General features: G+C 34.5%; 15 protein-coding genes, 1 long non-coding RNA gene, 2 other non-coding genes and 3 pseudogenes across 21 annotated transcripts; 10 read left to right on the forward strand and 11 right to left on the reverse strand.

Annotated features, from left to right (window-relative positions):
- Positions 1-5,401: 5,401 nt before the first annotated feature.
- On the reverse strand, positions 5,402-8,444 carry LOC117912698 (annotated as a pseudogene).
- Positions 8,445-8,749: 305 nt separating this feature from the next.
- Positions 8,750-12,380, forward strand: LOC117912464 (annotated as a pseudogene).
- Positions 12,381-12,388: 8 nt separating this feature from the next.
- On the forward strand, positions 12,389-13,197 carry LOC117912465 (carotenoid 9,10(9',10')-cleavage dioxygenase 1-like). The gene is made up of 4 exons (XM_034827045.1): positions 12,389-12,401; positions 12,493-12,557; positions 12,689-12,850; positions 12,951-13,197. Exons 2-4 carry the CDS (start codon positions 12,495-12,497, stop codon positions 13,065-13,067), a joined length of 342 nt encoding a protein of 113 aa, XP_034682936.1. The 5' UTR covers positions 12,389-12,401; positions 12,493-12,494; the 3' UTR covers positions 13,068-13,197.
- A 2,877-nt stretch (positions 13,198-16,074) lies between these two features.
- On the reverse strand, positions 16,075-17,386 carry LOC117912041 (ankyrin repeat-containing protein BDA1-like). Of its 2 annotated transcripts, none has more exons than XR_004650968.1 (2): positions 16,762-17,386; positions 16,075-16,641 (listed from the first exon to the last, which is right to left on the reverse strand). XR_004650968.1 is itself a non-coding variant. In XM_034826466.1 (2 exons), exons 1-2 carry the CDS (start codon positions 16,888-16,890, stop codon positions 16,278-16,280), a joined length of 435 nt encoding a protein of 144 aa, XP_034682357.1. In that variant the 5' UTR covers positions 16,891-17,369; the 3' UTR covers positions 16,075-16,277. The 2 variants fall into 2 exon arrangements, 1 of the variants encoding a protein (XP_034682357.1); XM_034826466.1 differs by having other exon boundaries at positions 16,820-17,369.
- A 79-nt stretch (positions 17,387-17,465) lies between these two features.
- LOC117912699 lies at positions 17,466-21,174 on the forward strand (annotated as a pseudogene).
- Positions 21,175-22,190: 1,016 nt separating this feature from the next.
- On the forward strand, positions 22,191-23,876 carry LOC117912040 (putative RING-H2 finger protein ATL12). The gene is made up of 2 exons (XM_034826465.1): positions 22,191-22,764; positions 22,877-23,876. Exons 1-2 carry the CDS (start codon positions 22,274-22,276, stop codon positions 22,938-22,940), a joined length of 555 nt encoding a protein of 184 aa, XP_034682356.1. The 5' UTR covers positions 22,191-22,273; the 3' UTR covers positions 22,941-23,876.
- LOC117912700 (putative RING-H2 finger protein ATL12) lies at positions 23,195-23,533 on the forward strand. Its single transcript, XM_034827381.1, has one exon. It carries the CDS (start codon positions 23,195-23,197, stop codon positions 23,531-23,533), a length of 339 nt encoding a protein of 112 aa, XP_034683272.1.
- Positions 23,877-24,024: 148 nt separating the features above from the next.
- Positions 24,025-26,862, reverse strand: LOC117912039 (ankyrin repeat-containing protein At5g02620-like). The gene is made up of 3 exons (XM_034826464.1): positions 26,309-26,862; positions 25,249-25,664; positions 24,025-25,163 (listed from the first exon to the last, which is right to left on the reverse strand). The coding sequence occupies exons 1-3, from the start codon at positions 26,760-26,762 to the stop codon at positions 24,228-24,230; spliced, it is 1,806 nt and encodes a 601-aa protein (XP_034682355.1). The 5' UTR covers positions 26,763-26,862; the 3' UTR covers positions 24,025-24,227.
- Positions 26,863-31,585: 4,723 nt separating this feature from the next.
- On the forward strand, positions 31,586-33,241 carry LOC117913156 (protein JINGUBANG-like). Its single transcript, XM_034828099.1, has one exon. The coding sequence runs from the start codon at positions 31,628-31,630 to the stop codon at positions 32,981-32,983; it is 1,356 nt and encodes a 451-aa protein (XP_034683990.1). The 5' UTR covers positions 31,586-31,627; the 3' UTR covers positions 32,984-33,241.
- A 3,827-nt stretch (positions 33,242-37,068) lies between these two features.
- LOC117913711 lies at positions 37,069-37,224 on the reverse strand. Its single transcript, XR_004651146.1, has one exon. It is a non-coding gene; the product is annotated as a 5.8S ribosomal RNA (ribosomal RNA).
- Positions 37,225-38,266: 1,042 nt separating this feature from the next.
- On the reverse strand, positions 38,267-40,109 carry LOC117912976 (aquaporin TIP4-1). The gene is made up of 3 exons (XM_034827802.1): positions 39,840-40,109; positions 39,492-39,733; positions 38,267-38,913 (listed from the first exon to the last, which is right to left on the reverse strand). Exons 1-3 carry the CDS (start codon positions 39,964-39,966, stop codon positions 38,521-38,523), a joined length of 762 nt encoding a protein of 253 aa, XP_034683693.1. The 5' UTR covers positions 39,967-40,109; the 3' UTR covers positions 38,267-38,520.
- Positions 40,110-46,903: 6,794 nt separating this feature from the next.
- Positions 46,904-52,713, forward strand: LOC117913511 (probable lactoylglutathione lyase, chloroplastic). The gene is made up of 9 exons (XM_034828507.1): positions 46,904-47,130; positions 48,111-48,309; positions 48,393-48,517; positions 48,661-48,725; positions 49,212-49,424; positions 49,555-49,602; positions 50,818-50,925; positions 51,155-51,295; positions 52,364-52,713. Exons 1-9 carry the CDS (start codon positions 46,977-46,979, stop codon positions 52,403-52,405), a joined length of 1,095 nt encoding a protein of 364 aa, XP_034684398.1. The 5' UTR covers positions 46,904-46,976; the 3' UTR covers positions 52,406-52,713.
- On the reverse strand, positions 52,405-55,112 carry LOC117913510 (VAN3-binding protein). 2 transcript variants are annotated; one of them, XM_034828506.1, is made up of 9 exons: positions 55,021-55,112; positions 54,649-54,920; positions 54,473-54,538; positions 54,271-54,339; positions 53,823-54,195; positions 53,350-53,514; positions 53,204-53,253; positions 52,988-53,045; positions 52,405-52,907 (listed from the first exon to the last, which is right to left on the reverse strand). In XM_034828506.1, coding segments are annotated over exons 1-9 (1,251 nt in total). In that variant the 5' UTR covers positions 55,022-55,112; the 3' UTR covers positions 52,405-52,710. The 2 variants fall into 2 exon arrangements, with proteins under 2 accessions (XP_034684397.1, XP_034684396.1); XM_034828505.1 differs by having other exon boundaries at positions 52,435-52,907; positions 53,204-53,514.
- Positions 52,974-55,639, forward strand: LOC117913512. The gene is made up of 2 exons (XR_004651101.1): positions 52,974-53,287; positions 53,985-55,639. It is a non-coding gene; the product is annotated as an uncharacterized LOC117913512 (long non-coding RNA).
- A 2,183-nt stretch (positions 55,640-57,822) lies between these two features.
- Positions 57,823-60,086, reverse strand: LOC117913548 (aldehyde oxidase GLOX1-like). Its single transcript, XM_034828547.1, has 3 exons — positions 59,653-60,086; positions 59,115-59,275; positions 57,823-59,032 (listed from the first exon to the last, which is right to left on the reverse strand). Exons 1-3 carry the CDS (start codon positions 59,848-59,850, stop codon positions 57,859-57,861), a joined length of 1,533 nt encoding a protein of 510 aa, XP_034684438.1. The 5' UTR covers positions 59,851-60,086; the 3' UTR covers positions 57,823-57,858.
- A 2,201-nt stretch (positions 60,087-62,287) lies between these two features.
- On the forward strand, positions 62,288-64,942 carry LOC117912702 (protein NRT1/ PTR FAMILY 1.1). Its single transcript, XM_034827388.1, has 4 exons — positions 62,288-62,402; positions 62,487-62,704; positions 63,227-63,768; positions 64,048-64,942. Exons 1-4 carry the CDS (start codon positions 62,288-62,290, stop codon positions 64,940-64,942), a joined length of 1,770 nt encoding a protein of 589 aa, XP_034683279.1.
- A 1,536-nt stretch (positions 64,943-66,478) lies between these two features.
- LOC117913560 (protein NRT1/ PTR FAMILY 1.1-like) lies at positions 66,479-72,116 on the forward strand. The gene is made up of 3 exons (XM_034828558.1): positions 66,479-66,652; positions 66,971-67,518; positions 71,251-72,116. The coding sequence occupies exons 1-3, from the start codon at positions 66,482-66,484 to the stop codon at positions 72,008-72,010; spliced, it is 1,479 nt and encodes a 492-aa protein (XP_034684449.1). The 5' UTR covers positions 66,479-66,481; the 3' UTR covers positions 72,011-72,116.
- Positions 72,117-74,001: 1,885 nt separating this feature from the next.
- Positions 74,002-75,710, reverse strand: LOC117913012 (bark storage protein A-like). The gene is made up of 5 exons (XM_034827855.1): positions 75,463-75,710; positions 75,272-75,339; positions 74,982-75,137; positions 74,618-74,869; positions 74,002-74,547 (listed from the first exon to the last, which is right to left on the reverse strand). Exons 1-5 carry the CDS (start codon positions 75,683-75,685, stop codon positions 74,179-74,181), a joined length of 1,068 nt encoding a protein of 355 aa, XP_034683746.1. The 5' UTR covers positions 75,686-75,710; the 3' UTR covers positions 74,002-74,178.
- Positions 75,711-77,847: 2,137 nt separating this feature from the next.
- LOC117912811 (tocopherol cyclase, chloroplastic) lies at positions 77,848-94,673 on the reverse strand. The gene is made up of 10 exons (XM_034827541.1): positions 94,206-94,673; positions 93,524-93,768; positions 92,689-92,768; positions 92,272-92,348; positions 89,166-89,335; positions 81,766-81,863; positions 80,961-81,068; positions 79,710-79,826; positions 78,452-78,601; positions 77,848-78,266 (listed from the first exon to the last, which is right to left on the reverse strand). Exons 1-10 carry the CDS (start codon positions 94,490-94,492, stop codon positions 78,090-78,092), a joined length of 1,509 nt encoding a protein of 502 aa, XP_034683432.1. The 5' UTR covers positions 94,493-94,673; the 3' UTR covers positions 77,848-78,089.
- Positions 94,674-98,115: 3,442 nt separating this feature from the next.
- On the reverse strand, positions 98,116-98,197 carry TRNAS-CGA. Its single transcript has one exon. It is a non-coding gene; the product is annotated as a tRNA-Ser (tRNA).
- Positions 98,198-98,928: 731 nt separating this feature from the next.
- LOC117913165 (probable beta-1,4-xylosyltransferase IRX9H) lies at positions 98,929-111,772 on the reverse strand. Of its 2 annotated transcripts, XM_034828109.1 has the most exons (5): positions 109,936-111,772; positions 109,812-109,863; positions 101,098-101,347; positions 100,380-100,586; positions 98,929-99,440 (listed from the first exon to the last, which is right to left on the reverse strand). In XM_034828109.1, exons 1-4 carry the CDS (start codon positions 110,735-110,737, stop codon positions 100,416-100,418), a joined length of 1,275 nt encoding a protein of 424 aa, XP_034684000.1. In that variant the 5' UTR covers positions 110,738-111,772; the 3' UTR covers positions 98,929-99,440; positions 100,380-100,415. The 2 variants fall into 2 exon arrangements, with proteins under 2 accessions (XP_034684000.1, XP_034683999.1); XM_034828108.1 differs by having other exon boundaries at positions 109,812-111,770.
- Positions 111,773-118,531: the final 6,759 nt, after the last annotated feature.

Genomic DNA, 118,531 nt, shown 5'->3' on the forward strand with positions numbered 1-118,531 from the left:
AAAGCTAAAAGCATAAAACATCCTTTGACATTATCCTCACTCAAAAAGATAGTGTTTTATAAATATTTGAAAATTATTATTGAAAATAAAAAATTTACTTAAAATGATTATTGAATAATTGTATAATAGTATTTCAATAATTAGTTTCAAAAATCACTTTTTTATTATATAATAAATTATCAAAAATACCATTGAAACATTTTTTTTATTAACCAAACACTAACCATTGAAAAATTTTCAAAAATTCCAGTTTCATACTCATTTTTAAGTTAATTACAAATTATTAAAATTATTAGATAATTTAAAAGTAATCATAAATTATAAACTAGATTTGGAAATAGTAATATTTAATTTTTAATTTTCTGGAGCACCGCCTTTCAACGGTCACTAACGCGCATTATATATAGTCACCCACCTTTATGAATCATTCTCATTTAGTTTGAAAGGCTTCAGAGAAAACTCTCCTTCAGAAGCTCTACATTTTCAGAATTGGGAATTCATTTTCTCGATGTCTACATTCACGGTGGAATCCGATTGATTCAGTTAACTAGAGCGTTGGTGTTGAACGAAGGATCAGGTTTCTTTTCCATTATTTTTATGAATTTTCTTTTATGTTGGGTTTTGATGATATCTCGGTTTCAATTCAAGAAAGTTAAGGAGCCTATTTTTCTTCAATTGATGATTCGTTATTCTTTCAAAGTTTCCTATGAATTTTCATTTTGTTTTACTTTCAGATTATGATATTTTCCCTTTTTGGGTCTTGATCCTTTTTTTTCTCCCACTCTTCAAACAATCATGATCTTTTTCCCTTTTTGCATCTTGATCCTTTTTTTTTCCCACTTGTCAAAAGATTATGATCCCTTTTCCTTTTCAAATGTTGATCTGTTTTTTTTTCCACTTTTCAAAAGATTATGATCTTTGTTCCTCTTCGGATCTTGATTGTTGTTTTTTTTGTTTTTTTTTTAAAAAACTTTTTCGCGCTACCTTTCAACGGCCACTAACGCTCAGTACATAGATTCACCGTCCACTGGCCTTTATGTATCGCTATCATTTAGTTTGAAATGCTTCAAATGAAACTCTCCTTCATAAGCTCTACCTTTTCGGAATTGGGAATCCATTTTCTCAGTGTCGACATTCATGGTAGAATCAGATCGATTCACTTAACTAGAGCGTTGGTGTTGAGAACGAAGGATCAGGTTTCTTCTCCATTATTTTTATGAATTTTGTTTTCAGTTGGGTTTTGGTGATATCTCAGTTTCGATTCAAGAAAGTTAAGCAGTCAATTTTTCTTCAATTTAATTTTACTTTGGATGATTCGTTATTTTTCCACATTTTCCTATGAATTTCCATTTCGTTTTACTTCCAAATTATGATCTTTTTCCCTTTTTGGATCTTGATCCTTTTTTTTCTCTGTCTTCAAAAGATCACAATCTTTTTCTTCGTTATTCTTCCAAATTTTGCCATGAATTTCCATTTCATTTTACTTTCTATTTATGATCTCTTTCCCTTTTTGGATCTTGATCATTTATTTTCTCTCATTCTTCAAAAGATCACGATCTTTTTCCCTTTTTCGGATCTTGATCGTTTTTTTTTTTCCACTTTTCAAAAGATTATGATCCTTTTTTATTTTCGGATCTTGATTGTTGTTGTTTACGTTGTTGTTGTCTTTTTAAAACTTTTCCTTTCAACAGTCACTAACGCTCAGTATATATATTCACCGTCCACTGGCCTTTATGTATCACTTTCATTTAGTTTGAAAGGAAAACTCTCCTTCAGAAGCTCTACCTTTTCGGAATTAGGAATCCATGGGTGGAATCGAATCGACTCACTTAACTGGCGTTGATGTTGAACGAAGTATCAGGTTTCTTTTCCATTATTTTTATAAATTTTCTTTTCAATTGGGTTTTGATGATATTTCAATTTTGATTCAAGAAATTTAAGGAGTCTATTTTTCTTCAATTTAATTTTACTTTGGATGATTCATTATTCTTCCAAAATTTCTTATGGGTTTCCATTTCGTTTTGCTTTCATATTAGGATCTTTTTCCCTTTTTGGATCTTGATAATTTTTTTTTTCTATCATTCTTCAAAAGATCATTATCTTTTTCCCTTTTCGGGTCTTGATCCCTTTTTTTTTTTTTTTCACTTTTGAAAAGATTATGATCCTTTTTCCTTTTCGGATTTTGATTGTTTTTGTTTTTTGTTTTTCGGATATTTATTTTACCCATCAAAGAAAAAAAAAACCTCTAATTCACTAGTACGGATGGCTTGTGACTGTATCAAATGTGGATATCCCATTGATCGCTGTTAAACCTTCAAGAGATTGCTGTCGAAAACTTCTTATAAGAAACAGAGATCACTGTTAAAAGCTAATATGAGAAATAGAAAAGCTTCTGGGTCTCTATAAAGGTAATTTAATAATGGGGGTAAAGTTGAAGGTCCACCGTGTTAACCATCCTTTCTAGAGGGCTGTAACCCTTGCGGTTTAGATTCTTTAGAACATTTACATTGACACCCAGCTAAAGACAAAGTTAGAGTTGGCAAAAGTACGTAGGTCCCATATAAATATACAGTATGATATATAATTAGCTTAGAGTGGTGAGTTTTTCGGCAGTGGCGAGATGGAAGATGGTATTGCCATCACTATCCGGCGTGTTGAGGAGCTGGGAGATGTTGAGGGTCTCTGTCAAGTACTTGACGGCTTCATACTGGTTGTTCTTCACTCCCAGGTGTAAAACAGTCTTACCATGTTCGGTTCTCATCTCTGCCGATTGGAGATTGACAGAGAGGATCTCGTCAATGATGTTGACACGCCCTTTCATGGCCGCCCAGTGGAGAGGTGTTCGACCATCATTGTCCTGTAAGGAAGTGAGGTCTGGGTCCAACCTCAGAAGCTCTCTTGTGATCTCAAGGTGACCTTTGCTGCAAGCTAGGTGCAAGGGAGTACATCTGCAAAATAGGTGGATTTCTAGTGGTTTCAATTGCAATAATTTGTGACAAAACTATAAATTACTATTATTTCTATTTTTTAAAATAAAAAACAAAAAAACTATCCAAATAAAAACGAGCACCTGGTAGTAAATCGAGTTCAAAGACTCCTGATCCGCCACAATCAAGGTTGATACTCACCTGTATGGCCTCCTGAAGCTGCAGCATGAAGTGAAATGGTGGGAGCATCCAATTCCAGCATCAACAGCCCTGAATGGTTCACCAAAAGATGCTTCACCACATCAAGCTTCCCTCTCTCGCACCCCACAAACAGCACGCTCTCGTCGTTCCGGTTAACCTTTGGAGCAATCCATGGATCTACCTCCATCAAAAGCGCCACAATCTCCACTCTCCACTCTCCCCTCTCTACATGCTTCATGCAAAGGAGTCTCCAGCTTTTCATTCTCGGCCGACGCCAATTCAGGCCTTAGATTCACTATCTCCGACGCCAATTGCAAGTGCCTAAACCGCGCTGCTAAGTGTAAGACAGTGTTCAGGGAGCCGGAGACGACTTGTTTGATGATATCTTCCTCTTCTTGAGCGAGAGAGAGGAAGGTTGAAACGTCGCCTTTGAGAACTGCCTCGACGAGGCGTCTGTCCATATGGGGCAGGGCCGGCTGTGAGCAAAGAAAATAATGGCGAAATCAATTGGAGTAGCAGGCAATGGTTTGGTGGGGCAAGAAATAAAGGAGATTTTGAACGGTGTTTCCTAAATTTTGTAGAAAAAACATTTTTAAAATTAAAAACGCTTCCTAGAATCTAATTAATGCAACAGACAGTCATGCAAAACAGGTATATATCATCTAAATCTACACACAAACTAATCGAGATGAGTATCTGGCAAAGATAACATGTTCAATAACAATCATGATAATATACAACCAAGATAATCAATCATGTCAAATCAAATTATATACACTGGTGAGTCTATACATGTGAGGTGATCAAAACAAATATGGCAAAATCAGAGTCGCTATGTCAAATAAAACAAGATGAGAAAACGATACAACCAGTATGTCAATATCTCAAACAAACATAGTAGTGAAGCACAGAAGAAATAGCTATCTTGGAATCTTCAATCAAGACAAATCAATCGTTATAATCAGCATATCAAATGTCTGAAACAAATATATCAATGAAGCGCAAAAATAAACACTATATCAGAATTCTCAATCAAGATAATCAACCAACACTATCAACATGTCAATGTCCCAAGTGAAAACTCAAGAAGTCTCAATGTGCAATCAAGAGATGAGTACTCACTGATCGACTCATCAAATGCCACATTTGCTTCATCTTAAGTTCAAATGTAACCCTCTAAACAATTTCCAGTGAAGTCGCCATTTTGTGGATCCCGCATTTCGGCTCATGCATTTTCCACTCGATGACGAGCTCGATTTTTATTTGAAAAATGATTTATTGTTTGAAAAATGACTTAGAGTGGCCACTTATTTTTGTTTTATTTTTAAAGGGTAAACAAAATAAGAAAGAAAATCATAAGTGTGACTCCTTATTTTGGAAAAGGTGGTCTGTGAAAAACCGGATCGGGTTCGGGAGTCAAGTTATTTATCGGGAAGGTACGGTAAATACCGTAGCATCCCTCTAAGTTCCTAAAGTCGGGTTTCTACTAATAAAATGAAAGAAATATAGCAATCAATAAGAAAAACAATAGATACTCAAAGCGATCATGCACATATGAGAATCAAAACATGTATAGAGAATGACCAGAACGGATGTGGATGCGTACCTGGGCAATGATCCATAATGCGCTATCAAGAAATGAGGTTAGTGCACAAATAATGGATACAAAACATAATTCACATGCCAATAAATCGAGTACAAAGCCATCACATATCATAATTCAATCAAATTGATTTTCAAATGAGACATCCAATAATGTTGGGCTCCCACCAAAGCCCAAATTATTTTTGCATGAATTAATTTTGTAAATTCCATCACTTGGAATTACAAAATTTGATTCACGCTTATTTTAAAACATTTTAAAAATCAGAAGAGTTGTGAAAATTGCTTGTCAGAAAGAAAAATGGTAGCAAAATTTTATTAAAAAATGGATTTTTGGAACCTAAAAACAAATGATAAGGATGAAATATGGAAGAGTTTGAAATTATTTTTAAACAAACTAAAATTTAGAAAATTATTTGAAGAATGAGATTTGGAAAAAAATATTTTCAAAATTAAAGTTTGTGAAATGAGAAAAATAAAAGGAAGTGACACGTGGCATAAGGGTGGCCATGCAGTGAGCGTTTTCTCCTGTAGCTCCTCTTTGCACTTTTCTCCTCTCTGTAATCCTCTTAAGAGTTTCTTGGATCCCTAACAACATCCTTTGATCAGCAGGCAAGCGTCTTTCACCACCCCATAATGTGGGAATCCTCCTATTGGTTCTGTTCTGGAGGTGGTTGAAAGAAGCGTGAAACCTCGCGATAAAGTTGTTCAGCTTCAAATGGTTTTGATACGTATCCATCCATTCCGCACCTCAGGCATTCCTCGTGTGTGGCCTGGATGACATCTGCAGTCATGGCCAAAATGGGTAGGTGCCAGTTCGAAATATTTGCATAAGCTTCCACAGAAACTTCTCCATGTTGGATTCGACTATTGACGTTCCGTTCCATTTCCCTAATTATCCCAGTAGCTTCAAACCCGTCCATTTCTGGCATCTGGATATCCATGAAACAGGCATCAAAGTCGTGGGGAGGTTTAAGCAGTGGGATTGCACTTTTCCCACTGTCTGCACAGACCACATCAGCTCCATACTTCTTCAATGCACCAGCAGCTACTCTGAGGTTCACATTATTGTCATCCACAACTAGAATTTTTCTCCCACGAAGAAGACTGCGGAGAGACAAACTGGGGTGCTCTCCATTCTGGCAAACCCCCTTGTTCCCAACACCCAGGGCCCGTTGTAGAGATGCAGCCAGCATACTGGCCCTCAGAGGCTTCATGATGACAGTTGAAATATAAACCCCAGAAATTGCAGCACTATTTCTGGTAGAGCTGATGGAATTAGCTAGAAGAAACAGTTTAGGAGGAACCTCCAGATCAAGTTTCTTTAATTTATTAACAAAGAGAGCAGAAAGGTTTGAGTCCTTATCCCAAACGTCCTGTTCAACTAGGACTGTGTTGATAGCTGTATTCCCACTGCTTATGCTGGAGAAAACTTGATTCAAATCTGAAGTGACTTCAACACGGATCCCCAGCCACTGGATATGATACCTTGACACCTTGGCCCGTACAGGGTTGGGGTCCATAACTAATGCTGCCATGCCCTGAAATTCTGACGAGACAGCATTAGACTGGTTGTTAGTTGGCTGGCACTTGTACTCATTGGATTTGGAGCATCCACCGGAGAAGACAGCAGTAAACCTTTGAGGGATTGGCAATGAGCATCATATCCCAATATCCCAAACTTTGAGCCAAGCAATATTACTAATATCAGTGGCTATTGCAGCCAACTCAAAACTTGAAAATGGAGGAGGCTCTGAAAATTCCACAAATTCAGGCCCCAACAAAGAGTTTCCAAGATTCCCACCTCTAGGAATCTCACAGCAACCATGTCCACATCGTTGAGGCACCAATTGTTCACCTGAATCTCCTTGAATCAATTTGCAGATCCCGGCATTAGGTGTAGATGCTTGAATCAAAGGCCCCTGCATAGGAACTGGCCGTGGAAATGGAAACGCATGTTCTGGGCCATCTAGAGAACTGTAAACATTAAACGCACTGACACATGCCACAGGACGGAAAAGGGTAGGTGGGTCTTGTGCTTCATGACTAAATTGACCCTCAATTTGTGCCCTTTCTTCATTCTGATCGGCCATGTTATCTGAAGAGTTGACATCTTTTCCTTCCAAGGACTTGGATGAATTGGCATCCCCACATGACATAGTTTCTTCAGATGATGCTTTGGTTTTGTCCAAGCTAACATCCTCCATTATATTGCCAGATTCCAACTTAGCCCTGTCAATCTCCATACACCGGCGCCTCAGAGTGGAATTCCAGTGGTTTTTAATTGCATTATCCGTTCTCCCTAGAAGAAGCCTTGCAATTGATGCCCATTTGTTTCCATGGATTGCATGTACCGCAACTATGATACGATCCTCCTCATCAGTAAAGGGCTTGCGCTTAACAGAGGGGTCAAGCTGATTACACCAGCGCAGCCGGCAGGACTTGCCGGATCTCCCAGCAATTCCACAGGCGATCAGACTCCAGTTCCTGGCCCCGAACTTACTCACCAGTCAACTCAGAATGACGTCCTCTTCAGGAGACCAAGGCCCTTTAACTCGGTCCCCTCTCGCAGCCTGGCTACTGCTCCCGCTTCCCTTGCCGTTTCGAAGCTCCCAAACAATCACTAGCCCAGAAAATCTCCAAACAGAATACTCTCTTCTCTCTATACTCCTCTGCACATATGTATGGTGGACGGAGAAATAGAAATGAGGCTAGGTGCACTTTTACATCCATGGGACCCACGCCCAAATCATCTCCTTTGCAATAGCTTTGACCAGCATGGTCTTTCAGGTGCCAAAGGGAATCCGTATATCAATCATTGGTCAGAGACCCTCGATCTCATGTTTGTTACTGGCCATACAATAAGGAGAAATTCCCCTCCAGCCTCACACAACTCAACGGTGAACTCACAAGTTTAAAATAACATGTATGGAATAAGAAGGAGCAGGGGTAAAAGCAAAGGAAATCTCAAGGAAGGAACAAACAAGAAATACCAGAAGACCAACATATCGAACCCCATTTCAGGTATTAATCCATAGGCTATGTACAGGGCATGGCAGAGAGCATAAACACGATGCATATGAATTCATGCACATGATGGCCTCAAGTGAAATCAAAGAAAATGAGAGAACAGCATAGCAAACATGTCCCAACAGTGAATGAAAGCTAAAACATCAGGAAAAATGCATGAGAGACTGTGTAATGAGAAATATGAACAGAAAAATCCACAATGCCCGCACCTGGGAGAACTCCTCTCTAGCTAAAATAAATCAGAAAACCCGTGAGTTTATCCTCGTTCCTCTCCTATTCACAGCTGATTTCAAATACTCTGGTTCTCAAACTTTCCTCTCTGGTTCTCTCTTTCTTTGTTCTCACCTTCTCTCAGGTGTCTTGCTCTCCTCTCTCCCTCTATAACCCGAAAATGGCCCTCTCAAGCTGACCTCTCTCTCTTTTTCCTTCCTCAAACCATCCCTCCACCCTGACAGCAAAATCACCACCTCCTCTGTTTTCTCTCGGTTGCCCTTCCTCTCAACCAACCAGCCACCGGAATACCTCTCTCTCACTAGTCCTCTCAAAAGCTCACCCTGCAGCAACCAAAATCCCTACGCTCCTCCTCCAGCTCCCAAGAAAAAGCACCACTTCCTGCAGCTCACTAACGGCCTCAATGCCAAACGAACGCTCCTCTGAATATTCTCTCCAGTGTCTCACCCTCATTCGCTCCTCAATTCTGATTTCATAAGGACCAATTGGGAATCAACACGTGGCCCTCCAAGATTGTGACATCTGGTAAAATAACCTGCATGAAAGCCACCCCAAAAAGGGGGTCTACAGGTTGGTTCTTTTAAATTTAAACAAAGAGAAATAGGATAAGATATTACAAATGTATCTTTCTTCAGCAGAGTTATTTCAGCTAAGCAGGAATATTCCAATGCAGTCTTGGCCCGTGGACTGCTAAAAATGGTTTTGTCCTGAAGCTTTTTGAGGTTCCAATAAAAAAAATTAGGGGACTGACTCCTCCAGGGTTCATCCGGTGCAATACAATTAGTAGTATTGACATCTAGACTCTATATGAGGGACCAATATGCCCTAATATCATGGCAAAAACCAAAGGGCTTGAATTTGTCTAATAGAAGAAGAAGACTTCATCCAGAGATGGCATCCTTTTCGTTTGCTTTACAAGTGAATGGGCTCTTTCATAATCATTCTATCTCTCACAGCTTTGATCATCTCAAGACCTTTCTCTCCTCTACTGTAAAGGTACGTCGATATCCTTAGAAAACTCATGGGAGTTTCTAGGCCTGTTTTTATGGACATGATTAAAAGTGGTTGAAACAATTGTTATCTTGATTGGGATCCCATCACCTCACAAGCCTTTTTGAATGAGCTGCAGAAAATATCAGTGAGAACTGACATTGCAAAAACCCTCAAAAACACTTCTAATAGAATGTTGGATGCATTTGTGGATTCTACATTTCAATTTGTCAGTCAACCCTTACTCCCATCTCAGGTAAGTTTGAGAGACTCCTTCCGCAGTAACCTAAATCTCTATAGTTTGATAGTAATTATTTCAATCACAATTATGATATACTTCTAGACACTGCATTGGAGTATAGATTTTCAATATTATGTCAATAGAAACTATAAAGTTTTCCCAGGCTTATTTATCTCATTATGCCATTGTTATTTTGGTTATGACTTCCACTATGCATTCTAATCAGCACTTTATCAAATTACATGTTACAGAAAAACTTTGCACCAGTGGAAGAAATTGGAGAAGCTGTTCAGGTTGTTTGTATTGAAGGGATTATTCCAGTAGATTTTCGAGCCGGTGTTTACATAAGAAATGGTAATTGGTGTGTATTACTTTGTTTCTAATGCCATGATACTAGTCTTTCATTTAGACATTAGTTAGGTTATAGAAATCTCACTACACAGTACATAGTTATAAAGCTGCTGCTAATTTTTATCTCTAATGCAATCCTAAAGCTGGATAAACATCAATAGCTAGTCTCCAATAAGTTTTGCTAAGTAGAATCTTCCTTTATTTATTGTGTTGCGGGTTAAATTGTTTTGTTTTGGTTGCTGTTGTGCAATTGTTGGCCTGCAAATTAAAAAGGAAGGAAAAAGTGGTAGGTGATGTAAGATATTAAAGCACTGCAATGTGGCTAGATGACTTTTTTGGGACACCCAAATGCGAGCTCCTTGATTTTGTCTAATAACTAGCATGAAAAACTACTTAAAGTCTGCTGGCAGAGCCTTCATGTATTGTAAATGCAGGTTCGAATCCTCTATTTGGAGGACTAAAATCTACCATTTCAATTTTTGGAAGATCAAGCCATATATGGGTAGAAGGAGAAGGAATGCTTCATGCCATATATTTTATGAAGGATGCTCATGGAGATTGGATCATCTCCTACAAAAACAGATATGTTGAGTCTGAGACATTCAAGCTGGAGAAACAAAGAAACAAGCCATCCTTCCTTCCTGCTGCTGAAGGAGATTCTCCAGCTATCATAGCAGCTTATCTTTTGAACATGGTAAGGTGAAATTTTCCCTTTAGCTTTTTGATAGTTAATGATAATGCATCCCTTCACAGTGGCATATATTAGAGAAATGCTAAATAGTTTTGGATTTCTGTAGCACATTGAAATATACTTGAGCATGCTTGAAGCCAATTCCCTTTTTATATCTTTTAATTTTCCAGTTGAGATTTGGAATGGTTAATAAACAAACCAGCAGCACAAGTATTTTTGAGCATTCAAGGAAGTTCTATGCAATCACAGAGAACCATCTGCCTCAAGAGATTGACATATTTACTCTGGAGACCTTGGAGGAGTGGGATGTCAATGGAGCTTGGGATCGGCCTTTCACTAGCCATCCAAAGGTTCTTTCTTTATATACAGTCAAAACAGCATTATGTCCATGATTAAGTTCAGGAATTTTTATTTTGATTTTTTATATATAATTTATTCTCTTGCATGATGCAGAAAGCTCCAGGAACTGGGGAACTAGTTACCATTGGGATGGATGGACAGAAGCCTTTTATTGTGGCAGGAGTTATTTCTGGTATACTTAGATTTGATTCAGTAATGTTTGTGTTGGTCCAAGATTTACAAGCTCCAAGACATGTTTAATTAGTATTATTGACATGTTAATGGGCTTCATTTAATTGCTTATTTCAGCGGATGGAAATATGCTATCTCATAAAGTTGACCTCAAGTTTAATAGAGCTACTCTAATCCATGAAATAGGAGTTACACAGAAGTAAGTTTATATTGTCTTTTTTATCCTCCTTTTGTTGAACCATGTAAATACTAGTATATATATATATGCTGCTTGTGTGGTTGTGTTTCAATAATAACCCCTGTTTTTTCTGGCCTGATGGTTGACTTCAATGTTTTAATTCTCTGACCTGGTTGTCGAACCATTTCAGCACCTGAAAACCTGGGTTGAGGATGTACACATTCCTAGTTTATTCAGTTCCAACCTGTCTTCTCGGACTCCATGGTTATTCCAACCAATCCATTCAAGGGAAAAGCCTTTTGCCCCAGAGGCATTGCTCCTTGAATTCATATTTATCAACTGAAAAAAGCTTCAGCTTCCATGACAGCTCAAATTTGAGTTTATACTGATCTCTTAAAACTGTATAAACTTCCCTTCTAATTCCTTGATGGATGTTTTTGATGACTAAGATGCTCTCTAAATCTTACAGGGAAGCAGTTTCCTAAGTGGAATGTTCAAAATGTGGTTGTGCATTTTCTCTTTTCTCTCTTCTTTTTTATTTAATAGGCAAAAAGAGGACATATATTAAAAGCACCTAAGAGAAGGTGTAGCAAGTACATATGAACTATTAAAAGCATTTTCTCTTTCTGTCTTACTATAATTTTTAAGTGCATCTTGTCTCTCTTTTAATGCTTATCAGGTATAATGTAATCATGGATTGTCCTCTTACAGTAGACATGAACAGACTAGTTGCAGGAGGCCCGTGAGTAAACTATCTAAACCTGCAAATTCTTCTCAAAAAGCCAACTTGAATCAAAGCATTTTCTAATTTATGGAGTATCCATGTTCATATGTAGATTAATCAAGTATGATAAGGAAGGCTATACAAGGATTGGGGTCATGCCTCGTTATGGAAATGCAGATTCAGTTAAGTGGTTTGATGTAGAAGCAAATTGCACACTTCATATTCTCAATAGCTTTGAGGACGGAAATGAGGTAATCCACAATACAAGAAGAATATCATTGACCTTTAATTGGCTTACCCTTTTATGCTCTCATCTTTTCTGGTTGCGAACATAAAAGATATGGGCTCTGACATTGAATTTGGTTTTATCTCTAACAAAAAACAGGTAGTAGTAAGGGGGTGTAGAGCTCTTGAATCCATCATACCTGGCCCTGATCATGGTCTAAATAAATTTGAGTGGTTTTCAATGGGATTTAAACCTATAGAGATATCTAACAAAAATTCTAATGGTTCACACAAGAGGGTTTCCTTTTGCTCAAGTGTATGAATGGAGACTAAACATGGAAACTGGGGAGGTTAAGGAGAGAAATCTCACTGGGACAGATTTCTCCATGGAATTTCCTATGATCAATGAAGATTTTACAGGTGTTAAACACAAGTATGGTTACACCCAAGTCCTAGATTCCATGCAAGCTCAAGCTGCGGTGAGTTGGTAACTAGAATCATCTCTAGAATCTTGCTTTCAATACAATTAACTACACAAGCCACTTTTCCTAAGATTGCTGTTCTTATTAGGCATGGCCAAATATGGAGGTCTAGCAAAATTGTACTTTGAAGAACAAGACAAGACACTACCTGCAGTAAGAAGCTCCTCCAGAATCAAACATCCCTTATCTCCATTTACCTCTCTAGTAAAATTCTTTTTGTTTTCTCTACATCTCTTTTCATGTGTAGATAAATTTACGTAATGTTGTCTATGGTTACTTACCAGAGGGATGGAAAGAAGGGGCAGCTGATAAAGGTGGAGTACCATAGATTTGAGGAAAACAACTTCTGCAGTGGAAGTGCCTTTGTCCCAAAACAGGGAGGTGTTGAAGAAGATGATGGTTGGATCATCTCTTTTGTTCACAATGAAGATACCAACATATCTCAAGTAAGTATATCACTATCTAGTACGAAGATTTCCTATTCTTTGTCGTGGAGAGGTGCCCTTATATGTATCTAAGGCTTTGTGAAATGTATTGCCTTCACAGGTTCATATAATTGATGCAAGAAAGTTTGACAGCAAGCCAGTTGCAAAAATTACACTGCCTCAAAGGGTGCCATATGGCTTTCATGGAACCTTCATACCAATGCCCAGACAAGCTTAGATGTACGTTATCTTTAGTGCCTAAAATTGTAAACCCAAGTTGGTTTTATCTTTGAATGAACAAGTATCTCATTCAACTAAATGTTGATTTAACATAAATGTGGATTCATTTTTGTTTTACTTTTTTTATATGTATTTTTCTTTTCTCATTCAACCAAAGACGTGTGTTCTATGAGATTGTGGGATTAGATAGATAAAATACCACATTTTTCATTTTTGGGTTCAAGAAGCCTACATAGACAAATTATGTCTCATATGGATATTATTCGCTTTAATTCAATGAACCCTCACGACATTAAAAAAGAGAAGGCTAATATATATATATAATCACAATGACTCTTGTAATTCACTCTAGAACAAATCTTTACATCTTTAAAGGTTCTAATAATGTAGAGTATGAAACATGACACAAGTGTCAAAAACGAACATTCTTTGTTTTATTTTATTTTACAATGTTAAAAACGAATGATAACATTTTAGTAAAAATTATAAAATATAAATATTAACATTTTAATAAATCTATAATTTGTATTTTTTTTTTGTTAAAAAATAATAACATTACTTTAATCAAAATTAAGTATTAGTTAAATAGTATAAATAAAATCTCTTTTGTCTTGAAAAAAAATAATAATCAAAGAACATTTACAAAGCTAAAAGCATAAAACATCCTTTGACATTATCCTCACTCAAAAAGATAGTGTTTTATAAATATTTGAAAATTATTATTGAAAATAAAAAATTTACTTAAAATGATTATTGAATAATTGTATAATAGTATTTCAATAATTAGTTTCAAAAATCACTTTTTTATTATATAATAAATTATCAAAAATACCATTGAAACATTTTTTTTATTAACCAAACACTAACCATTGAAAAATTTTCAAAAATTCCAGTTCATACTCATTTTTAAGTTAATTACAAATTATTAAAATTATTAGATAATTTAAAAGTAATCATAAATTATAAACTAGATTTGGAAATAGTAATATTTAATTTTTAATTTTCTGGAGCACCGCCTTTCAACGGTCACTAACGCGCATTATATATAGTCACCCACCTTTATGAATCATTCTCATTTAGTTTGAAAGGCTTCAGAGAAAACTCTCCTTCAGAAGCTCTACATTTTCAGAATTGGGAATTCATTTTCTCGATGTCTACATTCACGGTGGAATCCGATTGATTCAGTTAACTAGAGCGTTGGTGTTGAACGAAGGATCAGGTTTCTTTTCCATTATTTTTATGAATTTTCTTTTATGTTGGGTTTGATGATATCTCGGTTTCAATTCAAGAAAGTTAAGGAGCCTATTTTTCTTCAATTGATGATTCGTTATTCTTTCAAAGTTTCCTATGAATTTTCATTTTGTTTTACTTTCAGATTATGATATTTTCCCTTTTTGGGTCTTGATCCTTTTTTTTCTCCCACTCTTCAAACAATCATGATCTTTTTCCCTTTTTGCATCTTGATCCTTTTTTTTTCCCACTTGTCAAAAGATTATGATCCCTTTTCCTTTTCAAATGTTGATCTGTTTTTTTTCCACTTTTCAAAAGATTATGATCTTTGTTCCTCTTCGGATCTTGATTGTTGTTTTTTTTGTTTTTTTTTAAAAAACTTTTCGCGCTACCTTTCAACGGCCACTAACGCTCAGTACATAGATTCACCGTCCACTGGCCTTTATGTATCGCTATCATTTAGTTTGAAATGCTTCAAATGAAACTCTCCTTCATAAGCTCTACCTTTTCGGAATTGGGAATCCATTTTCTCAGTGTCGACATTCATGGTAGAATCAGATCGATTCACTTAACTAGAGCGTTGGTGTTGAGAACGAAGGATCAGGTTTCTTCTCCATTATTTTTATGAATTTTGTTTTCAGTTGGGTTTTGGTGATATCTCAGTTTCGATTCAAGAAAGTTAAGCAGTCAATTTTTCTTCAATTTAATTTTACTTTGGATGATTCGTTATTTTTCCACATTTCCTATGAATTCCATTTCGTTTTACTTCCAAATTATGATCTTTTTCCCTTTTTGGATCTTGATCCTTTTTTTTCTCTGTCTTCAAAAGATCACAATCTTTTTCTTCGTTATTCTTCCAAATTTTGCCATGAATTTCCATTTCATTTTACTTTCTATTTATGATCTCTTTCCCTTTTGGATCTTGATCATTTATTTTCTCTCATTCTTCAAAAGATCACGATCTTTTTCCCTTTTTCGGATCTTGATCGTTTTTTTTTTCCACTTTTCAAAAGATTATGATCCTTTTTTATTTTCGGATCTTGATTGTTGTTGTTTACGTTGTTGTTGTCTTTTTAAAACTTTTCCTTTCAACAGTCACTAACGCTCAGTATATATATTCACCGTCCACTGGCCTTTATGTATCACTTTCATTTAGTTTGAAAGGAAAACTCTCCTTCAGAAGCTCTACCTTTTCGGAATTAGGAATCCATGGGTGGAATCGAATCGACTCACTTAACTGGCGTTGATGTTGAACGAAGTATCAGGTTTCTTTTCCATTATTTTTATAAATTTTCTTTTCAATTGGGTTTTGATGATATTTCAATTTTGATTCAAGAAATTTAAGGAGTCTATTTTTCTTCAATTTAATTTTACTTTGGATGATTCATTATTCTTCCAAAATTTCTTATGGGTTTCCATTTCGTTTTGCTTTCATATTAGGATCTTTTTCCCTTTTTGGATCTTGATAATTTTTTTTTCTATCATTCTTCAAAAGATCATTATCTTTTTCCTTTGGGTCTTGATTTTTTTTTTTTTTCACTTTTGAAAAGATTATGATCCTTTTTCCTTTTCGGATTTTGATTGTTTTTGTTTTTTGTTTTTCGGATATTTATTTTACCCATCAAAGAAAAAAAAAACCTCTAATTCACTAGTACGGATGGCTTGTGACTGTATCAAATGTGATATCCCATTGATCGCTGTTAAACCTTCAAGAGATTGCTGTCGAAAACTTCTTATAAGAAACAGAGATCACTGTTAAAAGCTAATATGAGAAATAGAAAAGCTTCTGGGTCTCTATAAAGGTAATTTAATAATGGGGGTAAAGTTGAAGGTCCACCGTGTTAACCATCCTTTCTAGAGGGCTGTAACCCTTGCGGTTTAGATTCTTTAGAACATTTACATTGACACCCAGCTAAAGACAAAGTTAGAGTTGGCAAAAGTACGTAGGTCCCATATAAATATACAGTATGATATATAATTAGCTTAGAGTGGTGAGTTTTTCGGCAGTGGCGAGATGGAAGATGGTATTGCCATCACTATCCGGCGTGTTGAGGAGCTGGGAGATGTTGAGGGTCTCTGTCAAGTACTTGACGGCTTCATACTGGTTGTTCTTCACTCCCAGGTGTAGAACAGTCTCACCATGTTCGGTTCTCATCTCTGCCGATTGGAGACTGACAGAGAGGATCTCGTCAATGATGTTGACACGCCCTTTCATGGCCGCCCAGTGGAGAGGTGTTCGACCATCATTGTCCTGTAAGGAAGTGAGGTCTGGGTCCAACCTCAGAAGCTCTCTTGTGATCTCAAGGTGACCTTTGCTGCAAGCTAGGTGCAAGGGAGTACATCTGCAAAATAGGTGGATTTCTAGTGGTTTCAATTGCAATAATTTGTGACAAAACTATAAATTACTATTATTCTATTTTTTAAAATAAAAAAAAAAAAACTATCCAAATAAAAACGAGCACCTGGTAGTAAATCGAGTTCAAAGACTCCTGATCCGCCACAATCAAGGTTGATACTCACCTGTATGGCCTCCTGAAGCTGCAGCATGAAGTGAAATGGTGGGAGCATCCAATTCCAGCATCAACAGCCATGAATGGTTCACCAAAAGATGCTTCACCACATCAAGCTTCCCTCTCTCGCACCCCACAAACAGCACGCTCTCGTCGTTCCGGTTAACCTTTGGAGCAATCCATGGATCTACCTCCATCAAAAGCGCCACAATCTCCACTCTCCACTCTCCCCTCTCTACATGCTTCATGCAAAGGAGTCTCCAGCTTTTCATTCTCGGCCGACGCCAATTCAGGCCTTAGATTCACTATCTCCGACGCCAATTGCAAGTGCCTAAACCGCGCTGCTAAGTGTAAGACAGTGTTCAGGGAGCCGGAGACGACTTGTTTGATGATATCTTCCTCTTCTTGAGCGAGAGAGAGGAAGGTTGAAACGTCGCCTTTGAGAACTGCCTCGACGAGGCGTCTGTCCATATGGGGCAGGGCCGGCTGTGAGGAAAGAAAATAATGGCGAAATCAATTGGAGTAGCAGGCAATAGTTTGGTGGGGCAAGAAATAAAGGAGAGATTTTGAAGAGTGTTTCCTAAATTTTGTCCTCCACCTGATTTTTTTTTTAAAAAAAAAACTTTTTTTAAATTAAAAACGCTTCCTAAAATCTAATTAATGCAAAAAAGTTTGTCAGCAACATAGTTGCAAAAATTACTCTGCCTCATAGGGTGCCATATGGCTTTTATGGAACCTTTATACCAATGCCCAATCAAGCTTAGAAGTACATTTTATTTACTGCCCAAAATTATAAACCCAAGTTGGTTCATCTTAGAATGATGCTTGTAGATTTGGCATGAACGTAGATTGATTCATCTTCTTTTTTCCCTTTTTGGATTGAAATACAGTTTTGTGGAGTGGTAGTTGAATGCTCCCAACTTGGGACTGTGAGCAGAGGAAGTGTAAAGAACTCTGGTTTGTGACTTTTCATATTGTTTTTCCCCCAAAGGCTTCATAGTTGAGACTGACTGTTGCAGAATTATATTACAGTGTTTACATAGGTTATTGTTATATTTTGGTCAAGAGTGGCAATAGTAGTAGAAATATGTTCGTTTTACCTTTTCAAAGGCTGTATTCATGGGAAACATATGCTTGTTGGAGCTTGCAGGAGCTTGCAGATGCCCATCACATGATATGCAATAATGTAGGTATGGAGTGTCTGGTAAAAGCAAAGGCTACATACTTCAAGAGCAACCGTTCATCATCTTTGTAATGTAGCATACGTCTATTGTGCAGAAGCAATATATGTGATAATGTAGGCATGAAGGCGTCTGACAAAAGCACAGGCTACACACTTCAAGAGCAATTATTCATCATCTTTGTAATATAGTATACCTCTATCGTGCAGAAGCAATATTCATGCTAATTCAATCACGCATCAAATAGTTCAATGCAATCTACACCCTCCAATAGCTGAAAGATGTCTTCTTCAAGCACTTGTACTACAAGTTCCATAAGTCTATTCCATAGGTAGCTTAGACCTTTCTATCACCAATGCATGAAACACGAGGCTCCAATTTCTTGTTACAAGGGAGGAGGCCTTGTATAAGTGACCTGATTCAATTAGAAATTAAGCACAGCAGAGTAGGAGATGGCTTCCTCTTCTTTTGCTTTACCACTACATGGGTCTGTTGGTGAGCACTCTACCTCTCACAGATATCATCCCATCAAGTCCTCTCTCTCCTCTACTGTAAAGGTGTCTTAATCTCCTTAGAAAAACTCAATGAAGTTTCAAGTTTTGTATCTTTTATTTGTCCTTGGCGGGTTGAAAGGACTATTAACTTGGTTGAAATAATACTCTATCAACAGCCTTTTATGAAGGATTTGCTGAAAACATCATTGAGAGCTGATGTTTCCAAAACCATCAAAAACACCTCTCAGAGAATTTTGGATGCATTTGTGGATTCTGTATTTCAATTTGTTGATCAACCATTACTCCCATCTCAGGTATATTTGAGAGATTCATGTCTACTATATCATCTGAAGTTTCAATTGGAACATGGAATATATACAAGAAAGTATAATCTTGTAAGAAAGATTTAAGTGCTTATACTGATGAAGGTTTTAGAAAATTGTATATATGCTACAGAAAAATTTTGCACCGGTTGAAGAAATTGGAGAAGCTGTTGAGGTAATTTGCAATGAAGGGAATGTTCCAGCGGATTTCCCAGAGGGTATTTACATAAGAAATGGTATATGGTCTATCACTTAGATTGTTATGTCATCATAATTGCATATCCATTAGTCTGTTTGGGAGTGAAGATTGATTCTATGATCCTACTTTCCATTAAGGATTCTCCATCAATGCTGAATTAATCACAATGCCACTTAACAATCTCCATTGATGGAGCCTTTGTACTGTGACTGCAGGCCCAAATCCTCTATTTGGAGGTCTGAAATCGACTGTTTCGGCTTTCGGAAGAACAAGCCATATATGGATAGAAGGAGAAGGAATGCTTCACGCATTATACTTTATGAAGAATGCTCATGGAGATTGGTCCATCTCCTATAAAAACAGATATGTTGAATCTGAAACATTCAAACTTAAGAGTTGAGATAATAGAAAAAAATTGAGGGTATTTAATATTTATAGGAATTTAAATATTAGAATTTAATTTTTTTTTTTTTTTTTAATTTCAAGACCGTTCAACGGCCATATATTTGAAATTGAATTATGAGTGGCATGTTCAACGGTCACGTGACCGTTGAACAGCCAACTCACTTTTATTTTTTTTCAAAAATCATACAACATTTCTAATATATATATATAACTAATGCAAAATAGTTACACAAAAGAGGGTCAATTCAGTTGGTGGCTAGCTCCCTTCCCTTCATAACTGAAAATTATTTTAATTTTTACCCCGGCCCGGCCGTTGGAGACCCTTAGATTTTCCCCTCACCATAGACATAAATAGACTAATCAATGGAGGCCCGCGCAAATATCCTAAAACTACTGATTTTTATTTTTATTTTTGTCTCAAATAGCTGAAAAGCATTAAAGATTTGATAATTTTATGTAGATTAATTAAGTATGAGAAGGAAGGCTATGCGAGGATTGGTGTGATGCCCCGCTATGGCAATATGCAGATTCAGTCCAGTGGTTCGATGTAGAACAGCATTGCCTATTCCATAATTTCAATAGCTTTGAGGATGGTAATGAGGTAATGTCCAAGATCAATGTCATTCAACTTTAATTACTTCTCCCTTTCCATTTCCTGTCTCATATGGTTGGAATTCAAACTTGATTTTTCTTGCAAACAGGTCGTAATAAGGGGATGTAGATCTCCTGCAGCCATCACACCAGGCCCTGATCATGGTCTAAATAAATTTGAGTGGTTCTCAAAGGGACTTAAACCTATAGAGACATTTAAAGAAAGTTCTACTGGTTCAACACAAGAGGGATTCCTTTTTGCTCGAGTCTGTGAATGGAGATTAAACATGGAAACTGGAGATGTGAAGGAGAGAAACCTCACTGGCACTGACTTCCCCATGGACTTCCCGATGATAAATGAACATTTCAGAGGTGTTAAACAAAAGTATGGTTACACCCAAGTTCGCGATTGCATGGCAAGCTCTAGTTGTGGTAACAAATCATCATCTTTATGATCTAGTTTCCTTACAGTTGACCATGAAGAGTTGATTTTCTTATCATAACTCTTATTAGGGATGAGTAAATATGGAAGTCTAGCAAAACTATACTTTGAAGAATCAGACTCCAAGCTATCTGTGGTAATGAACTAGTACTCCATCCCCATTATGAAAACTATTTCTTCATGTATATAGATAAATATATTTAACAGGGCTTCTGCCTTACTAAACAGAAAGAGGGAAAGGGTGAGCATCTAATAAAGGTAGAGTACCATAGGTTTGCAGAAAACAACTTCTGCTCTGGCAGTGTCTTTGTGCCTAAAGGTGGAAGTTCAGAAGAAGATGATGGTTGGATTGTCTCTTTTGTTCATAATGAAGATACTGATGTTTCTCAGGTATGAAGATTTCTGATTCATATGATTTGTTGTGTTGGTACCAGTATCCATATTTGTTAGGCTTTGTTAAAGGTATTCCCTTCACAGGTTCATATCATTGATGCCAAGAAGTTCAGCAGTAAGCCAATTGCGAAAATTACACTGCCACAAAGAGTACCGTATGGTTTTCATGGAATTTTCATAACAATGCCCCATCAAGCTTAAAAGTCCTGAGATTGTGGCAAAATTTTCTTCTCTTGGCATGATGGCCTACGTTTCTGATCGAACTCTGATTGTATGTTTGGCCTGTGATGGTAGCTGAATGCTTCCAATAAAGCTTGAGATTGTAATCTGATTATCCATGGCCTTAATCAAAACTACAGTATCTACAGAACCAAAGGTAGCTGGGATATATTGAACTTCATGTACATGTGAAAAAACTCAAGTACGGGAAAAAAAAAAAAAAGGGGGAATAAGAAAAACAAAACAAAAAGTGAACTGTCAAGAAACACTTCTAGTCAAATGTCCATGAGAAGATAAAAGTCTAAGACATGATCAAGCTTCCTATTAAATCTCGGAAAAGTGTCGGGAAAGAACCCTTCTACCAAACAGAGTCAAATGGAGACTGGAACAAGAACTATTATCCTCATGGACTTTAAGTCATCAGTAGCTGCAAAAACTATTCACCAATCATTTGGGCTTCCATGAATGCTGTAATTGGAGGCTAGAAAGGTTGTTGCAGCTCCAAAGAAATAGGAAACCCTTTTAGTTTAAATACAATCTCTAACTCAACAAAACCTCAAGTTCCTATTTAATTCTGCAATTGCAGTTTCAGGCTCCATCCTCTAAAATTCTAGCCAGTTGTGGTTGAAAGTCGGTCCAACGATGATTCAAGGCCTTGTGTGAACTTACTTATAGCTTTTGGCAAGTCAATATATCCATACTAGCCATAAACAATGACTCTGAAAGATAGGGAGACATGGGCTTTCTGTGGAATAGTGCTCTGTTCTTCACCTACTCAGTTCTTCTCAGGTCTTTCTGGGGTTCTGTAATCTGGGATTTTCATCTACAAGCTAAAATCAGAAGGCCAAATCCGGGTCCATGCATACAATTTGAAAACGAATTTTCATATAAAAACTGCTGCTCAACAAAGACAGCCCAACCTAGGAATTAACTACAAAAGCAGACATATGGACCCATTATACGTATAAAAACTGTTCATTCGACTTGAGAATGCCCATAGCATATAAAAACTGCAGCTCAACAAAGACAGCCCAACCTAGGAATAAACTACCAAAACAAACAGAGGACCCACTATACCCATAAAAAAAATGGTTAGATATATAATATAGTCACAGGGAAGACACTGAATCTTATGAACAACTTTGAATCCTGCAGATTCTATGCCAAATTTTTTGGCTTAGGAATCTGGAAGAATTCTGATAGGTTTTGACAACACCATGTGTGCTCATCTCCCCATGAATCAATTGGGTCTGGTCATCAGAGTTCTTCTCTTGTTTCACCGTGTCAAAGCCCAGGACACTTCTGATTCTGATCACTCTGGTCCACATTTCCTGCAGCCCCACCTAATGGTTGTTGTTGGGGTCCTCTCAATTATGTTCTGTCTAACATTTCTCTTACTTGCTTATGCAAAATTCTGTCATGTAGCCGTGCCTGATTTCTCAGACTTTGATAACCATCAACAAAACCTTCATGGGCTTGATAGAGAAAGGCTGAGATCCTCTGGGATAGATAAAAGAGTGATGGAATCGCTCCCCTTTTTCAGGTTTTCTTCACTCAAGGGATCAAAAGAAGGCCTAGAGTGTGCAGTTTGCTTATCAAAGTTTGAAGAAATTGAAGTTCTTCGGTTGTTGCCGAATTGCAGGCATGCATTCCACATAAACTGCATTGATCAATGGCTAGAAAGCCACTCTAGCTGTCCTCTTTGCAGGTACAAGTTTGATGCCCAGGACCTTACAAATTTTTCCTGTTCAAACAGCTTGAGATTCCCACAAAACCCTTTGAATCTAGCTGAGGACTCAACTATCAACCTTTTTGTCCAGAGGGAGCAAGATGATCAAGGGTCATCAAGGTTTAGTATTGGAAGCAGCTTCCAAAAAGCCATGAATAAGGGCAAAAAGGAAGAATTTCTCATTCAAGAAGGTGAAAGTAGTAATGGTGATTATCACAAACTCTGGCATAAGGTCAATCACAAGATCATCTTCTCCAATATGATTTTTAAGAATCGATGGAGTGATGCAAATTCTTCAGATTTTATGTTCCTGAATTCTGAGATGAATGAAACCTCTCCAAACAACAGGTTCCCTTCTTTGGAGTCTAATAATAATGGTTTTTCCATGAATAAACAGGTTGTTATAAAGATGCAGGAGGGTGTAGACAAGAAAATACTGCATGAATCCAACTTCACTAGGATTAGCAGAAGTAATTCAGTTTGTAATTCCACCCATGAAGCAAGCACGTCAAGACTATTGAATCCTGATCTGAAGAGATCCATGTCTGAGCTCACAAACCTTTCAAGGTTCACAGAATTGAATACAAAGGACAGGGTCAAAGAACTTTCCTTTGGAAGAAATAATGCAGAAGAAGAGAGGACAAGGAAGCTTTGGTTGACTAGAGCTCATCGGACAGTTCAATGGTTTGCCAGTCGCGAAGAAATTCCCAAGAACCAGAGTGCAAAAAAGTACCCATTCAACATCTAAACCAGTTGGTATGTGTTAAATTTTCCATAGAATTGGCAAATACCATATAGTATCAAATTAAATTATTCATTCATATCATCACTAGACCTTTTTTGTAAGATAATTAATAGTTAAGACTTCTTCATAATCATGGAATCAACAAAAACCCTGTCCAATGCTGGCTCTGTGAACTGGCCCGACAAATTTCTAATAATCTCATAACTGGGGAACTCTTAGGGATAAATCAAGTTTAGATGATGCTTGTGTTCATAAATTATATACCATTACTTCACTTCATTTCAATATTGTAATGGCTCTTGTCTTATTAGCTAAGCTTTTTTTTCATTGTCTTTAGTCGCCGGGACCAATGAATTAACCATCCTTAAAGTATGCAATTTGTTTATTAAATTTGACTTGGTATTGTAATTGATATATCCAACAAATTGCACTAGCCATGGACTAAAAACAACCACGTCTGAATCATGAATCTGAAGACCTATTCTGGCATCATCTTGAAGAAAATTTGGATGACCTAGTTTAATTAAAACCATAAGAACTGAAAACAACTAATGATGGAAAGTTCAGAATGCATGTTGTACAATATGTTACACCAACATCTCCCATATGATCTATCTATATTAGAGAGGTGCTAATTCTATAAGAATGAAGGTTATAGTCGAATCATGATCGATTAGGCCTGAAGCTGCAGAAATTGCTAATAGAGGTGGTAACCCCCTTTCTCAGAGCTATCAACGTCGGAGTTACTAGTCGAATCATGATCACCTCTCTTGATCATTTGCATCTCTCCTACACGACTATTCATACTACTATGGGGGCTTCCATCCTTGTTCTTTCTTTTGGTTTTCTTCCATTCCCATTTTCTCAGCCAATGCTGTATTAGCAAAACTCCTAGGCCTACAAATATGGTCATTGTGCACCCACCCCCTATGGAAATCAATGTCACCAACACCCACTTGGTACTCGGTCCTCCTGGCAGAATTGTCCAGGTCGCAGCTATATAAGCCGCCGCCATAAAAGTCGCCGACATCCACATCACCTTATGAGTTGAAATCAAGAGCTTCATCATGGATTTCCGCCGGAAAGGGATGATGCTGACAAGAACGATGACTATGCCTAGGGACAGGAACAATGCTAGAATGTTGCATACCATGAATACCTTGAAAGGAGTCCGTTTACCCATTATGGCCTTGCCGGAGCTCTGGTTGAAGCCGCCGGGGGGGTTTATGCCTGCAGAGAATGTCACAGTTGCTATTAAGACAGCCACAACTGTGATAGTGTTTCTAGCATTGCGGAGACCCTCGGTCTGCTGCTCAAGCTGCTTTTCCCGGCGCCTCTGGTGCTTGCGACGGTGATGCTTGGCTGGAGATTCCGGGGGCCTTTTTGGCCATGGAGGTGGTAAATTTGGGCTGGTGGGGTATAATCTTCCTGACGAGGGTTCAGTAATGGTTTGAATTTCTTGAGAAACCGGCGGTAATTGGTCACACCTCTTAGCTCCCGCTTCCAGTAATGCAGGCACAACCACAAGCGAGCCAGAGTTACTGGCATCCGTTTCAACTACATCTAGAGGGGTGTAACCCTTGCGGTTTAGAGCATTTACATTGACACCCAGCTTGAGAAGATAGAGGACCGTCTAATCTCAAGCCAAAGACAAAGTTAGAATTGGCAAAAGTACGTAGGTCAATATAAATATACAGTATGATATATAATTAACTTACAGTGGTGAGTTTTCCGGCAGTGGCGAGATGCAAGATGGTATTGCCATCACTATCCGGCGTGTTGAGGAGCTGGGAGATGTTGAGAGTCTCTGTCAAGTACTTGACAGCTTCATACTGGTTGTTCTTCACTGCCAGGTGTAGAACAGTCTCACCATGTTCGGTTCTCATCTCTGCTGATTGGAGACTGACAGAGAGGATCTCGTCAATGATGTTGACACGCCCTTTCATGGCCGCCCAGTGGAGAGGTGTACGACCATCATTGTCCTGTAAGGAAGTGAGGTCTGGGTCCAACCTCAGAAGCTCCCTTGTGATCTCAAGGTGACCTTTGCTGCAAGCTAGGTGCAAGGGAGTACATCCTTGAGAATCCTTCTTCCATGAAAAGTCTGGCCTTTCCCTTATTATCTCCTTAACTACATCTGCAAAATAGGTGGATTTCTAGTGGTGTCAATTGCAATAATTTGTGACAAAACTATAAGATTATTATTTGTTCAGTGAACCCATTAATAATTAATCTAGACCATAGTGTGAATGCGACCGTTAGTGCCCACGATGATGGTGGCCCTAGGGCTTGACCCTGTGGCTCATATTTATATGATAGAGCCAATTAAGCTTGCATGTGCATGACGCTTGGTGGGGTCCTAATCACAACCTTTAATTTTGTGGCATCGCTCAACAGTACTGGTGGCTATGATAAATGATCAAGTTGGGAGGCATGTTGTTTTTCCACAAATGCCAGCTTGACTTGTGTCACTTTTTTATTTCAATAATCACACGTAAAGCAATAATGTTTGTGCTGTTTACATTCGAAACCGTGCATGAATAATATTCGGTTAGTGAATAATGAATAGTAAAAATGAACATAAATTTAAGAATTTTAAAGCTAAGAACATGGGTTAAATTTATACCTTTTATTTAAGAAATTTTATATTTTATATATAAATAATTGTTATTTTCTATTTTTTAAAATAAAAAATAAAAAATTATCCAAATAGAGACGAGCACTTGGTAGTAAATCTAGTTCAAAGACTCTTGATCCGCCACAATCAAGCTTGATACTCACCTGTATGGCCTCCTGAAGCTGCAGCATGAAGTGAAGTGGTGGGAGCATCCAATTCCAGCATCAACAGCCATGAATGGTTCACCAAAAGATGCTTCACCACATCAAGCTTCCCTCTCTCGCACCCCACAAACAGCACGCTCTCGTCGTTCCGGTTAACCTTTGGAGCAATCCATGGATCTACCTTCATCAAAAGCTCCACAATCTCCACTCTCCCCTCTCTACATGCTTCATGCAAAGGAGTCTCCAGCTTTTCATTCTCGGCCGACGACAATTCGGGCCTTAGATTCACTATCTCCGACGCCAATTCCAAGTGCCCAAACCGCGCTGCTAAGTGTAAGACAGTGTTCAGGGAGCCGGGGACGACTTGTTTGATGATATCTTCCTCTTCTTGAGCGAGAGAGAGGAAGGTTGAAACGTCGCCTTTGAGAACTGCCTCGAAGAGGCGTCTGTCCATATGGGGCAGGGCCGGCTGTGAGCAAAGAAAATAATGGCGAAATCAATTGGAGTAGCATGCAATGATCTGGTGGGGGAAGAAATAAAGGAGAGAGGAGGCCATTTTTTTCCACAACGGCTGCCACTTGGAAGTTTCTGTGAGGATTAATTTTGATCATAGGGGGAAGGGTTTTTTTTGTTCCTTTTTTCGTTTTCATTTTTAAAAAATTTTAATTTGTTCTAGAACTGCAGGTGGATAAAGAAGCCCGACTTGCATGGAAGTCAACGTGAACTTTATAGGAGATTATCATGCTCACACGAGGAAGAAGAATTAAAATAGCTTACTGCTTAATATCAAAACGATGGTCAATTCTGACTGCTTGATGTTTAAGCCTCAACACTTAAAAAAGATTAAAGAGAGAGAATAGTCATGTCGGGAAGAATAGAACGAAAGAGAAGGCATTAGGGAAGGAAAGAACCTCGAAAGAGGTTACCAGTTCCCTAGTAGTTGCATACTTGCATGCCGGTTTTGAACTTTTGATGAAGACTTGAGAGGTTTTCGTTAAGTCTACATTTCTCTCACATGGACCACTCTCACCAAGGGAAAATTATTAAATATATTTTTTAATAAAGACAATTGTAGGGTATGTGATGGAGGTCCATGGTGTTGAAGTAACAAAAAGTCAATGCCAATTTCTACTAACAATTCATATTCACATTTGTTCATACTATGGGTGAGATGACGCCCGCCCACTTCACCACTTCAATCAAAACAATCTCATTCCAAACGTAATTTTTAAATTTTAACGAACCATGCAGTGATGATGATATTATATAAGACATGATGTATTATGTATATTTTGGAAAGTTTGAGAAGAAAAAGAAAACATTAATACTTACGGGAAAAAGATGTCGGATTTTTAGAAACATTGGTAATTTAAAAATAGAATACGGTTTTCTTGTTTTTAAGTGCGTAAAGCATGATATTTTCGGAGGACATTTTTTAATTATTTTAATATATGTTTTTAAGAGTTATGTTAAAAATTAATTATATAAATTAATATAAAAATAATAATTAAAAATAAAACACTTTAAATAAAAATTATTTTTAAAACATAGAAAATAAGTTAAAAAAAACATACCAAAACTAAATGTGTACCAATGGTTAGAGAGGTTGTCGAAGATTTTATTTTTACCCACCTGCCCAACCAAGGTGTGGGGCTTGGGCTTGCCAAATGAGCTACTTAGGCCCTTTACCTTCTTTCTGCAATGGGGCTTATGATTTTTGGACTTTGTACTTACCTATCCTTTTGGGTTGAGAGTCTTGAGACTAGTGATCCTAGTTATGGTCCTTATGGAGGGCAAAACTCGGAAAGGTGATCCTATCTCAACCCCATCCCATTTATATAAATTAATTCTATATTTTATTTTATTTTAGTAAAAAAAATAAATAAACGAGGTATAAGAATTTTTCATACTCATCCCATCCCACCCTTTTTAAATTTAAAAAAATTTAAGTTTTAAAAATTTTAATTACATTTAAAATTAAATATGTTTTATAAATAAACAAAATATTATAATTTTTTAACTTATTCGGATAAAAATAACTTTATAATTAATTTATGTTAAAATTGGGAAACTAAGATATTTCAAATTAAATTATTTTTAAATTAATTATATATAATCTAGACTATAAAAAAATATGTCATATTATCATCCCTAGAACACCCAATTTTGGGATCCGAGAAGAGCTCATATCATATCACAGGTGTGTGAATATTGAAGACAAAACTTTAAGCTTGACAAGGACTTCAATTCCAACAATGGCCATGCTCAAGAAGCACTTAGATCTGTACAATTAATGTTGGATTCATCCACAAAACATGCTTGATGGATCCAAAATAGGGTGGACAGTACGTTAGGGTAGGGCATTAGAAATGATAATAGATTTCAAATATTTGTAAATGGGGATTCAAAAATGTTTACTAACACAGACGATGATTATTCTATAGTTTTATTACTTAATTTGGTGCATGATATTTAATCTATAGTTCATTGCATGTGATATATTTGAAGTGATTAGAGCTATATTTGATTCCCCAAGATTTGAGGGAAAATGTGAGAAAATAAAAATAAAAATAAAAAGTAAAAGGTAAAAAAGGAAGGAAATGAAAAAATATATTCAAAGTTAATAAATTATTTTTATATGTTTTTTTAAATTTATTTCACTTAATTTCCTCTATTGTATTGGATTAAATAATTTTAAAATGAATATAATTCTAATTAATTTAAATTATATTTAATTTTATTTTATATTTTTTATAGTGAAATCAAATATGAGAAAATCATTTTTTTTTTTTTAAGTACTTTATGATAACCAAATGTAACCGATAATCTTTAGCTAAATAAATTTTTAAAACTCAATATATTTCCTAATTATCTACTTTTAGTGGCAGGAAGAAATAGCTAGAAACATATTAGTTATCACTGTTGTGTGATTGGATTGAATTAAAATTTATTTTTATTCTTTCTTTCCTCCCCATTTTTTTCCCATTATTTTCTTCAAGATAGCCCTTTAAGATTTTAATGAAAAGGATGGTAAAACATTGATTTCTAATCCACAGAGAGAGAGAGAGAGAGAGAGAGAGAGAGAGAGAGAGAGAGACTATCTACCCTTTAATGAAAAGGATGGTAAAACATTGATTTCTAATCCACAGGGGGAGAAGATTGAGAGAGAGAGATTTCACCTGGACTAGGGGTACTATCTGCCCTTTAAGACTTTAATGAAAAGGATGGTAAAACATTGATTTCTAATCCACAGGCGGAGAAGATTGAGAGAGATCTAGAGAGAGATTTCCTCTACAAAAAAATTATGAGATTCAAGAGAGGTAGAAGACAAAAAAAACAAAAAAAAAAAATTAGGGTGAGAGTTATGAGAGTGAAGAGAGGTAGAAGAGTTCCATTAATTATTGCTCTACCCTCATCAAATCACCAACTGCTCATATTTCATTCTGTGATTAAATTTCTGCTAGTGGGTGCTCCCAAACAACCAGCCATTATGGGTCCTTACTAATGGCTTCTACTTTTGTACCCAAAAGGAAAATGATGTATGTCCACAGTAAGTGTCAAGCATTTAAGACATTAATGATAGGAGGCCATTAATAAAGGTTTTCATTACCCCAAATAATTTAGTCCAAGTGGATCAATAATTTAAGAACCACAGCTGATAAAAAGTTGTACTCCATTGATTGAGATTTGATCTATTATATTAAAAAAATGGCATGATGATTTATAGACTCATTAATTTTGCCCAAACCTTCTATTATTAGTTTCGCCCACCCCTGACACCGGTATCAAATTTATGCAACTTCCATTACTAATTAAGCATATATTTTGCAGTATTTTTACAAAGCACTTCTAATGTAAAAAGTATTTTTAAAGAAAATAAGGTGTTTTGATGAAAACTTTCAAAATATTTTTATAAAATCTAAAAAACACTTTAACAGTGTTTTTTAGAATTCGTTTGACAATGATTTAGGAAAGCACTTTTAATTTTAAAATATTTTTTAAAAAAGTCAGGTGTTTGACAAAAAATTTAAAAATCACTTATAGTATTAAAAAATTAAATATAATGTTTTCTAGAGAAATACTTAATGTGTATTTGACATTAATTATAAAAAACGTTTATAGTATTTCTATCATTTAAATGATCAAAATTTTCAAGTATTAAAAATATTATAAGTGTTTCATAAAATTACTATCAAACAAGCTATTATAGTATATTTGATAATATTTTATAAAAAAATTTTAACTTTTCTACCACTTGAATTATAAAAAAATTTCATATGTTAGAAATATTATAAATACTTTCTAAAATCATTATCAAACAGTTCTTTAAAGTTCGTTTAATAGTAATTTAAAAAATATTACTAACAATTTTAATATTTAAAAAAATAAATAAATAAATAAATATTAAAAAAATTAGAGGCTAGAAGTGTTTCAAAAAATTACTATCAAATAGATTTTTATCAGTGATTTTCCTAAATTCACTTCCTAATAAAATATTTTTACTAAAAATACTACAAGTGATACTCTAACGTTTAGGATCCGAACTGCACTGTCCATCTTTCACATGTAACTCTTGTACTATGGTTTTCCGAAACTGGCCCAAACATAATCTAAATCACTGCTTTGATGTTACAGAAGATATGTCGACAATAATTCTTGCAAACCCCGTCAAGTTGGCCTATAATAGTGGGACCCACTTTTTCTCCACGTATGCAAACATATATTTAATATATTTCTACTCATCTAAAGTTTTGTGATTAATCCAAGTTTTAATTAATCCTGGTATCCAAATACAATAAGTTGTACATAAAGTTTTGGTATATGATCATTATTTATAGTATAGTAAATAAGCGAAAGCAATCTAAAATAATTCAAATATATTCTCAAAAATGTCTTATTTTCATAATAAATCCTCAAAAAAAATTGTTTTCTCATAAATTATTGCGAAACGTAATTAATATGATCGATGTTTTTTAAGAACAGAAAGATGTTTTTAAACACCATCCGATCAGACATGGAGATGTCATGTTCTTTACAAAAGCTGAAGAAGTTTAATATGTACGTACGTGTAAGATTATGATCGTATTCATGCGTACCATCGCTTTCATCTTCAATGTCATGCGTCACTTGGATCAATGGTATTACAGACACCACGTTTACACCTCCAACCTACTGGAGTATACAGATAGGTGTGTTAATAACACACCCCCATAATTCCTTCTTTATATACCTAGCTACCCATCTCCTCCCCCCTCACCATATTTTAGAGAGTTCTCACTATATCTATCTTCATCTTCTCTCTCTTTCAATTCTCTGTCTATGCATGCCATGGAATTCTATGGCAAGAGAAGTCTTTCTAGCTACATGGATGACGAGAGGAAGGCCATTAATCAATCTCCAAATCGTGCCCCTCTCAGAACCCATCAACAAATTTCAGAACAAGACCTCCATTTAAGCCCTACAAGGTCTATGATGACCCTAATGCCACCTCCAAGTCCAGAGTCACCATGGACGCTCTCTCCTCTCCATACTCCTTCCCCTTCTCTCCTTTACCACTGCATCGCCTCCCTTCACCGCCATGAAGGTAACATATACTCCATCGCTGTTTCCAGAGGGCTTGTCTTCACTGGCTCTGAGAGCAGCCGGGTTCGTGTATGGAGGCAACCTGACTGCATTGAGAGAGGGTATTTGAAGGCCAGCTCCGGTGAAGTCCGAGCCATCTTGGGTTATGGTAACATGCTCTTCACCACTCATAGAGACAACAAAATCCGGATGTGGAATGTCACAAATTCGGATAGTTTTCGGTCCAAGAAGGTCTCAACCCTGCCTAGAAGAAGCTCATTGTTTATTTTCCCAAGGGCAAGTCCTCAAAAGCACAAGGATTGCATTTCTTGCATGGCTTATTACCATGCAGAAGGGCTTTTATACACAGGCTCCTGGGACAGAACAGTAAAGGCATGGCGAGTTTCCGATAAGCAGTGCGTGGACTCATTTGTGGCTCATGAAGATAATGTTAATGCCATTGTGGTAAACCAGGAGGATGGTTGTCTATTTACTTGTTCTTCTGATGGATCAGTGAAGGTATGGAGGAGATTATATGTAGAGAGCTCTCATACTCTCACAATGACTCTCAAATTCCAACCCTCACCGGTAAATGCATTGGCCCTAAGCTTGTCTCTCAACACTTGCTTCCTCTACTCAGGATCCTCAGATGGGTTTATAAATTTCTGGGAGAAGGAGAAAATGTCCGGCAGGTTCAACCATGGAGGATTCTTGCAAGGTCACCGGTTCGCCGTTCTTTGTTTAGTAGCAGTGGAGAAGTTAGTATTCAGTGGCTCTGAGGATACTACAATCAGGGTTTGGAGGAGAGAAGAAGGAAGCTGCTATCATGAGTGTCTTGCAGTGTTGGATGGACATAGAGGGCCAGTGAGATGCCTAGCTGCTTGTTTGGAGATGGAGAAAGTTGTGATGGGGTTCTTGGTCTACAGTGCAAGCTTGGACCAAACTTTCAAGGTATGGAGAATTAGGGTCTTACCAGATGATCAGAAGAAGATGTGCTTGGATGAAAGCAACCGGAGCGATAGTTTGAAGGCGAAGATAATGGAGTATGAGATGAGTCCTGTGTTGTCTCCTTCATGGGTGGCGAAAAAGCTTCAAAGTAGCCATTTTCAGTAGCTACATAAAAGGACGAATGCTTATTCCTTAGTCACTTTCCCATAAAATTCAGCCCAAAGTACAAACTGGGCATTATTATTCCTATTAGCCTTATGGGTGTCTAACCCTAAACCTTAAAGTTTTCCTTTCTTGAAGTTTTGGTGTGGATGTAGATATATATATATATACAAATATGTATGTGCAATATTCATCTAAAGTAAGATGAAGAAATAAATATGAGCAATAATGACGATTAATGTTAATCAAGTGCTTTGTTCATATCTTCTTTTTTTATTGTATTAAACATTAATCAAGTTGATATATATCGTTACCCTCTTGCCAATCATCAATTGTATCGGTATTAAAGATCAAATGAGTTTTGGGCATCAGGTTCAAATTAATCTCCATATTGTCTAAGTACTTTTGATTTTTAAATTTTTAGGGCATATGTAGAAGGTTACAATAGATTACTAAAAACAAGGAATTATTTCCATTTTCAATTCTAATTTATCTCTTTCACAATATATTATAATTCACCTCTATATTTATTCTTATGTTGGTGGTGTCTATTATTGTTAAGAATTAATTGAGTTATTTATTTTTATTATTCTCTAATTAATATTATTAAGTATTAAATCTATAGTTTTATATGTTGAAAAAAATTATGAAATTAATTATTGTATTTTTTTCTTATTTTATATAGTTAATAGAAAATATTTGAAAACCAATAATTTTTAAAAATAATAATTTAATATATTTCCAAATATCTCAAAATACTAAAATTGAATAATAAAAATTGTGATTAAAATGTGCCTCTTATTGTTGAAATTAATTCATTAATTTTGGATCTTATATTTGGGAAAGAGTGTCAAATCCTAACATTTTATTTTTCTTTTTAATTTTAATTTCTAGATGGGTGTTAATTATATTAGAATTTTAATTAAAAAAATTATTAGAATTGATGATAGTTGATTTTTGTTTTGTTATAAGGTCAATTTTGAAAATTTATAATGAAATTATTTTTAATTTAAATTTTTTTTTTTAATTGGATTTACTATGAGGTAAAAATAGCGACGGCATGTGGTAGAATTGTGGTTCCACTTTTGAATTATATCAATTTATATTACATCCATTTTTATCCCAATTAAATAATTTCTTTGTTTTGGAGAGGAAGTTGGAAGGGCCAATGTATATAATTCAATTGTTATAGGGTTTTTACCCTTATGTTTCTTAGGTGGAATGAGTGGATATCGGGAGGTTTGAGAAGATAATATTTTTTTTTTTTTATAGAAAAAATAGTAATTTTCACAAGAATTATATATTTTTAAGGTGGAAGACATCATTGATTTAGAGTGCTTTTTATATTATTTTTACTCAAATTGTTTCAAGTGGAAGTGTTTTCTTTTAAAGTGTTTTTAGGAGAATCACCAATAAAATGTTTTTCCTAAAAAACACTACAAGTAATTTTTTTAACACTATAAATAATTTTTTATGTCTTTAAAAGTGTTTCCTAAATATTTTTTAAATACCTAATTTTTTTTCAAAACACCTTTTAGGTCAAAAATATTTTTTAGAATTATTGTCAAACAGATTCTTAAAGTACATTTGATAATATTTCTAGAAGTGTTTTTAAAATGATTATCTCTTTAAGTGTTCATTTAGAAAACACTTTGAAAGATTTTTTAACATTATAAATGACTTTTTAGAATTTTAATAATGTCTTTTTTTAAAATTTCAAATACTTCACTGTTGTTAAAAAAAATATTCTTTTTAAGTTAAAAACGCTTCCTAGCAGGGTGATGGTGAGAAAAGATGGAGATATATGGATGATGAAGGTTGGGAAGAGAATATTTCAATAACTTCAACTTTCAAGTGATTGTGATGATAGGTGAAAGCAACTAATCATTCGTACAATTATAACACATGGTCCAAGTTCGAATTGAAGGTAGTTGGGTGTGTTCATGATGGGGGCTTAATTTTCAAATGGCCCTTGCAAGAGACTACCCTCAATGCAATACCCTTTTTCCTTCACATGGATATTTATGTATATTTAATTTCCATGGAATGTGCACCTAAAATATTGGCAGCCCATTTACCATTTGCCACCCTTTCACATTCAGCTCCCATGACTCAACTACTCCATGGGGCAGTCTTTGAAGTAGTAGATGGGATTATATCATATATATGTAGCATCTTCACCCTCACATTTTGTGTGGATGGCAAAGGCCTAGTATTTCCTTGTCCTAATAAAAAATTTAAAATTTAAAATTTTATTAAAATTAATATGTTTAATAAATACATTAATAATATAATTTTTTTTTCACTTATTTTCTGGGAAAATAGTTTTTAAAATTGTTTTATGTGTTAAAAATGAGAAAATAAAAAATTTATTCTCAATTATTTTTTAATTTTCTTTTATATATATATAATTGAATGGGACAAGATAAGACAATTCCTTAACTTGACTTGAATTTCAAAAAATTCTCAAACTTGTTTTTAATTCATTTATTTTAATATCAAAAGTGTCCCATTAGGGGTAGGTTAACTATAAAAAATTATGAGTACATGATCGACAATAAAGATTTATGAGCATCTATGGTATATTATATTGTGTTAGCAAAAGCTTTAATACAAACGAAAGTTTTAATGCAAATAATATTAATTTAATAACATAAAGAATAAAACAATCCTATAGCACGTGAGGTTTTAACATAATTCGACTAACAATATCTACATTCACAGAAAATAAAGAATTTTTTCACTATACCATAAAAAATATTATTACATAAAAGAAAATTAGATATAATTATTAGATTTTCGAAACATATCATGTTTTTACACTCCTTTTCTTGTATCCATATATTCTTGTATTCATACCTTGAACCATGAGCCCCTTACTCCATCTTATATCTCCCATTTTTTGTCACATCTTATCTATATATAAGCTCATCTTCATCTCATATCTTTTTTGGGTCTAAAATATTTATAAAGATATTCCTAACAAGTTTCTTTATTTTATAAGGAAATATAACATTACAATAACATATCAACTTAGAAAATATTCTATACAATCTTTATAATATGAATCTATTCTAATTTTTGTTATATTGTTATTTTACAAATTCTAAAATTAATATGAAGTTTGTATTTAAATCAAAATTAATCATACTTGAAAAGTACCTTTGAAAACGACTTTGAAAATTAAGGTATTTCACAAATTTTAAAAATCTAAGAAAAAAACACTTGAAATAATTGTTGGACAATCATTTATTAAATTATTATTATTTTAGTTTATGTCTAAATTAGAGTAAGTGATTAATTTTAATATGATAAAATATTTAATTATGTTAAACTTCTATATTAATCCGACATGATAGTAATTAAAAACAATAATGTATTTTTAAAAAAACAATTAAATAAAATGGCATAATGAGCAAAGAGTATTATTTTAATTATTTTTAATTAAGATAATAACATATTTAATCATCAATTTTTTTTTAATAAATTAAGGATATTCATATATCAAATAATATCAAACTACAAATTCTTTAGCACATAAAAGTAAATTAATAAATAATATTTTATATTTATTTTATTTTATTTGTAAAAATATTAATAATCATTTATAAAAATTTTGTAAAGTAGATTAAGAATATTCATATTAATAATTATTTTAAATTAACATAATATAAATATTTATATTTGAAATTTTATTTTAATTATATATTCAACATTTTTTTATGACTAGTTCTAAATCCCAACCAACCCTTTTAAAATGGAAACATAGCCATGTTGATATGAGGATTATTTAAATAATAATAATTTTTTATTTCTTTATATAAGGACACTATGGTAATTAACTTTATTCTTATTTGGTTTTATAAATATTTCAATAAAAATTTTAATTTTGATTTTGATTATTTATATTTGCTATGTGTTTACTTTGACATTATTTAGTCATTTGTCCTTTTTGGTCCGAACATACTCTAAATCGGTCAACCGTGAGCTAGGGCACTCACGGGAGGCCAATGTCCGCCCCCTCCCTACCTCCCGTCCCTGGGTGCGGGGCCTCAGGAGGGAGGAAGGTGGGAAGGGCGACGGGTGCATGACGCCCAGGCAGGCGTGCCCTCGGCCTAATGGCTTCGAGCGCAACTTGCGTTTAAAGACTCGATGATTCACGAGATTATGTAATTCACACCAAGTATCACACTTTGCTACGTTCTTCATCAATGTGAGAGCCTAGATATCCGTTGCCGAGAGTCATTTGTGTTGATGAAACGACAATGACTCGCCAATGCGCCCGATCGGGACCGGGGTGACGGGAGCGCGTTGCTTCGTTGTGAGGTTCCGCGCCGAGGTTCGTTGTTCGCTCGAGAGGGCCACCGCGAGCTGCCCCCCGCGCACGAATAGTATTTGCATCCGAAGTAAACATCTAAGTCCCATAGTGCTACCCCATCAAACGAGAGCCTTGGAAAGATTGTGTGTGCTTGGTGGCTTAGGGGGAAAGGCTGGTCTAGGACGTGCCTAGACGCCACACATACTCAAAAACTTAACCCAGAAATTGCTTGTGTGACACGTAGTTAGTAATGACCATAGAAACTTCGAAGCTTCCATACTTGGAAATATAGCTAGAGTAAAGTTGGTCATGTCGATAATCAAGAAGAGGTCAGTTCAAGAGAGTGAAACTTTTACAATGAGTATTAACTCCTTGGTGGTTAGGCTAGTCATTTGGGACATTGGCAAGCTAAGGATGGTCGCTAGATGTAGGATCAGGTTAGCTCAAAAAGGGTATGTAGAGAAGCTTTGGAGGCAAAATGCCTAGACCCCAATTCACTTTCTAAGAGACTACAAAATGTTGAAGTTCAGCTTCAACGACCGGAAGAGGTGTACTACGAAGCTTTTTATGACAAGGATATCAAACTAGAGAAAACTAGGGTGGAGTGGATCAATGGCTTCCAAGCTTAAGTGAATCAAGCGCTTGATGTGGGGCATGAAGGTGCTTCATGTGAGGTTTGGGGCATCCATGGAGAAGCCTTTGTAGGAATCTAAAGAACCCTTAGAGATTAATAGGGCATATTTGAATACAATATTCCACTCTCCTAAGGATGTTGAGAATGTAGTGGGTATTGTGATACTATAAACTAAAAATTAAGTTATCCAAAAACCCTTAAAAAATTAAATTGAGTTTGGATTGGGCTTAGCTCGGTTGAATCGATCAAGTTATAATCTAATCAGAAAGTATAAATTTGTAAATATTTTCTCAAGATGAAAAAAAAACTTGAAAATTAAAAAGCACAACATCAATAATCAATAAACAAGTGAAAAGGCTCGCTGTTTTATTTATGTGGTTGTCCTTTCTCACAGACTTTCCATTACACCCACAAAAAAAAAAAAAAAAAAAAAAAAAAAAAAAAAATTAATCGAGAAAACACTCCGAGCCACACTGAAACCATGAACATGGTGGAATTACAAGAAGTCTAAACGACTGAAATCAAAAGAAAAAGTGGCATAGATCTCATCATACGCCACTTGGCTGCTTCTAATATAGAATATAAAGCTTAGAAGCCTTCTTCTTCTTCTTCGTCTCTTGTTGGGAGACGAAGATGGGGTCTGTTTATGAAAAAGTTCTCATACACAAATCCAGCCACCGCACCACCTACCAGTGGCCCAACCCAGTACACCCAGTGGTTTGTCCAGTCCCAGCTCACCAAAGCCGGCCCGAAGGACCGGGCCGGGTTCATGGAAGCCCCGGAAAAGGCCCCACCAGCCATGACGTTGGCCCCCACCACAAGCCCAGTTATCAATGGGCCCAGCCCATCAATGTGGGCAGACTTCTGTGCTGATACTATATTGGCATACACTGCGAACAACAACGAGAATGTGAGGATAAATTCTAGCATTACCCCTTGGAGACACCCCACTCCACTCGCCAGTGTGTGCACTGGAGTTGCCTGCACATTTTAAAAATAAAAACTTAAGAAGTGAGTTTGGTATCCGTTTTTTTTAAAAAAAAATTATTTTCAAAAAACAAAAACAAATAAATAAATAAATTGAGCCATCAGAAAGCATAAGGTGTTTCAAGATAATATCCTTTTAAATGCTTTTAGTTTTTTTATTTGTTTTTTAAAAACGGTTTAAAAAATAATTATACAAAATATTTAAAATTGTAAAAAAACATGTTAATACATTTTAAGTTCCTAAAAATGTTTAAATTATATAAAATGTTATAAAATGATTTTCAATAACAGTTTTCAAAAACTGTTTTTCAAAATTGTTTTCAAAAACACTTTTCAAATTGGGTCTACTTTTTCGAATAACTTGGAATGTTTGTGTTTTCTATATTCCCAAATGTACTAAAAAAACAACTATGTTGTCAGAAAAAATCATTTTCGGAATCTGTTTCCAAAAAACTGTTTTATCGGAAAAATTATTAGAGTTTAAAAATAATTTTTGTTTTAAGTAACAAAATTTTAAAAACAGTTGTGTTTGCTCTATTCTCCTTCTTTTGTTTGTTTTGATGTGGGCTTACCCGTCCACCAGTGAGAAACTTGAGGAGAATACAGGCTACAGTAGAAGCCAAACACTGATCGATGAAGTACAGGACGGATCTCACAACGGTGATGTGACCACCCACGCAGAGACCAAGAGTCACCGCCGGGTTCAGGTGACCACCTGAGATCTGCAGCGCCGCCGATACCATGACCGCCACCACCAGCGCATGTGCCATCGCCACAAAAAACAGCGAGTCCAGTGAATCTCCCTTCAGCTTCTCTGTTCACGCACAAAAAATAAATAAATAAAAATAAAAACCCTCATCAAACATCACAATCCAATCTCACAGCAAACTAAAAACAGCATTTTCGTAAAGGAAAATGACCGGTGGCCATGGCGGAGCCGACACCCGCGAAGACGAACAGGAAGGTGACGATGAACTCCATGACGAGAGCTCGGATGCAGTCGGGCTGGGCGAACTCACGGCCGGAGCCGAGAGCCATCTTGGCCATGTTGAGAGAGGAATGGGGGGTGGTGGAGTCAGGCTTTGGCTTGGCAGGATCGAAGATGGGAGAGTTATATAAGGAATCAGCTTCCTCCTTCACCTCGATAGAGGGTGGCACTTTATTTTTCCAGGAAATTAGTAGGTGTGCCATTGTAATTAACACTTTACATTTCCTTGGATTTAGAGTGATTTTATATAGAAATACCAATTTTATCGTTTTACTTCTCTAATCATGCTTCTAGTAGAATGCAAATAAAAGGTTACAAAGTTTACCAAATAAACCAAAACAGGAAACTTCATGTCCCCGCACACCCACCAATTTAGGTTACGAAGTGATGTTTAACAAAAATATATTAAATAAACATTAATATGTTTTTTTAATTTAATAAGTTTATAATCTCAAATCCCCGAGCCAAATAGCATAAAAGATTAGATAATATATTTTATCCTATATTTGATTTATACATAATATATCATATTTCATGTCAGGAATACTCTTAACATTTTTCATCTCCAATTAAATACGGAATATAATAAGAAATTAGATTATATATTCATTATTTTCTTTATATCCTATATAATAAATTTGGATTTTTTCAAATAAAAAAGTTAATTGGATATAATTTGATTAAATAAAGAAAAAAATGAAAATTAATGTTACGTGTTTATCATTTCAAATAAGTGAAGATTATCATTAAGTTAATTAATATCTTTAAAAGAAAAGTATTTCTTATTTATAACTTTTTTTAGATTTTGAACTAAATTTTCTTACTCCATCAAGAAATAAAATGATGAAGAAGGAAATTTCGGTGTTTGACTTCCTTCATGCAGCCGTGTGATTTCACCTCATTGTACGCATTTGATTTTGAGTGAAGTAAAAATAACAATAATTTAGAGATATAATATGATAGAAAACACCAAAGAAGGAAACTTCAATGAATATTTTCTTGACGTGATTAATACTAAGTTTAGTAGTGATTTAAAATTCATTTTTACTTTTTTTTTTAACTCTCAAATGATAAAAAAAATTTAAGTAAATTACGGGACTTAAGAATGTATTTGATACTATTTTTATTTAAAATGTTTTTAATGAAAATGTTTGTTTTTTAAATATTTCTTAAAGGCAAATCCATTTGACAGTGATTATAAAAAACGTTTTTAATCTTTCTAACACTTGAAATTTTTTGTCATTCAAATATTAAAAATGTTAAAAACATTTTCTAAAATCACTCTCAAATGCACATTTGACAATACTCCTAATTAAAAGTGTTTTTTGTAAAAATGTTTTTTTTAAAAGTGTTTTTAAAAAAAATCACTGCCAAACAGACTCTTAATAAACTAAATATGTTTCATAAAATGATCGTACAACAAATTTTAAAATGTTTATTTGGAAAATAAGGTAACTATAGTCAAGAATGGTTTTCCCGTTCTCCATAACAAAAAAACAGGAAAATATGTTTGGCAAGAAATAAATAAAAACATTTTTTTGTTTCTTATTCTTAACAATAGAAAATATGGTGTTTTCAAAAAATATATTTTAATTGTTTTCTATTATTTTCTTAGAACTGTTTTAAAAAATAATAATACAAACATGTAGAATGAGTAAAAATAAAATACTAAATATAAAATTATTTTTAAAACATATTTGAAAATATTAAAAATAACATTTAAAGTTTCCAAAAAATTAACTTTTGTTCTATAAATTATGAGATAATAGTTTTTAAAAATTATTCTTAAAAAATGTTTTAAAAAATAATTATAAAACATACTTTGAGTGATTTTTCAAATTTTTAATGTTTCCTAAATTTTGAGGACCATTAATTTTTTTTATTAATCTTGAACTAGAAAAGTGAAAACCAATAAAATGATAAATTATTTTATTAATCTTCCATCAATTTCCGATCAGATACTAATTAGTAATATAAGAATGGAGGGTGGTACCACTTCTCATAAATATATTATTATTATTATTATTATTATTATTATAATTAGTAATCATGGTAAGTTATAATTTTTTTTTATGATGAATAATTATAAAATCCTATGTGGATGGGCCATGAGTCCCCACATGGCACTATTTTTTTTGAATTATTCAGTGTCATTTTCATATTTAAGGAAGCCACATGCATGTTTATTTTCATAGCCCATACTTTTTAAATCCCACCATCACGAAAGCTGAGTTGCTGTTGATTAGGAAAAGGAAAATGTGTTCAATGAGTGTTGAGTTTGGTGTTGTCTTCTTCAGATTCTACTTTCCATCACTTCTTCATTTCACATTTGATTAGTGGAGAATGGAGATTCACTCACCAAAGGTAACTGCTTTTACTATCAACTTTTTTAGGGCATGTTTGGTGGGTTCATCAAGAAATTAAAATATTCTATTTGAAATATTTGAATTAAAATTATTTTTATTTACTACTTCAAACTCATTTTACCTATTTTAATTATATTTAATTTTCTTTTATATTTTTCATAGAACAACCACACGTGTTTTCTTTGGATTTTTTTTTTCTCTTCTTTTCCATGAACCAAACATAACCTAAAACTATATTTTGTTGACAGGATTCTATAAACGTGATATTTTGAAGTAACATATATAATGGAATATGTTATATTCTATTATATTTATATTTAATTTATGAAATAAATAAAAAATCATTATGAAATGTATAGTAGTGGAAGCACATGAACCGAATTATTTTCAATATTTAAAATGAAAATTATATCAAATTCCAATATTTTTTATTTAAAAAAAATGAAATTTCTCTTTTATTTAATAATATTCATAATTAAAATATTTAAATTTTATAAATAAAATTTTAATATTATGTTATTTAATATATAAAAATAATTTATATATTAGATATTAATATTAGTTTATAATTTTTTTTAGTTTTTTAATCATAATTTAATTCATAATAAAAAATTATTTTGTAAAATGAGTCCATAAAAAAATTAAAAAAAAATAAATTTATAATACATAGAAGATACATATCTCATATCCCCCATCTTATCCAATGTTATGTTGTACCTGACCAGTTAAACATCGCCTATGCCTTTATTGGTTTTTAATTTCATCTATTAACAATTCTATAAATATAATTTTTTATAAAAATTTATTTTTAATAAACATTGGATATAGTATTTTAAAGTGTTTTTCAACATGGAAGACCAATCAGGGTGCCAACCGTGCCCTTAAATTTAAAACAATATCCATGGTTGAATCGAGCTAACAAATTTTATGAATAACAGTTGCACCGTTACCCAACTTTCATCATTATGCCTCTCACTTTCACATTATGTTGTATCTTCGTCATAAAAGTCTCCCGACTCATCTTCAATATAAAAGTTTTTGAAAGTGAATTTGATGAGTCTGTTCATTTGACCTTACAATCCTTGTAGAATACAACGAGGATATTATATTTGTAAAGAAGTGATTATAATGTTATACATCAGGTAAAAAAAAAATAAATCTCTTAAACTCATAATCAGCGACTGAACCAAGGAGTGTGTAAAAATACATTTCAAATTTTGTAAAAAATATAATAGGTAGTGAGAATTAAATTCATAGCTAAGTTTTTTTCTTAATTGACTACTTTATCATCAAACCATATTAAAAGTTCTATATTATTTTACCCTGGAATAAATTTCATATAATGCCCCTCAATCATTTTCTTGGCTTTACTCACAACGAATAATATTTACGTGATCGGAAGCAAGTTTTTACAATTTGTCTATATTAAAAAGTTTAAATATTTTGAAATTAAAAAAAATAAGGTAAGATTTAAATGAAAACAAATTATATTAATACATAAGATGTGATGTAACTAATAATAATAATAAGATAAAATTAGATAATTTTAGAAGATATAAAAATACAACCTATTTATACGAATGAGGAAACTTCATGGAAAATCCTTTTCTATTATGATAATTTACTTAAATTCAAATTTTCGAATGTCACCTCCCTCCCATGCTGCCTACCTAGCATCGGTCTGCGCTCATGTGAAATTCCAGCTCATGTTAATAGGTACATGCGTAAGAGGAATCTGGATCCTATGCTCCTTTGACACACCATAAGCAAGCTCTAACCATCATCATGGCCGTTCAAATGTCGAAATATAGATGGGACCCCATTCCGCAACGTGCTTGATCTAAGTGATTCCACTCGCTATCCATCAACCCGTGCTTGGATGTTTGACCCGATCACAGTTGTAGGTGGTTGACTTCAATAATGAGGTGACGCAGAGAGACACGCGTGAAGTAGGTGAGTGGAGGCCATGTTGTATTATTGCGAAAGGTGGGCCACACCCACTTTGTCTCGTAGTTCATAATGACAGCAACTTTGTGAATGATATTATTAATAATGATAGTATATAAATAGTAGTGGTGATCACTGTGGATACTCCTTTGTCAATAATTTCCATTTTTTTTTACACCTTTTAACCTTTTATTCCATAGGGAATTTATTTTTATGAGAATTTATTTTTTATTTTATGACATATATACCAACAACTCATTTTGAGTTTTAAAAAAAAATCTGAGATTTTATTTTCTATAACAAAAATTATATAAAAAAATAGGTTTAACAATAAAAAAGTATTTTCATAAAAAATTGGTTTTGTTTTCTATTTTTAAAAATAAAAATATGATGTTTTTTAATAATATCTTTTAATTATCTTTTATTATTTTTATTTGTTTTTTTGAGAATTAATATAAAAATAATTATATAAATATATAGAATGATTAAAAATAAAACATTATATAAAAATTATTTTTAAAAATATTTAAAAAATGTTAAAATTATTTGAGGTTTTCAAACAGATTTTTATTCTTCAAAAATTAAATAATAGTTTTAAAAAAATGTTTTAAAAACATATTTTTTAAAATTGTTTTCAAAAACAGTTATCAATTAGATTCTAAATGTTTGATAAAAAATTTCGAAAATGTTTTTAAAAATATGAAAAATCACTTCTAATGCCGAAAAATTGTTTAATAGTGTTTTTGGAAGAACCCGTTTGATATTGCTTTTTAAAAGTGTTTCTAACCCTAAAAACACTTAAAAGCGTTTTTAAAATATAAAAAAATAGGTATTTGGTAATATTTTGAAAAACACTTTTGAAATTTTAGAAGAATATTTTAAGAGTGTGTTTAACAATGATTTTGAGAAGTGTTTTTAATATTTTTAATGCTTAAAAATAAATATTTTTCAAGTGTTAGAAATGTTAAAAACACTTTTCAGAATCATTGTCAAATGTATTAATGCATTTATCAGTGATTATAGAAAGTGTTTTTAACATTTTTAATACTTTAATGATGAAAATTTTCAAAATGTTATAAAGTTTATAAACACTTTCTAAAATTTTTATCAAACACGTTATAAGAGTGCATTTAATAGTGATTTTAAGAAGTGTTTTCGGAGCAAACTGATGAGCTGAGCTTTGAGTTGGGTAACACAAAAATCCTTAGCATGAAACCATAAACTTTCCCGTGGGCTTCGAATTCAATTTTTTTTTAGATTAGATGGGCCTTGAGTCGATGTTTTTTCACTAGTTTAATATGATTTTGAGCTAACGAGTTATTATTATTATTATTATTTTTAGTTTTTACATCCTTCAAAATTCTCACATTTTGGATTATAATATTAGAAATGTTTTGGCTATATTTGATTCTAAGCAGTTACAAAGGAAATAAAAATAATATACTAGGAAATTTGATTTTTTTTTATACTTGGTTTATCATGAAAAAAATATATAAAAGACAATAAAATATAATTAAAATAATTTAAAATTTTTATATATGTTTAAATTATTTTATATATATTTTATAATTTTACAACTATTTTTTAGTTTTCACTTGTTCTTTCCTAAACTTTAAATGAAAAAAAAAATATATTGATAGGTTATGATCGGTTTATGTCAAAATTAACTTAAGTAAACACGATATCAACTAATATATTTAAAATAAATATTTGACTTTTCCTATTTAAAAGTAACTTATTGATATCAATCAATATAATTAAATTGAACCTAATGATAACAAGTTCACTTTAATTATGTTGATCGGTATTAACTGTTTATTTTTAATTAAATAAAAAAAATCAAATATTTTGTTTTTTTCAAAAAACAAACACCTCTTAAGTATTTCTTAAATAAGTTATAATTATAATAAGATTAATTAATGCAATCATTAAATAAACAATTCAGATTAAATTTGTGTAATGTAGATGGAAAAAAAAAAGTTGATATAAATTTGACTTTAATTAAACATGATTACACTTAATCAAATCCATTTAAAAAAAAAAACTTCATATTTGAGTCATATTAATAAAGTCATTTAGTCTAAAGGTTACATGTAAAACATAAGCCAGATGACTAAGTAAGAAGACCTAATATGTAGAAAATCATAACATGAGTGATTAACAGATTTTGTTTCCTATATTTCCACTCATGTGATACTTTATTATATGATATGTATATATAAAATCCATTTGTATAGATATCATCATTTACATTTTAAAAACCGTATGCATTAGAAGAAGTGTGTACGATTTGTGAAGGTGTTTTGATTGATTAAAAAAAAAAAATCTACTTCAACCGATATGCCCTTATGCATGGCATACATAACATAAAAATCACACTTAGAAAGCGTCGACAATTAGCTGTTAATTTTAATTACCATTAACTCTAGTTTTGAGGGCAGAAACTCGTAACCTTAAAATATTTAGCGGACGAGTCATTAACAAGTCGAACATTCTAGAAATATGCGAAAAAAACTCAACCACAACTAGGCCCATTAAAAAAGGGGCTGATTTGCGCAACATGGGCCATGCCCAAGTGTTATTAAAAAAAGCCCAATCCCCAAGCCCATGGCCACCTCACCACACCCGCAGACATTATAACTAACGGAGCCGGCGCCGGCCACTTCTCTCCCAAAAACGATATCTATATACATACCAAGAGTCAAGACCACCACCACACACACCCACCCACCTGCAAACACACGCAGAGGTAGACAATGAGGACGCTTCCAATGGCAACGACGCCGTTTCAACACCTCTCTTCATCCCCACCTTTTCTCTCCTCTCTCAGATTCCCCACTTCTTCCTTCGCTTCTTCTCTCACTGGTTTCACCTCTTCTCGTCGACTCGCGCTTTTCCACCTTGGCACTGGTACGCTCCATTTCCAGAAACCTACATTTTATTTTCTTTCCTTCTTTATTTTTCTCTACATTAAATCATGAAATTTCACGTTGTCTCTATTCGGTTGTTCATTGGTCGGGCGCGGATTACAAAAGCGTTACATTTTTTTTTCCTTTTAATTTTTATTTGTGCTCTGTTTTCTTTGCTGAGAAAATGTGGAAAGAGAAAAGTAAACTTATTGAAAATTTAATTTAAGTTTTCCAAACTGAAAACTCAACTGAGCTGAGGTTTTCACTTATTCTTAGGCTTGCCTGAGCGAGGAATTGAAAATAAAAATAAAAATAAAAATAATCTCCTTCACCTTTTTCCAACATTTTCTCGGGAACCAAACGGAGCATTATTGAACTGAGGCCACGGGATCAGATTGTGTAGAGACTGGGTCATTGGGAAATTTGAGCTCCTTTGTGAAACAGTGCGTTTTAATCAGAATGATGCCTTGTACAAACAATGTAAGGCCAATGGTTAACTTGTAAATAGTTGGCTTAGTTGTTAGGTTGTTTGAACAAATCTAGAAGTTAAGAAAGTAGTTTCACAGTCTGTCATAAGCTTCTATTTAAAGAAGCTCTTGTGATCAATTTCAGCAGTGTGTGAATAACAAGTCCTCTGTTTTCTTCAATCTAAAATCCCCTATTTTCCTTTGTTTTCATTAATCCTAATAACCAAAAAGGAAAACGGAGAAAGTCTGGATCCGTTTTGAGAAGTTACATGCACAACGATGTCGTTTTAATTATGTGGGTGGAGCATGGACCGAGAAACCTGTCTGTCAGTTTACAGGGAAAGACAAAACGAAGAAAATGATAATGATGGCTTTTACAGTAGAGACAAAAGTATATGAATTTTTTTTCCTGTTCAAAAATGAAAGATTTGGTCTTTAAATGATTTTCTCTGCAACCAAACCTTGGAATTTTTGAATGGTGCACTAATGGATTGGATTTGCTTGGTTTACCCAGCTATACCTCAATCAGAGTTGTTGGGTGGAAAAACATTGAAGTTATTTAGAATGGAAGGAAACATGCTAGAGGCTGGCACAGCTGGAAATATGGCACAAGCTGCCGTTTCAGAGGGAAATGTACTGGAGTGGGCCAAAACTGACAAGCGAAGAATGCTTCATGTTGTTTACCGTGTGGGAAACTTGGACAAGACTATGAAGTATGATTATTTAGAATAACATTGATGAATTCAGCATTTGGTGATGTGTACAAAGATTATTAATTAGCTTGTGAGGATTGCAGATTCTATACTGAGTGCTTGGGGATGAAACTATTGAGGAGACGTGATATACCAGAGGAGAGATATGCGAATGCTTTTCTTGGATTTGGGCCCGAGGATTCCCATTTTGTTGTTGAACTTACTTACAGTAAGTCAATGCTTAAACTTCCAATCTCATTTCTTTTTTGAATGCTAAAATGTGCATGATGCCCTTCTATGAAACCTACAGTGATGTTGATGATGGCTTCTCGTTTGGGGTTTTTATTTATTTATTTGTTTAAATGATGGCAGATTATGGAGTTGACAAAATCGACATTGGAACAGGTTTTGGCCATTTTGGTATTGCAGTTGAAGATGTAAGTAACTACTACCTGAAATGGATAGACTTTCTCTTTTTGTCATTACATCAAGTCAAGCAATAGAACATGTCTTAATTTTATATCATAGAAATTAATTTCCTCTCTGTAGCCATTTCTTTTTTGACTAAAAGTAGGAAAATGCTTCTCCATAATCTTCTATCTTAATCTTGAGAGTTTTGTGCTGTAAGAATCACTTTTGGCTTCCATATGCTTCAAAGTTCCTTAGGCACAAAATCTTCTCTAGGTGCACAATGGCAAATCTAAAAATTTAGCCCATTTCAATTTGGCAGTAATTAGACATGTAAAGCAACTGTGATGGGATTAGTCATGCATAATATGGGTATGAAACAACTTTTGACCTTTGTATTCACATGGGGATCTGATGATTTGTAATTTTGTAGTAACTCATTCTGGCTCAGATGTCTTATATGTACTCTGCCAACATCAAGATGTCTTATAAGCAACTTTTGAAATTCTCTGTAGGTCGCCAAAACAGTGGATCTGGTAAAGGCAAAGGGCGGAAAAGTTACCAGGGAGCCTGGTCCTGTTAAAGGTGGCAAAACAGTAATTGCATTCGTTGAAGATCCAGATGGTTATAAGTTTGAACTTTTGGAAAGAGAGCCTACACCAGAGCCCTTATGTCAAGTAATGCTTCGGGTGGGCAATCTTGATCGCTCCATAAAGTTTTATGAGAAGGTGAGCAGTGTTCCATGCAGTATGTAAGTTGCTTTCTTCATGAAAATTTTAACAGTATTTGTTGGTAGTTCTGCTGTCATGATCATGAAATATCTGGGTTTTTAAATCCTTGTCTTTCCTGAATCTTTAGGCTTTTGGCATGGAGCTTCTCCGCAAAAGAGATAATCCTGAATACAAGGTAATTTCACAAATTTTGCTCATTGGCTAAATGGATAAACTTTTGCAATTCTCCAGCTATGCATATATACCTTTGGAATTAAAAAAAAATTAGAGTTCTTTTCCTATTTGCTTAGTTCAGATGTATAGGTGTACAACACCTACCCAAGAATTATAGAAAGAAAAAGGAAAGAATAAAGTACAGCTATAAAATCTGATCCTATCGATAGAGCCTAAAAACTGGAAGTCGATATCTTAATTGTTTATGTGATTAATTCCCCAAAATCTGCTATATACAAATAGCTAAAAAAACAAAAGAAAGGAAAGAAATTAAATGCCAACTGGTACATACTTTCAGTTCATGTATTCCAGCATTTTCCACATGAATCAATTTGTAGGTTAATGTTATCACATGTGGATGAGTTTGTAAGGCTGCATAATTGATGAATTTGTGTATTCCTCATACACATCATGATCGAAGTGCAGCCAGCATTTGATGATATCCCAAAACCTGGAGTTTGATTTGTGAACTCGCGTACACCAGTTGATTTGAATAGGTGTTTGATTTTTCTGATCTCAAAATCTTTCGACATGGCTACTCTGGTGATCTGTTGTGCAAAATGCTAGTTTGGATATGTGGTTGATTATGTTTTTTGTATATGGTCATCCTCTGTTTCTCCCTTTCATCGAATCAGTAATAGGTTGTGTCAGGCAACTGCTGTGTAGGACTGTATCTGTACCCAAACATGTGTCTTATCGTGTTGACATTGGTTGTCCTGTGTCTTCAAAGTGGTTGTATATAACAGGGGTTTGGAAGGAGATTTTATATATTGTAAGCTTGTGTCATCTTACGACATGTATATGTTAGTGTATGAAAATTTAGAACTGAATGCTGTTATCTGACATGCTGAGACAGACTCTCATGCTGAACCCCAGTGCTCAGAATTGCAGGGAAACTAAATTAATGGCTAAGCCATCAAATTCATGGTTTACCCTTCATGAGTCCACCATATTTACTAGGAAATATTTTATTAACAAATCTGCTCTTTAGACTCTCATCATTGTTAATGAAAGAAATTTTACCTTGTGAAAGCTTTCTTTGCTTTTCATCTTTGTTATTTTCTTTATTGAAGTGCATGGAGGAAAAAAAACAATTCTTATGTGAGCATTGCTTGATGTTGTTTGCATATCTCTACTCCATTGATGTTTTATTGTGTGACTTGTGTCTATGTACCAGTATACAATTGCTATGATGGGCTATGGTCCTGAAGATAAGAGTGCAGTGCTGGAATTGACTTATAACTATGGGGTCATGGAATATGACAAAGGAAATGGCTATGCACAGGTGAATTCTCAACCTTTCCCAAAACGTGTTTTACTGTATTTCAGAGGCATATTTAAATTTCAGGTCAGTTTGCGAATAGTGTTATCAGAAACCTTTTTGGCTCTTCACCGGGCTTACTCTACTCAACTGGTTTCAACTAAGACTTGATATCAACTACTTGTGCCCAGTACTCACCAGGCTTGCCCTATTTTATTAATTTGCTTTTGACTTATTCTTTATATTTTACCAGATTGCAATTGGCACAGATGATGTTTATAAGACTGCAGAAGCAATCAGATTGTGTGGGGGGAAGATTACTCGTGAACCTGGGCCCTTGCCAGTTATCAACACTAAGATCACTGCCTGCTTGGACCCTGATGGATGGAAATCGGTATGGCTTTTGACCACTAAAATTTTAGATCATTTAAGATATTGTTCCTAAATTTGCATATTTTTAGCCTGATGTTTGCTTCTCTAAATTGGATGAATTCATCGGTTTGCTAATGATAGTTATTTTGAAAGAGTAGGGCATCCAAAATAACAATCAATAAGCAACAATATGAAGGATGTACATATGCAGGAACTGCATTCTTGTGTATTTTGCCTTAATTTGATTTATCTTTTACCTATCCCCTGACATGATCACCACCACTCCATAGAAAAGAAAAAGGTGGAAGAAAATTCACCAACTCGAGCTTTCCTTGGACTTTTACCCATTGTGTTCTGAGTTTAAACTTGAGTAACCAAATCTTCCAAGAGACCTAGGTTTTTTGCCCATTCTCATTTTTCATTATGGTGGATTGGAACCAAGTCATTCTCCAACCATTTACTCCCATAAAGACGGGATGCAGGTCCCACCTATTCACTTTCCCTTATACTCTTTAAAGTTTTGAATGTTAAGGGTGTGCTTGGGTCACAAGAACACATTCTTTTGGTTGCCTACCATTAAAACTGCAACAATTCCCCCATTATGTTTACTTTCTTTTATGCTAAATGATTTATTATATTATATCAACATGTATTCATATGCACTGTGGAGTCTGAACCTTAAGGCATTTCTAAAATTGCCAGTAGCATTCTTACTTCCATTATTTCGTGTCTTTCTTACACAGAGTTACTTAAACTTCAAAAATCTCAAATTTGGAAATTGGTGCACTACATTTTCTGCCAAACTTTGCTGTCTTGGTTTGTGTATCCATGTTTTATTTCTTGTTGGCAGACTCCTATCAGAAAAATGAAATATGTCCTATTCACAAAAAAAAAGGTCCCCTAGCTAATAGCCCTAGATTTTAAACCTTTTCAATAACATAATTATATGATATATTGTGAGGGTTTTATGCATGAAAATTATTTCTGCAATCTTTTCTTTGAGAAAGGTCGTGTTTTATTTATGCAGTGATAGCATTAATCCACGTGGTTTGATTCCCCACCAAGTCCTTCTCATGTTTCCCTTGTGCAGGTCTTTGTTGATAATGCTGATTTTCTCAAGGAATTAGAGTGATCAAAGCATCATCAAAGCTGCCATGTGACTTGACTGAATCCTTGAAAGGATTCATTACAATTTTGTTTATTAAAATTATCTCCTTGAGCCACTTTTCTTACAAAAGCTCCTGAAATGAAAATGTGTTCAATCCCATCATGTAGATAACCAATCACTCTATATACAACTGTAGCAGCTGTAATATGTGCTTTCTGACCCTTCCCTCAACACCTGTTTAGGAAGCTTGAGATGTTCATTCCATGTTAATTGCTTACAAAAATCACAATCTACTTCTCCACTAATCCAAATTTAAGTTTGTTTCGGTTTCATATCATGCTAGCCCGGCAGTGCAACATATACTGGATCCCTTCAGCCCACATTTGTTTATCACTGTTATTTCTGCATTCAAATTCTATTATCCTGTCATCTGTTTTTATCCCAAAGTAAGCCCTCTGCTCGCTGCTCTCTTCCCTCTCCCTCCCCGGCCATGCTGGAATGTCACAATAGACTCCAGAGACTACACCTACAAAGTACAAGCACAGCATGTTTTGATTGAGATGACAAGGGCAGAAGCAACAAGGTAACAAATTAAATTTTCCTTACATTTCTTCTTTTTTGTAAATGTTCCTGCCATATGCTTGCTTTTCATTTTAACTGCCACCTGCTTCAACCAAAGTCTCAAGTATTTAACACCATGAATATATGAAGGATAAACAAGAACCCCAAAATGGGGAAAATCTGATATAAATAAATATTTGATAGCAATCTTAAAAAGTAATATCCTTCCTTTGATTTTCTTATGGATCCCCCGGATTTTACCTGCCAACATGAATCTATGTTGAAAGAAACTTGCTTCCAGTGGAGTGCTCCTGCCATCAACATTTCCACAACCGCAAAAATCAGGTTAGCATATTTGCTTCCTACCGAGGTTGGTAGATATAACCTCAATACTGCATGATGGATACCTTTCCTAGTGCGTTTAAGAAGTTCTCCTCCCCTAGAGACAAAGTTCAATGCAATCAAGATGTTTGATTCTCTGCCTTCCTCAATCTGTTCCTCAGAAAGAACAAGGGTTGCAGTTCCGCACCCCTTTTGCAGCCTTGCCCTTAGAGTGGCAGCTCCACGTAAGGCTACAGCAATAATTGATGAGGTAGATTACACAGTGACTGATGTTGGACAGTCTTAATAGTAAACATGTTATATGAAATGACCCAGGATTTGATTTCATTTCTCACAAATCAATTAAACTAGTTGATGTTCAACTGGGTTGGGTTTTAAGTGAATCTGGCCAGGTCTACCATAACAGAATTGGAGAGTTTTTGAGTCACTGTGTCAAGTTAGTTGAGTTCTTAAAAAGTATGTGGTTGATTTTAAGGGAGATTGAGCTTCATGTTTAAAAATGATGAATCAATTAGACCTGTCAGAGTAATTGCAATACCAGTAGCTGCTCCAGCTGTTAGAGTCATGATATCGCCATTAGTCCTGGCATTAACTGCTGAGTTAACAGCCATTAAGATGTGGTCATGATCAGCTCCCATGTCCTCAGCAATTTCAATGCAATGGGATGCCACTAACGCTGCTGCAGATGCAATTGCAGCAGATGTTTTGGAAGGCTTCTTGTGTTGGGTGGCCAAGACTTCAGGCGATGCCGCATTTGATGCAGCAAGTGCCGCAACAGCAGCAGCAACCCCTGCAACGGATACTGCTGCATGCAACTGGGCATTGTGAGTTCTAATCTCCTGCTTCTTCCTCTCCTTTTGATCTTTCAACCATCTCCCAAATGTTTTCCCTCTCATTATGCTTTTATATAGCTGCAAAAAGAACATTAATGAGGATGATGAAGATAATAACAATGATCAGATCAAATAATGACTAAATCAAGATACCCCATTTCTGAGTAACTGTTGATTTGATAGGAAATCCGGGTTTAGCGCCTGATGAAGTAGAAATAATTCCTGCACCGATGAAACAAGTTCAAATCCAATTTGTACTATGAAAGCAGCTATGTCTACTAGTGTTTTTGTGAAATAAAAAGTAATTTCCAGAAGTAAAATTTTGATGTGCCTGTACACTTTGAAACAGAGTTACCTTCATGTCATCACTATCCCTAGGAGAAATTGGAGGGCTACCCCCACCTGGTAATTGTTGAATAATCTGTGACACAAGATTATAAAGATTATAGTTGAAAAGTAGCTCTATCTTTGTCTCTGTTCAAACAAGCTATCTAACTCAATAGAGAATTATGGTCAAGATAAAGATATTACAGCTTCCTCTGAAGCCACAGAACTTGCAACATGAATTTCAGCTTCATTGCCAACCGAACAGAAGGCGGAGTACTTGTCCAGGTTGTCAGCTGCAAGAGCCTTAGCGAGCTCCATGGCCGAGAGGCTCCATGATCTAGCAAGAAACTCCATGGACTCAATGGGAGTTTCCGGTGGTGCACATGTCTCCGGCAGCCAACTCGCAGGCCCATCTTCCTCGATGTTTTCCAGACGACGTGAAGGGCATTTGAAGCCTCCGCAGGAGCCCACAGACACTGCAACAGTTGCACCAAGAAAGGAAAAAAACAAATCAGTATCTTATAGTCATTGCAGGTAGCTCAGAATCACAAAAAGCATACTCCTAAAATATGTTACTTGTCAGAATGATGCTCTGCTTCAAGTAGAGTTGAACATGAAAGCAACAACCAAGATGATGAGAAGAGGAAGGAGGAGACTATGGTATTTAACAATGGGGGGTTGGTTCTCAAAGGTGGAAGTTTGTTTAGTGTAGGGAAAAGGGAAAGATAAAAGGAGAGAAAGTGGAGGCATATTATTCTGCGTACTATATGACAGGACCCCATTAAAGGTCTCTCATCTTTGTCCTCAACTTCCAGTCGTTTTTTTTCTTTTGTTTCTCTACTCTTTTGGTGCTTTATACATAAAGAGCTAAAGAACATTTTTTGAGCGGCGGGTTTCATCATGACTTGGCCTTCCTTTGCCACTATTTCTACGGTCTAAAGCAAGAAAAAAAAGGGCCCTTCTGCACCCCTGTATATAATCCTCCGGATTGTAGCCAAATGGTACCCAAGAATTGTAAACTTGTGGATGTGCCAAGACCATGGTTGATTGGGCTTGGCGAAATTTTCTTTTGCCTGCCTCATCTGGATGACCCATTTGACTCGGTCCAACTGAAAGGAATGGAATATTTTTTGTCTTTTACCAAAAGAATATGGAAATATGGGAAATTGATAACATAATCACCCTTTTTGTACAATCTCCAGCCAATTTTTTTCACATGGGTATGCTGTTTGACATTCATTAGCACCTTTTTCCTTTGATAAGATATAAAAGTGAAGTAATTATTCACTAATCTGGCACGAAAGAAGCTAACAAAAGCAACTGCTATTGGGGTAAAATAATTTTTTTTTTTCAAACACAAAGTTCAATGCTCCTCGGTTGAAGCTCCTAATCTATCAATACTTTGCTTTATATTGGAAAGTAGAAAGTTCCCAGCATGGGTAGGAGTAATAGGATTGCATTTGGATAGAATGGAAGTGTATGATGAGCTACTCTTTTTGTCCCAATTACACAGGGGTGAATAATTTGTGTTCACCTTTCCAAGCCAATTCAGATTTCATGGGAGGGAGGGATGTTCATCCTCTAGAAGAAGTTCAAATTCAATTGAATGGGGCCTCTGAAAAGAGTATGGGGTGCATCCATGGTAGGCTTCATACAATCATTTCAGTTCAAATATCAGTCCAGCAGTGAGCAACTCTCTCTCTCTCTCTCTCTCTCTCTCTCTCTCCTCTCTTTCCTCTCTTTCCTCTCTTTCTCTCTTATATATATGAAATAATAAATCCATACATAAGAAGTTACAATGTACCACATCGTTACTTGGCAAAAGTTTCATTTCCAGTATTAAATAAGTAGGATAAAATCTTAATTTCTTATGATGATACAAACAAATTAGATGAAGCTACAAGATATAAACGTATGAAATTCGAATGCAAAGCCATAATACTTAAAAATATACACATCACATCATCTCACCGGTGATATCTTTTTGATATCTACCACAAAAGTACCTTTCTATGGTGTAGTAAGATCCTTATATAATCATTGATAAGACGCCCAGGGTAAGAACCTCATATTCCTAAAAATATGCTTACCAATGATTTTGCTTGAGCTCTTAGAAATAATCTCAAATAATCTCACTTAAAGCTCTCAAATAGTAATCTATGTCCACCATGATAAGACATGATGAAATAAGCCCCACAAAAATAGTATTTCAGTGCCATTATTTGAACCCAAGATGAGCCCCATGGCTCTATCATTTGCCTTTCTCAAGCAAACCCTACAAAGTGAAGGCTTCTTTTCTATTATTTAACTGTGGAGTGAGGTAGCCACACGGGAGAACCATCAAGCAGACGCTATCTCTTTTGCTTTCACTCTTTATCACTGCTTTATGTCTAATTATGCCTTAGAAGTAGAAACTATGCACTAACCATTCTCAGGTCCCACAACCCACTATTCATAAGCACCACCCTCTCCCAGCTTTTGAACCTCCTGGCTCCTCCCCTACCCAACCACCCCCATTCCCCCTACTGCACAAGCATGAAGAGATAGTGAATTGTTAATTGTATTCTTTCCCAAAACCAAGAAAGCAAAACCCTTTTTTCTTTCGTTCTTTCTTTTTTGTTTTTGCAAAGCTTAAGCTTAGAAAATTGCTTCCTCATAAAGCCCCTGGGATTATTAAAAGCCTGCCAAACCACCCGGTTCGCTTGTTAGTGGAACACCCACAAAGATTACATATAGTTTACTGAAACAGCTCCAAGGGACAAGCTTTCCTTTTATAGGCTTTTAGAAAGGGGAACAGTAAAAACAAACATGCGTTATGGCTCAGAGCACCACCTCTGGTCAGAAAGGATGCCATATTGTATAGCGTGGGAGTTTGTGAACATACCATATTTCACATGCTTAGTCATTGATAGTTGTAATCAACTTCGAAAATATCGAAAATTTCAAATCTTTTAGCCAAATTAATGGTGAATACCTGCCACCCCAGAGGAACCCACCTTTTATCGAAACTGGAAAAATGAAGTCATTGACTTGTAAATAGCTAGACTTTTCCTTTTGGTGTCAAAATAATCAGTGGGGATCTTCATCTTTCTCGTATGAAGTGACAATAACACATTCCATCCTCCTGGTTCATCCTATTACCTAAGGGAAAGAAGCTAAGAATGCTGCTATTCCACCTCTCACTATTTACCTTTTGATCAGGTACTCATATATATATATATATATATATATATTTTATGTATTTTTTAATTAATATTTTCCTTTTTCTGGGTTCATCTGGTTCTCCAGGACTGCTGTGGTTTCAATTGCAAGTCATAATTTTTGTTTAATCACAGAAAATTGTACACAACTATGATACAACCAAAAATATAAGGCAAATACAAAACAAGAAGAGTAGCTTAGAAACTTTTTTTCTCAATGAATTTTGGTCCATACTCCAGGACTAGGGAGTCCTTGATGTACAACAAAAATAAGGTAATAACCTGGCGGAGCCACCTTGGCCGATGGTGGCGCCACCACACTAACCCTAAATCTTCCTCCGCCGGTGTTAATCAACTGCCTTTTAGCTAATATTAGAAGCCTTTGGTTCATAGAAAAGCCATGTGTAGTGAATGGTGGAGCATACATGGTCACCTTCAAGTCTGATAATTTCACCCTTAGTATTGTTTTCAACTTAAAGACTACTGTAAGACCCTTTCCGTATTTTACCATTTTACGTTTGAAGTTTGTTTCTATTTTTGGGCGGTCCGATACCCGTAGAGGATCCAAATATGGTGGGTAAAACTTCTCGACCCGAAATTCTGTCGGGTATTTGGTGCCCCTAGTGAAATAATAATTTTTTGTATTACTACCAGCCACTAAGATTGTGCCATCTGGCAGTAATGCTGATGTGGAATGGTACATTCTGGCTATTGATGTTGCCTTAAGTTCGGTGAACCGTTGGGTAATCGGGCTATCGGGTTTGTAAAGCACGGGCACATAATTCGGATCATCCGCGAAGTTCCAGCCCGAAGTGCCCCTCTTGGCTCCATTAAGCATTAGAAGATCTCCCGTCGGCAAGACCAACATATCTCCCATGACCCTCGGTGTTGGCATCACCTCCTTGGTCCACGTGGCATTTGCAGCTGTAATTTCCATCCTCCCACAATCTTGGAGTGCAGTCAAGTACACGTCTTTTTCAGCTAGCTTCGCCGCCTCGGGCCTCGCACCACCACAGACGATGACTTCAGCACGAATGACTTTCGGGTTCGGGTCATGGAGTTGGATGGGGAGAAGAGCTGACATTCCAGAAGCCGGGTAATTTCTTGACCCACCAGATAGAATTGGGTAGCGTCGAATAATCTTATGGGTAATCGGGTTAAATAAGATCGAACGGTTGTTAGCGAAAATAAAGAGATTCCCGTCGGTGGAAAGGAAAACAAATGGGTAGAGGTTGTTCTCTACATCGTCGGTGGTCCGTTCTAGGAATGTGAGTTTGAAAACCTTGAAAGTGGATTTCTTACGTCTAGGGATGAATTCATAATTGAACATGCGACGTCCACCGATCACTACAAACCTGCCATCTGGCAAAATATGTTGCGTTGAATACCTGATCATAAGAGAATAGAATACATATATTGATTAGCAGAAATAAAACTATAAGTTAAAGTAATTGAAAGTATTAATGGTACCATCTTTTTCTGGAAAGTGCACAAGAGTACTCAATCCAGCGAGAGGTCTTGGATCCTGAAAGATATCGAACAGTCCTAGCTCCACTGCTCCATCCACCAGCTTGCACAAGGGTCCCATTGGCTGAGAGCCCACCCGAAGACCCCCATGCATTGGTCACCATCTGATCATGAGCTAGACATATATATAACCATTAGAAAATCACCCCTTTTGCCTACTCCACACTAAAAACAAGGCGAGATGGATATTGGAAAAAACTCATCCATTATCATACCTGACTTATACGAGCAAAATTCTAAATTGAGTGCATGCATATTGAGAAGCCTAGTAGTTGCAAAATTATTATGGTGGAATAAGGGAATGCCCAATCTCCCTCAACTTATTCCGGGTTTAAAAGAAAATTATCCAACATGCTTGAACATATTCCGAATCCGTCCTACTAAGAATAGGGCAAAACGGGTACTAAAAAACTCATCCATTATCATGCCTACTTATGAATATGATACGAAAGAAAAAAAAAATATTCTGAATTGAGTGCACCTTGAGAGGCCTGATAGCTGCAGTTTTGGTATTGTATTCTACGGCATGAGCCCAACAATCCTCGTCATTTATCCCCCGTTTTCTTAGAAAAAGACGACATTTCCATCTCGACAGTCGAACTTGGGATGGTCCAAAGTTTGCGGCCTCAACCATGACCACCTTGTTAGTTCTAGGAAGTAAAACCATATGCATGGCCATTACACCTGAGTTATGAGAAACCAACTCCCATCCACCTTTGTACTCCCCTTTACCGCCATTTTCCTTGCTTCCATCGCTATATTTTTTGCCCCCTTTCTCACTATTGCCTTCTCCAAAAAGGGCTATGAAAGGGTCTATTAAGGGACCCTTGAAAGGCGTATGATCTCCAGAGAAGATGGGCTGTGTGAAGCATTGGCTGAGGAAAAGAGGGAGAAGAAAAATGGGTTGGAATTGGAAGGCCATTTCACAGTCTAAAGAGAATTCCATTTGCTCCTCATCTATCTTCTTATTTGCTTAGCTCTTGGGAGGACTTTTGGGTGGTTGTTGGACTTCTAAGGTGGTTTTTATTTTCTGGTGTAAACTGGGTCAAACTTTTACTAAAATGAGTAGTAATCAAATCTCTTCATCATTTTAATTTAAAATTATCTAATTATGCTTTCTTTTTTTAATATTTATCAAAAAGATGCTATCAATTAGGCTCTATCACATTTACAATTCGATTTTCACGGCTTTCGTTTGTACCATACATAAAATATTATAATTTTATATATTGATTTTATTCTTTTATATTTTAATTTCATTTGTCTGTATTTTAATGTTATTTTTTTACACTTTGATTCCATTTATTTGCATTATAATTTCATAAATATTTATTTTTTTGTTTAAAGGCCCTAATTTTATTACTAATCAAATTTAATGAAGTTTAATAAGTACTATTTTAATATTTTAAATTTTTTCTTTATTTAAAATATATATTTAAATGATGGACAAAGAAAAAGTCTTTAAGAAAAAAAAAGGGTTTTTTAAACTATTCAAATCACTTTGTTAAGAAAAAAAAAAGTTAGTTTTTAAAATTATGTAATTTATTAATGTTAGACATTGGTTGTTGTGCTTGTCAAAGTAGTAAAAAAATCATTAAAAGTATCATCATCATCATAGAAGAAAATCTCAGATCCCATATGGTTTACAAGAGTGTGACATTGTAGCTTAATTGTTTCTTATAAAGTTATGTCAACATTTTGTATTATTTGATGAACATTTACCCATCAAATAAAATTAAAATCAACTAAAATGAAATTTCTAATTTGACCCTATTTTCCTTTATTTCTTCACAACTTCATCCCACTCACTCAATCGATCAACTCAAATATTTAATAAAGCTGCTTTTTTACTTTTCCTTTTTTTAAAAAAAAAAAATTTGCATTTCTCTTTTATTATAAAATAATTGCAAAATATTTTTTTTTATTAACAAAACCACGTGCATATATTAGCGAAAAATAAAGAAAAAGACTAGATTTTTAACATGATTATATGATGAATGTGACCCCTAAGAATGCATCAATACTAAAAAATCCACTAATAAAAAGGAAGTTCATAGAATGCACCAACACTCAAGAATCTACTAATTAAAATAAACGATAAGGGTTTTAATGATGAAGCTCTTGAAAAAAAACCTCTCAATTGTGATTGTGCTATTTAAAAACAAAACCCTAAAATATTAAAACTCAACCCTGATCATTTCAAGCAAGACAATAAAATTGATTCAGACTTTATAATCCAATATCTTGCCAACTTATTTATTCTTAATTAAGATATAAAATTAAACAAAGTGCTATCCTTTTATGAACAAAACATTAAAAAAATAAATAAATAAATTGATTTATAACTTTTTATCCATTGTTATCTAAAAACAAAATCTTAAAATATAAAAACTCAACTATGGTCATTTTAAGCTAAACACGATAAAACTGATTAAGCGTTTATAATCCAATATCTTCTCAACTTACTTATTCTGAATTAAGACATAAAATTATACAAAGTGAAGGTGAACAAAACATAAATAAAAAAAAATTGATTTGTAATTTTTTATCAATTGTTTTCAAGTAAATTAAAAAATAATGAGATGAAACATATTAATTTCTTTTTGAATATTTGAATAAATTTTCTAAACAGAGAAAATGTTTCTATTTATTCTATAATGATATATCATGAGATAATAATTTTTTTTTTTGAAAACCTTTTCTAATATTAAAAGGAAACGAATAATAGAAATTGCACTTTCTGTAAAAATGCATACCATGTAATTATTATTAATTATAAGAAAAAATTTAAACCCTACCAAATATATCCACTTTTTCCAAATAAATAATAATTTTTTTATTTAATAAAATGCAATTATCTTGCATATCATTAAGTCTATGAAGAAACTAAATTAAAGAAACAACTCAGACATGCATCATTTTTCTATCAGCACATGTATATGATTCGGAGAGATGACCATACTTCTGTATCAATCTCTTCATTTTTTTCTGTATCCATAATGTCGGTGAGATTTTCTGAGCAGCACGAATTCGAAAGTTGAAGTGGGTATCTGAGAAAATATTAATAAAATTCTCAGGTGGCATTCAGCAGAGTTCAATCTTCTCTTCATACTGTGATGGAGCAGATTGGGGCGGAAGATACGATGGGGTTGTCTTCAAATCCAAAGAACCCGCTCCATCAGCCTTCAAAGTCAAGACTTGGTGGTTTTAGAACCATGCCCTTCATTATAGGTAATCACTATAAGGGGTGCTGCAAAGGTGATTAGTAAGTTCAGAATTTATTTTTTTTGGGTGACTTTTTTTTTTGGGTTGCAGTGAATGAGGTCTTTGAGAGAATTTCAAGCTTGGGTCTGATGCCCAACATGATATTATACTTGATGAGGGGATATAACATGGAAGCTATAGAAGGGTCTAACGTTTTGTTCATTTGGTCTGCTGTTACCCATGCGTTGGCCATTTTTGGAGCTTTTCTCTCTGATGCTTACTTGGGTCGGTTCAGGGTCATCGCTCTCGGGTCTTTCTCTAGCCTTACTGTAAGTCGATTTCTGGTTTTCTTCAATTTTCTGTAATTTTATTTTATTTTTGTTTGTGTCTGTTTGTTTCCCGGGAAAATTGCAGGAGAGGAAGAGGTGTTGAGTTTTTTTAGATAGTTGAATGGACCATCCTTTGAATGGGTAAAAAATTCTGAATTCCCTCTGTGTGGTTGCTGATAAAAACCAAGTTCCACAGTTTATAATTGAATTAAAAATGGGAAACTCCGCTAAACCATGCAAATTGGTTCTAAGTAATGAAATATTTAAGATTCAAACTGTGGATTTCTTTTCTTGTCTTAGATTTTCCCAGCAGCCAACCAGAGGGGGAAATAATTTCCTCTTGGCCTCGTTTTGTTAACCTGTTTCATCATATGTATTTGTAATTGGGTAGAAAGATTCCTATTAACAACCAAAAATTTACTTTTCTCTGGAAACTGAAAACATTTTCTCCCAAGACAAGCAGTGCTCATCAATATTGATTTTCAAAATCTAATGGTGCTCAGGTTTGCTTTGTTTCAATAGGGGATGATTTTACTCTGGTTCACAGCGGTGATTCCAGGGATGAAACCTCGGCCATGTGAACAATTTAAAGATGATTGCAACCCTGCAACACCAGCCCAACTTGCAGTACTGTTCTCTTCTTTTGGGCTAATCTCAATTGGGGCTGGTTGCATCAGACCTTGTTCAATGGCCTTTGGTGCAGACCAATTGGATAAAGAAAACCCTGATAGCGAGAGGATCTTGGACAGCTTCTTCAATTGGTACTATGCTTCTTCTGCAATGTCAACAGTGATTTCTTTAACAATTATCGTGTACATTCAAGATCACTTGGGGTGGAATTTCGGGTTAGGAGTTCCTGCAATTCTCATGTTCTTCTCTGCCCTCATGTTCTTGTTTGGCTCTTCGCTTTATGTCAAAGAGAAGCCAAGCTCGAGCTTGTTTACTGGATTTGTTCAAGTTCCTTTTGTGGCATTCAAGAATAGACACCTCAAACCTCCTTGTGATTCTGATGAATATTACCATCATAGTCATGACAAGAAGCTCGCTCCAACCAATCAATTAAGGTATTGTCATTATCAGCATTATCGCCATCACTGATTTGCCGTTAGTACCTAGCATTCTTGACAATTGCCGCTTTAAGATTCTATTAATTTCTTTCTTGAAGCTGATAATCAAAGTTTTCTTGGATCTTCCGAGTACATGACACCAAATGTATATTATAAGCTACTTTTTTTTTTTTTCCTAATAGTAATTTCACTGTTCTTGATATGTATATACATTACTTGTGACACCAAGTCGTTCCCAAATCCTGAATTTCATGGGCTTTGTTACTATGTACCTAGGTGGCTAAACAGAGCTTGCATGATCAGAGATCCTGGGAGAGACTTGAGCTCAGATGGGTCAGATCCAAATTCATGGAGTATCTGCTCAGTGGAACAAGTGGAGTCCCTCAAAACCCTTCTAAGACTCATCCCCATATGGTCCACAGGCATCATGATCCTAGTGAGCATGGGCCAGACCTCATTTACCACACTCCAAGCAAACACCATGGACCGATACCTCACCCCAAATTTTAAAATCCCTGCAGCAACCTTTGCTGTGTCCACAGTCGTCGTTCTCACGATATGGATTCCCATCTATGACATTGTACTTGTTCCCATACTAGCAAGATACACCGGCTGCCCTCGTGGTCTCAGCATGAAATTCAGAATGGGAATCGGGTTGGTACTTTCTTGCGTGGCCATGGCTGTGGGAGCAATAACAGAAAGCGTGAGACGGAGAATCGCCAATGAACAAGGCCTGGATGAGCAACCAGCTGCCACATTGAACATGTCTGCAATGTGGCTTCTGCCGCAGTTCATCCTGTTTGGATTCGCCGAGGCTTTTAGTGCAATTGGGCAGATTGAGTTTTATTATTCCCAGTTCTCCAAGAGCATGTCAAGCATTGCAGTGGCTCTCTTCACTGTTGGGATAGCTGGTTCCAACTTGGTGGGAAGTCTTCTGGTGAATGTTGTGAATAGTGTCACAAGCAAAGGTGGTAAGGAAAGCTGGTTGTCAAGCAACCTTAATAAAGGTCACTTGGATTATTATTACTGGCTGATTACCATCTTGTGTTTGATTAACATCATTTATTTTCTTGTTTGTTGTTGGTCTTATGGTCCTTTTGAGGATGAAAAACCTGGCATCTCTGATGAGGGAGAAGCTAATATTGAGTATAGGGCTTTACCTTCATCTTGATTTATATACATTCCTTTTAATGGATGACAGTGACTTACAAATATAATATGACTGACATGCTTCGGTGGTGTTCTCTCTTTTGGTTTACTACCATATCATTTACTTCATGCAACTTGAATTAATTCAATTCTAATGATAGAGAATAATTCTGTTAGGACGCAACAATGTCGTTCTTAAGTTAGTGGATGAGTCACTCAAATAACGATAGTCAAACATCATAAAAGACTAACTTACCCGCATTATACATCAATTGATTTTTAGATGAGATAATCAAAACCTGATCCAAAAATTCATATCAAAACTAGGGTCATAGGTTCGAGCCCCGGGTCTTCATATAAAAGGGAGGGAAATATAGGGGTTGTCAAGTAATAGAATCAATTTTTTTTTTGGATCAAACCAATAACAAACTATGGAACTTCGTTTTATGATTTATAATGAAAGCTAAGATTTGAAGGCTATATATTTTGTTTTATATTAATTTAATAATTATATAATTAAATTTATTGGAGTTTTTCTTACTACTAGAAAATTTTATAAGAGATTTTTCAAAACTCCCGGTAAAAAAGTTGAATATGGTTAGATCAAGGGTTTTATTTATTTTATTTTTCATTTTCATTTTTTGAAAAATACAAAGAATGAATAATGATAAACATTAAAAAAAAAAAAAAAACCAAAACAAAACTCATTCCCATGGCAAATGAAGGGAGGCATTATGAGTCGATTATTGTAATTTTAGATTTCAAGTAGAATTCAACATTCGAAAAGATGAGTTTAATATAAAAATCTTAAAGGTAAAAGGTGAAGTCGGACTTTGAAAAGATAAATTCTATATAAAAAGTGAACTCCTGCTTTCAAAAAACTAAATTTAGTGTAAAAATAAAATAAAGTGTCATATTTTTTATTTATTTTTCAAACAACCAAAATTTTAATATATTGCTTCTTTTTCCGAGGCTCCATGTTAAGGCATCAAAGTCCATTTCATAAGCTCATTTTTGGAACATTAATATTCAAGTGAGTTGTTGATTTTTGTAATGGAGCCCACCACCATTAAAAATAAACAAAATAAGAGATGATTCTAAATAAAAAATAAAAATCAATTTTTCATAAAAATAAAATAAATAAAATAAACAAAGAGCTTAATTTTCTGATCAAACTCCACTCTATTGACCAATTGAGTGGAAATGGTGATTGGGAGTCTGCCACTTCTGCTGCCCAATGCCCACATTCCCGAAGAAATAAAGAGAGAGGGTGAGAGCTGTGAAACACTGCACCATTTAGCAAGCTCCAAATTCATACTGTGATGGAGCAGATAACAGCAGAAGACAAGATGGGGTTCGCTCCAAATCCTAACAGGTCACGCTATCCACCTCCAAAGCCAAGATATGGTGGTTTCAGAACAATGCCCTTCATTATAGGTGAAAACCATATGTGGGTGTAAGCTCAGAAGCATTCATTTGTTTTTCTGTGTTTTTTTGTGTGATGTTTGATGCAGTGAATCAGTCTTTGGAGAAAGTTGCAGGGTTTGGTATAATGCCCAACATGATATTCTATCTGATGAATGGGTATCATATGGAAGCTGCAACTGGGTCAACCATTTTGTTCACTTGGTCTGCTTTTTCCAAATCCTTGGCCGTTTTTGGAGCTCTTCTCTCTGATTTTTACCTGGGTCGGTTTAGGGTCATCGCCTTTGGGTCCTTCTCTAGCCTTCTTGTAAGTAAACTTCTGGGGTTTCTTCAAATTTCTTTTAGGTATGAATCTGTTTGTTTCATGAAGTCAAAACATCAAGATGTATGAAGCCTTTTGCTGAGGAAAAAACAGTTTTAGATAAATGGAAAACTCAGCCTACGCTAAATGGTCCTTAACAATTTCTTTAGGCCTCGTTATCTTAAGGTGTTGTTCATCATAATTGTTGGTAATACACCTGAAAATTGTTTGTTTCCTGGAAAAATATTTCAATCAAAAGAAGGAGACCTCATCCATTTTGATTTTCAAACTTCAATGTTGCTCAAGTTTGCTTTGTTTCAACAGGGGATCACACTACTCTGGTTAACTGCCATGATTCCATGGTTGAAACCTCCCCCATGTAACCAATTGAATGATAATTGCAACTCTGCAACACCAGCCCAACTTGCTGTCTTATTGACTTCTCTTGGGCTAATCTCAGTTGGAGCTGGCTGCATCAGACCTTGTTCGATAGCCTTTGGTGCAGACCAATTACACAATAAAGAAAACCCCGATAATGACAGAGTCTTGCAAAGCTTCTTCAATTGGTATTATTCTTCCATTGGAGTATCAACAGTGATAGCTTTAACATTTATAGCATACATTCAAGATCACTTGGGATGGAAATTCGGGTTTGGAGTTCCTGTAATTCTCATGGTCTTCTCTTCTCTCATGTTTGTCCTTGGCTCGTCTCTTTACATCAGAGTGAAGCCTGGCAAGAACTTGCTTACTGGATTTGTTCAAGTTTTAGTGGTGGCGTTTAAGAACAGATGCCTAACTCTTCCAACTGATTCTGTTGGATATTACAATCACAGCAGTGATCCCAAATTCCTTGCTCCGACTAGTGAGTTAAGGTATAGTCATTATCGGCATCATGACTCAGTTATTTTATGACTTGCTCAGGTATCATGATACTAAATTATTCGTGAAATTAAATGCTCGGTCAGAATCTCATTGTTTCTGTTTCTTTACTAAGAATATGAGTCCTTGGGTCACAAACCCTACTTTATTTTTGTTTGTAGGTGTGTGGACCCCGCATTTCAGCTCATGCATTTCCCACCCGATGGCGAGCTCGATTTTGATTTGTGGAAAATGATTTTTTATTGATTAAGAAAAATGACTTATTTTTGTTTTATTTTTGAAAGGGTAAACAAAATAAGAAAGAAAAACCTTAAGTGCGACTCCTTATCTTGGAAAAGGTGATCTACGAAAAACCGGATCGGGCTCGGGGGTCAGGTTACTTATCGGGAAGGTACGGTAGAAGACCATAGCACCCCTCTAAGTCCCTAAAGTCGGGTCTCTACTAATAAAACGAAGCTGACATGACAATCAGTAGGAAAAATCAATGAATACTCACCTAAATCATGTACAATATGGGAAACAAAACACGCAATAGAGATTGACCAGAATGAGAGTAGGTGCATACCTCAGCCACGAGCCACAATGCGCTATCAAGAAACGGGATTAGTGCAAAATTAATGAATACAAAATATAACTTATGCATATTGGGGTACAAACGGAACTCAAGCAAAATACATTAAGCACGACGATTTACGATCAACAAGGATCAAACCTGGGGCCCCCACCAAAGCCCAATTTTTCATTCATGAGCTAGTCTCACAAATCTTGTGTTTTAGAATTATGGAGAATTCATGATTGCTTACCAGAAGATTATTTAGGAACTGAAAGGGGATTAAAACTATTCGAGTGAAAACCGGATCCTTGGAGCTTATTTGAAGATTAGAGTATTTGGAATTAAATTTAAAATATTAGAGCCTCGGTAATTAAAATGAAATTTGCCAAAGAAAATGAGTAATGAACTTTAGGGAATTAAACTGAAAAGATATAGATTTTGAAAGTTGAATTTGCAATAATAATAATAATAAGGAATGAACTTTAGGAAATTGAACTGCGAGAATATAGATTTTTAATAATAAGAAGAAGAAATGAACTTTAGAAATTAAATGGCTAGAGTATAGATTTTTAATAATAATAATAATAATAATAATAATAACAATAAATGATAATAATAATATGGATAAACGAAGGGGGTTAAAAAGGGCTTTGGAATTATAAGGGCCTAAGATTGATAACAATAACGATAATAATAATAAGGATAATTACAATAACAATAAGGTTTTGAAATAATAATAATAATAATAATGATAACAAGATTTTGAAAGTCGAATTAATGATAACAATAATAATAATGAGATTTTAAAAGTTAAATTAATAATAATAACAATAAGGTTTTGAGGGTTTGAATTAATAATAACGATAATAATAATAATAATAATAATAAGATTTTGAAAGTGGAATTAATAATAATAATAATAATAAGATATTAATGATAAGATTTTAAAAGGTTGGATTAATAATAAAAATAAGAATAAGATTTTGAAAGTGGAATTATTAATAATAATAATAATAATAATATTAATGATAAGATTTTAAAAGGTTGGATTGATAATAAAAATAAGAATAAGATTTTGAAGGTGGAATTAATAATAATAATAATAATAAGATATTAATGATAAGATTTTAAAATGTTGGATTAATAATAAAAATAAGAATAAGATTTTGAAAGTTGAAATAACACTAATGATAGTAACCGGATTTTGAAAGTTTGAATTAATAATAATATTAATAATAATGGTAAGATTTTGAAAGCTTGAATTAATAATAATGTTAATAATAATAATAATAGTAACGATAAGATTTCGGAAGTTTGCATTAATAGTAATAATAATAATAATAAGGTTTGAAAGTTTGAATTAATAATAAGATTTTGAGAGTTTGAATTAATAATAGTAATAATAATGAGGTTTTGAAAGTTTGAATTAATAATAATAATAATAATAATAATAATAATAATAATAAGGTTTTGGAAAGTTTGGGAATTAATAATAATAATAATAATGAGATTTGGAGAGTTTGAAATAATAATAATAATAGGATTTTGAAAGTTTTGGATTAACAATAATAAAAATAATAATAACAATAACAATAAGATTCGAAAAATTGAACAAATAATAATATTGACAATGATAATAATAATAATAATAGCAATAATAATAATTAATAATAATGATGATATCCGTTAATAATAATAGTAATAATAATAATATCCGCTAATAATAATAATAATAATAATAATGATAATAATCCGTTAATAATAATAATATCCAATAACAACCATAATGATAAATAATAATAATAATATCTACTAAGAATGATAATAACACTAGTTAATAACAATAATAATAATAATAATTAAAATTAATAATAATGATAATAATAATAATAATAATAATAATATCCATCTCCATTAAGCCCAAGTCCATAGGCCTGAGCCCACTAATAAGCTCCATCTCCATCAAGCCCAAAGCCAATAAGCCTAAACCCATGTCCAATCATTAAAAGAGCCCAACTCCATCAAGCCCAAATCCATATCCTATTTATTAAAAAAAAGTCCATCTCCATCAAGCCTAATCCCATGTCCATTCATTAAAAGAGCCCAACTCCATCAAGCCCAAGTCCATGCCCTTCTTAAGCCCAAGCCAAGTCCTCATCTTCTGAGGTGAGAGAGGCAGCGCCGGAGGGCCTCAAAATTTGTCCAGGCTGCCCGCTTTTCGCTCCGCCGCCTCGACTATCGCCACCCGCGCCGCGTTCGCCGTCGCATTCCAGCGTCGGCGTTCAGGAGTGGAGCCTGCAGCTGCGGCCTGGTGAGGAGCAGTGGCGGCAGTCCCGGGATGCTTGCAGCAGAAAGGAAAAACGAAGGATGGGGCAGCTTGCGTGCATGGGGCACCGCTTGCATGGGAATCCACAATGGTGAAACAAATGGGCATGAAGATGAGTGGGGACATTATTGATAGCATGGACGGCTGGAGATGATGGGGATATGAATCACAAAGTGGTGGGATGGGTATGAGGAGTTTAATGAGAGAAAGCAGGTGTGAGAAGTTCGGTAAGTGCAAGTGAGAAGTGCATGAAGATTTTTGGGAAGATGGGAGGTGGATGAACGACCTGGTTCACTGAACCTCAGCAGGTTGGTTAGTGAAGGCATTGCTCCACCAATCAGTCAAAAACAGAGTGATAAAGAGAGGAAGAAAAGCATGGAAATACAGAGTGAACCTAGCTATATTTCATGGGTAGTCAATAGAGCTGGGGGTAGGCATCATAAACATGAGACAAGAGCATGATTCTTTTATCCATATCAGGTTCGTGAATGAAGTCACGCGTCAAATGTTCGCAGGGGAAGCCCAGGAAGCCAAAGAAAAATTAAACAGAGCGTGCATACACATAAACAGCTTCAGCAAAACAAATCAGTAATTTTTGATGCCCAAACCAATCAACAGAAAATAAATCATACCTATGAACCCAGAGAGTTTCTTCTGTGTCTCCCCCCCAGCACACCTCCTCCTTCCTTTTTCTTTCTTTTCTTGTCTTCCTCAGCAAGCCATCCTCGGCTCTTGTTCACGTCCCATCTGGCCGCCCCCTCCGCCTAAATCCCGGGGTGGTCAGAAGATTATAATCATGAAAAAAAAAAAAAAAATGCCAGCTATCTCTCTGGGGGGGTCTACAAGGTGCCTGAACAAAGCTTGCATAATCAGGGATCCCAACAGAGACTTGAACTCAGATGGGTCGACTTCAAATCCATGGAGTCTTTGTTCAGTGGAACAAGTAGAGTCAGTCAAATCTCTTCTCAGAGTCATTCCCCTATGGTCCACAGGTATCATGATCCTAATGAGCATGGAGCAGACTTCATTTTCCACTCTCCAAGCAAACACCATGGATAGACATATTACCCCAAATTTTGAAATCCCAGCAGGGACATTTTCAGTGTTCACAATCGTCACTCTTACAATATGGTTACCAGTTTATGACTGCCTACTTGTTCCCATATTGGCAAGATACACTGGCCAGCTGCGCGGCCTCAGCCCCAAAGTTCGAATGGGAATAGGGTTGGTATTGTCTTGCATGGCCATGGCAATGGCAGCAGCAACTGAAATGATAAGACGGAGAATTGCCACTAAACAAGGGCTAGAAGACCAACCGGCTGCCACAGTGAACATGTCTGCACTGTGGCTACTTCCACAATATGTCCTTCTTAGACTGGCCGAAGCTTTTAATGGAATTGGGCAGAATGAGTTTTATTACTCTCAGTTTCCCAAGAGCATGTCAAGCCTGGCAGGGGCTCTTTTCACACTTGGACTGGCTCTATCTGGCTTAGCAGGAAGTCTCCTGGTGAATGTTGTGAATAGTGTGTCACAACCAAAGGAGGGAAAGAAAGCTGGTTGTCAAGCAACCTCAATAAAGGTCACTTGGATTATTATTATGGACTGATTAATTGCTGTATTGGGTATGATTAACTTCATTTACTTTCTTGTTTGTTGTCGGTTATATGGACCTTGTGAGGATGAAAAGACTAAACTCTCTGGTGAGGTGGAAGATGAACAATTTCTGTATAGTGCTTCGCCTTCATCTTGATGTGTATACATGTCTTTCATCTGTACCAAATTATCAATGCTATCGGGATGCTTTCCCTCATGTCTCCGCTTTTGTTCTTTTCCTTTTTGTCATTTGTATATGCAGAAGTGAACCAAGCTGATTCCCTCAATGGTTTTATGGTCATGTCCAAAAGGAAGTGGGGGCAATAAGCGAACTAGATAACCATTCTTGAGAACCAAAGCTCATTTCTTAGGTGGTGCGGGTTACCATACTTAACAATCCCTCTCCCAACACGAGACTCGTGTGAGCTAAACCCATGACCAAACTCCGGTTTCAATTATTGATCCCAAGACTTCAACCACCATTCGAAAACTAAATGCTTCTGAACAATTCTTTTATCACAGAAGAAAAAGTGAAAAGAAACAAGGGCCGGAAAGAATGTGGAGGTTCAGGGAGGGGCGGACCACCTGTAGAACGCCTTCATCCTACAGATGATGACAACAAAAATGATGACAAATTAATGTAGGCAGCTTCTTCAAATTTATGCACAACAAACACTTGGCATCTTTATTCATTCATTACTTCTCAATCAACGTTAGACAGCATCATAGTACGGACGATGAATGTTTTCTTTTTCACTTGCCAAAGTAGTACTGTGGTCCTCGGACCCCCATACTCTCTACCCATTATAGTTGGGTGTTTGTTTTCCTCCTAAAAGATAGAAATCTTAGACCTCCTAAGATTTACCTTTAATAAAATTAAAGACAAAATGCATTTAGACAGAAGATCTTATGAAAATATGTTTAGAAATTGAAAAGTATTTATAAGATTTTCATGCTGGAATTAACAGAAAAATAGTTGCTTTCCTTGCTAATTTCATTTATTTTTATTAAAATGTTTTCTCAAGCTTTTGTACTTGTTCATCATTTTTATTTCCGTTAAAAACTCCGGTAAATAAGATCTTATGAATTATAGTTTAATAAATTACAATAGATCTACAAAATTCACCGAATGTCATTGTGATAAAAATCATCTTACATAAATTGCTTGCAATGTTGAGTTGTTTTGGTAATACCTTGTTACTTTATATTGGTACTAGCACCTTGAATATTTTCTCTACTTACTCTCTCATATTAAGTAGATGTTTTGAAAATTAACTTAATAATTAAAAGTAACTTAATAACTTAATTTAAGTTATTAACTATTAAGAATGTTTGATAAAATAACTTAATAGTATGTCTTAAAGTAAAAAACAATTTCAAATAATAAATAAAAACAATTAACTTATTCTTAAATTTACATATTTATTTTAGCTTTTTACTTTTATTTGTCTTAATTACTTCTATGATCTCCTTTACTATTCCAATACCTCTTTTAATGATTTAAAATAAGTTTTAAGTTAATTTTATCAAACAACCTTAATACTTAAAGTAAGAATTAAGTAATAAGTTTTAAATCAACAATTTAAGTATAATTTAACTTAAAGTTAACTTAAGTCATTAAATAACAAAAATTAAGTTTTATCAAACACTCCATAAACATTTGTATGAATGATGAAAACCTTACAAACATAAAATGAGTGGAGAGACGGACCAAGATTCCTTTTATATCATATCAAGTGACATTTCATCAAAAGTCATAAATGGATACTTTCTTCTAACTTATATAAATCTACCTTTTCCATTTCCATATAGTATTTATGGTATATGAAAACTTTAATGTAAATATATGATTTTGGTCCTTGTATCTTGTATGCAATTAATAAGTTTATAACCTTCACCATGACTTTGAATTTTTTCATCCACCTTATATATTTAATCTTTGCACATAGATTAATAGACTGTGACTTCATGAATCGTCAAAATACGGGAATTAGCTCAATCTGGTCTTGAAAACCACAATTCCAACAATTTCATATGAATTGAACCCAAATAGATCCATGGTTTTACGGCCATAACGACGGTCTTATTGATTCCAGATGACAGTGTCACAAAGTACTTATTTTCATAGGCTATGCATGCCTCATACTGGATAAAGACATAATTAGGAGCAACTCCATGAGATTAAGAAACAAAGCTGGCGTGGAAGCTGGCTGCGGACAGTTGCTTGATGAATTCAACCACAACAGTGACGGCATTGTTAGCAGCAAGAGAAGTAAAGGTAGCAGCCTCATTTGACTGGGCAGACCCACCTCCGGCCAAGTCGGAAATAGCCCGGAAGGCGATGAAGGCTACTCTCTGCTGCAGACAGATGAGTGCAACCGCTGCGCTTTCCATGTCCACAGGGCTTACCTGGAATTTATCGTATATGAAGGCACGGTAAGCCGCATTGTCTAGATAAATGCTTGCGCTTGTTCCTCTTAATACACTCACCACCTTTGGTGTCTCAGTCAAACATGTGGTTGAGTTCACACACCCCTCCAGCTCCAAAGCCTGAGAACCAAACATGACTTAAGTAGAAGAATGAAAGCTCTCTTGTTTTGTGAGGTAGAAAAGACCTTACCAATAGGTTTTGGGAAAGCTGAAAGTAGAGGGAGTCAACAGGAACCCAAAAGGCATGTTCCCTTTCCTCAGGAGTTCCATCCACAGGGAACACTTCCTCTGGTTGATACCAAACATTGTTCAACAGGTTGTCATAGGAACTGCTGCTGCTCACATTTACTGTATAATTTGCAAACTTTAAGTACCCAATCTCCCTGGTGTAGTCCCCATTTTCTTCCAAAGCTAGCTCATCCTCAGGCCCATCTCCATACCTCTGCCCCCATCATATAACTTCAATTAAAACCAAATTTTATACCCCAAACCCACTCACCCCTATTACCTTGAAAGTACAAGAAATATGAAAGCTCGAAAGTGGTGACTACTACCTGCCAATTCCAAAGAGCAGTATGAGCCCAATACTGAGGAATGGTGACATCCCCAATATTCAGAGATGGGTTTGCATTCCCAGCTATCCCATAGTGCACTACTCCTTCTATATCAAAGGTACTCAACAATAGCTGGGTAGTTATTCCTGCATTTATCTGCATTATAAACCCAAAATGATAAGGAATATATTCATCATAAAACTGCAGAAAAAAATAGAAAACTTGAAAAAAAAAATCATAATTAGAAGCTAAAAGAAGAGAAAATTCAACTTGAAACGAAAAAATAATACCATGCTCAGTCCTGTCATGACCAATATGACTTTCTTGTCAGCAATGGTCCCAAATCGAAACCTTCTACCTTCACACACAGAATAACATACATGCAAAAAAAATATGTGAAGTTAAACTAAATTAAACTAGGGTATAACAGAAAGTAGGTCTTTTTCATCGAACCCAAATCCAGCCAGCTAAATCTAGCTACCTGCAAAATCTATGGTTAGGTTACTGGCTGTGTAGTTTGGAGATTGAAGAAGAGGGTTCATCTCAAAGAGGTTAGGGATGACCAACCCTAAATAAGGTCCATTCCTGTTAGCCTCATCGATCATTTCTTGGGTTTCTTCTGGTATTAATGCACCATTTCCTTCTTGTGCATGAATTATCATTGCAGCACAGAGAAGCATCACAACAACTTCATAGTTTCTCATTTTCCTTAGGCTTGAGTATGGATCAACAGCCACGAACCAGTATTTATAGGACAAATATTGTATGTAATTATCTTATTAAATTTAGCAGCGCCAACCCATGTGAAAAGTATGCCCTACCAACTAAGGCATAAGTAAAATATGTATGAGAGTTGCATCAAGAATAGATTCTCAAGCAGAATATCATGTGGTTGTAGTACTTGTATACAACCTTGAATTATTGCATGAGCCATGATACAAATACAAACAAGGAGAGGCTATTCCAATACCTAATCCAGTGCTTGGGTTGTGTCTTTTTTTCGGTGTAAGTTCTTCCTGGAGTTTGGTAGGAATGTAGAATATGTGGACTGAGTCATCCTCACGGGATAGTAGTGGTGCCTTTGGACCACATTTCCTGGATTTTGTTAGGATTGTAGAATATGTGCTGAGGCATCTTCACGGGGATAGTAGTGATGCCTTTGGATCACATGGGAATGACTCTAGAGATGAAATTTAGGGGAAGTTATGAGTTCTTGAATCTCATTCATGCATGTTAATTTTTCTTAATTTATGGGTGAAGGAAATTCCGTGCTAATAATCAAGTTAGATATCCATTATTAACCACTACATGATCTCTCATAAGTTTTTAGAAGGTTTAAGTATCTTAATCTTATTTGTTTGTACTATTAATTAGCAAATTCAAGTTTGTTGGAAGATTGTTAGTAGTAACTAATCCATGTATATAAGAACTAGAACACTTATCAACAAGTGTACTTTTGATCTGCTCTATTTTTCCATCTGTTATATATCTTTGTGGTTTTCTCTCAAAGAGCTGCTGTGCATCTCTCCTCGATCCGTTTCCATGGAACTAGAAAGATCATCTTCTTCAACTATGCATCTTGCCTCCAACTTCACCCATCAGACAATGCCATCGATGAATCTTGCATTTACCGTTAGATTTGATAGATTAAATTATTTATTAAGGTGAACTTAAATGCTCAACATTATCATCATGAATGGTCTTGAGGAGATGATCCATGACAAGATCCCTACTCCTTCTCGGTACGTTTCTTGGTGACTCAAAGATCCCCTACTCCTCCACGGTTTCTTGGTGACTCAAAGATTATAAATGATCCATGACAAGATCCCTGTGACATCCCACATTGGATAGGGGAGAAAGTTTTTTGCGCTATATAAGTATGGACTCTTGTAATCTTGTAGATGTGTTTTAAAGCCGTGAGGACCCTTTTAGGTTAACCCCAAAATCTCATGGGACACAGCGGTCTGCAGGGGGGGTTGTGACATCTCACAATCTTGTAGACCCATTTTAAATTGGGAGCGGGTCGTTACACCTACACCTACTCCTTTCTTGTGACCCAAAGATCATAAATCCAAATTACATTATATGGTAACGTTAGAATATAAATTTCACCTCATGTATTGTTTATTCTGTAGTACAATGCTTTTCAGATCAAAACAAATAAAGAAAGTAGAATGAGGTGGAGGTGGTCCACAATGCTTTTCAGATCAAAACAAAGAGAGGAAGTAGAATGAGGTGGTCCAAGGATTAACGCACGTTTTCCTCACAGGCATTATGCCCATATCATATATGGAAATATAGCCCACAATAATAATGTAAACACTTGGTAGGCAATTACTCATTCTGCCATACCCAAAATTTTAGTGGGTTGAAATCATCATCCAATTAACGATCAAAGTCGTGACTTATTTGAGAATGGTGGAGTAGTAGCCCAGTGGGATGCAGAAGAAAGGGTACCGTAGAATATATATAAAGAAGCAAGATGGTCTTCAAGTGGGCAAGTTAAAATATATGTCCAGAAATACCTGCACTTCACCTTCTCCTATTTCCACTAACATTGGAGATATTTCCACTAACATTGGAGATGATTACTTCGAATCTTGAAATGAAAAAGAAAAAAATAAACGTTTTATAATTTTGAATCGTCTCTCCAACAGGTAACACGTGAATGGTGTTTTAAAGATTATAATATAAGATTTGAAGAAATTAACCTAAATTTAAACTTGGAGATACTACGGATATATTCAAAATAATCACATATGCAGATTTTTACATCAAAAATAACGCTTAATATATATATATATATATATATATGTTTTTGGCGCATATTATATATAAAAGGGCAAACTTGGCCCAGTGGAGAGTGTAGGTGTCGGATGAAACTTTTATCAAGGGTTAAAATCCCTCAGACATCAAAATAATAGCTTATTATTCAGTTTTATATCCTTGGGATATATCGAGGCCCATCGACTCACGACATTTTAATCCCTGTCACAGTGACTTTTTTGAGTTGGATATCAAATTGGTCCCGATCCCTCCCTCGTGATAATCCATAAATCACTTGATAATTCATCAAAGAATAATAGAAGGCTTGGCGAGACCAGACAGCTACAGGCCAGGGGGCTTAAAAAATGGAGCCAAACCAAATATCGCATCTTCATCAACAGGAACCTGAAGAGCAAGGCGAACAAGCTCTGGTGCAGCAGTCTTGCCTTTCCAGGTGTTGAACCACGGTCCTCCCCCAACTTCAACTGCAGCCATGTTGCTTGTAACATCCAAAATCATCTTCAAATCAACAAATATGGAAGGTGTGAGTTTAAGCTAAAACTATAGACTATTACTTCAAAGTTGATTAAAATTAAACATGTTGGCATTTCTTAATCCCACAATTTTAACATTTTCTTGTAGGTTCCTTGAGGCTACAATCTATGAAAAATGGATACTTGGGAAGTATGAACAATGCAACAGACCTTTCCTTTACTGCCATTATATGTTCGTTTCCATATTTGCAATTTTAGTGCACCAGAACAATTATCTTTGCAGGCAGGAGCAAGGCCAGCTTCCGTGGTAGGGGCACGCAATGTAGTACCTGGATCCTTTGTTGTTGCCACTAATTCTACCTGCCCAGGAGAAATAAATCCCTTCCATAAATAATACTTACAACCTCAATGCATCTTATCATTTTGAAATAAGGCTAGCATTAGGTTCTACAAATATTTCCTAATATAAGAGCATGATTTACATTGTAACTCAAATCGTAACCGCTTAAATTTTTTGGAAAGTTGATGACTCAACATGATATCCAAGCTCTGGTTAACTACAGGTCTCAAGTTCAATTCATTCCTCCATCTATTCATCTGTGACCAAAAATTTGTGATTCATCTCCTTTTAGGGAAAAAAATGAGATGGGACAGGACAGGTATGGTACAAGACATAAGAGACATGTGAAATTTGTGACTTGTTTGTCTACTTATCTCTCCACGTGCAAACAATAAGAAAGGTGTTAAGAGTATGATACCTGAACATGAGGGGCATATGAGGGAGGTGTTCATCCATAAGCTTTTAGGAAAAAAAAATTGTGACCACAAATTTGTATCATTGTTAACTCAACATGATATCAGAGTACCAGTTTTTTTTTTTTTTCTTTAGGTAATCAGAGCACCAGTTAATTGGAAGTCTCAAGTACAAGTCTTTCTCTGTCTATTTATTTGTGACCACAAGCTTGTTTGTTTTTCCCTATGTGGGCATGGGGTATGGCCCTATACCCATACATGAGGAGCACATGAGCGAGGGTGTTAAGGCATTTAACATAATGTAACCCCAATCCTAAGAGCTTGAGCTTTTAGGAAAATTGGTAATTTAGCAAGTGAGCTCTAATCAACTAGAGATCTTAAGTTTAAGTCCTCTCTATTTGTGTGGTGCAGCCTTATACCCTTACTTGAGGAGGGGATGTGAGCATGATATATACAATGTAAACCTAAATCCTAACAACTTCAACTTCAAGTAAAATTGGCAACTCGACACCTGATGTCAGTTCGGACTTCTACTTAAGTGTACTAGGCTTCACTTGTTCAAATGAAGGCATACTCTTCTGTAAGGTGAGACCCCATACCCGCACATAAAGAGGGGTGTTAGGGCATAATATATATTGTCACTTCCAGAAGCAGTTATTGTGATTTGTGTACTGGAACAGAGGAACAAAAAAGGAGTCAAGATCTGCACAGTTACCATATGTGATTCATTCTCTGCAGATATGTACCAGTAACCCCATTGATTAATTTCCCAGCTAACAACTCCATTCCATGGCACAAATTCATAGAAAATTCCATCATAGTGAACTCCAACCTGCACCAGTTAATATCATTATATACATACTTGCGCATTAAGAGAAATATGATTCCAACTAATGAGGGACCTGAATACATGGAGAAATACAATTCCAACTAATGAGGAACCTGAATACATGGTTTTCTTTATTTATCCAGAAACAGATGAAAAAAGGATAGAGAAAATGATAAAGACGTCCTCCAAAGCGATCAAATCATATTTCATAGGCAATATAAGATTTAACACTAGTTATTAAGATATGACAAAAAGGCATGTTAAGAATAAGAGGTAATAACTTGATGAGAAGGAAATTCTATAATACAACTCTTCACTTTGCCTACTTTTGCAACTCCTATATGGAAAAACAAATGGAGCCACATGCACAGCATGACTTTTTTCTAACTGCAACATATTACATTTACACCTTAATTATATACAGAGACACCCTATTTTTTGTTTTAATCCAAAAGACTGATTATTCATGAATTAAAAGTGCATTTGACACTGATTCTAGGGAGTGTGTTTAGCCTTTCTAACATTTGAAAATTTTTATTTTTTAAGTATTAGAAATGTTAGAAACACTTTTCAAAATCACTGCTAAATGCGCTCTAAGAGTGCATTTCGGAGTGATTCTTGGAAGGGTTAAAAGCATTGCCTGATGGTTGGAAGCACTTCGTTACAAAAATTAGGAGTTTGGTAAGGTTTCGAGAGTTGCTTTTAGAGATTTAGAAAATCACTCAAAATGATTTTTAGACTTAACATTTGGTAGATGCTTCTTCCAAAAATAACTTTTTTGTTATGTATCTCCTTACCAAAAACACTTTCAAACATTTTTTTTTATTTATATCCAAACACTACCGATTCTTCATAAAAAAAAATTAAAAAATAAAAAATAAAAAAGAATTGATAAAAGGGCAACAGGCTAGAGGTGCTTTTGTAAGAATCACTCCCAAATAGGCCTAAATTTCTTTTTCAAAGCAGTACATAGAGGAAATTCACATCCACAAAGACACTTTTATAATAACATTTTCTTTATTACTTCCTTGTCTATATCTTCCTATAATTACCATATATTCCTTTTAGATAAGCTTATTCAATATAGATAAATGAAATTAGAAGAAGGAATAAGTGGAAAGCAGGGTGGAAAAGTACCAATGCAGCATTTTCAAACACTTCAGTCAATCCAGGTATTTGCCTCAACCCACCAGCTGCAGTCAAAGAAACTTCTCCATCTGCACCTTCAAAGACATTGCATTGGACCTGTAGTAAGACAGCAACCATATAAAGGTGCAGATAATTGTAAGGCATAGATAGTTGAGTAGTGTATTTATTGTGGTGATTACATCAAGGAACCGCATGGTATCTTTTAAAGAACCAAATAGAGTACAATGTCTTTCTAAAGAGATTCTGCATAATAAAGTAACAAGACATTGTCGACCATATTACCTGAATGGAAAAATAAGACAGTCAAAACCCATTGCCAATTATGGAGTCTATGCACCTTATTGCTATATATCTAATGATAAATCTGTAATTCTGAAGGTAAAAAGAGTCATCACGCTCTTTCTATAAGAAGTGTTGCCTTCCTGGAAGATATCTGAAAGGCTTTAAACTTCAAGGTAATTACAGATCAAAATTCAGGGAGACAGTGATAAGGCAAAGAAATTTACCCAAAAGGAATTTACCACGTCCAGTTTGAGATAGAGATAAAAAAGTGAAAATTTTAAATAGGCAGCATTCATCAAGATGCCAGTACAAAAGCATATTCATTGACCAAAGGACTTTTTCAAGTTCCACTTCCAAATACAGAGGACAGATACCTTCGGTTCCCTTTCTTCAATATGTATTAAGTTGGTGGAGAAATGCAATTGGTAAAGCTGCTAAACCTAGTAAAATATAACCAATGAAACAAGCTGAACTGTTACTTCAATGCGTTGAGAAAAAGACGAACACTCACCCAAAACCATTTTCTTGGGAAACCTCCACCCCAGTTCTTTTCTGAATAAGAAGGGGCATTTTCAAACTCATACCTTTCACCATCCCACTCTATCCAACCTGGGATCAAAAAATTCAGAGCTTAAGTATGTGTTCTCCAGAATACATGATCAACCCAAAAGAAAAATACTTGATGGATTTAGACAGCTTGTAGCATAGCTAACACCGATTTATGAAGTACATTGAGAATTTCATGGGGAGAGGTTAGTCTTAACTAAATCCAGGTATAAGCACTGCCAGCATCAGATTGACCAACAGTAGGGTGGTCTTCTCATTCAAAGTCTCAATCAGAAAGAGTTCTTCAGTTTAATAATCTTTCTGCAACGTAACACTATTTCACCACTTCATGTCAGATGTCAAAATCAATGTAACTTCCCAATAGTGCCAAAAGTACACTTTCAGGCATTAGAGATCTGTCTTCAGACATCAAAACAATACTAAATAAGATTCAATAATCTGCTAAAGCTCATATACGCATTTCTTTTTTTTTTTTTATGTAACTTATCATTCTTTGTGTCAATATTTAGGATTTGAATCTAGAACTTCTCACTTCACGTGAAAGCCTCAGATCTTGGTAATTGGGAAATCCTAATTGTTAGAGCATAATATACATCGTGCACCCAAATCCTAACAATTTAAACTTTTAGAAAAGTTGGTAGCTTTGGTTAACTGGAGGTCTCGAGTTTGAGTCTTTTTTATATTTACGTGATTTGTCATGTGATTGCTCACTCAAGTCCTCCCAATATTTTTTTCATGTGATTTTTCAAGGCATGAGGCATAGCCTCTGCGTCTTCTTGTTTGTCTCTATCCAAGTAGGGGAAAGTTACAAGTAAGGGTGTAACTTGGACGGATTGGCTAGACCCAACCCAAACCAACCTAATGTTTGGGCGGGGCTTGGACAATCATTTTCAATATTCATGTTGGACTTTGGTTGGGTTTTTCAACCCGAGCTTAATTTAGGTCGAGCTCAGGTCAAGGTTCAGACAACCAAAGCCTAACCCAAACCTGATTTATTGTTTTTACAATATTCGTTATATATATTATCCTATATAATAATATTCATTTTCTTTTTAGATTTTTAAGAAAAAAAAATATCAAATTATATTATATTATATATTTTATCCTTTTTTTAGAAAGATATATAAATTTATTTTTGCATTTCTGTTGCTATCTTGAAGTTTCTCCTATTTTCTATTTAAATTTTCATATAAATATATAGAAAAAAGTTTTTTAAAAAACATTATAGATGTGGATTTTGATTATACAACCCAATCAATCCAACCAACCTGACTTTAAAGAAATGAGATTGGGTTGGGCTTGGATTGAGTACCTTAGGTTAGAGGTCGAGTTGGGTTGAACTTAGGTTGATTGTTTTTTAATGTGGTTGGGGTTCGGGTTAGTCATCAACCCGCCCAAGTTGCAACCCTAGTTATAGGAGGGCATAATATACATTTTAAGTGATTTATCTCTCCACATGCATGTATGGGAAATTATGTGAGAGAATGCATAATATATGTGCAAGTATGAGAAAGTACAAAAAAATTCTATGGCATAGCCTTTTTGTCTACTTGTCTGTCTCTGTCCAAGAAGGGGAAAGTTACTGAGGCATAATATACATTTTGAGCAATCTATCTTTCCACATGCAACTATGGAAAAATTATTAAGAGAATGGAAACATTATGTTAGAGAACGGGAAAATTTATGTGGATAGCCTTCTCATCTACTTATCGATCTTTGTCCAAGTAGGATACAGTTACAAGAGGGCATAATATACATTTTAAGCAGTCTATCTCTCCACATGCAAGCATGGAAAAATTATGTGAGAAAAGGAATAATACGTGTGCAAGTATGAGAAAGTACGAAAAAATTATGTGCATAAGGGCATAATATATGTGCAAGTACAATTTTTATTTTATTTTATTTTTATCAAAACGTGTAAGTAGAGAAAGTTAAATAAGGGCATATATATTTGATCAATCTCTCCAAGCATTAAGTATGGGAAAGTTACATGAGAAATGGCATACTATACTATACGTGCAAGTGTTGGAAAGTTATGGGAAGGCATAATATACATTTTAAGCAGCTCCACATACAAGTATGAGAAAATTACATGAGAAGGCATAATGTTTTTTTGATAGACAAAGAGAAGAAAATTGATTAAAACACGCCTAAAAGGGGGCGCTCCCCATGTACACAGGCAGTATACAAAGAAAGTCAAACCCAAGGCCACAAAAACAACAACATACTAAAAAGGAAACAGCTAAACTTCAACCCCATCACCCAAAAAAATCAGAAAGGAGAGATAGTCCAAGTCCATAAAAGGTTTAGACCACTCTAGAAGAGACCGAAAAAAAAGGTTCCTTAGACTCATATCTGACATTTTTTCCTCTTGGAACGTTCTTCGGTTTCGCTCTCCCCAAATGCACCAAAATAGACAAATAGGCGCTAATCTCCACACTGCTTTCCTTTTCTTCCCTAGGCCCTTAATTTTCCATTCGCCTAGCAAGTTTCTCACTGAAGCTGGGAATACCCATATCACCCCAAAAGAAGACAACAATGAATTCCATAGTTTCCTAGTCTTGTCACAATGAATAAGGATGTGGTCCGCCGATTCTTCATTCTCTTTGCACAGATTGCATCTATTAACCATAGACCAACCCCTTCTCATCAACAAATCAATAGTAGAAATTTTACCCCAAACTGCTTCCCAAGTAAAAAAACGAGTTCTCAAAGGGGCATGTGAACCCCAAACCTCTTTGGCCGGAAAGAAAGGGCTATTCTCACCCTTTAAAGACCTATAATAAGATTTAACACTAAACTTTCCCCTCCTCTCAATCTTCCAAACCAAGAAATCCTCCCCTTCTTGAACCTTTACTGCATAAATATGTTCCAGAAAACGACTCACCTCCTCCAATTCCCAATCTTGAAAGGATCTTCTAAAGTGCACCTCCCAAACCCCACTACCCCCTCCTTGCCTCCCCCAAAGATCAGCCACTGCAGCAGAATTGTTTGTTGCCATTCTGAACAGCTGAGGGAACATATCCTTCAGCTTAGAGTCTCCTACCCAAATGTCTCACCAAAATCTAGTGCTTCTGCCATTGCCAATATGAATTCTAGTTCTAAGAGAGAAATCCTCCCAACCCTTTCTAATGTCTTTCCAAAGACCCATCCCATAAGACTCTCTCACCTCTCTAGTGGTCCAACCCCCTTCCTTCTCTCCAAATTTACCAACAATGACTTTCCTCCAAAAACTCCCTCTCTCAAGAGGGAATCTCCAAAGCCATTTACCGAGCAACGCCTTATTGAAATCCTTCATATTCCTTAACCCCAATCCTCCATACCTCTTGTCTTTGCAAACATCCGCCCATCTTACCAAGTGGATCTTCCTTCTCTCCTCCGTATCTCCCCACAAAAACTCCCTTTGAATTTTCTCCAATCTGAGTCTCACTTTTCTTGGGATTACAAAAAGCGACATAAAATAGATGGGGAGATTTGAGAGAGTGCTCTTAATGAGAGTGAGACGACCCCCCTTAGAAAGATACTGTTTCTTCCACGTAGCCAAATTTCTCTTGAATCTTTCCTCTACAACATCCCAGACACTACCCAAATTGTGACGAGCTCCAAGAGGTAACCCTAGATAAGTAGTAGGGAACTTCCCTACTTTACACCCAAAAACTGCGGCTGCTCTGTCCATATCTTCCACATCCCCCACCGGAATAACTTCGCTTTTCTGCATGTTAATTTTTAGACCTGATACCAATTCAAAACAATAAACAGCCCACTTCCAATACATCAGCTGATCCCTATTATCCTCGCAAAAGAGAAGTGTGTCATCTACAAACAACAAATGGGACACTGAAACCCCTTCTCCACTTTGCCCCTTGACCTTGAATCCTCTAATAAAACCTTTCTCCTCAGCTCTTGAAATTAAATTGCTAAAAGCTTCCATTATAAGCACAAACAGATAAGGAGATAGTGGGTCTCCCTGCCTTAGGCCTCTAAACGTTGAGAAAAAATCTGTTGGAGCGCCATTCACTAACACTGCCATTCTCATAGTTGAAATACAATAAAAAATCCAATTTCGCCACTTGGGTCCGAAACCCATTTTTTCCAAAACTGATAGGAGGAAACTCCAATTTACGTGATCGTAAGCCTTTTCAATATCCAATTTACACACATAACCTGCCCCACCATTACGTTTCCTTCTATCGCCTCATTAGCTACCAAAGCATGGGAAAGTTAGGTGAAGGCACAATCTACATTTTAAGCAACCTACCTCTCCATGTGCAAGTATGGGAAAGCTATGTGAGAGATGGCATAATATACATAGGGCTTCTTTATCTATTCAGTTATTTCTCCACGTGCAAGTATGAGGCCAAACGTGAGGGAGGGTGTTAGGTTGATACGAGGAAAGGAGGGCATGATGTACCATGTGATCTTTTATGAAAGTTACATGAAGAAGGATATGACATATAATTTAAGCATGCAGGTATAATGCATGATACACATGTATAAGGCATGATATACATTTCAATACTTTAGGAAAGTTACGTGAGGGAGGACATGATAAATATTTTAAGTGTGCAAATATAGGATCTCTTTGTCTACTTGTTTGTTTCTCCAAGTAAGGGAAAGTTACATGAAGGAGGGCATGATATTACATTCTAAGAGTGCAAGCAGGGGGCCTCTTTGTATGTTTGTCTGTCTCTCAATATGCAAGTATGGGTCACATGTGAGGAGGGTCTTAGTATAATATACATTTTAATCTTTTAGGAAAGTTATGTGAGGGGAGGAAATGATATACATTTTAAGCATGCAAGCATAGGACCTCTTTATGTATTTGTTCGTCTCCTTAAGTTAGGGACAGCATGATATGCATTTTGATCTTCTAGGAAAGTTACGAGAGGGACGACATGATGTACATTTTAAGCATGCAAGTATCACACCTCTTTGTCCACTTGTTTGTCTCTTAACATGTGAGTATAAAGCCACATGTAAGAAAAGGTGTTATATTATGATATAGATTTTAAGCATCCAAGTATAGGGTCACACACATGAGGGAGAGTATTAGAGCATGATATACATTTTAATCATTTAGGGAAGTCACATGAGGGAGGGTATACGTTTTAACTTTTTTAGGAAAATTGCTAGCTCAACACTAATGAGAAAAAACATCAAAAGATAATAGTTTGGAAAATTACAAAAGACAACAACAATATCTCTTTCATACACTTGTTTTTACTTTGAACAGACTGAGCGTATATTTCAAGCAAGAATGAAAAAATCGGAGAATTTTAAGGCCCAGTTTTCAGATATCAGCAATCAACAAAACTAAAGAGATATTTGCATCGTAGTGTTTCACCATTTTTTGGTGAAAAAATGGCCTAAATTATACGGCTTAAGGTGATTTTCAGAAAACATTGGCTATATATAGCCGATTTGTTGAAAAAATATCCCAATATTTAGCAATTTTTAAAAAAATCAACACGTTCATCAAGAAAATTTGGATATTTTTGTTAGGACTCCTATTTTATTAGTGTTACTATATCTAGGAAATATGTCAATTATTTAGGATTTATCACAAAAATGAAAAAAAAAATGGACACATTCAATTTTATCCAAAATAATTTATTTTAAAATGGATCTCATGTAATATATCCATATCTAACATGGGTCTCACACCCATACTCATGTCATATTGTGTTAACAGGAGTATTTTGGCTGAAATTAAAATGTCTATGCATTACAATTTAGAATAATCTGAAAACATATTTATTAAAATAAATCTTTTTATTTAATCTATACTATGGGTCGCACTTCATATTTTAATGAAATTTTTTATTAAGAAACATCAAAAAATAGATATATGAAAATCGAAGGTAAAAATTTGGTTACAAGAATGAATTTTAAAATTTTAGTGTTAAATTATGGTTAAAAAATAAATAAAATGTCTAATTATAAAATAAAAAAAAATCAAAACTCACTTCAATAAAACACATATTTTTAAAAGAAAAGATCATAAAAATGATTATTTTATAGAGACCCCTACAATTTTTTGGAAAAATCAATTTTTTTTAGTTTCATGTAAATTTAATTTAATTGTATATAATAATTTAATTTAATTGTACATGGGTGCTTCCTTCATTGGTAAAGGAGACACTTCTGAGTTAGCATGGGTCTTTTGTTGGTAAAAAAAAGGAAAAAGTTGTGGTGGGTTACTCCTCTATGTCTTTTTTGAACAATTTGGAAGGAAAAGAACAGTAAGACATTTAATAACAAAGAGCATTTTGTACAAGGGGTGAAACTTTCTTTTCTTTGTGATATTTGGGTGTGGTCCAAATTGTTTATCACTCTTGGCCCTTCTTCTACTGCAGATTTTGTGGATTGGATGGGCTCTTGTTAAGGGGTGTTGTGTTTTGTTGTCCCTCTTTGTTTTTTGTGGCACTTTTAAGCGCCCGTTCTATACTTCCTATGTACTTTGGGGCGCTTTTTTGGCGCTTCTATCGTTGAATATACGTTTTCTTTTATCCATAGAAAAAAAAAATCATTTGTACAATTTAAATTGTATATATATAGTTTCAATAACTTTAATTTACCTTTTTGTTCAACTTAAATATAATCCCATTTAAAAATTAGTTTAATATTCATTTTAATTTAATTGTTTAGCTAGTTTAATTTAAATATTAGTTTCATAGTTCATATCATTTAATTTAATTGTGATATTAAGTTAATTGTTTATGAATTATAAATGTGTGAACTTGCATATATTTTTTATGTTTAATTACTTTAATACTTCAATTTGAATATTAGTTTGATATATAATCTAATTACTTTATTATTTGTATATATTGTTTTCTTAAAAAAGACTTCACTATGTATATTGTTGATTGTTTTATCATTTCTTAGGGTTTTTCCAATATTTTCATCCTATTGAATTTTTCTTTTAGAATTACTATCCAATAATTCTTTAAAATTCAGCCACCAATATTCCACAAATTTCCAATTTTTTCATCCTTGATTTCAAGAACATATTCTCTGATCCATTTGGTCCACAGTCTACAGTTCCTTCTGTTATACCCCAATACTCAAATATTGAACTTACAGATTCTTCAACTAAGGATGCATATAATGATTAGTAAATTAGTAGGCACAGCTATATTTTAAACTTTTTAAATGCTCTGCCAAAACAGGCTTCCATTTACTGCTTTGATATTAAAAGGCTCACCACCAGATTCGATCCAATAAAAGGATGAACGACATAGGCAATTCAACATGACAGTTAACTAAGCAAAAATTAACATGAAAGCAAAAAATTAAACAAATCAAGTGTAAACCACTTGCAAAATGGAGATTAAGCAACACCTGTTGAGAGTCCTCCCGCCATGCATATTTGCCAATGGGGTTCAAATACAGGAAAAGCTGCAAGCCAGCCAGCTGTGGACTTCTGTTTAGACCCAACATTACCCCAGCCATAAATGGGGCGAGTACTATATTCCCACCGTGCAGTCTTTACAGTATCCACATAATTTGATCTGTCATTTAAAGTTATATCAAACATATAAGGATCAGACAAAGCTTGGCATTGTCAAAGATGTATATGTCATTCTGAAAAGTAGTTTCAGTTGGTTTGAAAAAGGAAACATATCATAAATGGAACGGAACCACAGAATATTCCAAAAATTGAGTTCAAGTCAGGTCGAGTCCGTTCCATGTTGGTATTCTAGACTACTGAGGGACCTTTATGGGAAAGGACTTTGGCAATGTATTAGCAATGGATGAGAGAAATTCTTAATACTTAAATGCTATAGAGTGTGGGATGTTGAAATGGAGACATTTTGGCATGATACATGTGTGCGGAATTTCCTTTAAAGGAGACTCCCAGAGTTGCTCAGAAAAATAGAAAATATTGTGGCCATAATAGCATCATCTATGCCGGCGAGGAATAATTGATTGTCCACAATTTTTGGGTTGATTATTAATAGTTTGTCTTGAGGAGGTTTAGTTGCCTTCTCATCTATATACATTTCCCCTTTTATCTGCTTGTAACTTGCATGCTCCATGTACTTGAATTGTGCCTCCTTTGGTGTTCTTTACTGATTTGATTGCTTGCTTGCCTTTCAGAAAACAAATGAGGCTTCAAAAGAATTGTTAGTTACATGGTCAAACATGAAAAGATATTAACATTGTAATGACCCGCTCTTAACCATGTAAATATTGTCCACTCTAAACCCAAAGGGTCCTCACGGCTTTAAAACGTATCTACAAGGTTAAAAGGAGACCATACTCATATAGCACCAAGAATTTTCCCCCTTATTTGATATAGAATGTCACAAACACCCCCCCCCCCCCCCCAATGCAGACACAACGTTCTCGTTGTGTCCCATAGGGATTACGACAAACATCCTCTATAGGGCCAAACAAACCCCCACACCGAGGTCGAGGATCAGCTCTAATACCATTTGTAACGACCCGCTCCCAACCATGTAAATATCATCCGCTCTGAACCCAAGCGAGCTCTCACAGCTTTAAAATGCTTCTACAAGGTTAAGAGGAGTCCATACTCATATAACATCAAGAACTTCCCCCTCTATTTGATGTGGGATGTGGGGGTGGAATTGTGGTTAAGTGAAAGTTGGATTATGAGAACAATAATAATAATAATAATAGTTTCTTGTATAGGTTTTAATTTAATTTAAGTATATAAAGAAATAAATAGTGAGGGTAAGATTAGGAAAGTTGGAAACTCACTAAATTAATTTATTATTGCTTAGTAAGTTGAAAATAATATTGGGTGGTGATAATATTAACATGGGAAATTAATTAGGATCCCTAATACTAAATAAAATATTTTTAGTATTGTCGAATTTATATCTTTAGATAAATAATCAAAAATAAATGTTGCGTATGATATTATGTTAGGTGAAGAGTAGACTCTTCAAGATTATTCTTCAAGATTTTGAGTGCTTCTTTTAGGTAATGGAAATTAATGCAAATTTTTATAAAAGAAAATAATTTTATTTTTATATTGTATTTTGAAATGTGTAAAAATATTATTTTTATCTTTACACATGGATCAAATATATGTTTTGTATGGAAAGTATATTTGAACATTTTCTTTGTTTATGAAAAATGAAAATTGAGGAGATATGATGTTTTGTTTTGTAAATTTGAATTAATGACAAAGTGTTTGACTCTGGATTATATGGTCCTAGTCAATGGGTTATAATAGTTGATATTATATGGCCCTAGTCAACGGGTTATAATTTAAACTAATTATTCAATTGTAAAGTCTCACCTAATTGGGCACCATTTGTAATACGATAACTAAAATAAAGATATTTTGAATATATTTGATTTGGTTTTTATGAGAAATTGTTTTGAAATAGATATGAGAAAGTTTTGTTGAAAAGTTTGAATGTATTAGCATTTTGAATCCAAAAGTTTTTGTGAAAATAAGTATATGTCATATCTCCTATTTGCAAGCATGATTGAAAATGTTTGATCCATGAAACTGTATAATGTTTTCCTTATTGGGCTTTGAGCTCATCCCCCTTTGTTGATAATCTTTCAGGTAACCTCAATTCGGGCGAGGAGTGATCGTTAGGAGAGAAATTTGGCTTTATTAGGACATTTGTTTAAACTCTCTTTATTTTGAACATTGTTTAGATGTTAAAATTTAATTCTTGTTTGAATTATTTCGAGTTTGGTGTTATTTGGACAATAACACTTTGGTTGATGTATTAGTTTTTTTTAAAGTTAATACTTGGAGATTTTAGAATTTTGTCTTACTACTCTAAACAAGAATTTGGTCATTGATAAATTTCGAGTTACAATACGAATGTTTGTGTCATTTCCACTTTGAGCCTTTGGTATTGAGGTGTGAAATGACTATCATGCCCTTGGAGTGGTTTTGGGACGTGACAAACATACCAGAGAGCTCAAGAACCATGTTCCAATGCAGTGGATTTAAGAAAAGAAAACAAGGTGAAGATGAGGAACCAACTCTATTCAATAGAATTGATAATGCCATCAGATACAAATATAGATAAAAATGACTAGCAGCCCTCAGTGAATAAATATTAAGGGATTCTTCTTCTCATTCCCTGGCAAGTGAAATATCAGAACATGCTCGAGTTTATAAGAACGTGGAGTTCAATAACATATTGTCAATCAATACATCAAGATGTGATATGCTGTTATGGTTGTTTGAGCCAGACCTAATTTCGAAATTATATTTGATGTGTCATTCATGGCCACTTTTTCATGGAAAATGGTTATATAAATACATTTCATTCATTAAGCATTAATATATAGAATTCAGCAGTATTTTCCTATTTTTCAGTTTATTAAAGAACAGATCTAAGTGTACCTTATAATATAGAACAGGATACAATCCATAGGACAATATTCCACAAGCTTATACATGAGTCAACAACCTTTCTTGCAAGTAATGAAAGAGAAGGCATACCTGCCATCGTCACGGATGAAACCTTGATGCCAAAGTGGGGTGACTTGGAAACCTTCTATCACTCTTCTATTGAAATCCTGTGCAAAACAACATATTAAGGTAGAATAAAAACTGAGTTATAACCTAGTAACCACCCATTCCATACAATTTTTAGAAACATAGAATACGATCTCCAGCTTGGTATTATCAGTAACCTGGCAGAAATTATCAATTTTGAGGGGAAAATTGAAATTAAAAAAAAAAAAAAAAGAGAGAGAACAAAAGGCTTGCAACCATCAAAGTCAAAAGGGTATCTACAGAAAAATTTCTTCAGACTGATTATAGACAGAATACTACAGGTTATATAAAAAAATTGAAAAATAAATTAGTTTCAAAATGCGTATGGATCAAGAGAAGAATCCAGAGAAGCATGTAGACCTCAGGAGGGACCTCCTTATTTGGAGGCCGCGAGTCTTTTCTGCCAACAAACGTATGCCCCAGTATTAGCTCATGCCTACCTACGAATTAAAAATATACTGATTAGCTATCCAAAAAACTGCAGTTAAAACATTTAAAACATTAAAATATAAAATGAAAGGAAGAGAGGCATACTTTCGACACAACAGTAGCATAATCAATCTGATGATACATCATTCATAAGCTAATCAAAATGCACCAAGGAACAACTACTAAGAAAAGAGGGACCAGAAGCTAAGAAAACCAAAGGATCATGTAAGGAATAAAGAAAATATACATTATGTACAGAAGAAATTATTGTCTAGTATGCATAGAAGGGGGGAGCAGGAAATTAATTAGATTATGTCAAATTACATGCATGATGCCTAAAAAACTTAAATGAATGTCTAAACACTGAAGCGACTTATTCTGACTCAACCATATTAACTAAATTTCACATAGTAGGTGGTTTTTTATCATATTTTTTGATGGCCTACTGCCAAACAGAAGGTATCAGACAAAAAAGCACAGCTGCAGGTAGCTTCTTACTACAACTCCTGCATTAATTTCAGTTCTGGGAATAGAGAAGTTCTAAACCATTACTTTCATGAAAGTCAAAAGCAATCATGAACTCTTCTTCGTTTCTGATCCAAAAAAAAAAAAAAAAAGCAATCATGAACTCCAGTTGCTAAATTGTGCAAAAAAATGGCATAACAAAATCAACTGTTAAACTTGATGGCTTTTATTATCAGGGACCATTATGAATGTCCCTGTTAAACAACAGCAATAAGTTAATAGCACAAAATGGTAAACATACATCCCCAAAAGTTAGTAGATTCTTCTGAGAATTGACAAATATACTTGTCATCGGCACCAAGAATCTGAGCCCCAACTCCTGTAAATCGAGGACCATATTGTAATTCTTCGAATGTCCCCAACTTCTTCCGAAATGCAGGATTCTCCACAGAATACATAAAGCAGAAGCTCTGCTTCTGTTCTGGTATTGAGACCTTGAAGTACCACCCCTCAAAAAACTGGCGGGGACTTCCATCAAAATGGTACCTGTCCCAGAAAATCCAAAAGCAGAAAATCAAACTATAAACATTTGCCTTCAGATGTCATCGTGCATGTATCTAAATCATGAGCTCGTAGAGGAATACTTGATTTATGTCTCTATAAAGCAATAAACCTTTGTTTCACTACTATAAATATATGTATAGAACAGATATAAAAGTACAAATTTCATCATTCTTTTCACCGTTCCGGATCCGATTAAATAAAAAAAACTGTGCGCAATCAAGTAAAATGCAGCTCTGCTAGCTCAGTCCACTCCAAACCTTTTTCAAGGAAGAATTATCCATAGAAACAAACCAAGACCGAACAGAAAATTCAGAATAAAAAAACTCCACATCAATTAGAAAATGCCAGAAACAAAAAAAAAAAAAAAAAAAAAAAAAAAATCAACCAAAATAGAAAAATAAGAATTCAGTTCGATTTACCCGCTGTGTGGAGTGCGAAGTTCTCGATTGGAAGGCGTAGGCACATAAATGGGACTCACAGAACCCAAACTCTCGGTCTCTCCACTCTCCGCCGCAGAAGAACGGTTACCTTCACTTGTTGAAGTCGAGTTCAATGCGAAAATCTGTGAGCTTCTTCGAAGCCTCAGCTTCAGAGGACGGCATGGAGACCCGATCAATCTAGGATTCCACGAAACTCTGAAATGCGAATACGAGTCAACGTGTTGGAAAACAGGAGCCCGCCAAATAGAGTAAGTGTTTGTTTCCATGGAGAGTTTAGAGAGAAAATGAGAGAGAAATCGGAGACTAACTTCAGTGCACACCAAATGAGAGTGAAAATCACAGAACTAGGGTTTTTTTTTTTTTTTCCTTCTTCTTCTTCTTTCTTTTTTTTCTTGAGAGAAGAATTTTCAGGGATGTGAGCTCCGTAGAACAGGTGGCTGAGATGAAGCGGGAAGGTTTAGGTGGTAATTAAAATCGCCGTGGGAATGAGCTGTCAGTTTATCAAAGAAAGCGCCAAGGCGAAGCACAAGTGTACAACCGACGTTTACCTAATCGGCAGTTTTACCTAATTAAAACAAAGTTTACCAAATTCGAAATAGTTGAATGAAATTGTGATCACTAACCGCGGCTTTATGAATATATATTTTCAAAAAGAAAAATTATATATATATATATATATAGAAATAATTGGTAGCAATCCATCCATTAGAATAAGTTACATTTTTTTTCCTTTTTGGAATAAATAATAATTTAATAAAATTTATTTGAATATTTAAGGATGTAATTTTACAAAGAATTCAAAAGTAGATGCATTTCATATTTTAACATCTTGCAAAGTATAATTTCTAAGATTATTTGGTATTTTGAAATATATGAAAGAAAAATAAATTTTTAAATATTTTTTTCTATTTAATTGTTTAATTAAATTAAGAAAAATAAATTAATATGAAAAATGTACTAGCTTCAAACTTTTCTATCATTTTCTTGAAGAAAATGTTGAGGAAATTTTTTTAATATTTTTCTCTCTATTTTTCTTACAATTTTTTCACACACTAAAAGGCATCTTCTCTCTTTCTTTTCCTTTTTTTTTTTTTATCAATTTTTAACCATATTATGGTTAAATCAATTTTACATGTTATGATTAAAATTATTATAAAAAAAAATGATTATTACTATTTTATTCTATAAAAATATAAGGACGCTTTTTTAACCATATTATGGTTAAAGTGTAAAAAATATTGTCATTTTTTAATTTACAAAAATATAATGACTATTTTTAAATCTTTATTTATTTTGAAAGGGATATAAATATTATTTTTTTAAAAAAAGTGTAGCTACCTTTCATTGAGGAAATATTTGGCATTAAATCTTTACTCAATGCTCTACCTAACTTCAATGATGAACAATCTCCAAAAGTAAATTTGAACTACTGGTTTATGTTTATAATTTGTATCATAAGAAATCCTTCATCACATTTGGAATATGAATGAATTTTTTTAATCAATCCACCAAGTTAAAACACGAAAAATAAAGAGTTTATCTTTATTTTCAAACCAAGTCGTTTCAAAATAAAATTTAATTTATTAAATTATGGTACAAATAAATATGACAAACAACATATGATCGAAGGAAACATTAATAATTAAACTTAGGCTGTTTCAAAATCCATTTATGATTAAAAGCAAAATCCTAGAGGATACATCCCTTAAATTAACATTTTGAGGCTTTTTTAATGGACATGTGATTTCATAAAAAGACAAAACAAAAACACAGAAATTTTGGTTTTATTTTGTAACTATTTTTTAAAATAACTTTTGGTTTTTTAGAAGAAAATATGTTTGCTAATAAGAAAACAAAAATTATAATATTTTTCAAAGAATGTTTTTTTAATTGTTTTCACTTGTTTTCTTATAATTGTATTAAAAATAATTATAAAAATATAAAAATAATTAAAAATAAAGCTATGCATATATATTTTTAAACATATTTAAAAATATAAGAAAAAAATATTAATAATATTTCAAGTTCCCAAAAGATTTTTTTGGCCTCATTTAGTCATATTTTCTAAAAAAAATTATTCTTTAACTTAAAAATAGTTTTTAAAAACAAGTTTCAGAAAATATGGTTAAACGAGTCCATATTTTCATTTTGTTTTTAAAAACCGGTGAAAGCAATTCCTATTCATTCTCTATTTTACTTTGTTTTTAAATATTATTTCTACACAATATTAGAAATTTTTAAAAATGGTTTTTTATTTTTAAAAACTATTTTAAAATCACACGACCAAACAGACTTTTATAAAATATAAGAAAATAGTTTTCAAAAACTATTTTTCATAATTTTGTTCAAAAACATTTCCCAAACGGAGTCTACATATGATTTTCTTTTTTACTTTATAAATTCTTATTTAATTATTAATAAAATAATTTTCTTTCAATTATGGTTACCAATATATTTCATTACTTCATAAATTCTCATCTAAGCATCCAATCTCTCTTACACACATAATCATATTTCTCTTCATTTCTCTCTCAATCTCTCTTACACACATAATCATATTTCTCTTCCTTTCTCTCTCTCTCTCTCTCTCTCTCTCTCTCTCTCTCTCTCTCTCTCTCACATGATTATAACAGGGATTACACATAACCATAGGGAATATATATGACTTTTCTTTTACTTAATAAATTATTGTTCAAGCATTAATAAAATAATCTTTTAAGAGAAATTTTATACACACGATTACAATAGTGATCACAAAAAATCATAGGAATCACTCATAGTGTTTCTCTTTACTTTATAAATTCTTGTTCAAGATAGCATTAAAAAATAATCTTCGAATAAAACCTTAATATGAAAAATCATGGATCAGTAACCGAGTTATAATATCACATAAAATTTCCTTTAATATTCATATTAATCATTCACAAGAAGTTGAATCTCATGATTAATTTTCACATACACAAGTAATAAATTGCAACACAAGATTTTGATATCATATGTAAATTAAATTTTCTTTAATATCCATGATACAAGTTTCAACCATTACTAAACATTCTCTAAAATTGATGAAAATTTCTTAAAGTAAATGAAAGGACAAAGGAAAAATGAACCTTTATTACACATGGTTATCAAACATTTGCAGACCAGTGACCAATCAGTGTGTTCACAACCCATAATCTCCTGTCAAAAATGAACACAACCCACTTCCAATATCCCATAATTGGATTGATGGCATGGCACAAAAATTAAAGTTGAAAGATCATTGTGCCTCTTTGCTTGCAATTTGCATGGCAAAATGTAGATATACAGAAGAAGCTTACAGGCCTGGAATCTTGGCAAGCTTGAAGGCTTCAATTTGTTGGATGGGATGCATCAATACTCTGACTTTAGAAGCCACACCTTGGAACAAAGGCTTCAAGGCCAAGACGATGGTGACAAACAAATGAGTAAGGGCCAAGAGGATCAGCTTACAACCCAGTTGAAGATTTGCCCATAGAGTTCCAAAATACTGAGAAAGCAGTGAATATATGTGGCAGGAATCGATGAGGAGGATGGAGAAGAGGGTGAGGAAGAATGAAAGCAAGAGGGAGATCAAGGTGAGGAAGAGGAGGAGGAGGAGAAGGAAAGAGATGAATGAGCCATGCAGAAAGGCAAGGAGGATCAAGTCTAGGTTGGGTACCATTTGGGGAGATAAGAGAGGGAAAATTTTGGGAGAAAACAAGGTGACTTTTTTTTGGGGGGGAGTGGTGACTGGGGGAAGAGTTTGAGTGAGAAGAAAAGGAGAAGAATGAAGTGAGTTGCACTCATTCCATGCTTTAAATTTTAATATTTGTGCCAAAACTCAGGCCAAGAGACAGGGGGAGAGAAGAATTAAAAATGAAAACGGATGCGTCGACAGCAGGATTCGAACCTGCGCAGGCAAAGCCCAACAGATTTCGAGTCTGTCTCCTTAACCACTCGGACATATCGACTGCTTGAACCTATAATAATTATTAAATTAATTAATAAACTAATCATTTAATTTAAGTTCTGAACTAATTCATGGTTTGTTTCATGGAAGAAGATAGAGGAAAACGAAGGAGGATCGCCAATGTTGTTGGAGCTTGTTATTAGAAGGTGGGCCTAATTTTCTTTCTTCTTGTTTTGAATCTCTATAATCCACTAATATACATATAGAAGGAAAAGAAGAAAAATCCGAGGTTGAGCTTTTGACCCCTTTACACTAAAAAATTGTATGAAAAATTTAGGGTTTATTTGATAACTATTTTCAAAAAGGATTTTTCATTTTTCATAACAGAAAAAAAAAATGGTTATCAAAGAATAGAAAACATGGTATTTTCAAAAAACCATCTTTTATTTATTTTTTAAAGATAGTTTTAAAAAATAATTATACAAATATGAATAACATTAAAAATAAAACAAAAAACAATTACCAAGCATAATCTTCTTGACTAATTTGGTTCCACAGAGAAAATCATTTGGACATGAAACAAAGTAAGCCCGGTCTACCATTTCTGTCATGTCATTCTCCTCTTATTTTTTCCTTTGTTTTTTCTTGGGTTCTTGAATCCTAAGGGCCCTTCTTTTTAGCTCAAACAGAGTGTTTTTCTCCAAACTGAGATTTGCATGGTTGATTGAGAAAGCAATGAAAATGGTTTATGATAAGTAGCCTGTCTTTCCCGAGGAAGAGCCTAGCTCGTTCTGAATTCGAAAGGATGTGACTGAATTTACTTGAAAAGAGATCCTATTCAATGTGTACAATCTGACTGGGATAAAACATAAACCAGAACAATAGAACATGGGGAAGAAGCTCAAGAACAAAATACATCCTGTAGAATAAAGCATAAGATGGTACATACTGAAAGCCTGCAGGCATGAAGATGTCGAAAAAATTCTTCACTTCTACACAAGGAATAGTCGACAAATGAAATAAAATTTCTTGAACCATGAGGACTGTTGCAGTTTGGCCATCCCTTCCCCACTAGTTCAGGCCATTTTGCTTGTTTGCATGCAGAAAATGGACCAACTCAAATGACTGTACACAGATAACATTCAGCTTTGAAAAGAAAAATGAAATAAAATTAAACAAGGAAGATTAATAGGGAGAAAATTTGCCATCCAATGTTCTAGCTGCTCAACAGCAGTAAATTGATAGAAGCCCGATAGGGGCTAACAAGTAATGGTATGAAGGCGTCTGCTTCTTAACCTACTTTCCTGCAAAATGAAACAATCCATGTGAAAAAACCGAGAATTTGATTACGATTGACTCGATGAGTACAAGCATAGATTCTAAAAGATGAAAACGATAATGGGAGCAGTTGGACACCATATTAAAAGAATTTATTCTCTTTTCTTTGCAAAGCATTCAGAATCAGCATTTTTTTCTTTTTTGAAGCATTTGAATGAGTCAATTCAAACTGAGAGATATCCCTTCTGCAACCCAATATGAGATGCCATTGGGATAAAATTCCAGCTGAGGCTTTCAATAGTAGGAAGTTGTGACAGTACATAAAGCTTTATGTTGGTGTATTCTTTGCCATTATATGACAATCAACAAATGACAATAAAGAGGAAAGAAAGTTCTTGTTTGTCGTTATAGTTAGGTAAGATTTCTTTAGAATCTCAATAAAGGTCTTCATTTTAATTCTTTGTTATCAATTTGGTAATGACTGCATTTTGAGGCATAAAGTCATGTATTTGAATTTTTTTTTTTTTTTGATAAGTAAACACGGAATATATTAACACAAGGCAAAAAAGTCACATGGCATACAGGGAGTATACAAAGCGGCAAAGGCCTCACAACCAAAAAGAGACAAAAAACACACCAACCCTTAAATGGAGGCTAACCACTCCAAAAAGTCTATAAGGGAGCACGGCTCCACTCCACTATACAATTTTGCCCAGCCCCACACATTACAAACAAAAGAATTTTTAAGTTTCTGAATAGCTAACTCCTCCCCCCTAAAAGCTAGTCTATTCCTCTCCTTCCAAACCGTCCAAAAACATGTATTTGAATATAAGCGAATTGAAACAAGATTTCCATGTGGCATCTTAAAACAGCACAAGGGAAATTTTTAATTGTATGGAAACATTACACTATTAAACAGAGAATGGTGATGTTGAAGTAGACCTGATCTCAAACTATGCACTCACCTCTATTATCCAAATGGATCCATCATGTCAAGAATTTCATGCAAGTTGGGCTATGACATCTAGATTATCCTTCATCAACCATTCACGAGGATAGAAGGAATGAGATGATTCAAGATGAAGATGCCAAACCATGATTGTCGAGCAACCCTCGGGTAATCCCTCCATTTGGCTTTCATCCTCCACAAGTCGTTCAATAAATGTGCTCACCTGCAAATGCCAATCAATGAGATTAATCACAGAGGGGTGCAGCTGAATAGGGTTCCTTTTTTTCTAGTTTGTTCCTGCAGAGGTGAATCCCCACTCTAGTTTATTTGATTAACAGTATCCACCTGTCATTTTATAGAGGGTGTTACTGTCATTTCATTAAAAAAAAAAAAACTCTTATTTTTTTGGTCTCTTGATCGGAGTAGAATTGAGCTATATTTATATTTTTGTTAGAAGAGCAGAATCCTTATTTCTTTTTTTGTCCTTTTTTTCTAGTTTGTTCCTGCAGAGGTGAATCCCCACTCTAGTTTATTTGATTAACAGTATCCACCTGTCATTTTATAGAGGGTGTTACCGTCATTTCATTAAAAAAAAAAAACTCTCATTTTTTTGGTCTCTTGATCGGAGTAGAATTGAGCTATATTTATATTTTTGTTAGAAGAGCAGAATCCTTATTTCCTTTCTGCAATATGAATCACTATGATTACTAACAGAACAACAAGAGCAAACTCACTTGGAAGCCTTCCTTGACAGTGTCAAGCTGTCTAATAGGCTCAAGGGTAGGCCGGTGCCATCTCTTTGGGTCCCAGAGGATTGTACTGTTGAAGGCAAACCCTGACATTTCAGTGTGGAACCTCCGGAATCTTCTGGTCATTTCATTGGTGTGCCAACCAATGACTTGACTCCCATTGCAAACAGGACCCTCCAATAGAGTTTTGCTTTTGCTCTCCATCAATTTGGCCACCATCCATGTCCCAAACCGCCTACAAGCCAAAGCAAAATGAGCTTTCACTGGAAATATGCAAACTCGTTAAAGAAGAGAAAGGGAATGTTTACTATATCATTTGTCAAGCTACCAATTTAACCCAAAGGATTAAGCCATTAAATAGTAAACCATCGTTGAATATCAAGCCAATTTTGGCTAAACCCCTAACAACCTTAGCTCATATAAAATATATACATGCATCCTCCTTTCGACTTGCACATGGCTTAACAAATGAAGGAAGACCTCCTGTACCAAAGCTCTGCTACCATGTTATTAAGCTATTAATTTTAAGCAAAAGCTTAAATTGTTAAATAATGGACAAACAATGATTATTAAGAAAATTTGGACTTAAATTGTTAAATTATGGACAAACAACGATTATCAAGCAAATTTGGGCTAAAGACCAAGCCCATTGTTATAGAGGAACCAGTAATTATCTAAGGGATCATCTACCATTCCCTTCCATAACCTTCCTTATTATTTTATTATGGCCACTTAAATCAGCCATAAAAACAGAATCCCCTTCTTGTGCCCTCTTGAATTAATTCATCAACAGATCTCAAGACATGCCAGCTAATGTGTTCATCTAATTCCTCCAATACTGCATGTTCATCCACACATTTCAAGACTCTTCACCTAATATGTTCATCTAATTCCTCCAACAGAGCATGCACACTGGTTATGTTAATTGTGTCTTTTCCAACACTAGTTTTTATTTCATTTCTGTGTAAACCTTTAATTCAGATATTTATCCACAGTTCCACTAACCCCCTCCCATCTTAACCTTTTCCTATGTACCAATGTCTGTGTACAGTCTTCTTATATTTAACTTCCAGCCAGCCAGTCGTTTCTTTCCCAATATGCATCAATGTTTGTAGATGCAAGATGCAACCTGCCTATAAGCTATATAGAATAATTATGAGTTTGGGAAAATCAACAGGGGATGCAATGGAAAGTGAAGGAAGGAAATATGATCCGGAAAAATCATAGGAAGTGCAATATAAGAAAACAGTTCGTAGACAATTGGGAAACCTGAGAACATCTAATGAGAAATGGGTAAGAGAGGAGTGGAATGAATAAGAACTTAAGGAAATGCATAATAATGCAACCGCTAAGAATCTCACAAAACTATTATGAAAACATCAGGAAACCATTTCTTTAAGTGTTCCAAAAATATATCCCATGGAAAGGTATTGCATTTTCCTTAGCATTCCTAATGAGAAACACCACAAATTTAGACAGATTTCCCAAGAAGTATGTTTTGCCATCTGGGACAAGATGCAGTGAATTATGATACCTTGTATTAAGGTTTCTTTTGCCAAGAAAATAAAATCTGTAAGAATAGGGTATACTTCCTTGGAGAACTAAAATTTTAGCAAAGAAACAATATTTACATGAAACAATTGTGTCAAATATAAAACAGCAAATAAGTTAGTTAAACACCATTTGTTAAAAGCATGAATTATGTGATGAATGTGCTACTATAAATGGAAACCCATGGAAATCAAATCTAATAATGTTCCATAGCATTTCATGGCACAAACCCAATTGCAGAATGAAGTCACACTGAGATATGGAGCTATCTCCACAAAATGTAGAGAAGTTGGAATGACACCAGTTCATGAAATCCTAAATATGATACTATAGATAAAATCGAATAAGCCCAATTAAAATGCTTCAAAAATGAAATTGGAAGGTTCAATGCTTGCAAAAGATAGTGGAATGCTTTTATTTTCTTGGGGCATCAAAATGGCCCCTAAGCATTGGAACAAATATGAACCCACCAAGAGATGCTGTTGGGATTGCTGGTAACAATATGCCATTGGGACAACACAAAATTACATGATTCATTGTGGAAATGCAAATTAATTATCCAACTAGAAGACATTTTCCTGGAAAATCTTGCTTCAAATCTCAATTCAACACCCAATAATCGTGTTTACATCTGAGCTACTTACTAACTTTTGATATAAAGGTTATGAAAACAAATATCAAATCCATTATCAATGAGTTTCTCCATTTATAAAATGATGCACTCAGGTTATATATTATGTTTGAACCACCATAGAAAGTGGCTAGGTTTGAATTCCCTCCCCCCCACCCAAAACCCAAATCAGTGCTCACGTGGACCATTATTGAACAATAAGAAAATAAGCACCTAGATGCTATCTGTGGGACCAACATGATCACAACAGTCAAGCATACTAAGTTTGTAATTGGAGGATAGAATAACTTGTCATCCGCAAATAATATGAAAATAAAAAATAAAAATCAATCAGATGCAAATTGAAGAGTAATATATGTAGTAGCAGAAAAACAGATATCTATATGCAAACCTTTAAAAACTAGTAGAAACAATTTTGGAGTTGCAATAATATTTTTAGGTTTTCAAAGTTCCTCTTCTTTTCTTTTTCTATTACCACATCAACCAACTAGAGCATATGTGATTTAAGATTCTGTATAAGGGAAACATCTATACAAACCAAATGAGTCACCAATTATAAGTGCCAAGAACTCTCCACTTGTAGGTGTCATGTTCACCCTCCCATGTAAACACAACATCTTCCTCATGGCCCATCATTGGTGGTCAAATTTCACACATTTCTATTTAGAAATTAACACTAATATCATTTATGATAAACTTGGTATGGATTGTCCACTTTGGGCTTAACCAATCCTTATAGCTCTAAATGTGTGACCACATAATGATCCCCAATATAGGCATCATGTCCTTGTTGTGTTCTATGGGATTCTAGGCCAAACCTGACCAATGAACTCTCACGTCTAATCAAAAATCAACTCTAACATCATTTGTAATGACTTACTCAAGGATATGTAAATATTGCCCATTTTGGGTATAAGGTCCTTGTGACTCTTAACACATTTACACATACTAGATGAGTCGTTTTATCGTCAAGAACTTTTATCCCCAATTGATGTAGGATATCACATTCACTCTCTCATACAAACACAACATCCTTATCATAACCCATAATGGGTGGCCAAACTCTACATATTCTTGGTTGGGATTTGGCTTTGATACCATTTACAAGGACCCATCCCTTATGTATAAATATCGTTCACTTTCAATCCAATATTGCACAACTCTAAAATATATCTATATAGTTAATAGAAGTTCATTATATATGTGTCAAAAAGTTCTATCCTTAACCAATAAGGGAGCTTATAAGGTGGTTCAAAAGTGAACTTTATGCTCTTTTTCTACTATAGATTTCAGGTGCCTTGCATACTTCTGGTATACTTGGTTTGTGTGCCCTTATTTGTTAGGCCTCTTTTATTTTTTTGTTAGGCCCCTCTTTGTTTTTTTTTTTCTTTTTTCCCATTCTTTTGATAGGAAAATAAAGATGTTCAATTAAACATACCCAACAAAAAGGGGAAATAACCAATGCACACAAGATATAAACAAACATCATACCAAAAATGTCAAACAAAATCATTATAAAACCAACCAATCCCCATATTACCAATAAAGTCTTTTATAAAAAAAAATAATAATAAAAATAAAATAAAAATAAAAAACAAACAAGGAAAACTCAAATCCCCACCTAATCAGGCAAACAAAATCTTAAGAAAAACATTCTATATCACCAAGTTTGACTACTTCTCGCCTATAAAGGTTCTCCTCTCACACTCTTTCTAAGTAATTCAAAAAAGATAAAGAAATTACCTTCTACATTGTCCTGAGCTTGGTTGCCATGAAATCCTAACCTCAACTTAGGAGAACAAGACCTAGGGACCAATGAACAAACAAAGAGGACATTAAAGACCATAATATAAAGTCCATTTACAATGGATGAGGATATGACCAGCAGACTTGTTATCCTCTACTCAAAGGTAACACACATTTACCATACCCCACTATCTCCTTATAAGTTCAACAATAATAGTCAGAATTTTCTCCTAAGCTACTTCCTAAACATACAAAGAAAAAAAATAAAATGGACAAAATAAAAAAATAAAACTAAAAAGGATCTTTAGAGGAGCTCTTGATTTCCAAATCATCTTAATTAGGAATGATGAGGTTTCAACCAAAACCAATTATAAACAATATGTTTTGATGGGGAAGGAATTCTTCTCAACAATTTTCTAGACCAATTTATCTACCAAGTCATTGGAACCCCAACCCCCCAACCCACCCCAAAAATAAAAAAAGGGTTTAGCCGTTGTAGCAAAGAATCCACTTTAATCAGTTCCCTCCTAAAAGGTTCCTTCTAAATCTAGGATTCCAGAAACACATACCCTCAAAACTTGCCACCAAGCTTCTCTATTAATTGTTAGAATGAAGAGACTTGGAAACAAATTCTTTAGATGGGGAAGGAATTCTTCTCAGCAATTTTCTAGACCAATTTATCTACCAAGTCATTAGAACCCAAAAATAAAAAAAATAAAAAAAGGTTTAGCTGTTGTAGCAAATAATCCACCTTAATCAGTTCCCTCCTAAAAGGTTTCCTTCTAAATCTAGGATTCCAACAACACCTACCCTCAAAATTTGCCACTAAGATTCTTTATTAATTGTTAGATTGAAGAGACCTGGAAACAAATTCTTTAGAGCAACATCAAGGATTGTGCCAAAATTTGACCCTTTAATCCATAAGTTTCCCTTCTCTCTCATGAACACCATTCCCTTTTGATTCCCCATACTTCCTTGCAAAAAGCTTTCTCCAAAAGCTATTCTAATTTGTAACAAATCACCAAAGTAATTTTCCTTGCAAAGCTTTGTTAAGAGGGTCTAGCCAATTGATGCCAAAACCCCCCACAAATATTTCAACACAAAAAATAGATTGCCTCACTAAATAGATTCTCTTCTCTAATAACCTCCTCTCCACAAAAAATCTTTTTGAATCTTTTTCATTATGTTCCTCACTTCTTTAGAATCAAGAATTTTAATAGAAAATATATGGTCTAGCTAGAAAGTTCTCCTTTTGAAAGAAATTGATTTCTCCACAAGACCAATCTTCTCTTGAATCTTTCTTCTACCAAGTCCCAAATTGGTGTGGACTTAAAATAAGCACCAAAGGGTATGGCCAAGCACTTGAAGGAAAGGTTATTCACTCTACAACTCAACTTATTAGCAAACTCATCAATGTTCTCCACCCTTCCTATTGAGATAAGCTTGTTTTTCTCCAAGCTAATTTTCAAGCTAGAAACTAGCTCAAAATCATGGTTCGAAGTCAAGGTATCAGTTATTAACTCAAGAGGTTCCAAGGTGTATTGATCTCAATATCTTGAATACATATCAAATGAAACACATAATATGCTAATATAGAAGCTGAAGAAATTATTTTAAAAAATTATAAAAAAATCATCCAAAATAAATAAATACAATTAAATGGGCTAAAAAATTAATAATATAAACTTTTATCACCTTTGGCACTGTTTAAATATTGATAAAAGTACGTGTTTAGATTAGTCTTGAATATTGAAAGTTCTCTTATTTCATAACTTCATATTAAATTTAGAAAATTTTGAAAACTAATTGTGACAAGTAATTGTTAATTTATTAGTATTGTTTTATCCCAAAAACAACAAAATTAAATTTGTATCCCTTATATGATAGTATTAAAAAAATTACAACTAATTTTATCTAAAATATAATTTAATTAAAATCTTATGAAAAATTAATTATATAATTAGTCAATTTCTATTTGTTGATTTGGCCCAATTACCCAGTACTAATTACCTAACCCTTGACCAATTGTCTAATAGTAATACCCATATTAAAACATCGTCATACCTATTTGTATATTCAATATAATTTTTTTATATTTGAAATTGTAATTTGTTAAATAGTTTTTTTTATAACAAGTTTGTTTGAAAACAAGTATTTTGAAAATTTTAGAATATATTTTTCTAATTTTCAAAATCAATCATTTTAAAAATGAAATACCAAAAAGGATTAAATTTATTTTTCCATTAAATATACTTAAAATAAGGCAACTATGAAAAGTAAAAACTTATTAATTTTACTTTGATTTGAATTCACAATATATCCATGTTCATCTATAAAGTATATCTACATTCCCTTTATTTTCATTTATTTCCAATAAGTTTATATGTCCATCACCCATAAGCCAAACTATAAAAACCCAAAATCCATTACCCATTTCTTCCTCACTTGTTCTGTACTCCTTGCCTTTCATATAAACTCATTTCTCATCCTCTACAACTAAGTTGAAAAAGAGCACCTTTCCAACTCCAAAATTCCATTTCTAAATCAAATATCTTATTTCTCCTCCAAATTCCAAGGCTCCTCCCTATTCTATCGACCCACACTACCACCACAATGCACGAGCCCCTCAATTGCCTTTAATCATTTTACCCGTAAATCTCAATAAGATCTACTCTTTAGGTGATCTTTACATTAATAAATAACATCAAAGAGCCAAAGATATAGCATTTCATTGGCAAGTTTGAGTCTTCTTGGAGTCATCTCCAATTCTCATTTGAGACCTTCGAATCATCTCTTAAGTAGACCAAGTTCACAATAAGTCAAAAATATTAAACTTGGATATCGGTAGTTGTACTAATCTCGACCAATACTTCAAATCTTACTCAAAACCAAGTAAAATATACTTGACATAAGATAATTGCTTAGTGTCCACTCACAAAAATGCAAAGTGTCACCAACAAAAGAAAGGCATAATTTTATTTTATTTTCTTTTAGAAAAAGAAGATAATATATTAAAAAGAGGCACCAAAAGAGCGACTTAAGGTTTACAGGACCTATACACCCACCACCAAAAAGGCTTAAACAAGAAAAGGATCTACAAAATAAGAGGGGCTACAACACCTCAACAAGAGCCCAACCAATCAAAGAAACTAACTAACGTCAAAGGGCAATCATCTATAAACAACTTAATCTCTAACCAAAGAAAGAAAGAAAAGGAACTTTTTAGTCTTTGGATCGAGAGCATGTCATCCTTGAAGGCAAATAAAAGAAGGCGTGATATCTCAACCTTACCTTCCCTTAAACCCCTTAATAAGTCCCCCTTTTGCAACCCTCTACATAAAGTAACTTAAGACTTCAATCACTAAAATGAATAAATAAAGGGAGAAAGGATCTCCTTACCTCAAACCTTTAGTGCTCTAAAATAATCTTGTGGGGATGTCATTGACAAGAACAAAGAACCAAACACTAGATATACACAGAATTTAATCCAATTCACATATTTTTTACCAAGACTAGCAAATCCAACAGTAAGAACAAGGGCTACCAATTAATGTGGTCATAATCCTTCTCTATATCTAGTTTACAAACCACACAAGGCTTCAAACTTTTAACTTTCGAATCGGCGGCCTTATTGGCAAAGAGGACCACATCCAAAATTTGTTTTCCCTTCATAAAAGCATTTTGAGAATAAGAAATAACCTTAACAATAACTTAGTCTATTTGCCAAGATCTTTGCCAAAAGTCTAGACAAAACCCAAATCAGGATGATGGGCCCAGACTTTTTAATGTCCTTCACACGCCCTTTCTTAGGGATCAAAACTGAAAATGAAGCATCCAAACTCATGTAAAAAAATCTCATAAGAGTAGAACTATCCAGGCCAGTTCTTTATCCCCACCTAACTCAAAAAGAGCAACTGAACATTCTCTCCACTATTCAAGGTCCTGCTGTCCTCTTCCTCTAACTGCTTGCTTGAGGACACTTCTATCTTTTCCAATTCATACCTCCTCAGTTCTTAAAAGGGTTGCTGGAAATAATTTTCAATGCCCCTCAGACCTCAACAGGACACCGAGAACCCTCAATCCTTAGCCTCATTAAGAGATTAAACCTTCTCTGAGCATGGACCAGCCTATGAACAGCAAGTTAGGCACCTGTTAATTTTATCTCACTCATTCATTTTCCTATAAAAAGAAATTTTCCAATGGCAATTTGTTCTGATATAAACATACAAACATTGCAGAGTTCAACACAATCCATTACAGAACCAATTAAACTCCCCTCAACATTACTGACCTCCTGGAGGGAGGAATTTGATTTTCTTTTTCTAGGACTAGCACCAGTTTCAATTAAAGACTAATCCTGGCTATGATTCAGAGACACTAAAAAAGATGGTGAAGAAGTCCTCTTAATCCTATAATATTATTTTTTTCAATTCAAAGCGCTTAGTTGCTTTGACTAAATGAATCTTAGCAACCAAGTGACTCAGTCAGAACTCATCACCACCACATCCACAAATATGAATCTTAATATGAGTAACTCCTAAAATGGATAGAGTGAAGATATACTGAAGGTTCAAATAAAAACTAACAACCAATGGATAAATTAAATCAAATGGAAGTTCTGTTATCCCTTATCACAACTTAAAATGTCAGACTGGAAAGAATAGGTGTTTAACTTAAGAACCAAAAACTATTAGCTTTGACCCCAAAAAAATAATAATAATAATAAAAGTGAATGCAAGAGCAGAATTATGATTTAAGAAAAATGAAATACCTGATCTGCCGTATTTGCTCAAAAAGATCAACAGAGTAGATATTATCATCATCTGCAAAGTAAACAGTCCCATCAAGACGGTGTGTTTCAATGTGAGAAAGTGCTGTGTTTCTTAGGTGGACACCTCTATCTTTGATGTCAGTTAAATTCTTATTGCACATAAGATGCCTGTACATAACACCAGTTCTCATCAACATGTCAGCTGTTTCAGCAGATTGGGACATCATCTCTACAACTATCCACAACAGAGGAGGTGGAACCTGTTTTAATGTGTGTGCCAAACGATTTAGATAATAGGCTTGAAAAGGTCGAGCATAAGTTGGGGTTACAATTATCAAAAGCTTCCGAGAAACCAAATTTGAATCCTGAATGAGTGTTGGTGTATAGACATCACCAGCAGTCCCATTTATAAGTTCTTGTTTCATTGCTTGTGGCCCTAGTGTGACATTATTGTCTGTAATTCCACTGTTTAATGATGGCATCTCTCTTTTACTTGATACAAAGCCATATGCCTGAAGTTTCCCCACTGGGGGAATCAACCCAAAGTAGAATGCTTGGTGCTTTGACATGAGATTCATCGATAAATTCATCGAGACAAAAGGAGTAAACCCAGTGAAAACCCCAACCATGAAACAAATGCTGAAATGGAAAAGGGCTCTCCTCCAAACGTGCCCTCTTGACTTTGACCTCTCCAGGGGCCGAGAAGACCTTTGTGATAAAATACCAATAATGAAAGCTTGAATTCTATACCACACCGATCGAGAGTCTGATGAACTGAATGAGGGAGACAGCAATCTGCCTTCTGGTGAATAGTTTTGAGTACTTGAGGATGACTTGGACAAGGGAGAAGGTACTGAGCAGGCTTCCCCATTTAGTAGAGTTCTATCTCGAGGCACAGGAGACAGGGTTCTTCTGATGGAAGCCATTAATAGAAAACTGATTCCCACTAACTTCCTTAATCTACTGGCTCCTTACAAGGAGTATCCAATGTCACATTTACCTAAAAGAGCACCAGACCAATTATGCCTCATTTTCATCCCCACCAAAACGGCGGTAGCATAAGTTTTCCCAAGTGAATATGTGTGTACAATCGAGAGCCATTGCAACAGTCTATATATATAATACCCGGCCACTAGAAAATCTTACCAAACATTCCCAGCTGGGAAAAAATCAATTCCAAACTGAACCAATTTGACAGGTCCAACAAAAACAAAATACTAAAATTGAATTTTCCACTGGAGGTATTTCAAAGCCAGAAAAAAAAAAAACCAGATTAGATTCTAGATCATTGTTGAGGTACTCTCATCCAACCCATATGCTTCTAACTCAACTTCAAGATTGCCCAATACTCAGAATATCCAATTATTCACCTATTCTCTCCTCACAGATGCATCCTCAACCCCAAAGCAATATATAATTCTCACTCTCATTCTTATCAAACTCATGCAAATCTGTGAACCTGTAATGAAGTTCTTGATCTAGACAGAACTGGAAAAAGACAACTAAAAGCTAAAAATACCAGAAGAAAAAGGGACGAGAAAAAGCCAGCCAAACTAAATCTCATAGAAAACCAATCAAACTCAAATGCCCGCCCAAAAAACACCGAAACGCAGCCGTTAGGACCCGAAACAACGAGATTTGGAAATGGTAGGGTACAAATTTCGGGTTCATCTGAAATGGGTCGTCACATTACCTCTCAAAGGTAACTGGGTCGTCGTCGATCTTCAGAACTATTTGAGAGAGAAGCGAGAACCAGAAATCCGCGCTTCGTTTGGCAATGGAAAAAAGTCGGCGTTTTGGATCTTTTATGAGCTCGGACCGAAACTCTTCTAATATTTCGAAGCCAACTAAGTTGAGTCTACGGAGACCAAAATTCTACAAAATCCTTGTCAAAGCTTGGGAGCAATGAAGGGAGTGTTGCTGCCGAGCTCTCCAATCCTAAGCTCTCACGACAGAGACATACCTTTTGGTGCTTGGGTGACAGGAGGTTTGATGGATCTCACCGATGTGATGTGGACACGTGTAAAATAATGATAGGGAGTTAGCTCTATATGGCCCACGAACCATTAAACCAAGACCGTCAATCTAACCCCAAAGGCAAAAGAAGGTGGATAACATGCCATGATCCTGCACTCACTGCCGCTCGATTAGATTACCCCTCTGTTTTGACCTTGTCCTCACCGTGGAAAAGTTTGGCTCCTTTTCACTTCAATTTGGCCCATAAAGTAAGATGCTCTTCCACTTTGACCTGTCATGGAAAATAAAAAATTGAATGTAAAAATAATAAAAACAAATATTTGAATTAACAGTGTCTTGATAATTCAAGACTCTCCTCAAAGTGTTATTTCCTAATTTTAAGAATATGTTTGATAAATGTTTTATTAAAAAAAATAATCAATTATTTTTAAATAATTTTAATGTATTCTTACATATGTTTTGAATATTTTAAGAAATAATTGAAAATATGAAGATTATTTTTTTAAAAAAAATTGTATCATGTATACTTATATAATATTTTTATGAGGAATGAGGTAAAATAATTGTTTTTCGTATTTGGGTTTTATGATGGTTAAAGTATATTTCATTGAAAAGCGAGTTGGGTAGGAAATTAGAATTCATTTGGTTGTGTGATTTAAAAATGGTTTTCTATTTTTTAAAATAGAAAACTGTTTTTAAAATTTTTTAACATTGTTTGGTCGTTATTTTTTGAAAATAAATTTTAAAAATAAAGTAAAATAGATAATAATTTTTAAATAACAAGTAGTTGTTTTTATTCGTTTTTAAAACACAAGGGAAACATCATTAATAAAAAATTATTTTTAAAAACATGTTTCAAACATGGTCAAATAAATCCTTATAAACTTCTATGTAATATCTTCGAGATTCACGTAACACTTATCAAATATTATCATTCTTATTTCTAGTACATTGTTTGAGACTCTCTATGTTATTTTTATACACCAAATATTCACTTTTAATGATAGAAAATACTTGAAATATATCATGCATACTCTTCATCAAATCAAATGCATGGAGCATGTGTACATACATTTGAGTATGTATGTATTGTGCTATTATGGACAAAATTAAAAGTCTATAATATGTTCCATCAAATTTGACTTTGAGAAGATCTTACATTTAATAATCAAATTGTCCAAGCAACATGATACAAGTAATTCTTTAAAAAAATACCCATTATAATTTATTATAATACAATGCATCATAAAGGTCTTTAAATTGATAAATGGTAGTTTTTTCATTCTTCCTTTCATTTGTTCATGTACAGAGTATATATAGAAAGTAATTATCATTCTAAGAATGAGAAAGAATGATACAATGAAATAATGATATAAGGAAATAACAACTAATATCCTAATATCTCAACTTTCCTAATATTTCAACATTCCTAATATCTCAACTTTCCTAATATCTCAACACTCTCCCTCAAGTTGGTGCATAGATGTCATACATGCCCAACTTGTTTAAAAATTTTGAGAACACTCGACTTGATACTGCAGCTTTGGTGAGGATATCGACCAATTTATCTTTTGATCGAATCTTAGGCAATTCCACAATCTTATCATCCAACTTCTCCTTAATGAATAATTCGTCAAACTCGACATGCTTTGTACAATCATACTGTATTGGATTATGAGCAATATCACATGCGACTTTATTGTCACAAAACAATCGGATTGGTTGCCTAGATAGGTAACCTAAATCCTATAAGAGAAGTCTTAACCATAATGCCTCACAAAGTCCTAGAGCCATACCCCTAAATTCCGCTTCTGCACTTGAACGAGTGGCGACATTCTGCTTCTTACTTTTTCATGTCATAAGATTATCACCTACAAAAGGTAAAGTAACTAGATGTAGATCGTCTATCATCCACTGCACCGCCCCAATCAACATCAATATATACTTCTACACTTTGATGATCAACATTTTTAGTGAACAAAATTCCCTTCATAGGAGCATTCTTCAAATACCTCAAAATACGCATGACTGCATTCATATGTTGCTCTCCAGGATTATGCATGTATTGACTCACTACACTCAATGCATAAACAAGATCTGGTCTTGTATGAGCTAAGTACATTAATCTCCCCACAAGTCTCTAGTACCTTCATTTATCGGTTGATACTTGATTAGGCTCAACACACAATTTCAGACTTTCTTCTATTGGTGTATCAATAAGTTAACATCCGGACATTCCAATCTCCTGTAAAAGATTTAAGACATACTTTATTTAAGAAAGAAAAATTCCTTCACTTGATCGAGAAACTTCAATCCCAATAAAGTATTTCAGAGAACCTAGATCTTTCATTTCGAATTCTCTATATAGATAATTCTGCAAAACTTTTTTTTTTTCAGGATCATTTCCTGTAACTACCATGTCATCCACATATACGATGAGTGTCATAATCTTACCATGTTGCTTTGTCAGGAACAAAGTGTGATCTGAATTACTTTAACGATAGCCAAAAGCTCTCATTGACTTTGTGAACCTTCCAAACCATGCTCTCGGGGATTGCTTCAACCCATACAATGACCTTTTCAATTTGTACACCTTCTGACATTGCTTTTCTGACACCATGCATCCTGGTGGAAGATCCATATATACTTCTTTAGATAACTCGCCATGCATAAAGACATTTTTTACATCAAACTGTTGTAATGGCCAATCCAGGTTTGCAGCTAAAGACAATAATACTTGAATTGTGTTGATTTTATCTACAGGTGCAAATGTCTCTACGTAGTCAATTCCATAAGTTTGGTGGACATTCTACGAGTTCCCATGTTTCATTATTCTACAATGATTTCATCTTTTCATTCATGGTTGTTTTCCACCTTGGATTAGCTAAGGCTTCCTGCACACTATTAGGAATAACTATAGTAGCTAATTGATTTACAAATGACTTATTTGATTCAGACAAACGATGATTAGACACATAGTTGCTCATAGGATATTTGACTTTGGTAGACAATTCAAGTTCATATGTGGGTTTAGGAATACCTCTATTATGACGGTGTGGTAACCGTTTCATGAATGGATCAGGTTCCAAATTAAGAATACTCTCAACAGACGACGATTGGTTTGGTATTTCAGTGAAGACATCTTCAGACCCAAATTGTTCAGATGGTGGTGATGGTTCAATTGTATTGTCTATTCCTTCTTCTATCACGTCTTCAGTTTCTGGGTGGTCATTACTACTTGGTTCCAAAGTTGTACCACTCATATCCAACTCACCCGCTTTCTGGTTCACTAGTTCAGATTGTCCATATTCATTCTCCTCAAAGATATGATAATCATAATCGAGAGTTTGAATTTCCTTTGGTACTCATCCTGAAGTTCAGACTCAAATGAAAAATACATCGAATCTTCATGAAACACCACATCCATTGTAATAAACATTCGTCGAGTTGGAGGATGGTAACATTGATATCCATTTTTGTGCAATGCATATCCAACAAACACACATTGCAATGCACGGGAAGTTAACTGGTGCGTTGGTGTTTGTGTAGATGCACAAATACCACGCAACCAAAAACAAGAGGAAGTAGATTTGGGACGATTGGGGCAACTACGACATTAGTAAGAGCTTGGAGAGGTGTTTGGAAGTCAATTGAGTTAGAAGGTACCCGATTGATCAAGTACACGATAGATGTGATTGCTTATCCCCAATAAGATATCGGTAACTTTGCTGCTATAAAGGAAGCACAAACAACCTCTAACAAGTGCCGATTTTTCCGTTAAGCGACTCCATTTTGTTGGGGTGTATTGGAACAAGTAGTTTGATGAATGATGTCATGTCATTCCAAATACTTTTGAAGACCATAACTCTGATATTCTCCATCATTATCGCTATGCAGAACCTGAACCTTTGCATTGTACTGAGTTTCAATCATTTTATGAAAATTTTGAAACAAGTTCACTTCATCTTTGGTCTTCATCAAGTATAACCAAGTCATTCTGGTACAATCATCAATAAAAGTAACAAACCAACGTAAGCCACTCAAAGTTAGAACTTTAGATATGCCCCAAACATTAGAATGTATAACCATAAAAGGAAGCGGACTTTTATTCAAAATTAACGGAAACGAAGAACGATGGCTTTTAGCCAATTCACAAATATCACAACGAAAACAAAAAATATCACTATTTGCAAACAAACTAGGAAACGATTTTTTAAATAACCAAAGGAAACATGTCCTAGACGTCGATGCCACAACCAAATTTCAGACTTTTTCTTCTCCCCCCCAAATCCATCTGCCATCAAGGTTTATTGCAACTTATTTGAATCCTTTAATTGCAAGTCCAAGTAATAGAGGTTTCCCCGCTTAATACCACAACTAATCGTCTGTCTTGTTTGGATATCCTTAATAACATAAAATTCATGCCAAAAAATGACAATACAAGATAAGGCTGCAATGATTTGAGAAACTGGCAAAATATTGTAATTTAAAGATGAAACAACTAAAATATAATCCAAATTTAAAGTATTAGTAAGAGTTAAAGATCCTTCTCTAATGACTGGGGTTGTGTTACCATTGGCTGTGGAAACAATTTTTTGTGAAAAAGGTCTAAGGGGTGAAGCCTGTCTAGAATCAAAAGTCATATGATCTGTAGCACTATAATCAATTATCCATTCACTATTAATAACAAGTGTAGAAGTATTTAAAAACTTACCACCATAATCTGTAGCGACTACCAATATAGAGACTTTCTCAGAATCCTTCTTCCGTTGATCACAATTATGATCCCACCAGTCTGGATATCCCACAATTTCAAAGCAACGACTCTTAGTATGACTAGTCTTGTTGCAGTGAATGCATTTGAAGGCTGACTTATTAATATTAGAGCTTGTCTTAGGCTGGTTGGTCTTGGATTGGTCCTGCCAATTCTGGGTTGATCGTTGTCGGACTACCATAGTGACAAAATATCCATGATTGCAGTTCCATTGCTCTGATACCATATTCAAATTGATAAATGGTAGTTTTTTCATTATTCCTTTCATTCGCTCATGTACATAGTATATATAGAGGGTAATCATCATTCTAAGAATGAGAAATAATGATACAAGGAAAGAATAATATAAGGAAATAATAACTAATATCTTAATATCTCAAATTTTTTAATATCTAAACATTCCTAATATCTCAACAAAAGGAACCTAATGGTGTAGTTGATCATGCCATAACATAAATGTTTTTAGGTCAAAGAACTTATGGGTCATGATTGTACACACTTCAATGAATGTGATAGTAGTGCTATATAACCCAAACAATAGAGTAGCAAGTTTTTCTAAGACATGCTTTAGGTCATGAATCAAAGAAGTCATATAAAGGTATCCAACACAACTTATCATATAGTTAATGTGACATCCATTTCGACAGATATCTTTAAAGTTAATCAAATTTACTATGGACATTTTATAATATAAAACATCATGAACATGAAACTTTGTTCTATTTGATAGTAACTAAATAATTTTTTCAAAGCCTTTAATTGGTTTTGTAAAGGCTAACATCATATCAATGTTTGCTTTGATTAAGGTTAAGTTTGAGAAATATATTTGATATCAACTAATTTATTTTTAACATAAATGTCCATTGTCATGTCAAGTATTTTTATATAGTTTTTTTTAAATAAATTATTTTTACAGGAAAAAAGTCATAACATTTTTATCAAAGCGAGCTAAAAAAATGATGGAGGGTTAAATTTTTAAGTTCGGGTTTCAAATGACCCTTTTAATCAAATAACCCTTAGGATTTTAAAGAATAACGAGGGTGAAAATATCAAATGGAATTTTGGGTAAAAAAACATTGGTGGAACAAAAATTAATCACAAGCCATCAGGTGTATTGTTTAAATGATTGCAGGTTGGGCAGAGTCATCTACGATCTACCTTGCATTGTGGATTTTTAAGTAGGGGTTGAAGTGAAAGCCATAGAAGTACATAAATTTTTGGTGGATTTCTATTGGGAATATCATATAAGAGCCAACCAATATTTAGACATTTTGCCAAAAAATTGATGATGTTTTCTCTCTTGATGTCCACATCATTGTATGAGATTTTTTTGACAAAAGGTCATTGTTTTGCTCAATAATAAGATATGAGATAAATTCAAAATATTTTATAAGTCTATGCTCCTAATCTACCAATTGACAATATTTTTTTTATCGTGAGAATTAATTAAAATAAGAAAAATTAAAAATTAAGAATATAATTAAAACTAAAAAAACTTTAAAGTTAAAAATATAAAAATAAAATATTAATTTTTATTTCTTTGACATTAGTAGAAAATATAAATATTGAAAAGAGTTAAAAATACAATAAGAGTAAATATTTTATTTTTAATTTTTTAAAAAGTTTTTTTTTTGTTTTAATGTATTTATCTTAGTTTTAATTTTTAAAATTTATTATTGTATTGTTGATGTCAATTAATAAAATTTGTATTCAATCTATTAAAAATATATGAGAAAACGAGTGGATTTATATAATATGAGATATAAATTTTTTAAGTTTTTTTTGTTTTAATTATATTTAATTTTTAAGTATTTTAGTTTTAATTATATTTTAAAATTTTAAAATTTATTATTTTATTGTTGATGTCAATTAATAAATTTTTTATTCAATTTATTAAAAATATATGAGAAAAATAAGTGGATTTATATAATACGAGATATAAAATCACTATGAATTAGAGAATTAGAAA

The sequence above is a fragment of the Vitis riparia genome, chromosome 4, assembly GCF_004353265.1.
Source record: "Vitis riparia cultivar Riparia Gloire de Montpellier isolate 1030 chromosome 4, EGFV_Vit.rip_1.0, whole genome shotgun sequence".
NCBI lineage: Eukaryota > Viridiplantae > Streptophyta > Magnoliopsida > Vitales > Vitaceae > Vitis > Vitis riparia.

Bases quoted from the DNA above. Each gene is read 5' to 3' on its own strand.
- LOC117912039 (XM_034826464.1), bottom strand. From the start codon at position 26,762: ATGGACAGACGCCTCTTCGAGGCAGTTCTCAAAGGCGACGTTTCAACC. The intron at 25,665-26,308 runs GTGAGTATCAAG...CCTATTTTGCAG, and splicing joins AGCTTCAGGAGGCCATACAG to ATGTAGTTAAGGAGATAATA. The intron at 25,164-25,248 runs GTAAGTTAATTA...GCTTGAGATTAG, and splicing joins CTGCCGGAAAACTCACCACT to ACGGTCCTCTATCTTCTCAA.
- LOC117913510 (XM_034828505.1), bottom strand. The intron at 54,196-54,270 runs GTATCTTGATTT...TTCTTTTTGCAG, and splicing joins AACAGTTACTCAGAAATGGG to CTATATAAAAGCATAATGAG. The intron at 53,046-53,203 runs GTAAAATCCGGG...TGGTTGAAGCAG, and splicing joins ACATAGATTCATGTTGGCAG to GTGGCAGTTAAAATGAAAAG.
- LOC117912811 (XM_034827541.1), bottom strand. From the start codon at position 94,492: ATGGAAACAAACACTTACTCTATTTGGCGGGCTCCTGTTTTCCAACAC. The intron at 92,349-92,688 runs GTCTACATGCTT...TGTTTTGCACAG, and splicing joins ATAAGGAGGTCCCTCCTGAG to GATTTCAATAGAAGAGTGAT. The intron at 78,267-78,451 runs GTCTGTTGCATT...GTTGATTTGAAG, and splicing joins ATAATGGCAGTAAAGGAAAG to ATGATTTTGGATGTTACAAG.
- LOC117912700 (XM_034827381.1), top strand. From the start codon at position 23,195: ATGCAGGAGGGTGTAGACAAGAAAATACTGCATGAATCCAACTTCACT.
- LOC117913560 (XM_034828558.1), top strand. From the start codon at position 66,482: ATGATATTCTATCTGATGAATGGGTATCATATGGAAGCTGCAACTGGG. The intron at 66,653-66,970 runs GTAAGTAAACTT...TTGTTTCAACAG, and splicing joins GGTCCTTCTCTAGCCTTCTT to GGGATCACACTACTCTGGTT. The intron at 67,519-71,250 runs GTATAGTCATTA...GGGGTCTACAAG, and splicing joins GCTCCGACTAGTGAGTTAAG to GTGCCTGAACAAAGCTTGCA.
- LOC117912976 (XM_034827802.1), bottom strand. From the start codon at position 39,966: ATGGCCAAGATGGCTCTCGGCTCCGGCCGTGAGTTCGCCCAGCCCGAC. The intron at 39,734-39,839 runs GTCATTTTCCTT...GTGCGTGAACAG, and splicing joins CGGCTCCGCCATGGCCACCG to AGAAGCTGAAGGGAGATTCA. The intron at 38,914-39,491 runs GTAAGCCCACAT...TAAAATGTGCAG, and splicing joins AGTTTCTCACTGGTGGACGG to GCAACTCCAGTGCACACACT.
- LOC117913012 (XM_034827855.1), bottom strand. From the start codon at position 75,685: ATGAGAAACTATGAAGTTGTTGTGATGCTTCTCTGTGCTGCAATGATA. The intron at 75,340-75,462 runs GTAGCTAGATTT...CTGTGTGTGAAG, and splicing joins CCTAACCATAGATTTTGCAG to GTAGAAGGTTTCGATTTGGG. The intron at 74,548-74,617 runs GTAAGGTCTTTT...TTTGGTTCTCAG, and splicing joins AGCTTTCCCAAAACCTATTG to GCTTTGGAGCTGGAGGGGTG.
- LOC117912465 (XM_034827045.1), top strand. From the start codon at position 12,495: ATGGCCAAATATGGAGGTCTAGCAAAATTGTACTTTGAAGAACAAGAC. The intron at 12,558-12,688 runs GTAAGAAGCTCC...GTTACTTACCAG, and splicing joins AAGACAAGACACTACCTGCA to AGGGATGGAAAGAAGGGGCA. The intron at 12,851-12,950 runs GTAAGTATATCA...TTGCCTTCACAG, and splicing joins AAGATACCAACATATCTCAA to GTTCATATAATTGATGCAAG.
- LOC117913548 (XM_034828547.1), bottom strand. From the start codon at position 59,850: ATGGCCATGCATATGGTTTTACTTCCTAGAACTAACAAGGTGGTCATG. The intron at 59,276-59,652 runs GTGCACTCAATT...GCTCATGATCAG, and splicing joins CAGCTATCAGGCCTCTCAAG to ATGGTGACCAATGCATGGGG. The intron at 59,033-59,114 runs GTACCATTAATA...TCTTATGATCAG, and splicing joins GCACTTTCCAGAAAAAGATG to GTATTCAACGCAACATATTT.
- LOC117912702 (XM_034827388.1), top strand. From the start codon at position 62,288: ATGGAGCAGATTGGGGCGGAAGATACGATGGGGTTGTCTTCAAATCCA. The intron at 62,403-62,486 runs GTAATCACTATA...TTTGGGTTGCAG, and splicing joins AACCATGCCCTTCATTATAG to TGAATGAGGTCTTTGAGAGA. The intron at 62,705-63,226 runs GTAAGTCGATTT...TTGTTTCAATAG, and splicing joins GGTCTTTCTCTAGCCTTACT to GGGATGATTTTACTCTGGTT.
- LOC117913165 (XM_034828108.1), bottom strand. From the start codon at position 110,737: ATGGCTTCCATCAGAAGAACCCTGTCTCCTGTGCCTCGAGATAGAACT. The intron at 101,348-109,811 runs GTATTTCATTTT...TTTGGCTTGTAG, and splicing joins GAGCAAATACGGCAGATCAG to GCGGTTTGGGACATGGATGG. The intron at 100,587-101,097 runs GTGAGTTTGCTC...TGGCATTTGCAG, and splicing joins CTGTCAAGGAAGGCTTCCAA to GTGAGCACATTTATTGAACG.
- LOC117913511 (XM_034828507.1), top strand. From the start codon at position 46,977: ATGAGGACGCTTCCAATGGCAACGACGCCGTTTCAACACCTCTCTTCA. The intron at 48,518-48,660 runs GTAAGTCAATGC...AAATGATGGCAG, and splicing joins TGTTGTTGAACTTACTTACA to ATTATGGAGTTGACAAAATC. The intron at 49,603-50,817 runs GTAATTTCACAA...TCTATGTACCAG, and splicing joins GAGATAATCCTGAATACAAG to TATACAATTGCTATGATGGG.
- LOC117913156 (XM_034828099.1), top strand. From the start codon at position 31,628: ATGCATGCCATGGAATTCTATGGCAAGAGAAGTCTTTCTAGCTACATG.
- LOC117912041 (XM_034826466.1), bottom strand. From the start codon at position 16,890: ATGGCTGTTGATGCTGGAATTGGATGCTCCCACCATTTCACTTCATGC. The intron at 16,642-16,819 runs GTGAGTATCAAC...CCTATTTTGCAG, and splicing joins AGCTTCAGGAGGCCATACAG to ATGTACTCCCTTGCACCTAG.
- LOC117912040 (XM_034826465.1), top strand. From the start codon at position 22,274: ATGTGTGCTCATCTCCCCATGAATCAATTGGGTCTGGTCATCAGAGTT. The intron at 22,765-22,876 runs GTACAAGTTTGA...CTTTTTGTCCAG, and splicing joins TCTAGCTGTCCTCTTTGCAG to AGGGAGCAAGATGATCAAGG.